We start from the raw sequence: 144179 nt of genomic DNA, 5'->3' as shown, positions 1-144179 counted from the left end.
AGTTTATGTTCCTCACCCATGAAAACGCTGAAATTTAGGCAGCGTTCCTTTCAAAAACTAACAGAGTTCACCAGCTTAACAAGGTGCAAGACCCTCTTGCTTGTAAAATTAATCCTTCTCTACAAGAGCTACAGTGCTTCTCCCTTTCACTTAAATGGGGTGATTCTACACAAAGGTGATATTGTTCATCCAGGAAAACACTGAGAGGAACGCAGTACTCCTTTAAAGAGCAAACTGAATTCACGATAGTAACCGAGTTTCTAGACCCTCTTGTTTCTAACATGAAGGATTCTCTTAGAAAACTGCAGGTTTTCTCCAATTTAGTGTATGTGGTGATTTTGGACAAAGTTGATGATCCTCACCCATGAAAACGCTGACAGTTGGGCAGCGTTCCTTTCAAAAGCTAACTCAGTTCACCATGCTTAACAATGTGAAATTCCCTCTTGCTTGGAACATTAATGCTTCTCTTATAAGAGCTGCAGTGCTTCTCCCATTCACTTGAATCGGGAGATTCAGCAGAAAGTTGATGTTGCTGATCCAGGAAAACACTGAGAGGTAGGCAGTACTCCTTTAAAAAGCAAACTGTATTCACCATACTAACCATGTTGCTAGACCCTCTTGTTTCTAACATGAAGGATTCTCCTACAAATCTGCAGTTTTTCTGCCCTTTACTTGTATGTGGTGATTTTGCACAGTTGATATTCCTTACCCATGAAATTGCAGACAGTTAGGCAGCGTTCCTTTCAAAAGCTAACTTAGCTCACCATGCTTAACAAGGGGCAAGGCCCTCTTGCTTGTAACATTAATGCTTCTCTTACAAGAGCTGCAATGCTCCTCCTTTCACTTGAAAGGGGTGATTCTGCACAAAGGTGATGTTGCTCCTCCAGGAAAGCACTGAGAGGTATTCAGTACTCCTTTAAAGAGCAAACTGAATTCAATATATTAACCAAGTTGCTAGACCCTCTTGTTTCTAACGTTAAAGATTCTCTTAGAAACCTGCAGTTTTTCTCCCATTTACTGGTATGCAGAGATTTTGCACAAAGTTGACGATCCCCACCCATGAAAACGCTGACAGTTGGGCAGCGTTCCTTTCAAAAGCTAACTCAGTTCACCATGCTGAACAAGGTGCAAGGCCCTCTTGCTTGTACCATTAATGCTTCTCTTACAAGAGCTGCAGTGCTTCTCCCTTTCACTTGAATGGGGAGATTCAGCAGAAAGGTGATGTTGCTGATCCAGGAATACACTGAGAAGTATTCAGTACTCCTTTAAACAGCAAACTGAATTCACAATATTATCCAGGTTGCTAGACCATCTTGTTTATAACTTAAAAGTATTCTGTTAAAAAACTGCAGTTTTTCTCCCAGTCACTTGAGTGCTCTCCTTATGCACAAAGATGAGGTTCCTCACCCATGGAAACACTGAGAGGGAGAGCGTATTGCCTTAAACAGCATACTCAATTCTCAAACTTAAACATGCTGCTAAATCATCTTGATTCTAACATTAATTGTTTTCTTAGAAAAGCTACACTTTTTCTCCATTCACTTGAAAGAGGCTGTTTTGCACAAAGTTGATATTCTTCACCTTTGAAAACGCTGACAGTCAGGAAGCGTTCTTTTCAAATGCTAACTCGGTTCACCATGCATAACAAGGTGACAGGCCCTCTTGCTTGTAACACTAATGCTTCTCTTACAGAGCTGCAGTGATTCTCCCGTTCACTTGAATGGGGTGATTCAGCAGAAAGGTGATGTTGCTCATCCAGGAAAACACTGAGCATTACGCAGTACTCCTTTAAAGAGCAAACTGAATTCACAATATTAACCAAGTTGCTAGACCCTCTTGTTTCTAACATTAAGGATTCTCTTAGAAAACTGCAGGTTTTCTCCCATTTAGCGTATGTGGTGATTTTGCACAAAGTTGATGATCCTCACCCATGAAAACGCTGACAGTTGGGCAGCATTCCTTTCAAAAGCTAACTCACTTCACCATGCTTAACAAGGTGAAATTCCCTCTCGCTTGGAACATTAATGCTTCTCTTATAAGAGCTGCAGTGCTTCTCCCACTCACTTGAATGGGGAGATTCAGCAGAAAGGTGATGTTGCTGATCCAGGAAAACACTGAGAGGTAGGCAGTACTCCTTTAAAGAGCAAACTGAATTCACCATACTAACCATGTTGCTAGACCCTCTTGTTTCTAACCTGAAGGATTCTCTTACAAATCTGCAGTATTTCTCCCATTCACTTGTATGCGGTGATTTTGCACAAAGTTTATGTTCCTCACCCATGAAAAGGCTGAAGGTTAGGCAGCATTCCTTTCAAAAACTAACACAGTTCAGCATGCTTAGCAAGGTGCAAGACACTCTTGCTTGTAAAGTTAATCGTTCTCTTACAAGTGCTACAGGGCTTCTCCAATTCACTTGAATGGGGTGATTCAACACAAAAGTGATATTGCTCATCCAGGAAAACAGTGCTAAGTAGGCAGAATTCCTTTAAAGAGCAAAATGGATTCACAATACTAACCATGGTGCTAGACCCTCTTTTTTCTAACATTAAAGATTCTCTTACAAACCTGCAGTTTTTCTCCCATTTGCTTGTATGCGGTGATTTTGCACAACGTTTATGTTCCTCACACATGAAAACCCTGAAAGTTAGGCAGCGTTCCTTTCAAAAGCTAACAGAGTTCACATTGCTTAAGAAGGTGCAAGACCCTCTCGCTTGGAAAATTAATCCTTCTCTACAAGAGCTACAGTGCTTCTCCCTTTCACTTGAATGGGGTGATTCAACACAAAGGTGATGCTGCTCATCCAGGAAAACACTGAGAGGTAGGCAGTACTCTTTTTAAGTAGCAAACTGAATTCACAATATTAACCAAGTTGCTAGACCTTCTTGTTTCTAACATTAAGGAATGTCTTTCAAAAAGTGCAGTTTTTCTCCCATTCACTTGTATGCGGTGATTTTGCACAATGTTTATGTTCCTCACACATGAAAACGCTGAAAGTTAGGCAGCGTTCCTTTCAAAAACTAACACAGTTCACCATTCTTAACAAGGTGCAGCACCATCTTGCTTGTAACATTAATACTTCCCTTACAAAGCTGCAGTGATTCTCCCTTTCACTTGAAAGGGTAGATTCAGCAGCAAGGTGATGTTGCTGATCCAGGAAAACACTGAGAGGTAAGCAGTACTCCTTTATAGAGCAAACTGAATTCACGATACTGACAATGTTGCTAGACCCTCTTGTTTCTAACATTCAGGATGCTCTTACAAAAACTGCAGTTTCTCTCCCTTTTATTTAAGGCGGTGATTTTGCACAAAGTTTATGTTCCTCACACATGAAAACGCTGAAAGTTAGGCAGCGTTCCTTTCAAAAACTAACAGAGTTCACCAAGCTTAACAAGGTGCAAGACCCTCTTGCTTGTAAAATTAATCCTTCTCTACAAGAGCTACAGTGCTTCTCCCTTTCACTTGAATGGGGTGATTCTACACAAAGGTGATATTGTTCATCCAGGAAAACACTGAGAGGAACGCAGTACTCCTTTAAAGAGCAAACTGAATTCACCATAGTAAGCGAGTTTCTAGACCCTCTTGTTTCTAACATGAAGGATTCTCTTAGAAAACTGCAGGTTTTCTCCCATTTAGTGTATGTGGTGATTTTGCACAAAGTTGATGATCCTCACCCATGAAAACGCTGACAGTTGGGCAGCTTTCCTTTCAAAAGCTACCTCAGTTCACCATGCTTAACAAGGTGAAATTCCCTCTTGCTTGGAACATTAATGCTTCTCTTATAAGAGCTGCAGTCCTTCTGCCATTCACTTGAATGGGGACATTCAGCAGAAAGTTGATGTTGCTGATCCAGGAAAACACTTAGAGGTAGGCAGTACTCCTTTAAAGAGCAAACTGAATTCACCATACTAACCATGTTGCTAGACCCTCTTGTTTCTAACATGAAGGATTCTCCTACAAATCTGCAGTTTTTCTGCCCTTTACTTGTATGTGGTGATTTTGCAAAAAGTTGATATTCCTCACCCATGAAATTGCAGACAGTTAGGCAGCTTTCCTTTCAAAAGCTAACGTAGCTCACCATGCTTAACAAGGGGCAAGGCCCTCTTGCTTGTAACATTAATGCTTCTCTTACTAGAGCTGCAATGCTCCTCCTTTCACTTGAAAGGGGTGATTCTGCACAAAGGTGATGTTGCTCTTCCAGGAAAGCACTGAGAGGTATTCAGTACTACTTTAAAGAGCAAACTGAATTCAATATATTAACCAAGTTGCAAGACCCTCTTGTTTCTAACGTTAAAGATTCTCTTAGAAACCTGCAGTTTTTCTCCCATTTACTGGTATGCAGAGATTTTGCACAAAGTTGACGATCCTCACCCATGAAAACGCTGACAGTTGGGCAGCGTTCCTTTCAAAAGCTAACTCAGTTCACCATGCTGAACAAGGTGCAAGGCCCTCTTGCTTGTACCATTAATGCTTCTCTTACAAGAGCTGCAGTGCTTCTAACTTTCACTTGAATGGGGAGATTCAGCAGAAAGGTGATGTTGCTGATCCAGGAATACACTGAGAAGTATTCAGTACTCCTTTAAACAGCAAACTGAATTCACAATATTATCCAAGTTGCTAGACCATCTTGTTTATAACTTAAAAGGATTCTCTTAAAAAACTGCAGTTTTTCTCCCAGTCACTTGTGTGCTCTCCTTATGCACAAAGATGAGGTTCCTCACCCATGGAAACACTGAGAGGGACAGCGTATTGCCTTAAACAGCACACTCAATTCTCAAACTTAAACATGCTGCTAAATCGTCTTGCTTCTAACATTAATTGTTTTCTTAGAAAAGCTACACATTTTCTCCATTCACTTGAAAGATTCTGTTTTGCACAAAGTTGATATTCTTCACCTTTGAAAACGCTGACAGTCAGGAAGCGTTCTTTTCAAATGCTAACTCGGTTCACCATGCATAACAAGGTGACAGGCCCTCTTGCTTGTAACAGTAATGCTTCTCTTACAGAGCTGCAGTGATTCTCCTGTTCACTTGAATGGGGTGATTCAGCAGAAAGGTGATGTTGCTCATCCAGGAAAACACTGAGCATTACGCAGTACTCCTTTAAAGAGCAAACTGAATTCACAATATTAACCAAGTTGCTAGACCCTCTTGTTTCTAACATTAAGGATTCTCTTAGAAAACTGCAGGTTTTATCCCATTTAGTGTATGTGGTGATTTTGCACAAAGTTGATGATCCTCACCCATGAAAACGCTGACAGTTGGGCAGGATTCCTTTCAAAAGCTAACTCAGTTCACCATGCTTAACAAGGTGAAATTCCCTCTCGCTTGGAACATTAATGCTTCTCTTATAAGAGCTGCAGTGCTTCTCCCACTCACTTGAATGGGGAGATTCAGCAGAAAGGTGATGTTGCTGATCCAGGAAAACACTGAGAGGTAGGCAGTACTCCTTTAAAGAGCAAACTGAATTCACCATACTAACCATGTTGCTAGACCCTCTTGTTTCTAACCTGAAGGATTCTCTTACAAATCTGCAGTATTTGTCCCATTCACTTGTATGTGGTGATTTTGCACAAAGTTGATATTCCTCACCCATGAAATTGCAGACAGTTAGACAGCGTTCCTTTCAAAAGCTAACTTAGCTCACCATGCTTAACAAGGGGCAAGGCCCTCTTGCTTGTAACATTAATGCTTCTCTTACAAGAGCTGCAATGCTCCTCCTTTCACTTGAAAGGGGTGATTCTGCACAAAGGTGATGTTGCTCCTCCAGGAAAGCACTGAGAGGTATTCAGTACTCCTTTAAAGAGCAAACTGAATTCAATATATTAACCAAGTTGCTAGACCCTCTTGTTTCTAACGTTAAAGATTCTCTTAGAAACCTGCAGTTTTTCTCCCATTTACTGGTATGCAGAGATTTTGCACAAAGTTGACGATCCTCACCCATGAAAACCCTGACAGTTGGGCAGCGTTCCTTTCAAAAGCTAACTCAGTTCACCATGCTGAACAAGGTGCAAGGCCCTCTTGCTTGTACCATTAATGCTTCTCTTACAAGAGCTGCAGTGCTTCTCCCTTTCACTTGAATGGGGAGATTCAGCAGAAAGGTGATGTTGCTGATCCAGGAATACACTGAGAAGTATTCAGTACTCCTTTAAAGAGCAAACTGAATTCACAATATTATCCAAGTTGCTAGACCATCTTGTTTATAATTTAAAAGGATTCTATTAAAAAACTGCAGTTTTTCTCCCATTCACTTGTGTGCTCTCCTTATGCACAAAGATGAGGATCCTCACCCATGGAAACACTGAGAGGGAGAGCGTATTGCCTTAAACAGCACACTCAGTTCCCAAACTTAAACATGCTGCTAAATCATCTTGCTTCTAACATTAATTGTTTTCTTAGAAAAGCTACACTTTTTCTCCATTCACTTGAAAGAGGCTGTTTTGCACAAAGTTGATATTCTTCACCTTTGAAAACGCTGACAGTCAGGAAGCGTTCTTTTCAAATGCTAACTCGGTTCACCAGGCATAACAAGGTGACAGGCCCTCTTGCTTGTAACACTAATGCTTCTCTTACAGAGCTGCAGTGATTCTCCTGTTCACTTGAATGGGGTGATTCAGCAGAAAGGTGATGTTGCTCATCCAGGAAAACACTGAGCATTACGCAGTACTCCTTTAAAGAGCAAACTGAATTCACAATATTAACCAAGTTGCTAGACCCTCTTGTTTCTAACATTAAGGATTCTCTTAGAAAACTGCAGGTTTTCTCCCATTTAGTGTATGTGGTGATTTTGCACAAAGTTGATGATCCTCACCCATGAAAACGCTGACAGTTGGGCAGCATTCCTTTCAAAAGCTAACTCAGTTCACCATGCTGAACAAGGTGCAAGGCCCTCTTGCTTCTACCATTAATGCTTCTCTTACAAGAGCTGCAGTGCTTCTCCCTTTCACTTGAATGGGGAGATTCGGCAGAAAGGTGATGTTGCTGATCCAGGAATACACTGAGAAGTATTCAGTACTCCTTTAAACAGCAAACTGAATTCACAATATTATCCAAGTTGCTAGACCATCTTGTTTATAACTTAAAAGGATTCTGTTAAAAAACTGCAGTTTTTCTCCCATTCACTTGTGTGCTCTCCTTATGCACAAAGATGAGGTTCCTCACCCATGGAAACACTGAGAGGGAGAGCATATTGAATTAAACAGCACACTCAATTCTCAAACTTAAACATGCTGCTAAATCATCTTGCTTCTAACATTAATTGTTTTCTTAGAAAAGCTACACTTTTTCTCCATTCACTTGAAAGAGGCTGTTTTGCACAAAGTTGATATTCTTCACCTTTGAAAACGCTGACAGTCAGGAAGCGTTCTTTTCAAATGCTAACTCGGTTCACCATGCATAACAAGGTGACAGGCCCTCTTGCTTGTAACAGTAATGCTTCTCTTACAGAGCTGCAGTGATTCTCCTGTTCACTTGAATGGGGTGATTCAGCAGAAAGGTGATGTTGCTCATCCAGGAAAACACTGAGCATTACGCAGTACTCCTTTAAAGAGCAAACTGAATTCACCATACTAACCATATTGCTAGACCCTCTTGTTTCTAACATGAAGGATTCTCCTACAAATCTGCAGTTTTTCTGCCCTTTACTTGTATATGGTGATTTTGCACAAAGTTGATATTCCTCACCCATGAAATTGCAGACAGTTAGGCAGCGTTCCTTTCAAAAGCTAACTTAGCTCACCATGCTTAACAAGGGGCAAGGCCCTCTTGCTTGTAACATTAATGCTTTTCTTACAAGAGCTGCAATGCTCCTCCTTTCACTTGAAAGGGGTGATTCTGCACAAAGGTGATGTTGCTCCTCCAGGAAAGCACTGAGAGGTACTCAGTACTCCTTTAAAGAGCAAACTGAATTCAATATATTAACCAAGTTGCTAGACCCTCTTGTTTCTAACGTTAAAGATTCTCTTAGAAACCTGCAGTTTTTCTCCCATTTACTGGTATGCAGAGATTTTGCACAAAGTTGACGATCCTCACCCATGAAAACACTGAGAGTTGGGCAGCATTCGTTTCAAAAGCTAACTCAGTTCACCATGCTGAACAAGGTGCAAGGCCCTCTTGCTTGTACCATTAATGCTTCTCTTACAAGAGCTGCAGTGCTTCTCCCTTTCACTTGAATGGGGAAATTCAGCAGAAAGGTGATGTTGCTGATCCAGGAATACACTGAGAAGTATTCAGTACTCCTTTAAACAGCAAACTGAATTCACAATATTATCCAAGTTGCTAGACCATCTTGTTTATAATTTAAAAGGATTCTATTAAAAAACTGCAGTTTTTCTCCCATTCACTTGTGTGCTCTCCTTATGCACAAAGATGAGGATCCTCACCCATGGAAACACTGAGAGGGAGAGCGTATTGCCTTAAACAGCACACTCAGTTCCCAAACTTAAACATGCTGCTAAATCATCTTGCTTCTAACATTAATTGTTTTCTTAGAAAAGCTACACTTTTTCTCCATTCACTTGAAAGAGGCTGTTTTGTACAAAGTTGATATTCTTCACCTTTGAAAACGCTGACAGTCAGGAAGCGTTCTTTTCAAATGCTAACTCGGTTCACCAGGCATAACAAGGTGACAGGCCCTCTTGCTTGTAACACTAATGCTTCTCTTACAGAGCTGCAGTGATTCTCCTGTTCACTTGAATGGGGTGATTCAGCAGAAAGGTGATGTTGCTCATCCAGGAAAACACTGAGCATTACGCAGTACTCCTTTAAAGAGCAAACTGAATTCACAATATTAACCAAGTTGCTAGACCCTCTTGTTTCTAACATTAAGGATTCTCTTAGAAAACTGCAGGTTTTCTCCCATTTACTTGTATGCGGTGATTTTGCACAAAGTTTATGTTCCTCACCCATGAAAAGGCTGAAGGTTAGGCAGCATTCCTTTCAAAAACTAACACAGTTCAGCATGCTTAGCAAGGTGCAAGACACTCTGGCTTGTAAAGTTAATCGTTCTCTTACAAGTGCTACAGGGCTTCTCCAATTCACTTGAATGGGGTGATTCAACACAAAAGTGATATTGCTCATCCAGGAAAACAGTGCTAAGTAGGCAGAATTCCTTTAAAGAGCAAAATGGATTCACAATCCTAACCATGGTGCTAGACCCTCTTTTTTCTAACATTAAAGATTCTCTTACAAACCTGCAGTTTTTCTCCCATTTGCTTGTATGCGGTGATTTTGCACAACGTTTATGTTCCTCACACATGAAAACCCTGAAAGTTAGGCAGCGTTCCTTTCAAAAGCTATCAGAGTTCACATTGCTTAAGAAGGTGCAAGACCCTCTTGCTTGTAAAATTAATCCTTCTCTACAAGAGCTACAGTGCTTCTCCCTTTCACTTGAATGGGGTGATTCAACACAAAGGTGATGCTGCTCATCCAGGAAAACACTGAGAGGTAGGCAGTACTCTTTAAAGTAGCAAACTGAATTCACAATATTAACCAAGTTGCTAGACCTTCTTGTTTCTAACATTAAGGAATGTCTTTCAAAAAGTGCAGTTTTTCTCCCATTCACTTGTATGCGGTGATTTTGCACAATGTTTATGTTCCTCACACATGAAAACGCTGAAAGTTAGGCAGCGTTCCTTTCAAAAACTAACACAGTTCACCATTCTTAACAAGGTGCAGCACCATCTTGCTTGTAACATTAATACTTCCCTTACAAAGCTGCAGTGATTCTCCCTTTCACTTGAATGGGGAGATTCAGCAGCAAGGTGATGTTGCTGATCCAGGAAAACACTGAGAGGTAAGCAGTACTCCTTTATAGAGCAAACTGAATTCACGATACTGACAATGTTGCTAGACCCTCTTGATTCTAACGTTCAGGATGCTCTTACAAAAACTGCAGTTTCTCTCCCTTTTATTTAAGGCGGTGATTTTGCACAAAGTTTATGTTCCTCACACATGAAAACGCTGAAAGTTAGGCAGCGTTCCTTTCAAAAACTAACAGAGTTCACCAAGCTTAACAAGGTGCAAGACCCTCTTGCTTGTAAAATTAATCCTTCTCTACAAGAGCTACAGTGCTTCTCCCTTTCACTTGAATGGGGTGATTCTACATAAAGGTGATATTGTTCATCCAGGAAAACACTGAGAGGAACGCAGTACTCCTTTAAAGAGCAAACTGAATTCACCATAGTAACCGAGTTTCTAGACCCTCTTGTTTCTAACATGAAGGATTCTCTTAGAAAACTGCAGGTTTTCTCCCATTTAGTGTATGTGGTGATTTTGCACAAAGTTGATGATCCTCACCCATGAAAACGCTGACAGTTGGGCAGCGTTCCTTTCAAAAGCTACCTCAGTTCACCATGCTTAACAAGGTGAAATTCCCTCTTGCTTGGAACATTAATGCTTCTCTTATAAGAGCTGCAGTGCTTCTCCCATTCACTTGAATGGGGAGATTCAGCAGAAAGTTGATGTTGCTGATCCAGGAAAACACTTAGAGGTAGGCAGTACTCCTTTAAAGAGCAAACTGAATTCACCATACTAACCATGTTGCTAGACACTCTTGTTTCTAACGTTAAAGATTCTCTTAGAAACCTGCAGTTTTTCTCCCATTTACTGGTATGCAGAGATTTTGCACAAAGTTGACAATCCCCACCCATGAAAACGCTGACAGTTGGGCAGCGTTCCTTTCAAAAGCTAACTCAGTTCACCATGCTGAACAAGGTGCAGGGACCTCTTGCTTGTACCATTAATGCTTCTCTTACAAGAGCTGCAGTGCTTCTCCCTTTCATTTGAATGGGGAGATTCAGCAGAAAGGTGATGTTGGTGATCCAGGAATACACTGAGAAGTATTCAGTACTCCTTTAAACAGCAAACTGAATTCACAATATTATCCAGGTTGCTAGACCATCTTGTTTATAACTTAAAAGGATTCTGTTAAAAAACTGCAGTTTTTCTCCCAGTCACTTGTGTGCTCTCCTTATGCACAAAGATGAGGTTCCTCACCCATGGAAACACTGAGAGGGAGAGCGTATTGCCTTAAACAGCACACTCAATTCTCAAACTTAAACATGCTGCTAAATCATCTTGCTTCTAACATTAATTGTTTTCTTAGAAAAGCTACACTTTTTCTCCATTCACTTGAAAGAGGCTGTTTTGCACAAAGTTGATATTCTTCACCTTTGAAAACGCTGACAGTCAGGAAGCGTACTTTTCAAATGCTAACTCGGTTCACCATGCAAAACAAGGTGACAGTCCCTCTTGCTTGTAACAGTAATGCTTCTGTTACAGAGCTGCAGTGATTCTCCCGTTCACTTGAATGGGGTGATTCAGCAGAAAGGTGATGTTGCTCATCCAGGAAAACACTGAGCATTACGCAGTACTCCTTTAAAGAGCAAACTGAATTCACAATATTAACCAAGTTGCTAGACCCTCTTGTTTCTAACATTAAGGATTCTCTTAGAAAACTGCAGGTTTTCTCCCATTTAGCGTATGTGGTGATTTTGCACAAAGTTGATGATCCTCACCCATGAAAACGCTGACAGTTGGGCAGCATTCCTTTCAAAAGCTAACTCAGTTCACCATGCTTAACAAGGTGAAATTCCCTCTCGCTTGGAACATTAATGCTTCTCTTATAAGAGCTGCAGTGCTTCTCCCACTCACTTGAATGGGGAGATTCAGCAGAAAGGTGATGTTGCTAATCCAGGAAAACACTGAGAGGTAGGCAGTACTCCTTAAAAGAGCAAACTGAATTCACAATACTAACCATATTGCTAGACCCTCTTGTTTCTAACCTGAAGGATTCTCTTACAAATCTGCAGTATTTCTCCCATTCACTTGTATGTGGTGATTTTGCACAAAGTTAATATTCCTCACCCATGAAATTGCAGACAGTTAGACAGCGTTCCTTTCAAAAGCTAACTTAGCTCACCATGCTTAACAAGGGGCAAGGCCCTCTTGCTTGTAACATTAATGCTTCTCTTACAAGAGCTGCAATGCTCCTCCTTTCACTTGAAAGGGGTGATTCTGCACAAAGGTGATGTTGCTCCTCCAGGAAAGCACTGAGAGGTATTCAGTACTCCTTTAAAGAGCAAACTGAATTCAATATATTAACCAAGTTGCTAGACCCTCTTGTTTCTAACGTTAAAGATTCTCTTAGAAACCTGCAGTTTTTCTCCCATTTACTGGTATGCAGAGATTTTGCACAAAGTTGACGATCCCCACCCATGAAAACGCTGACAGTTGGGCAGCGTTCCTTTCAAAAGCTAACTCAGTTCACCATGCTGAACAAGGTGCAAGGCCCTCTTGCTTGTACCATTAATGCTTCTCTTACAAGAGCTGCAGTGCTTCTCCCTTTCATTTGAATGGGGAGATTCAGCAGAAAGGTGATGTTGGTGATCCAGGAATACACTGAGAAGTATTCAGTACTCCTTTAAACAGCAAACTGAATTCACAATATTATCCAGGTTGCTAGACCATCTTGTTTATAACTTAAAAGGATTCTGTTAAAAAACTGCAGTTTTTCTCCCAGTCACTTGTGTGCTCTCCGTATGCACAAAGATGAGGTTCGTCACCCATGGAAACACTGAGAGGGAGAGGGTATTGCCTTAAACAGCATACTCAATTCTCAAACTTAAACATGCTGCTAAATCATCTTGCTTCTAACATTAATTGTTTTCTTAGAAAAGCTTCACTTTTTCTCCATTCACTTGAAAGAGGCTGTTTTGCACAAAGTTGATATTCTTCACCTTTGAAAACGCTGACAGTCAGGAAGCGTTCTTTTCAAATGCTAACTCGGTTCACCATGCATAACAAGGTGACAGGCCCTCTTGCTTGTAACACTAATGCTTCTCTTACAGAGCTGCAGTGATTCTCCCGTTCACTTGAATGGGGTGATTCAGCAGAAAGGTGATGTTGCTCATCCAGGAAAACACTGAGCATTACGCAGTACTCCTTTAAAGAGCAAACTGAATTCACAATATTAACCAAGTTGCTAGACCCTCTTGTTTCTAACATTAAGGATTCTCTTAGAAAACTGCAGGTTTTCTCCCATTTAGCGTATGTGGTGATTTTGCACAAAGTTGATGATCCTCACCCATGAAAACGCTGACAGTTGGGCAGCATTCCTTTCAAAAGCTAACTCAGTTCACCATGCTTAACAAGGTGAAATTCCCTCTCGCTTGGAACATTAATGCTTCTCTTATAAGAGCTGCAGTGCTTCTCCCACTCACTTGAATGGGGAGATTCAGCAGAAAGGTGATGTTGCTGATCCAGGAAAACACTGAGAGGTAGGCAGTACTCCTTTAAAGAGCAAACTGAATTCACCATACTAACCATGTTGCTAGACCCTCTTGTTTCTAACCTGAAGGATTCTCTTACAAATCTGCAGTATTTCTCCCATTCACTTGTATACGGTGATTTTGCACAAAGTTTATGTTCCTCACCCATGAAAAGGCTGAAGGTTAGGCAGCATTCCTTTCAAAAACTAACACAGTTCAGCATGCTTAGCAAGGTGCAAGACACTCTTGCTTGTAAAGTTAATCGTTCTCTTACAAGTGCTACAGGGCTTCTCCAATTCACTTGAATGGGGTGATTCAACACAAAAGTGATATTGCTCATCCAGGAAAACAGTGCTAAGTAGGCAGAATTCCTTTAAAGAGCAAAATGGATTCACAATCCTAACCATAGTGCTAGACCCTCTTTTTTCTAACATTAAAGATTCTCTTACAAACCTGCAGTTTTTCTCCCATTTGCTTGTATGCGGTGATTTTGCACAACGTTTATGTTCCTCACACATGAAAACCCTGAAAGTTAGGCAGCGTTCCTTTCAAAAGCTAACAGAGTTCACATTGCTTAAGAAGGTGCAAGACCCTCTTGCTTGTAAAATTAATCCTTCTCTACAAGAGCTACAGTGCTTCTCCCTTTCACTTGAATGGGGTGATTCAACACAAAGGTGATGCTACTCATCCAGGAAAACACTGAGAGGTAGGCAGTACTCTTTAAAGTAGCAAACTGAATTCACAATATTAACCAAGTTGCTAGACCTTCTTGTTTCTAACATTAAGGAATGTCTTTCAAAAAGTGCAGTTTTTCTCCCATTCACTTGTATGCGGTGATTTTGCACAATGTTTATGTTCCTCACACATGAAAACGCTGAAAGTTAGGCAGCGTTCCTTTCAAAAACTAACACAGTTCACCATTCTTAACAAGGTGCAGCACCATCTTGCTTGTAACATTAATACTTCCCTTACAAAGCTGCAGTGATTCTCCCTTTCACTTGAATGGGGAGATTCAGCAGCAAGGTGATGTTGCTGATCCAGGAAAACACTGAGAGGTAAGCAGTACTCCTTTATAGAGCAAACTGAATTCACGATACTGACAATGTTGCTAGACCCTCTTGATTCTAACGTTCAGGATGCTCTTACAAAAACTGCAGTTTCTCTCCCTTTTATTTAAGGCGGTGATTTTGCACAAAGTTTATGTTCCTCACACATGAAAACGCTGAAAGTTAGGCAGCGTTCCTTTCAAAAACTAACAGAGTTCACCAAGCTTAACAAGGTGCAAGACCCTCTTGCTTGTAAAATTAATCCTTCTCTACAAGAGCTACAGTGCTTCTCCCTTTCACTTGAATGGGGTGATTCTACATAAAGGTGATATTGTTCATCCAGGAAAACACTGAGAGGAACGCAATACTCCTTTAAAGAGCAAACTGAATTCACCATAGTAACCGAGTTTCTAGACCCTCTTGTTTCTAACATGAAGGATTCTCTTAGAAAACTGCAGGTTTTCTCCCATTTAGTGTATGTGGTGATTTTGCACAAAGTTGATGATCCTCACCCATGAAAACGCTGACAGTTGTGCAGCGTTCCTTTCAAAAGCTACCTCAGTTCACCATGCTTAACAAGGTGAAATTCCCTCTTGCTTGGAACATTAATGCTTCTCTTATAAGAGCTGCAGTGCTTCTCCCATTCACTTGAATGGGGAGATTCAGCAGAAAGTTGATGTTGCTGATCCAGGAAAACACTTAGAGGTAGGCAGTACTCCTTTAAAGAGCAAACTGAATTCACCATACTAACCATGTTGCTAGACCCTCTTGTTTCTAACATGAAGGATTCTCCTACAAATCTGCAGTTTTTCTGCCCTTTACTTGTATGTGGTGATTTTGCACAAAGTTGATATTCCTCACCCATGAAATTGCAGACAGTTAGGCAGCGTTCCTTTCAAAAGTTACTTAGCTCACCATGCTTAACAAGGGGCAAGGCCCTCTTGCTTGTAACATTAATGCTTCTCTTACAAGAGCTGCAATGCTCCTCCTTTCACTTGAAAGGGGTGATTCTGCACAAAGGTGATGTTGCTCCTCCAGGAAAGCACTGAGAGGTATTCAGTACTCCTTTAAAGAGCAAACTGAATTCAATATATTAACCAAGTTGCTAGACCCTCTTGTTTCTAACGTTAAAGATTCTCTTAGAAACCTGCAGTTTTTCTCCCATTTACTGGTATGCAGAGATTTTGCACAAAGTTGACGATCCCCACCCATGAAAACGCTGACAGTTGGGCAGCGTTCCTTTCAACAGCTAACTCAGTTCACCATGCTGAACAAGGTGCAGGGCCCTCTTGCTTGTACCATTAATGCTTCTCTTACAAGAGCTGCAGTGCTTCTCCCTTTCATTTGAATGGGGAGATTCAGCAGAAAGGTGATGTTGGTGATCCAGGAATACACTGAGAAGTATTCAGTACTCCTTTAAACAGCAAACTGAATTCACAATATTATCCAGGTTGCTAGACCATCTTGTTTATAACTTAAAAGGATTCTGTTAAAAAACTGCAGTTTTTCTCCCAGTCACTTGTGTGCTCTCCTTATGCACAAAGATGAGGTTCCTCACCCATGGAAACACTGAGAGGGAGAGCGTATTGCCTTAAACAGCACACTCAATTCTCAAACTTAAACATGCTGCTAAATCATCTTGCTTCTAACATTAATTGTTTTCTTAGAAAAGCTACACTTTTTCTCCATTCACTTGAAAGAGGCTGTTTTGCACAAAGTTGATATTCTTCACCTTTGAAAACGCTGACAGTCAGGAAGCGTTCTTTTCAAATGCTAACTCGGTTCACCATGCAAAACAAGGTGACAGTCCCTCTTGCTTGTAACAGTAATGCTTCTGTTACAGAGCTGCAGTGATTCTCCCGTTCACTTGAATGGGGTGATTCAGCAGAAAGGTGATGTTGCTCATCCAGGAAAACACTGAGCATTACGCAGTACTCCTTTAAAGAGCAAACTGAATTCACAACATTAACCAAGTTGCTAGACCCTCTTGTTTCTAACATTAAGGATTCTCTTAGAAAACTGCAGGTTTTCTCCCATTTAGCGTATGTGGTGATTTTGCACAAAGTTGATGATCCTCACCCATGAAAACGCTGACAGTTGGGCAGCATTCCTTTCAAAAGCTAACTCAGTTCACCATGCTTAACAAGGTGAAATTCCCTCTCGCTTGGAACATTAATGCTTCTCTTATAAGAGCTGCAGTGCTTCTCCCACTCACTTGAATGGGGAGATTCAGCAGAAAGGTGATGTTGCTAATCCAGGAAAACACTGAGAGGTAGGCAGTACTCCTTAAAAAGCAAACTGAATTCACCATACTAAGGATGTAGGTAGAAACTCTTGTTTCTCACATGAAGGATTCACCTACAAATCTGCAGTTTCTCTGCCCTTTACTTGTATGTGGTGATTTTGCACAAAGTTGATATTCCTCACCCATGAAATTGCAGACAGTTAGACAGCGTTCCTTTCAAAAGCTAACTTAGCTCACCATGCTTAACAAGGGGCAAGGCTCTCTTGCTTGTAACATTAATGCTTCTCTTACAAGAGCTGCAATGCTCCTCCTTTCACTTGAAAGGGGTGATTCTGCACAAAGGTGATGTTGCTCCTCCAGGAAAGCACTGAGAGGTACGCAGTACTCCTTTAAAGAGCAAACTGAATTCACCATACTAACCATGTTGCTAGACTCTCTTGTTTCTAACCTGAAGGATTCTCTTACAAATCTGCAGTATTTCTCCCATTCACTTGTATGCGGTGATTTTGCACAAAGTTTATGTTCCTCACCCATGAAAAGGATGAAGGTTAGGCAGCATTCCTTTCAAAAACTAACACAGTTCAGCATGGTTAGCAAGGTGCAAGACACTCTTGCTTGTAAAGTTAATCGTTCTCTTACAAGTGCTACAGGGCTTCTCCAATTCACTTGAATGGGGTGATTCAACACAAAAGTGATATTGCTCATCCAGGAAAACAGTGCTAAGTAGGCAGAATTCCTTTAAAGAGCAAAATGGATTCACAATACTAACCATGGTGCTAGACCCTCTTTTTTCTAACATTAAAGATTCTCTTACAAACCTGCAGTTTTTCTCCCATTTGCTTGTATGCGGTGATTTTGCACAACGTTTATGTTCCTCACACATGAAAACCCTGAAAGTTAGGCAGCGTTCCTTTCAAAAGCTAACAGAGTTCACATTGCTTAAGAAGGTGCAAGACCCTCTTGCTTGTAAAATTAATCCTTCTCTACAAGAGCTACAGTGCTTCTCCCTTTCACTTGAATGGGGTGATTCAACACAAAGTGATGTTGCTCATCCAGGAAAACACTGAGACGTAGGCAGTACTCTTTTAAGTAGCAAACTGAATTCACAATATTAACCAAGTTGCTAGACCTTCTTGTTTCTAACATTAAGGAATGTCTTTCAAAAAGTGCAGTTTTTCTCCCATTCACTTGTATGCGGTAATTTTGCACAATGTTTATGTTCCTCACACATGAAAACGCTGAAAGTTAGGCAGCGTTCCTTTCAAAAACTAACACAGTTCACCATTCTTAACAAGGTGCAGCACCATCTTGCTTGTAACATTAATACTTCCCTTACAAAGCTGCAGTGATTCTCCCTTTCACTTAAATCGGGAGATTCAGCAGCAAGGTGATGTTGCTGATCCAGGAAAACACGGAGAGGTAAGCAGTACTCTTTTATAGAGCAAACTGAATTCACGATACTGACAATGTTGCTAGACCCTCTTGTTTCTAACATTCAGGATGCTCTTACAAAAACTGCAGTTTCTCTCCCTTTTATTTAAGGCGGTGATTTTGCACAAAGTTTATGTTCCTCACACATGAAAACGCTGAAAGTTAGGCAGCGTTCCTTTCAAAAATTAACTGAGTTTACAAAGCTTAACAAGGTGCAAGACCCTCTTGCTTGTAAAATTAATCCTTCTCTACAAGAGCTACAGTGCTTCTCCCTTTCACTTGAATGGGGTGATTCTACACAAAGGCGATATTGTTCATCCAGGAAAACACTGAGAGGAACGCAGTACTCCTTTAAAGAGCAAACTGAATTCACCATAGTAACCGAGTTTCAAGACCCTCTTGTTTCTAACATGAAGGATTCTCTTAGAAAACTGCAGGTTTTCTCCCATTTAGTGTATGTGGTGATTTTGCACAAAGTTGATGATCCTCACCCATGAAAACGCTGACAGTTGGGCAGCTTTCCTTTCAAAAGCTACCTTAGTTCACCATGCTTAACAATGTGAAATTCCCTCTTGCTTGGAACATTAATGCTTCTCTTATAAGAGCTGCAGTGCTTCTCCCATTCACTTGAATCGGGAGATTCAGCAGAAAGTTGATGTTGCTGATCCAGGAAAACACTTAGAGGAAGGCAGTACTCCTTTAAAGAGCAAACTGAATTCACCATACTAACCATGTTGCTAGACCCTCTTGTTTCTAACATGAAGGATTCTCCTACAAATCTGCAGTTTTTCTGCCCTTTACTTGTATGTGGTGATTTTGCAAAAAGTTGATATTCCTCACCCATGAAGTTGCAGACAGTTAGGCAGCGTTCCTTTCAAAAGCTAACTTAGCTCACCATGCTTAACAAGGGGCAAGGCCCTTTGCTTGTAACATTAATGCTTCTCTTGCAAGAGCTGCAATGCTCCTCCTTTCACTTGAAAGGGGTGATTCTGCACAAAGGTGATGTTGCTCTTCCAGGAAAGCACTGAGAGGTATTCAGTACTCCTCTAAAGAGCAAACTGAATTCAATATATTAACCAAGTTGCTAGACTCTCTTGTTTCTAACGTTAAAGATTCTCTTAGAAACCTGCAGTTTTTTTCCCATTTACTGGTATGCAGAGATTTTGCACAAAGTTGACGATCCTCACCCATGAAAACGCTGACAGTTGGGCAGCGTTCCTTTCAAAAGCTAACTCAGTTCACCATGCTGAACAAGGTGCAAGGCCCTCTTGCTTGTACCATTAATGCTTCTCTTACAAGAGCTGCAGTGCTTCTCCCTTTCACTTGAATGGGGAGATTCAGCAGAAAGGTGATGTTGCTGATCCAGGAATACACTGAGAAGTATTCAGTACTCCTTTAAAGAGCAAACTGAATTCACAATATTATCCAAGTTGCTAGACCATCTTGTTTATAACTTAAAAGGATTCTCTTAAAAAACTGCAGTTTTTCTCCCATTCACTTGTGTGCTCTCCTTATGCACAAAGATGAGGTTCCTCACCCATGGAAACACTGAGAGGGAGAGCGTATTGCCTTAAACAGCACACTCAATTCTCAAACTTAAACATGCTGCTAAATCGTCTTGCTTCTAACATTAATTGTTTTCTTAGAAAAGCTACACTTTTTCTCCATTCACTTGAAAGAGGCTGTTTTGCACAAAGTTGATATTCTTCACCTTTGAAAACGCTGACAGTCAGGAAGCATACTTTTCAAATGCTACCTCGGTTCACCATGTATAACAAGGTGACAGGCCCTCTTGCTTCTAACACTAATGCTTCTCTTACACAGCTGCAGTGATTCTCCCATTCACTTGAATGGGGTGAATCAGCTGAAAGGAGATGTTGCTCATCCAGGAAAACACTGAGCGTTAAGAAGTACTCCTTTAAAGAGCAAACTGAATTCACAATATTAACCAAGTTGCTAGACCTTCTTGTTTCTAACATTAAGGAATCTCTTAGAAAAGCTACAGTTTTTCTCCCATTTACTTTTATGTGGTGATTTTGCACAAAGTTTATGTTCCTCACCCATGAAAACACTGAAAGTTAGGCAGCGTTCCTCTTAAAAACTAGCTCAGTTCACCATGCTTAACAAGGTGCAAGACCCTCTTGCTTTTAATATTAATGCTTCTCTTACAAGAGCTGCACTGCTTCTCCCTTTCACTTGAGTGGGGTGATTCAACACAAAGGTGATATAGCTCATCCAGGAAAACACTGAGATGAATGCAGTACTCCTTTAAAGAGCAAACTGAATTCACCATAGTAACTGAGTGTCTAGACCCTCTTACTTCTAACATTAAGGATTCTCTTAGAAAACTGCAGGTTTTCTCCCATTTAGTGTATGTGGTGATTTTGCACAAAGTTGATGATCCTCACCCATGAAAACGATGACAGGTGGGCAGCATTCCTTTCAAAAGCTACCTCAGTTCACCATGCTTAACAAGGTGAAATTCCCTCTCGCTTGGTACATTAATGCTTCTCTTATAAGAGCTGCATTGCTTCTCCCTCTCACTTGAATTTGGAGATTCAGCAGAAAGGTGATGTTGCTGATCCAGGAAAACACTGAGAGGCAGGCAGAACTCCTTTAAAGAGCAAACTAAATTCACCATACTAACCATGTTGCTAGACCCTCTTGTTTCTAACCTGAAGGATTCTCTTACAAATCTGCAGTATTTCTCCCATTCACTTGTATGCGGTGATTTTGCACAAAGTTTATGTTCCTCACCCATGAAAAGGCTGAAGTTTAGGCAGCATTCCTTTCAAAAACTAACACAGTTCAGCATGCTTAGCAAGGTGCAAGACACTCTGGCTTGTAAAGTTAATCCTTCTCTTACAAGTGCTACAGGGCTTCTCCAATTAACTTGAAAGTTGTGATTCAACACAAAAGTGATATTGCTCATCCAGGAAAACAGTGCTAAGTAGGCAGAATTCCTTTAAAGTGCAAAATGGATTCACAATACTAACCATGGTGCTAGACCCTCTTTTTTCTAACATTAAAGATTCTCTTACAAACCTGCAGATTTTCTCCCATTTGCTTGTATGCGGTGATTTTGCACAACGTTTATGTTCCTCACACATGAAAACCCTGAAAGTTAGGCAGCGTTCCTTTCAAAAGCTAACAGAGTTCACATTGCTTAAGAAGGTGCAAGACCCTCTTCCTTGTAAAATTAATCCTTCTCTACAAGAGCTACAGTGCTTCTCCCTTTCACTTGAATGGGGTGATTCAACACAAAGATGATGTTGCTCATCCAGGAAAACACTGAGAGGTAGGCAGTACTCCTTTAAGTAGCAAACTGAATTCCCAATATTAACCAAGTTGCTAGACCTTCTTGTTTCTAACATTAAGGAATGTCTTTCAAAAAGTGCAGTTTTTCTCCCATTCACTTGTATGCGGTGATTTTGCAAAATGTTTATGTTCCTCACACATGAAAACCCTGAAAGTTAGGCAGCGTTCCTTTCAAAAACTAACACAGTTCACCATTCTTAACAAGGTGCAGTACCATCTTGCTTGGAACATTAGTGCTTCTGTTACAAAGCTGCAGTGATTCTCCCTTTCACTTGAATGGGGAGATTCAGCAGCAAGGTGATGTTGCTGATCCAGGAAAACACTGAGAGGTAAGCAGAACTCCTTTATAGAGCAAACTGAATTCACGATACTGACAATGTTGCTAGACCCTCTTGTTTCTAACATTCAGGATGCTCTTACAAAAACTGCAGTTTCTCTCCCTTTTATTTAAGGCGGTGATTTTGCACAAAGTTTATGTTCCTGACACATGAAAACTCTGAAAGTTAGGCAGCGTTCCTTTCAAAAACTAACAGAGTTCACCAGCTTAACAAGGTGCAAGACCCTCTTGCTTGTAAAATTAATCCTTCTCTACAAGAGCTACAGTGCTTCTCCCTTTCACTTAAATGGGGTGATTCTACACAAAGGTGATATTGTTCATCCAGGAAAACACTGAGAGGAACGCAGTACTCCTTTAAAGAGCAAACTGAATTCACCATACTAACCATGTTGCTAGACCCTCTTGTTTCTAACATGAAGGATTCTCTTAGAAAACTGCAGGTTTTCTCCCATTTAGTGTATGTGGTGATTTTGCACAAAGTTGATGATCCTCACCCATGAAAACGCTGACAGTTGGGCAGCGTTCCTTTCAAAAGCTAACTCAGTTCACCATGCTTAACAATGTGAAATTCCCTCTTGCTTGGAACATTAATTCTTCTCTTATAAGAGCTGCAGTGCTTCTCCCATTCACTTGAATGGGGAGATTCAGCAGAAAGTTGATGTTGCTGATCCAGGAAAACACTGAGAGGTAGGCAGTACTCCTTTAAAAAGCAAACTGAATTCACCATACTAACCATGTTGTTAGACCCTCTTTTTTCTAACATGAAGGATTCTCCTACAAATCTGCAGTTTTTCTGCCCTTTACTTGTATGTGGTGATTTTGCACAAAGTTGATATTCCTTACCCATGAAATTGCAGACGGTTAGGCAGCGTTCCTTTCAAAAGCTAACTTAGCTCACCATGCTTATCAAGGTGCAAGGCCCTCTTGCTTGTAACATTAATGCTTCTCTTACAAGAGCTGCAGTGCTTCTCCCTTTCACTTGAATGGGGAGATTCAGCAGAAAGGTGATGTTGCTGATCCAGGAATACACTGAGAAGTATTCAGTACTCCTTTAAAGAGCAAACTGAATTCACAATATTATCCAAGTTGCTAGACCATCTTGTTTATAACTTAAATGGATTCTGTTAAAAAACTGCAGTTTTTCTCCCATTCACTTGTGTGCTCTCCTTATGCACAAAGATGAGGTTCCTCACCCATGGAAACACTGAGAGGGAGAGCGTATTGCCTTAAACAGCACACTCAATTCTCAAACTTAAACATGCTGCTAAATCATCTTGCTTCTAACATTAATTGTTTTCTTAGAAAAGCTACACTTTTTCTCCTTTCACTTGAAAGAGGCTGTTTTGCACAAAGTTGATATTCTTCACCTTTGAAAACGCTGACAGTCAGGAAGCGTACTTTTCAAATGCTAACTCGGTTCACCATGCAAAACAAGGTGACAGGCCCTCTTAATTGTAACACTAATGCTTCTCTTACACAGCTGCAGTGATTCTCCCATTCACTTGAATGGGGTGATTCAGCAGAAAGGTGATGTTGCTCATCCAGGAAAACACTGAGCGTTATGCAGTACTCCTTTAAAGAGCAAACTGAATTCACAATATTAACCAAGTTTCTAGACCCTCTTGTTTCTAACATTAAGGAATCTCTTAGAAAAGCTACAGTATTTCTCCCATTTACATTTAGGTGGTGATTTTGCACAAAGTTTATGTTCCTCACCCATGAAAACACTGAAAGTGAGGCAGTGTTCCTCTTAAAAACTAGCTCAGTTCACCATGCTTAACAAGGTGCACGACCCTCTTGCTTTTAATATTAATGCTTCTCTTACAAGAGCTGCACTGCTTCTCCCTTTCACTTGAGTGGGGTGATTCAACACAAAGGTGATATAGCTCATCCAGGAAAACACTGAAATGAATGCAGTACTCCTTTAAAGAGCAAACTGAATTCACCATAGTAACTGAGTGTCTAGACCCTCTTACTTCTAACATTAAGGATTCTCTTAGAAAACTGCAGGTTTTCTCCCATTTAGTGTATGTGGTGATTTTGCACAAAGTTGATGATCCTCACCCATGAAAACGCTGACAGTTGGGCAGCATTCCTTTCAAAAGCTAACTCAGTTCACCATGCTTACCAAGGTGAAATTCCCTCTCGCTTGGTACATTAATGCTTCTCTTATAAGAGCTGCATTGCTTCTCCCTCTCACTTGAATGGGGAGATTCAGCAGAAAGGTGATGTTGCTGATCCAGGAAAACACTGAGAGGTAGGCAGTACTCCTTTAAAGAGCAAACTGAATTCACCATACTAACCATGTTGCTAGACCCTCTTGTTTCTAACCTGAAGGATTCTCTTACAAATCTGCAGTATTTCTCCCATTCACTTGTATGCGGTGATTTTGCACAATGTTTATGTTCCTCACACATGAAAACCCTGAAAGTTAGGCAGCGTTCCTTTCAAAAACTAACACAGTTCACCATTCTTAAGAAGGTGCAGTACCATCTTGCTTGGAACATTAGTGCTTCTGTTACAAAGCTGCAGTGATTCTCCCTTTCACTTGAATGGGGAGATTCAGCAGCAAGGTGATGTTGCTGATCCAGGAAAACACTGAGAGGTAAGCAGTACTCCTTTATAGAGCAAACTGAATTCACAATACTGACAATGTTGCTAGAATCTCTTGTTTCTAACATTGAGGATGCTCTTACAAAAACTGCAGTTTCTCTCCCTTTTATTTAAGGCGGTGATTTTGCACAAAGTTTATGTTCCTCACACATGAAAAACGCTGAAATTTAGGCAGCGTTCCTTTCAAAAACTAACAGAGTTCACCAGCTTAACAAGGTGCAAGACCCTCTTGCTTGTAAAATTAATCCTTCTCTACAAGAGCTACAGTGCTTCTCCCTTTCACTTGAATGGGGAGATTCAGCAGAAAGGTGATGTTGCTGATCCAGGAAAACACTTACAGGTAGGCAGTACTCCTTTAAAGAGCAAACTGAATTCACCATACTAACCATGTTGCTAGACCCTCTTGTTTCTAACATGAAGGATTCTCCTACAAATCTGCAGTTTCTCTGCCCTTTACTTGTATGTGGTGATTTTGCACAAAGTTGATATTCCTCACCCATGAAATTGCAGACAGTTAGACAGCGTTCCTTTCAAAAGCTAACTTAGCTCACCATGCTTAAGAAGGGGCAAGGCTCTCTTGCTTGTAACATTAATACTTCTCTTACAAGAGCTGCAATGCTCCTCCTTTCATTTGAAAGGGGTGATTCTGCACAAAGGTGATGTTGCTCCTCCAGGAAAGCACTGAGAGGTAGGCAGTACTCCTTTAAAGAGCAAACTGAATTCACCATACTAACCATGTTGCTAGACCCTCTTGTTTCTAACCTGAAGGATTCTCTTACAAATCTGCAGTATTTCTCCCATTCACTTGTATGCGGTGATTTTGCACAAAGTTTATGTTCCTCACCCATGAAAAGGCTGAAGGTTAGGCAGCATTCCTTTCAAAAACTAACACAGTTCAGCATGCTTAGCAAGGTGCAAGACACTCTTGCTTGTAAAGTTAATCGTTCTCTTACAAGTGCTACAGGGCTTCTCCAATTCACTTGAATGGGGTGATTCAACACAAAAGTGATATTGCTCATCCAGGAAAACAGTGCTAAGTAGGCAGAATTCCTTTAAAGAGCAAAATGGATTCACAATACTAACCATGGTGCTAGACCCTCTTTTTTCTAACATTAAAGATTCTCTTACAATCCTGCAGTTTTTCTCCCATTTGCTTGTATGCGGTGATTTTGCACAACGTTTATGTTCCTCACACATGAAAACCCTGAAAGTTAGGCAGCGTTCCTTTCAAAAGCTAACAGAGTTCACATTGCTTAAGAAGGTGCAAGACCCTCTTGCTTGTAAAATTAATCCTTCTCTACAAGAGCTACAGTGCTTCTCCCTTTCACTTGAATGGGGTGATTCAACACAAAGTGATGCTGCTCATCCAGGAAAACACTGAGAGGTAGGCAGTACTCTTTTTAAGTAGCAAACTGAATTCACAATATTAACCAAGTTGCTAGACCTTCTTGTTTCTAACATTAAGGAATGTCTTTCAAAAAGTGCAGTTTTTCTCCCATTCACTTGTATGCGGTGATTTTGCACAATGTTTATGTTCCTCACACATGAAAACGCTGAAAGTTAGGCAGCGTTCCTTTCAAAAACTAACACAATTCACCATTCTTAACAAGGTGCAGCACCATCTTGCTTGTAACATTAATACTTCCCTTAAAAAGCTGCAGTGATTCTCCCTTTCACTTGAATGGGGAGATTCAGCAGCAAGGTGATGTTGCTGATCCAGGAAAACACTGAGAGGTAAGCAGTACTCCTTTATAGAGCAAACTGAAATCACGATACTGACAATGTTGCTAGACCCTCTTGTTTCTAACATTCAGGATGCTCTTACAAAAACTGCAGTTTCTCTCCCTTTTATTTAAGGCGGTGATTTTGCACAAAGTTTATGTTCCTCACACATGAAAACGCTGAAAGTTAGGCAGCGTTCCTTTCAAAAACTAACAGAGTTCACCAAGCTTAACAAGGTGCAAGACCCTCTTGCTTGTAAAATTAATCCTTCTCTACAAGAGCTACAGTGCTTCTCCCTTTCACTTGAATGGGGTGATTCTACACAAAGGTGATATTGTTCATCCAGGAAAACACTGAGAGGAACGCAGTACTCCTTTAAAGAGCAAACTGAATTCACCACAGTAACCGAGTTTCTAGACCCTCTTGTTTCTAACATGAAGGATTCTCTTAGAAAACTGCACGTTTTCTCCCATTTAGTGTATGTGGTGATTTTGCACAAAGTTGATGATCCTCACCCATGAAAACGTTGACAGTTGGGCAGCGTTTCTTTCAAAAGCTACCTCAGTTCACCATGCTTAACAAGGTGAAATTCCCTCTTGCTTGGAAGATTAATGCTTCTCTTATAAGAGCTGCAGTGCTTCTCCCATTCACTTGAATGGGGAGATTCAGCAGAAAGTTGATGTTGCTGATCCAGGAAAACACTTAGAGGTAGGCAGTACTCCTTTAAAGAGCAAACTGAATTCACCATACTAACCATGTTGGTAGACCCTCTTGTTTCTAACATGAAGGATTCTCCTACAAATCTGCAGTTTTTCTGCCCTTTACTTGTATGTGGTGATTTTGCACAAAGTTGATATTCCTCACCCATGAAATTGCAGACAGTAAGGCAGCGTTCCTTTCAAAAGCTAACTTAGCTCACCATGCTTAACAAGGGGCAAAGCCCTCTTGCTTGTAACATTAATGCTTCTCTTACAAGAGCTGCAATGCTCCTCCTTTCACTTGAAAGGGGTGATTCTGCACATAGGTGATCTTGCTCTTCCAGGAAAGCACTGAGAGGTATTCAGTACTCCTTTAAAGAGCAAACTGAATTCAATATATTAACCAAGTTGCTAGACCCTCTGGTTTCTAACGTTAAAGATTCTCTTAGAAACCTGCAGTTTTTCTCCCATTTACTGGTATGCAGAGATTTTGCACAAAGTTGACGATCCCCACCCATGAAAACGCTGACAGTTGGGCAGCGTTCCTTTCAAAAGCTAACTCAGTTCACCATGCTGAACAAGGTGCAAGGCCCTCTTGCTTGTACCATTAATGCTTCTCTTACAAGAGCTGCAGTGCTTCTCCCTTTCACTTGAATGGGGAGATTCAGCAGAAAGGTGATGTTGCTGATCCAGGAAAACACTGAGAGGTAGGCAGTACTCCTTTAAAGAGCAAACTGAATTCACCATACTAACCATGTTGCTAGACCCTCTTGTTTCTAACCTGAAGGATTCTCTTACAAATCTGCAGTATTTCTCCCATTCACTTGTATGCGGTGATTTTGCACAAAGTTTATGTTCCTCACCCATGAAAAGGCTGAAGGTTAGGCAGCATTCCTTTCAAAAACTAACACAGTTCAGCATGCTTAGCAAGGTGCAAGACACTCTTGCTTGTAAAGTTAATCGTTCTCTTACAAGTGCTACAGGGCTTCTCCAATTCACTTGAATGGGGTGATTCAACACAAAAGTGATATTGCTCATCCAGGAAAACAGTGCTAAGTGTGCAGAATTCCTTTAAAGAGCAAAATGGATTCACAATACTAACCATGGTGCTAGACCCTCTTTTTTCTAACATTAAAGATTCTCTTACAAACCTGCAGTTTTTCTCCCATTTGCTTGTATGTGGTGATTTTGCACAACGTTTATGTTCCTCACACATGAAAACAATGAAAGTTAGGCAGCGTTCCTTTCAAAAACTAACAGAGTTCACCAAGCTTAACAAGGTGCAAGACCCTCTTGCTTGTAAAATTAATCCTTCTCTACAAGAGCTACAGTGCTTCTCACTTTCACTTGAATGGGGTGATTCTACACAAAGGTGATATTGTTCATCCAGGAAAACACTGAGAGGAACGCAGTACTCCTTTAAAGAGCAAACTGAATTCACCATAGTAACCGAGTTTCTAGACCCTCTTGTTTCTAACATGAAGGATTCTCTTAGAAAACTGTAGGTTTTCTCCCATTTAGTGTATGTGGTGATTTTGCACAAAGTTGATGTTCCTCACCCATGAAAACGCTGACAGTTGGGCAGCGTTCCTTTCAAAAGCTACCTCAGTTCACCATGCTTAACAAGGTGAAATTCCCTCTTGCTTGGAACATTAATGCTTCTCTTATAAGAGCTGCAGTGCTTCTCCCATTCACTTGAAAGGGGAGATTCAGCAGAAAGTTGATGTTGCTGATCCAGGAAAACACTTAGAGGTAGGCAGTACTCCTTTAAAGAGCAAACTGAATTCACCATACTAACCATGTTGCTAGACCCTCTTGTTTCTAACATGAAGGATTCTCCTACAAATCTGCAGTTTTTCTGCCCTTTACTTGTATGTGGTGATTTTGCACAAAGTTGATATTCCTCACCCATGAAATTGCAGACAGTTAGACAGCGATCCTTTCAAAAGCTAACTTAGCTCACCATGCTTAACAAGGGGCAAGGCCCTCTTGCTTGTAACATTAATGCTTCTCTTACGAGAGCTGCAATGCTCCTCCTTTCACTTGAAAGGGGTGATTCTGCACAAAGGTGATGTTGCTCCTCCAGGAAAGCACTGAGAGGTATTCAGTACTCCTTTAAAGAGCAAACTGAATTCAATATATTAACCAAGTTGCTAGACCCTCTTGTTTCTAACGTTAAAGATTCTCTTAGAAACCTGCAGTTTTTCTCCCATTTACTGGTATGCAGAGATTTTGCACAAAGTTGACGATCCTCACCCATGAAAACGCTGACAGTTGGGCAGCGTTCCTTTCAAAAGCTAACTCAGTTCACCATGCTGAACAAGGTGCAAGGCCCTCTTGCTTGTACCATTAATGCTTCCCTTACAAGAGCTGCAGTGCTTCTCCCTTTCACTTGAATGGGGAGATTCAGCAGAAAGGTGATGTTGCTGATCCAGGAATACACTGAGAAGTATTCAGTACTCCTTTAAACAGCAAACTGAATTCACAATATTATCCAAGTTGCTAGACCATCTTGTTTATAACTTAAAAGGATTCTCTTAAAAAACTGCAGTTTTTCTCCCATTCACTTGTGTGCTCTCCTTATGCACAAAGATGAGGTTCCTCACCCATGGAAACACTGAGAGGGAGAGCGTATTGCCTTAAACAGCACACTCAATTCTCAAACTTAAACATGCTGCTAAATCGTCTTGCTTCTAACATTAATTGTTTTCTTAGAAAAGCTACACTTTTTCTCCATTCACTTGAAAGAGGCTGTTTTGCACAAAGTTGATATTCTTCACCTTTGAAAACGCTGACAGTCAGGAAGCGTACTTTTCAAATGCTAACTCGGTTCACCATGCATAACAAGGTGACAGGCCCTCTTGCTTGTAACACTAATGCTTCTCTTACAGAGCTGCAGTGATTCTCCCATTCACTTGAATGGGGTGATTCAGCAGAAAGGTGATGTTGCTCATCCAGGAAAACACTGAGCGTTATGCAGTACTCTTTTAAAGAGCAAACTGAATTCACAATATTAACCAAGTTTCTAGACCCTCTTGTTTCTAACATTAAGGAATCTCTTAGAAAAGCTACAGTATTTCTCCCATTTACATTTAGGTGGTGATTTTGCACAAAGTTTATGTTCCTCACCCATGAAAACGCTGAAAGTTAGGCAGCGTTCCTCTTAAAAACTAGCTCAGTTCACCATGCTTAACAAGGTGCAAGACCCTCTTGCTTTTAATATTAATGCTTCTCTTACAAGAGCTGCACTGCTTCTCCCTTTCACTTGAGTGGGGTGATTCAACACAAAGGTGATATAGCTCATCCAGGAAAACACTGAGATGAATGCAGTACTCCTTTAAAGAGCAAACTGAATTCACCATAGTAACTGAGTGTCTAGACCCTCTTACTTCTAACATTAAGGATTCTCTTAGAAAACTGCAGGTTTTCTCCCATTTAGTGTATGTGGTGATTTTGCACAAAGTTGATGATCCTCACCCATGAAAACGCTGACAGTTGGGCAGCATTCCTTTCAAAAGCTAACTCAGTTCACCATGCTTAACAAGGTGAAATTCCCTCTTGCTTGGAACATTAATGCTTCTCTTATAAGAGCTGCAGTGCTTCTCCCACTCACTTGAATGGGGAGATTCAGCAGAAAGGTGATGTTGCTGATCCAGGAAAACACTGAGAGGTAGGCAGTACTCCTTTAAAGAGCAAACTGAATTCACCATACTAACCATGTTGCCAGACCCTCTTGTTTCTAACCTGAAGGATTCTCTTACAAATCTGCAGTATTTCTCCCATTCACTTGTATGCGGTGGTTTTGCACAAAGTTTATGTTCCTCACCCATGAAAAGGCTGAAGGTTAGGCAGCATTCCTTTCAAAAACTAACACAGTTCAGCATGCTTAGCAAGGTGCAAGACACTCTTGCTTGTAAAGTTAATCGTTCCCTTACAAGTGCTACAGGGCTTCTCCAATTCACTTGAATGGGGTGATTCAACACAAAAGTGATATTGCTCATCCAGGAAAACAGTGCTAAGTGGGCAGAATTCCTTTAAAGAGCAAAATGGATTCACAATACTAACCATGGTGCTAGACCCTCTTTTTTCTAACATTAAAGATTCTCTTACAAACCTGCAGTTTTTCTCCCATTTGCTTCTATGCGGTGATTTTGCACAACGTTTATGTTCCTCACACATGAAAACCCTGAAAGTTAGGCAGCGTTCCTTTCAAAAGCTAACAGAGTTCACATTGCTTAAGAAGGTGCAAGACCCTCTTGCTTGTAAAATTAATCCTTCTCTACAAGAGCTACAGTGCTTCTCCCTTTCACTTGAATGGGGTGATTCAACACAAAGGTGATGCTGCTCATCCAGGAAAACACTGAGAGGTAGGCAGTACTCTTTTTAAGTAGCAAACTGAATTCACAATATTAACCAAGTTGCTAGACCTTCTTGTTTCTAACATTAAGGAATGTCTTTCAAAAAGTGCAGTTTTTCTCCCATTCACTTGTATGCGGTGATTTTGCACAATGTTTATGTTCCTCACACATGAAAACGCTGAAAGTTAGGCAGCATTCCTTTCAAAAACTAACACAGTTCACCATTCTTAACAAGGTGCAGCACCATCTTGCTTGTAACATTAATACTTCCCTTACAAAGCTGCAGTGATTCTCCCTTTCACTTGAATGGGGATATTCAGCAGCAAGGTGATGTTGCTGATCCAGGAAAACACTGAGAGGTAAGCAGTACTCCTTTATAGAGCAAACTGAATTCACGATACTGACAATGTTGCTAGACCCTCTTGTTTCTAACATTCAGGATGCTCTTACAAAAACTGCAGTTTCTCTCCCTTTTATTTAAGGCAGTGATTTTGCACAAAGTTTATGTTCCTCACACATGAAAACGCTGAAAGTTAGGCAGCGTTCCTTTCAAAAACTAACAGAGTTCACAAAGCTTAACAAGGTGCAAGACCCTCTTGCTTGTAAAATTAATCCTTCTCTACAAGAGCTACAGTGCTTCTCCCTTTCACTTGAATGGGGTGATTCTACACAAAGGTGATATTGTTCATCCAGGAAAACACTGAGAGGAACGCAGTACTCCTTTAAAGAGCAAACTGAATTCACCACAGTAACCGAGTTTCTAGACCCTCTTGTTTCTAACATGAAGGATTCTCTTAGAAAACTGCACGTTTTCTCCCATTTAGTGTATGTGGTGATTTTGCACAAAGTTGATGATCCTCACCCATGAAAACGTTGACAGTTGGGCAGCGTTTCTTTCAAAAGCTACCTCAGTTCACCATGCTTAACAAGGTGAAATTCCCTCTTGCTTGGAAGATTAATGCTTCTCTTATAAGAGCTGCAGTGCTTCTCCCATTCACTTGAATGGGGAGATTCAGCAGAAAGTTGATGTTGCTGATCCAGGAAAACACTTAGAGGTAGGCAGTACTCCTTTAAAGAGCAAACTGAATTCACCATACTAACCATGTTGGTAGACCCTCTTGTTTCTAACATGAAGGATTCTCCTACAAATCTGCAGTTTTTCTGCCCTTTACTTGTATGTGGTGATTTTGCACAAAGTTGATATTCCTCACCCATGAAATTGCAGACAGTAAGGCAGCGTTCCTTTCAAAAGCTAACTTAGCTCACCATGCTTAACAAGGGGCAAAGCCCTCTTGCTTGTAACATTAATGCTTCTCTTACAAGAGCTGCAATGCTCCTCCTTTCACTTGAAAGGGGTGATTCTGCACATAGGTGATCTTGCTCTTCCAGGAAAGCACTGAGAGGTATTCAGTACTCCTTTAAAGAGCAAACTGAATTCAATATATTAACCAAGTTGCTAGACCCTCTGGTTTCTAACGTTAAAGATTCTCTTAGAAACCTGCAGTTTTTCTCCCATTTACTGGTATGCAGAGATTTTGCACAAAGTTGACGATCCCCACCCATGAAAACGCTGACAGTTGGGCAGCGTTCCTTTCAAAAGCTAACTCAGTTCACCATGCTGAACAAGGTGCAAGGCCCTCTTGCTTGTACCATTAATGCTTCTCTTACAAGAGCTGCAGTGCTTCTCCCTTTCACTTGAATGGGGAGATTCAGCAGAAAGGTGATGTTGCTGATCCAGGAATACACTGAGAAGTATTCAGTACTCCTTTAAACAGTAAACTGAATTCACAATATTATCCAAGTTGCTAGACCATCTTGTTTATAACTTAAAAGGATTCTCTTAAAAAACTGCAGTTTTTCTCCCATTCACTTGTGTGCTCTCCTTATGCACAAAGATGAGGTTCCTCACCCATGGAAACACTGAGAGGGAGAGCGTATTGCCTTAAACAGCACACTCAATTCTCAAACTTAAACATGCTGCTAAATCGTCTTGCTTCTAACATTAATTGTTTTCTTAGAAAAGCTACACTTTTTCTCCATTCACTTGAAAGAGGCTGTTTTGCACAAAGTTGATATTCTTCACCTTTGAAAACGCTGACAGTCAGGAAGCGTTCTTTTCAAATGCTAACTCGGTTCACCATGCATAACAAGGTGACACGCCCTCTTGCTTGTAACAGTAATGCTTCTGTTACAGAGCTGCAGTGATTCTCCCGTTCACTTGAATGGGGTGATTCAGCAGAAAGGTGATGTTGCTCATCCAGGAAAACACTGAGCATTACGCAGTACTCCTTTAAAGAGCAAACTGAATTCACAATATTAACCAAGTTGCTAGACCCTCTTGTTTCTAACATTAAGGATTCTCTTAGAAAACTGCAGGTTTTCTCCCATTTAGTGTATGTGGTGATTTTGCACAAAGTTGATGATCCTCACCCATGAAAACGCTGACAGTTGGGCAGGATTCCTTTCCAAAGCTAACTCAGTTCACCATGCTTAACAAGGTGAAATTCCCTCTCGCTTGGAACATTAATGCTTCTCTTATAAGAGCTGCAGTGCTTCTCCCACTCATTTGAATCGGGAGATTCAGCAGAAAGGTGATGTTCCTGATCCAGGAAAACACTGAGAGGTAGGCAGTACTCCTTTAAAGAGAAAACTGAATTCAGAATACTAACCATATTGCTAGACCATCTTGTTTCTAACCTGAAGGATTCTCTTACAAATCTGCAGTATTTCTCCCATTCACTTGTAGGTGGTGATTTTGCACAAAGTTGATATTCCAAACCCTTGAAATTGCAGACAGTTAGACAGCGTTCCTTTCAAAAGCTAACTTAGCTCACCATGCTTAACAAGGGGCAAGGCCCTCTTGCTTGTAACATTAATGCTTCTCTTACAAGAGCTGCAATGCTCCTCCTTTCACTTGAAAGGGGTGATTCTGCACAAAGGTGATGTTGCTCCTCCAGGAAAGCACTGAGAGGTATTCAGTACTCCTTTAAAGAGCAAACTGAATTCAATATGTTAAACAAGTTGCTAGACCCTCTTGTTTCTAACGTTAAAGATTCTCTTAGAAACCTGCAGTTTTTCTCCCATTTACTGGTATGCAGAGATTTTGCACAAAGTTGACGATCCCCACCCATGAAAACGCTGACAGTTGGGCAGCGTTCCTTTCAAAAGCTAACTCAGTTCACCATGCTGAAGAAGGTGCAAGGCCCTCTTGCTTGTACCATTAATGCTTCTCTTACAACAGCTGCAGTGCTTCTCCCTTTCACTTGAATGGGGAGATTCAGCAGAAAGGTGATGTTGCTGATCCAGGAATACACTGAGAAGTATTCAGTACTCCTTTAAACAGCAAACTGAATTCACAATATTATCCAAGTTGCTAGACCATCTTGTTTATAACTTAAAAGGATTCTCTTAAAAAACTGCAGTTTTTCTCCCATTCACTTGTGTGCTCTCCTTATGCACAAAGATGAGGTTCCTCACCCATGGAAACACTGAGAGGGAGAGCATATTGCCTTAAACAGCACACTCAATTCTCAAACTTAAACATGCTGCTAAATCGTCTTGCTTCTAACATTAATTGTTTTCTTAGAAAAGCTACACTTTTTCTCCATTCAATTGAAAGAGGCTGTTTTGCACAAAGTTGATATTCTTCACCTTTGAAAACGCTGACAGTCAGGAAGCGTTCTTTTCAAATGCTAACTCGGTTCACCATGCATAACAAGGTGACAGGCCCTCTTGCTTGTAACAGTAATGCTTCTGTTACAGAGCTGCAGTGATTCTCCCGTTCACTTGAATGGGGTGATTCAGCAGAAAGGTGATGTTGCTCATCCAGGAAAACACTGAGCATTACGCAGTACTCCTTTAAAGAGCAAAATGGATTCACAATACTAACCATGGTGCTAGACCCTCTTTTTTCTAACATTAAAGATTCTCTTACAAACCTGCAGTTTTTCTCCCATTTGCTTGTATGCGGTGATTTTGCACAACGTTTATGTTCCTCACACATGAAAACCCTGAAAGTTAGGCAGCGTTCCTTTCAAAAGCTAACAGAGTTCACATTGCTTAAGAAGGTGCAAGACCCTCTTGCTTGTAAAATTAATCCTTCTCTACAAGAGCTACAGTGCTTCTCCCTTTCACTTGAATGGGGTGATTCAACACAAAGGTGATGCTGCTCATCCAGGAAAACACTGAGAGGTAGGCAGTACTCTTTTTAAGTAGCAAACTGAATTCACAATATTGACCAAGTTGCTAGACCTTCTTGTTTCTAACATTAAGGAATGTCTTTCAAAAAGTGCAGTTTTTCTCCCATTCACTTGTATGCGGTGATTTTGCACAATGTTTATGTTCCTCACACATGAAAACGCTGAAAGTTAGGCAGCGTTCCTTTCAAAAACTAACACAGTTCACCATTCTTAACAAGGTGCAGCACCATCTTGCTTGTAACATTAATACTTCCCTTACAAAGCTGCAGTGATTCTCCCTTTCACTTGAATGGGGATATTCAGCAGCAAGGTGATGTTGCTGATCCAGGAAAACACTGAGAGGTAAGCAGTACTCCTTTATAGAGCAAACTGAATTCACGATACTGACAATGTTGCTAGACCCTCTTGTTTCTAACATTCAGGATGCTCTTACAAAAACTGCAGTTTCTCTCCCTTTTATTTAAGGCGGTGATTTTGCACAAAGTTTATGTTCCTCACACATGAAAACGCTGAAAGTTAGGCAGCGTTCCTTTCAAAAACTAACAGAGTTCACCAAGCTTAACAAGGTGCAAGACCCTCTTGCTTGTAAAATTAATCCTTCTCTACAAGAGCTACAGTGCTTCTCCCTTTCACTTGAATGGGGTGATTCTACACAAAGGTGATATTGTTCATCCAGGAAAACACTGAGAGGAACGCAGTACTCCTTTAAAGAGCAAACTGAATTCACCATAGTAACCGAGTGTCTAGACCCTCTTGTTTCTAACATGAAGGATTCTCTTAGAAAACTGCAGGTTTTCTCCCATTTAGTGTATGTGGTGATTTTGCACAAAGTTGATGATCCTCACCCATGAAAACGCTGACAGTTGGGCAGCTTTCCTTTCAAAAGCTACCTCAGTTCACCATGCTTAACAAGGTGAAATTCCCTCTTGCTTGGAACATTAATTCTTCTCTTATAAGAGCTGCAGTGCTTCTCCCATTCACTTGAATGGGGAGATTCAGCAGAAAGTTGATGTTGCTGATAGAGGAAAACACTTAGAGGTAGGCAGTACTCCTTTAAAGAGCAAACTGAATTCACCATACTAACCATGTTGCTAGACCCTCTTGTTTCTAACATGAAGGATTCTCCTACAAATCTGCAGTTTTTCTGCCCTTTACTTGTATGTGGTGATTTTGCACAAAGTTGACGATCCCCACCCATGAAAACGCTGACAGTTGGGCAGCGTTCCTTTCAAAAGCTAACTCAGTTCACCATGCTGAACAAGGTGCAAGGCCCTCTTGCTTGTACCATTAATGCTTCTCTTACAAGAGCTGCAGTGCTTCTCCCTTTCATTTGAATGGGGAGATTCAGCAGAAAGGTGATGTTGGTGATCCAGGAATACACTGAGAAGTATTCAGTACTCCTTTAAACAGCAAACTGAATTCACAATATTATCCAGGTTGCTAGACCATCTTGTTTATAACTTAAAAGGATTCTGTTAAAAAACTGCAGTTTTTCTCCCAGTCACTTGTGTGCTCTCCTTATGCACAAAGATGAGGTTCCTCACCCATGGAAACACTGAGAGGGAGAGCGTATTGCCTTAAACAGCATGCTCAATTATCAAACTTAAACATGCTGCTAAATCATCTTGCTTCTAACATTAATTGTTTTCTTAGAAAAGCTACACTTTTTCTCCATTCACTTGAAAGAGGCTGTTTTGCACAAAGTTGATATTCTTCACCTTTGAAAACGCTGACAGTCAGGAAGCGTTCTTTTCAAATGCCAACTCGGTTCACCATGCATAACAAGGTGACAGGCCCTCTTGCTTGTAACACTAATGCTTCTCTTACAGAGCTGCAGTGATTCTCCCGTTCACTTGAATGGGGTGATTCAGCAGAAAGGTGATGTTGCTCATCCAGGAAAACACTGAGCATTACGCAGTACTCCTTTAAAGAGCAAACTGAATTCACAATATTAACCAAGTTGCTAGACCCTCTTGTTTCTAACATTAAGGATTCTCTTAGAAAACTGCAGGTTTTCTCCCATTTAGCGTATGTGGTGATTTTGCACAAAGTTGATGATCCTCACCCATGAAAACGCTGACAGTTGGGCAGCATTCCTTTCCAAAGCTAACTCAGTTCACCATGCTTAACAAGGTGAAATTCCCTCTCGCTTGGAACATTAATGCTTCTCTTATAAGAGCTGCAGTGCTTCTCCCATTCACTTGAATGGGGAGATTCAGCAGAAAGGTGATGTTGCTGATCCAGGAAAACCCTGAGAGGTAGGCAGTACTCCTTTAAAGAGCAAACTGAATTCACCATACTAACCATGTTGCTAGACCCTCTTGTTTCTAACCTGAAGGATTCTCTTACAAATCTGCAGTATTTCTCCCATTCACTTGTATGCGGTGATTTTGCACAAAGTTTATGTTCCTCACCCATGAAAAGGCTGAAGGTTAGGCAGCATTCCTTTCAAAAACTAACACAGTTCAGCATGCTTAGCAAGGTGCAAGACACTCTTGCTTGTAAAGTTAATCGTTCTCTTACAAGTGCTACAGGGCTTCTCCAATTCACTTGAATGGGGTGATTCAACACAAAAGTGATATTGCTCTTCCAGGAAAACAGTGCTAAATAGGCAGAATTCCTTTAAAGAGCAAAATGGATTCACAATACTAACCATGGTGCTAGACCCTCTTTTTTCTAACATTAAAGATTCTCTTACAAACCTGCAGTTTTTCTCCCATTTGCTTGTATGCGGTGATTTGCACAACGTTTATGTTCCTCACACATGAAAAGCCTGAAAGTTAGGCAGCGTTCCTTTCAAAAACTAACAGAGTTCACCAAGCTTAACAAGATGCAAGACACTCTTGCTTGTAAAATTAATCCTTCTCTACAAGAGCTACAGTGCTTCTCCCTTTCACTTGAATGGGGTGATTCTACACAAAGGTGATATTGTTCATCCAGGAAAACACTGAGAGGAACGCAGTACTCCTTTAAAGAGCAAACTGAATTCACCATAGTAACCGAGTTTCTAGACCCTCTTGTTTCTAACATGAAGGATTCTCTTACAAAACTGCAGGTTTTCTCCCATTTAGTGTATGTGGTGATTTTGCACAAAGTTGATGATCCTCACCCATGAAAACGCTGACAGTTGGGCAGCTTTCCTTTCAAAAGCTACCTCAGTTCACAATGCTTAACAAGGTGAAATTCCCTCTTGCTTGAAACATTAATGCTTCTCTTATAAGAGCTGCAGTGCTTCTCCCATTCACTTGAATGGGGAGATTCAGCAGAAAGTTGATGTTGATGATCCAGGAAAACACTTAGAGGTAGGCAGTACTCCTTTAAAGAGCAAACTGAATTCACCATACTAACCATGTTGCTAGACCCTCTTGTTTCTAACATGAAGGATTTTCCTACAAATCTGCAGTTTTTCTGCCCTTTACTTGTATGTGGTGATTTTGCACAAAGTTGATATTCCTCACCCATGAAATTGCAGACAGTAAAAGCTAACTTACCTAACCATGCTTAACAAGGGGCAAGGCCCTCTTGCTTGTAACATTAATGCTTCTCTTACAAGAGCTGCAATGCTCCTCCTTTCAGTTGAAAGGGGTGATTCTGCACAAAGGTGATGTTGCTCCTCCAGGAAAGCACTGAGAGGTATTCAGTACTCCTTTAAAGAGCAAACTGAATTCAATATATTAACCAAGTTGCTAGACCCTCTTGTTTCTAACGTTAAAGATTCTCTTAGAAACCTGCAGTTTTTCTCCCATTTACTGGTATGCAGAGATTTTGCACAAAGTTGACGATCCTCACCCATGAAAACGCTGACAGTTGGGCAGGATTCCTTTCAAAAGCTAACTCAGTTCACCATGCTTAACAAGGTGAAATTCCCTCTCGCTTAGAACATTAATGCTTCTCTTATAAGAGCTGCAGTGCTTCTCCCACTCATTTGAATGGGGTGATTCAGCAGAAAGGTGATGTTGCTGATCCAGGAAAACACTGAGAGGTAGGCAGAATTCCTTTAAAGAGCAAAATGGATTCACAATACTAACCATGTTGCTAGACCCTCTTGTTTCTAACATGAAGGATTCTCCTACAAATCTGCAGTTTTTCTGCCCTTTACTTGTATGTGCTGATTTTGCACAAAGTTGATATTCCTCACCCATGAAATTGCAGACAGACAGCGTTCCTTTCAAAAGCTAACTTAGCTCACCATGCTTAACAAGGTGCAAGGCCCTCTTTTTTGTAACATTAATGCTTCTCTTACAAGAGCTGCAGTGCTTCTCCCTTTCACTTGAATGGGGAGATTCAGCAGAAAGGTGATGTTGCTGATCCAGGAATACACTGAGAAGTATTCAGTACTCCTTTAAAGAGCAAACTGAATTCACAATATTATCCAAGTTGCTAGACCATCTTGTTTATAACTTAAATGGATTCTGTTAAAAAACTGCAGTTTTTCTCCCATTCACTTGTGTGCTTTCCTTATGCACAAAGATGAGGTTCCTCACCCGTGGAAACACTGAGAGGGAGAGCGTATTACCTTGAACAGCACACTCAATTCTCAAACTTAAACATGCTGCTAAATCATCTTGCTTCTAACATTAATTGTTTTCTTAGAAAAGCTACACTTTTTCTCCATTCACTTGAAAGAGGCTGTTTTGCACAAAGTTGATATTCTTCACCTTTGAAAACGCTGACAGTCAGGAAGCGTTCTTTTCAAATGCTAACTCGGTTCACCATGCATAACAAGGTGACAGGCCCTCTTGCTTGTAACACTAATGCTTCTCTTACAGAGCTGCAGTGATTCTCCCGTTCACTTGAATGGGGTGATTCAGCAGAAAGGTGATGTTGCTCATCCAGGAAAACACTGAGCGTTACGCAGTACTCCTTTAAAGAGCAAACTGAATTCACAATATTAACCAAGTTGCTAGACCCTCTTGTTTCTAATATTAAGGAATCTCTTAGAAAAGCTACTGTTTTTCTCCCATTTACTTTTAGGTGGTGATTTTGCACAAAGTTTATGTTCCTCACCCATGAAAACACTGAAAGTTAGGCACCGTTCCTATCAAAAACTAACAGAGTTCACCAGCTTAACAAGGTGCTAGACCCTCTTGCTTGTAAAATTAATCCTTCTCTACAAGAGCTGCACTGCTTCTCCCTTTCACTTGAGTGGGGTGATTCTACACAAAGGTGATATTGTTCATCCAGGAAAACACTGAGAGGAACGCAGTACTCCTTTAAAGAGCAAATTGAATTCACCATAGTAACCGAGTTTCTAGACCCTCTTGTTTCTAACATGAAGGATTCTCTTAGAAAACTGCAGGTTTTCTCCCATTTAGTGTATGTGGTGATTTTGCACAAAGTTGATGATCCTCACCCATGAAAACGCTGACAGTTGTGCAGCGTTCCTTTCAAAAGCTACCTCAGTTCACCATGCTTAACAAGGTGAAATTCCCTCTTGCTTGGAACATGTATGCTTCTCTTATAAGAGCTGCAGTGCTTCTCCCATTCACTTGAATGGGGAGATTCAGCAGAAAGTTGATGTTGCTGATCCAGGAAAACACTGAGAGGTAGGCAGTACTCCTTTAAAAAGCAAACTGAATTCACCATACTAACCATGTTGCTAGACCCTCTTGTTTCTAACATGAAGGATTCTCCTACAAATCTGCAGTTTTTCTGCCCTTTACTTGTATGTGGTGATTTTGGACAAAGTTGATATTCCTTACCCATGAAATTGCAAACAGTTAGGCAGCGTTCCTTTCAAAAGCTAACTTAGCTCACCATGCTTAACAAGGTGCAAGGCCCTCTTGCTTGTAACATTAATGCTTCTCTTACAAGAGCTGCAATGCTCCTCCTTTCACTTGAAAGGGGTGATTCTGCACAAAGGTGATGTTGCTCTTCCAGGAAAGCACTGAGAGGTATTCAGTACTCCTTTAAAGAGCAAACTGAATTCAATATATTAACCAAGTTGGTAGACCCTCTTGTTTCTAACGTTAAAGATTTTCTAGAAACCTGCAGTTTTTCTCCCATTTAGTGGTATGCAGGGATTTTGCACAAAGTTGACGATCCTCACCCATGAAAAGGCTGATAATTGGGCAGCGTTCCTTTCAAAAGCTTACACATTTCACCATGCTGAACAAGGTGCAAGGCCCTCTTCCTTGTACCATTAATGCTTCTCTTACAAGAGCTGCAGTGCTTCTCCCTTTCACTTGAATGGGGAGATTCAGCAGAAAGGTGATGTTGCTGATCCAGGAATACACTGAGAAGTATTCAGTACTCCTTTAAAGAGCAAACTGAATTCACAATATTATCCAAGTTGCTAGACCATCTTGTTTATAACTTAAATGGATTCTGTTAAAAAACTGCAGTTTTTCTCCCATTCACTTGTGTGCTCTCCTTATGCACAAAGATGAGGTTCCTCACCCATGGAAACACTGAGAGGGAGAGCGTATTGCCTTAAACAGCACACTCAATTCTCAAACTTAAACATGCTGCTAAATCATCTTCCTTCTAACATTAATTGTTTTCTTAGAAAAGCTACACTTTTTCTCCATTCACTTGAAAGAGGCTGTTTTGCACAAAGTTGATATTCTTCACCTTTGAAAATGCTGACAGTCAGGAAGCGTACTTTTCAAATGCTAACTCGGTTCACCATGCATAACAAGGTGACAGGCCCTCTTGCTTGTAACACTAATGCTTCTCTTACACAGCTGCAGTGATTCTCCCATTCACTTGAATGGGGTGATTCAGCAGAAAGGTGATGTTGCTCATCCAGGAAAACACTGAGCGTTATGCAGTACTCCTTTAAAGAGCAAACTGAATTCACAATATTAACCAAGTTTCTAGACCCTCTTGTTTCTAACATTAAGGAATCTCTTAGAAAAGCTACAGTATTTCTCCCATTTACATTTAGGTGGTGATTTTGCACAAAGTTTATGTTCCTCACCCATGAAAACACTGAAAGTTAGGCAGCGTTCCTCTTAAAAACTAGCTCAGTTCACCATGCTTAACAAGGTGCAAGACCCTCTTGCTTTTAATATTAATGCTTCTCTTACAAGAGCTGCACTGCTTCTCCCTTTCACTTGAGTGGGGTGATTCAACACAAAGGTGATATAGCTCATCCAGGAAAACACTGAGATGAATGCAGTACTCCTTTAAAGAGCAAACTGAATTCACCATAGTAACTGAGTGTCTAGACCCTCTTACTTCTAACATAAGGATTCTCTTAGAAAACTGCAGGTTTTCTCCCATGTAGTGTATGTGGTGATTTTGCACAAAGTTGATGATCCTCACCCATGAAAACGCTGACAGTTGGGCAGCATTCCTTTCAAAAGCTAACTCAGTTCACCATGCTTACCAAGGTGAAATTCCCTCTCGCTTGGTACATTAATTCTTCTCTTATAAGAGCTGCATTGCTTATCCCTCTCACTTGAATGGGGAGATTCAGCAGAAAGGTGATGTTGCTGATCCAGGAAAACACTGAGAGGTAGGCAGTACTCCTTTAAAGAGCAAACTGAATTCACCATACTAACCATGTTGCTAGACCCTCTTGTTTCTAACCTGAAGGATTCTCTTACAAATCTGCAGTATTTCTCCCATTCACTTGTATGCGGTGATTTTGCACAAAGTTTATGTTCCTCACCCATGAAAAGGATGAAGGTTAGGCAGCATTTCTTTCAAAAACTAACACAGTTCAGCATGCTTAGCAAGGTGCAAGACACTCTTGCTTGTAAAGTTAATCGTTCTCTTACAAGTGCTACAGGGCTTCTCCAATTCACTTGAATGGGGTGATTCAACACAAAAGTGATATTGCTCATCCAGGAAAACAGTGCTAAGTGGGCAGAATTCCTTTAAAGAGCAAAATGGATTCACAATACTAACCATGGTGCTAGACCCTCTTTTTTCTAACATTAAAGATTCTCTTACAAACCTGCAGTTTTTCTCCCATTTGCTTGTATGCGGTGATTTTGCCCAACGTTTATGTTCCTCACACATGAAAACCCTGAAAGTTAGGCAGCGTTCCTTTCAAAAGCTAACAGAGTTCACATTGCTTAAGAAGGTGCAAGACCCTCTTGCTTGTAAAATTAATCCTTCTCTACAAGAGCTACAGTGCTTCTCCCTTTCACTTGAATTGGGTGTTTCAACACAAAGGTGATGCTGCTCATCCAGGAAAACACTGAGAGGTAGGCAGTACTCTTTAAAGTAGCAAACTGAATTCCCAATATTAACCAAGTTGCTAGACCTTCTTGTTTCTAACATTAAGGAATGTCTTTCAAAAAGTGCAGTTTTTCTCCCATTCACTTCTATGCGGTGATTTTGCACAATGTTTATGTTCCTCACACATGAAAACCCTGAAAGTTAGGCAGCGTTCCTTTCAAAATCTAACACAGTTCACCATTCTTAACAAGGTGCAGTACCATCTTGCTTGGAACATTAGTGCTTCTGTTCCAAAGCTGCAGTGATTCTCCCTTTCACTTGAATGGGGAGATTCAGCAGCAAGGTGATGTTGCTGATCCAGGAAAACACTGAGAGGTAAGCAGTACTCCTTTATAGAGCAAACTGAATTCACGATACTGACAATGTTGCTAGACCCTCTTGTTTCTAACATTCAGGATGCTCTTACAAAAATTGCAGTTTCTCTCCCTTTTATTTAAGGCGGTGATTTTGCACAAAGTTTATGTTCCTCACACATGAAAACGCTGAAAGTTAGGCAGCGTTCCTTTCAAAAACTAACACAGTTCACCAGCTTAACAAGGTGCAAGACCCTCTTGCTTGTAAAATTAATCCTTCTCTACAAGAGCTACAGTGTTTCTCCCTTTCACTTAAATGGGGTGATTCTACACAAAGGTGATATTGTTCATCCAGGAAAACACTGAGAGGAACGCAGTACTCCTTTAAAGAGCAAACTGAATTCACCATAGTAACCGAGTTTCTAGACCCTCTTGTTTCTAACATGAAGGATTCTCTTAGAAAACTGCAGGTTTTCTCCCATTTAGTGTATGTGGTGATTTTGCACAAAGTTGATGATCCTCACCCATGAAAACGCTGACAGTTGGGCAGCGTTCCTTTCAAAAGCTAACTCAGTTCACCATGCTTAACAAGGTGAAATTCCCTCTTGCTTGAAACATTAATGCTTCTCTTATAAGAGCTGCAGTGCTTCTCCCATTCACTTGAATGGGGAGATTCAGCAGAAAGTTGATGTTGATGATCCAGGAAAACACTTAGAGGTAGGCAGTACTCCTTTAAAGAGCAAACTGAATTCACCATACTAACCATGTTGCTAGACCCTCTTGTTTCTAACATGAAGGATTCTCCTACAAATCTGCAGTTTTTCTGCCCTTTACTTGTATGTGGTGATTTTGCACAAAGTTGATATTCCTCACCCATGAAATTGCAGACAGTTAGGCAGCGTTCCTTTCAAAAGCTAACTTACCTAACCATGCTTAACAAGGGGCAAGGCCCTCTTGCTTGTAACATTAATGCTTCTCTTACAAGAGCTGCAATGCTCCTCCTTTCAGTTGAAAGGGGTGATTCTGCACAAAGGTGATGTTGCTCCACCAGGAAAGCACTAAGAGGTATTCAGTACTCCTTTAAAGAGCAAACTGAATTCAATATATTAACCAAGTTGCTAGGCCCTCTTGTTTCTAACGTTAAAGATTCTCTTAGAAACCTGCAGTTTTTCTCCCATTTACTGGTATGCAGAGATTTTGCACAAAGTTGACGATCCTCCCCCATGAAAACGCTGACAGTTGGGCAGCATTCCTTTCAAAAGCTAACTCAGTTCACCATGCTGAACAAGGTGCAAGGCCCTCTTGCTTGTACCATTAATGCTTCTCTTACAAGAGCTGCAGTGCTTCGCCTTTCACTTGAATGGGGAGATTCAGCAGAAAGGTGATGTTGCTGGTCCAGGAATACACTGAGCATTACGCAGTACTCCTTTAAAGAGCAAACTGAATTCACAATATTAACCAAGTTGCTAGACCCTCTTGTTTCTAACATTAAGGATTCTCTTAGAAAACTGCAGGTTTTATCCCATTTAGTGTATGTGGTGATTTTGCACAAAGTTGATGATCCTCACCCATGAAAACGCTGACAGTTGGGCAGGATTCCTTTCCAAAGCTAACTCAGTTCACCATGCTTAACAAGGTGAAATTCCCTCTCGCTTGGAACATTAATGCTTCTCTTATAAGAGCTGCAGTGCTTCTCCCACTCATTTGAATGGGGAGATTCTGCAGAAAGGTGATGTTCCTGATCCAGGAAAACACTGAGAGGTAGGCAGTACTCCTTTAAAGAGAAAACTGAATTCACCATACTAACCATATTGCTAGACCCTCTTGTTTCTAACCTGAAGGATTCTCTTACAAATCTGCAGTATTTCTCCCATTCACTTGTATGTGGTGATTTTGCACAAAGTTGACGATCCCCACCCATGAAAACGCTGACAGTTGGGCAGCGTTCCTTTCAAAAGCTAACTCAGTTCACCATGCTGAACAAGGTGCAAGACATTCTTGCTTGTAAAGTTAATCGTTCTCTTACAAGTGCTACAGGGCTTCTCCAATTCACTTGAATGGGGTGATTCAACACAAAAGTGATATTGCTCATCCAGGAAAACAGTGCTAAGTAGGCAGAATTCCTTTAAAGAGCAAAATGGATTCACAATACTAACCATGTTGCTAGACCCTCTTGTTTCTAACATGAAGGATTCTCCTACAAATCTGCAGTTTTTCTGCCCTTTACTTGTATGTGCTGATTTTGCACAAAGTTGATATTCCTCACCCATGAAATTGCAGACAGACAGCGTTCCTTTCAAAAGCTAACTTAGCTCACCATGCTTAACAAGGTGCAAGGCCCTCTTTTTTGTAACATTAATGCTTCTCTTACAAGAGCTGCAGTGCTTCTCCCTTTCACTTGAATGGGGAGATTCGGCAGAAAGGTGATGTTGCTGATCCAGGAATACACTGAGAAGTATTCAGTACTCCTTTCAACAGCAAACTGAATTCACAATATTATCCAAGTTGCTAGACCATCTTGTTTATAACTTAAATGGATTCTGTTAAAAAACTGCAGTTTTTCTCCCATTCACTTGTGTGCTTTCCTTATGCACAAAGATGAGGTTCCTCACCCGTGGAAACACTGAGAGGGAGAGCGTATTGCCTTAAACAGCACACTCAATTCTCAAACTTAAACATGCTGCTAAATCATCTTGCTTCTAACATTAATTGTTTTCTTAGAAAAGCTACACTTTTTCTCCATTCACTTGAAAGAGGCTGTTTTGCACAAAGTTGATATTCTTCACCTTTGAAAACGCTGACAGTCAGGAAGCGTTCTTTTCAAATGCTAACTCGGTTCACCATGCATAACAAGGTGACAGGCCCTCTTGCTTGTAACACTAATGCTTCTCTTACAGAGCTGCAGTGATTCTCCCGTTCACTTGAATGGGGTGATTCAGCAGAAAGGTGATGTTGCTCATCCAGGAAAACACTGAGCGTTACGCAGTACTCCTTTAAAGAGCAAACTGAATTCACAATATTAACCAAGTTGCTAGACCCTCTTGTTTCTAATATTAAGGAATCTCTTAGAAAAGCTACTGTTTTTCTCCCATTTACTTTTAGGTGGTGATTTTGCACAAAGTTTATGTTCCTCACCCATGAAAACACTGAAAGTTAGGCACCGTTCCTATCAAAAACTAACAGAGTTCACCAGCTTAACAAGGTGCTAGACCCTCTTGCTTGTAAAATTAATCCTTCTCTACAAGAGCTGCACTGCTTCTCCCTTTCACTTGAGTGGGGTGATTCTACACAAAGGTGATATTGTTCATCCAGGAAAACACTGAGAGGAACGCAGTACTCCTTTAAAGAGCAAACTGAATTCACCATAGTAACCGAGTTTCTAGACCCTCTTGTTTCTAACATGAAGGATTCTCTTAGAAAACTGCAGGTTTTCTCCCATTTAGTGTATGTGGTGATTTTGCACAAAGTTGATGATCCTCACCCATGAAAACGCTGACAGTTGCGCAGCGTTCCTTTCAAAAGCTACCTCAGTTCACCATGCTTAACAAGGTGAAATTCCCTCTTGCTTGGAACATGTATGCTTCTCTTATAAGAGCTGCAGTGCTTCTCCCATTCACTTGAATGGGGAGATTCAGCAGAAAGTTGATGTTGCTGATCCAGGAAAACACTGAGAGGTAGGCAGTACTCCTTTAAAAAGCAAACTGAATTCACCATACTAACCATGTTGCTAGACCCTCTTGTTTCTAACATGAAGGATTCTCCTACAAATCTGCAGTTTTTCTGCCCTTTACTTGTATGTGGTGATTTTGCACAAAGTTGATATTCCTTACCCATGAAATTGCAGACAGTTAGGCAGCGTTCCTTTCAAAAGCTAACTTAGCTCACCATGCTTAACAAGGTGCAAGGCCCTCTTGCTTGTAAAATTAATGCTTCTCTTACAAGAGCTGCAGTGCTTCTCCCTTTCACTTGAATGGGGAGATTCAACAGAAAGGTGATGTTGCTCTTCCAGGAAAGCACTGAGAGGTATTCAGAACTCCTTTAAAGAGCAAACTGAATTCAATATATTAACCAAGTTGCTAGACCCTCTTGTTTCTAACGTTAAAGATTCTCTTAAAAACCTGCAGTTTTTCTCCCAATTACTGGTATGCAGAGATTTTGCACAAAGTTGACGATCCTCACCCATGAAAACGCTGACAGTTGGGCAGCGTTCCTTTCAAAAGCTAACTTAGCTCACCATGCTTAACAAGGTGCAAGGCCCTCTTGCTTGTAACATTAATGCTTCTCTTACAAGAGCTGCAGTGCTTCTCCCTTTCACTTGAATGGGGAGATTCAGCAGAAAGGTGATGTTGCTGATCCAGGAATACACTGAGAAGTATTCAGTACTCCTTTAAAGAGCAAACTGAATTCACAATATTATCCAAGTTGCTAGACCATCTTGTTTATAACTTAAATGGATTCTGTTAAAAAACTGCAGTTTTTCTCCCATTCACTTGTGTGCTCTCCTTATGCACAAAGATGAGATTCCTCACCCATGGAAACACTGAGAGGGAGAGCGTATTGCCTTAAACAGCACACTCACTTCTCAAACTTAAACATGCTGCTAAATCATCTTGCTTCTAACATTAATTGTTTTCTTAGAAAAGATACACTTTTTCTCCATTCACTTGAAAGAGGCTGTTTTGCACAAAGTTGATATTCTTCACCTTTGAAAACGCTGACAGTCAGGAAGCGTACTTTTCAAATGCTAACTCGGTTCACCATGCATAACAAGGTGACAGGCCCTCTTGCTTCTAACACTAATGCTTCTCTTACACAGCTGCAGTGATTCTCCCATTCACTTGAATGGGGTGATTCAGCTGAAAGGTGATGTTGCTCATCCAGGAAAACACTGAGCGTTACGAAGTACTCCTTTAAAGAGCAAACTGAATTCACAATATTAACCAAGTTGCTAGACGTTCTTGTTTCTAACATTAAGGAATCTCTTAGAAAAGCTACAGTTTTTCTCCCATTTACTTTTATGTGGTGATTTTGCACAAAGTTTATGTTCCTCACCCATGAAAACACTGAAAGTTAGGCAGCGTTCCTCTTAAAAACTAGCTCAGTTCACCCTGCTTAAAAAAGTGCAAGACCCTCTTGCTTTTAATATTAATGCTTCTCTTACAAGAGCTGCACTGCTTCTCCCTTTCCCTTGAGTGGGGTGATTCAACACAAAGGTGATATAGCTCATCCAGGAAAACACTGAGATGAATGCAGTACTCCTTTAAAGAACAAACTGAATTCACCATAGTAACTGAATTTCTAGACCCTCTTACTTCTAACATTAAGGATTCTCTTAGAAAACTGCAGGTTTTCTCCCATTTAGTGTATGTGGTGATTTTGCACAAAGTTGATGATCCTCACCCATGAAAACGCTGACAGTTGGGCAGCGTTCCTTTCAAAAGCTAACTCAGTTCACCATGCTGAACAAGGTGCAAGGCCCTCTTGCTTGTAACATTAATGCTTCTCTTACAACAGCTGCAGTGCTTCTCCCTTTCTCTTGAATGGGGAGATTCAGCAGAAAGTTGATGTTGCTGATCCAGGAAAACACTGAGAGGTAGGCAGTACTCCTTTAAAAAGCAAACTGAATTCACCATACTAACCATGTTGCTAGACCCTCTTGTTTCTAACATGAAGGATTCTCCTACAAATCTGCAGTTTTTCTGCCCTTTACTTGTATGTGGTGATTTTGCACAAAGTTGATATTCCTTACCCATGAAATTGCAGACAGTTAGGCAGCGTTCCTTTCAAAAGCTAACTTAGCTCACCATGCTTAACAAGGTGCAAGGCCCTCTTGCTTGTAAAATTAATGCTTCTCTTACAAGAGCTGCAGTGCTTCTCCCTTTCACTTGAATGGGGAGATTCAGCAGAAGGTGATGTTGCTCTTCCAGGAAAGCACTGAGAGGTATTCAGAACTCCTTTAAAGAGCAAACTGAATTCAATATATTAACCAAGTTGCTAGACCCTCTTGTTTCTAACGTTAAAGATTCTCTTAGAAACCTGCAGTTTTTCTCCCATTTACTGGTATGCAGAGATTTTGCACAAAGTTGACGATCCTCACCCATGAAAACGCTGACAGTTGGGCAGCGTTCCTTTCAAAAGCTAACTTAGCTCACCATGCTTAACAAGGTGAAAGGCCCTCTTGCTTGTAACATTAATGCTTCTCTTACAAGAGCTGCAGTGCTTCTCCCTTTCACTTGAATGGGGAGATTCAGCAGAAAGGTGATGTTGCTGATCCAGGAATACACTGAGAAGTATTCAGTACTCCTTTAAAGAGCAAACTGAATTCACAATATTATCCAAGTTGCTAGACCATCTTGTTTATAACTTAAATGGATTCTGTTAAAAAACTGCAGTTTTTCTCCCATTCACTTGTGTGCTCTCCTTATGCACAAAGATGAGATTCCTCACCCATGGAAACACTGAGAGGGAGAGCGTATTGCCTTAAACAGCACACTCACTTCTCAAACTTAAACATGCTGCTAAATCATCTTGCTTCTAACATTAATTGTTTTCTTAGAAAAGCTACACTTTTTCTCCATTCACTTGAAAGAGGCTGTTTTGCACAAAGTTGATATTCTTCACCTTTGAAAACGCTGACAGTCAGGAAGCGTACTTTTCAAATGCTAACTCGGTTCACCATGCATAACAAGGTGACAGGCCCTCTTGCTTCTAACACTAATGCTTCTCTTACACAGCTGCAGTGATTCTCCCATTCACTTGAATGGGGTGATTCAGCTGAAAGGTGATGTTGCTCATCCAGGAAAACACTGAGCGTTACGAAGTACTCCTTTAAAGAGCAAACTGAATTCACAATATTAACCAAGTTGCTAGACGTTCTTGTTTCTAACATTAAGGAATCTCTTAGAAAAGCTACAGTTTTTCTCCCATTTACTTTTATGTGGTGATTTTGCACAAAGTTTATGTTCCTCACCCATGAAAACACTGAAAGTTAGGCAGCGTTCCTCTTAAAAACTAGCTCAGTTCACCCTGCTTAAAAAAGTGCAAGACCCTCTTGCTTTTAATATTAATGCTTCTCTTACAAGAGCTGCACTGCTTCTCCCTTTCCCTTGAGTGGGGTGATTCAACACAAAGGTGATATAGCTCATCCAGGAAAACACTGAGATGAATGCAGTACTCCTTTAAAGAACAAACTGAATTCACCATAGTAACTGAATTTCTAGACCCTCTTACTTCTAACATTAAGGATTCTCTTAGAAAACTGCAGGTTTTCTCCCATTTAGTGTATGTGGTGATTTTGCACAAAGTTGATGATCCTCACCCATGAAAACGCTGACAGTTGGGCAGCGTTCCTTTCAAAAGCTAACTCAGTTCACCATGCTGAACAAGGTGCAAGGCCCTCTTGCTTGTAACATTAATGCTTCTCTTACAACAGCTGCAGTGCTTCTCCCTTTCTCTTGAATGGGGAGATTCAGCAGAAAGTTGATGTTGCTGATCCAGGAAAACACTGAGAGGTAGGCAGTACTCCTTTAAAAAGCAAACTGAATTCACCATACTAACCATGTTGCTAGACCCTCTTGTTTCTAACATGAAGGATTCTCCTACAAATCTGCAGTTTTTCTGCCCTTTACTTGTATGTGGTGATTTTGCACAAAGTTGATATTCCTTACCCATGAAATTGCAGACAGTTAGGCAGCGTTCCTTTCAAAAGCTAACTTAGCTCACCATGCTTAACAAGGTGCAAGGCCCTCTTGCTTGTAAAATTAATGCTTCTCTTACAAGAGCTGCAGTGCTTCTCCCTTTCACTTGAATGGGGAGATTCAGCAGAAGGTGATGTTGCTCTTCCAGGAAAGCACTGAGAGGTATTCAGAACTCCTTTAAAGAGCAAACTGAATTCAATATATTAACCAAGTTGCTAGACCCTCTTGTTTCTAACGTTAAAGATTCTCTTAGAAACCTGCAGTTTTTCTCCCATTTACTGGTATGCAGAGATTTTGCACAAAGTTGACGATCCTCACCCATGAAAACGCTGACAGTTGGGCAGCGTTCCTTTCAAAAGCTAACTTAGCTCACCATGCTTAACAAGGTGAAAGGCCCTCTTGCTTGTAACATTAATGCTTCTCTTACAAGAGCTGCAGTGCTTCTCCCTTTCACTTGAATGGGGAGATTCAGCAGAAAGGTGATGTTGCTGATCCAGGAATACACTGAGAAGTATTCAGTACTCCTTTAAAGAGCAAACTGAATTCACAATATTATCCAAGTTGCTAGACCATCTTGTTTATAACTTAAATGGATTCTGTTAAAAAACTGCAGTTTTTCTCCCATTCACTTGTGTGCTCTCCTTATGCACAAAGATGAGATTCCTCACCCATGGAAACACTGAGAGGGAGAGCGTATTGCCTTAAACAGCACACTCACTTCTCAAACTTAAACATGCTGCTAAATCATCTTGCTTCTAACATTAATTGTTTTCTTAGAAAAGCTACACTTTTTCTCCATTCACTTGAAAGAGGCTGTTTTGCACAAAGTTGATATTCTTCACCTTTGAAAACGCTGACAGTCAGGAAGCGTACTTTTCAAATGCTAACTCGGTTCACCATGCATAACAAGGTGACAGGCCCTCTTGCTTCTAACACTAATGCTTCTCTTACACAGCTGCAGTGATTCTCCCATTCACTTGAATGGGGTGATTCAGCTGAAAGGTGATGTTGCTCATCCAGGAAAACACTGAGCGTTACGAAGTACTCCTTTAAAGAGCAAACTGAATTCACAATATTAACCAAGTTGCTAGACGTTCTTGTTTCTAACATTAAGGAATCTCTTAGAAAAGCTACAGTTTTTCTCCCATTTACTTTTATGTGGTGATTTTGCACAAAGTTTATGTTCCTCACCCATGAAAACACTGAAAGTTAGGCAGCGTTCCTCTTAAAAACTAGCTCAGTTCACCCTGCTTAAAAAAGTGCAAGACCCTCTTGCTTTTAATATTAATGCTTCTCTTACAAGAGCTGCACTGCTTCTCCCTTTCCCTTGAGTGGGGTGATTCAACACAAAGGTGATATAGCTCATCCAGGAAAACACTGAGATGAATGCAGTACTCCTTTAAAGAACAAACTGAATTCACCATAGTAACTGAATTTCTAGACCCTCTTACTTCTAACATTAAGGATTCTCTTAGAAAACTGCAGGTTTTCTCCCATTTAGTGTATGTGGTGATTTTGCACAAAGTTGATGATCCTCACCCATGAAAACGCTGACAGTTGGGCAGCGTTCCTTTCAAAAGCTAACTCAGTTCACCATGCTGAACAAGGTGCAAGGCCCTCTTGCTTGTAACATTAATGCTTCTCTTACAACAGCTGCAGTGCTTCTCCCTTTCACTTGAATGGGGAGATTCAGCAGCAAGGTGATGTTGCTGATCCAGGAAAACACTGAGATGTAAGCAGTACTCCTTTATAGAGCAAATTGAATTCACGATACTGACAATGTTGCTAGACCCTCTTGTTTCTAACATTCAGGATGCTCTTACAAAAACTACAGTTTTTCTCCCTTTTATTTAAGGCGGTGTTTTGGCACAAAGTTTATGTTCCTCACCCATGAAAAGGCTGAAGGTTAGGCAGCATTCCTTTCAAAAACTAACACAGTTCAGCATGCTTAGCAAGGTGCAAGACACTCTTGCTTGTAAAGTTAATCGTTCTCTTACAAGTGCTACAGGGCTTCTCCAATTCACTTGAATGGGGTGATTCAACACAAAAGTGATACTGCTCATCCGGGAAAACAGTGCTAAGTAGGCAGAATTCCTTTAAAGAGCAAAATGGATTCACAATACTAACCATGGTGCTAGACCCTCTTTTTTCTAACATTAAAGATTCTCTTACAAACCTGCAGTTTTTCTCCCATTTGCTTGTATGCGGTGATTTTGCACAACGTTTATGTTCCTCACACATGAAAACCCTGAAAGTTAGGCAGCGTTCGTTTCAAAAGCTAACAGAGTTCACATTGCTTAAGAAGGTGCAAGACCCTCTTGCTTGTAAAATTAATCCTTCTCTACAAGAGCTACAGTGCTTCTCCCTTTCACTTGAATGGGGTGATTCAACACAAAGGTGATGCTGCTCATCCAGGAAAACACTGAGACGTAGGCAGTACTCTTTTAAGTAGCAAAGTGAATTCACAATATTAACCAAGTTGCTAGAAATTCTTGTTTCTACCATTAAGGAATGTCTTTTAAAAAGTGCAGTATTGCTCCCATTCACTTGTATGTGGTGATTTTGCACAATGTTTATGTTCCTCACACATGAAAACGCTGAAAGTTAGGCAGCGTTCCTTTCAAAAACTAACACAGTTCACCAAGCTTAACAAGGTGCAAGACCCTCTTGCTTGTAAAATTAATCCTTCTCTTCAAGAGCTACAGTGCTTCTCCCTTTCACTTGAATGGGGTGATTCTACACAAAGGTGATATTGTTCATCCAGGAAAACACTGAGAGGAACGCAGTACTCCTTTAAAGAGCAAACTGAATTCACCATAGTAACCGAGTTTCTAGACCCTCTTGTTTCTAACATGAAGGATTGTCTTTGAAAACTGTAGGTTTTCTCCCATTTAGTGTATGTGGAGATTTTGCACAAAGTTGATGATCCTCACCCATGAAAACGCTGACAGTTGGGCAGCGTTCCTTTCAAAAGCTACCTCAGTTCACCATGCTTAACAAGGTGAAATTCCCTCTTGCTTGGAACATTAATACTTCTCTTATAAGAGCTGCAGTACTTCTCCCATTCACTTGAATGGGGAGATTCAGCAGAAAGTTGATGTTGCTGATCCAGGAAAACACTTAGAGGTAGGCAGTACTCCTTTAAAGAGCAAACTGAATTCACCATACTAACCATGTTGCTAGACCCTCTTGTTTCTAACCTGAAGGATTCTCTTACAAATCTGCAGTATTTCTCCCATTCACTTGTATGCGGTGATTTTGCACAAAGTTTATGTTCCTCACCCATGAAAAGGCTGAAGGTTAGGCAGCATTCCTTTCAAAAACTAACACAGTTCAGCATGCTTAGCAAGGTGCAAGACACTCTTGCTTGTAAAGTTAATCGTTCTCTTACAAGTGCTACAGGGCTTCTCCAATTCACTTGAATGGGGTGATTCAACACAAAAGTGATATTGCTCATCCAGGAAAACAGTGCTAAGTAGGCAGAATTCCTTTAAAGAGCAAAATGGATTCACAATACTAACCATGGTGCTAGACCCTCTTTTTTCTAACATTAAAGATTCTCTTACAAACCTGCAGTTTTTCTCCCATTTGCTTGTATGCGGTGATTTTGCACAACGTTTATGTTCCTCACACATGAAAACCCTGAAAGTTAGGCAGCGTTCCTTTCAAAAGCTAAGAGAGTTCACATTGCTTAAGAAGGTGCAAGACCCTCTTGCTTGTAAAATTAATCCTTCTCTACAAGAGCTACAGTGCTTCTCCCTTTCACTTGAATGGGGTGATTCTACACAAAGGTGATATTGTTCATCCAGGAAAACACTGAGAGGAACGCAGTACTCTTTTAAAGAGCAAACTGAACTCACCATAGTAACCGAGTTTCTAGACCCTCTTGTTTCTAACATGAAGGATTCTCTTAGAAAACTGCAGGTTTTCTCCCATTTAGTGTATGTGGTGATTTTGCACAAAGTGGATGATCCTCACCCATGAAAACGCTGACAGTTGGGCAGCGTTCCTTTCAAAAGCTAACTCAGTTCACCATGCTTAACAATGTGAAATTCAATCTTGCTTGGAACATTAATTCTTCTCTTATAAGAGCTGCAGTGCTTCTCCCATTCACTTGAATGGGGAGATTCAGCAGAAAGTTGATGTTGCTGATCCAGGAAAACACTGAGAGGTAGGCAGTACTCCTTTAAAGAGCAAACTGAATTCACCATACTAACCATGTTGCTAGACCCTCTTTTTTCTAATATGAAGGATTCTCCTACAAATCTGCAGTTTTTCTGCCCTTTACTTGTATGTGGTGATTTTGCACAAAGTTGATATTCCTTACCCATGAAATTACAGACAGTTAGGCAGCGTTCCTTTCAAAAGCTAACTTAGCTCACCATGCTTAACAAGGTGCAAGGCCCTCTTGCTTGTAACATTAATGCTTCTCTTACAAGAGCTGCAGTGCTTCTCCCTTTCACTTGAATGGGGAGATTCAGCAGAAAGGTGATGTTGCTGATCCAGGAATACACTGAGAAGTATTCAGTACTCCTTTAAAGAGCAAACTGAATTCACAATATTATCCAAGTTGCTAGACCATCTTGTTTATAACTTAAATGGATTCTGTTAAAAAACTGCAGTTTTTCTCCCATTCACTTGTGTGCTCTCCTTATGCACAAAGATGAGGTTCCTCACCCATGGAAACAGTGAGAGGGAGAGCGTATTGCCTTAAACAGCACACTCAATTCTCAAACTTAAACATCCTGCTAAATCATCTTGCTTCTAACATTAATTGTTTTCTTAGAAAAGCTACACTTTTTCTCCATTCACTTGAAAGAGGCTGTTTTGCACAAAGTTGATATTCTTCACCTTTGAAAACGCTGACAGTCAGGAAGCGTACTTTTCAAATGCTAACTCGGTTCACCATGCATAACAAGGTGACAGGCCCTCTTGCTTCTAACACTAATGCTTCTCTTACACAGCTGCAGTGATTCTCCCATTCACTTGAATGGGGTGATTCAGCTGAAAGGTGATGTTGCTCATCCAGGAAAACACTGAGCGTTACGAAGTACTCCTTTAAAGAGCAAACTGAATTCACAATATTAACCAAGTTGCTAGACGTTCTTGTTTCCAACATTAAGGAATCTCTTAGAAAAGCTACAGTTTTTCTCCCATTTACTTTTACGTGGTGATTTTGCACAAAGTTTATGTTCCTCACCCATGAAAACACTGAAAGTTAGGCAGCGTTCCTCTTAAAAACTAGCTCAGTTCACCCTGCTTAAAAAAGTGCAAGACCCTCTTGCTTTTAATATTAATGCTTCTCTTACAAGAGCTGCACTGCTTCTCCCTTTCCCTTGAGTGGGGTGATTCAACACAAAGGTGACATAGCTCATCCAGGAAAACACTGAGATGAATGCAGTACTCCTTTAAAGAACAAACTGAATTCACCATAGTAACTGAATTTCTAGACCCTCTTACTTCTAACATTAAGGATTCTCTTAGAAAACTGCAGGTTTTCTCCCATTTAGTGTATGTGGTGATTTTGCACAAAGTTGATGATCCTCACCCATGAAAACGCTGACAGTTGGGCAGCGTTCCTTTCAAAAGCTAACTCAGTTCACCATGCTGAACAAGGTGCAAGGCCCTCTTGCTTGTAACATTAATGCTTCTCTTACAACAGCTGCAGTGCTTCTCCCTTTCACTTGAATGGGGAGATTCAGCAGCAAGGTGATGTTGCTGATCCAGGAAAACACTGAGATGTAAGCAGTACTCCTTTATAGAGCAAATTGAATTCACGATACTGACAATGTTGCTAGACCCTCTTGTTTCTAACATTCAGGATGCTCTTACAAAAACTACAGTTTTTCTCCCTTTTATTTAAGGCGGTGTTTTGGCACAAAGTTTATGTTCCTCACCCATGAAAAGGCTGAAGGTTAGGCAGCATTCCTTTCAAAAACTAACACAGTTCAGCATGCTTAGCAAGGTGCAAGACAGTCTTGCTTGTAAAGTTAATCGTTCTCTTACAAGTGCTACAGGGCTTCTCCAATTCACTTGAATGGGGTGATTCAACACAAAAGTGATACTGCTCATCCGGGAAAACAGTGCTAGGTAGGCAGAATTCCTTTAAAGAGCAAAATGGATTCACAATACTAACCATGGTGCTAGACCCTCTTTTTTCTAACATTAAAGATTCTCTTACAAACCTGCAGTTTTTCTCCCATTTGCTTGTATGCGGTGATTTTGCACAACGTTTATGTTCCTCACACATGAAAACCCTGAAAGTTAGGCAGCGTTCCTTTCAAAAGCTAACAGAGTTCACATTGCTTAAGAAGGTGCAAGACCCTCTTGCTTGTAAAATTAATCCTTCTCTACAAGAGCTACAGTGCTTCTCCCTTTCACTTGAATGGGGTGATTCAACACAAAGGTGATGTTGCTCATCCAGGAAAACACTGAGAGGTACGAAGTACTCCTTTAAGTACCAACCTGAATTCCCAATATTAACCAAGTTGCTAGAGCTTCTTGTTTCTAACATTAAGGAATGTCTTTCAAAAAGTGCAGTTTTTCTCCCATTCACTTGTATGCGGTGATTTTGCACAATGTTTATGTTCCTCACACATGAAAACGCTGAAAGTTAGGCAGTGTTCCTTTAAAAAACTAACACAGTTCACCATTCTTAACAAGGTGCATCACCATCTTGCTTGGAACATTAGTGCTTCTGTTACAAAGCTGCAGTGATTCTCCCTTTCACTTGAATGGGGAGATTCAGCAGCAAGGTGATGTTGCTGATCCAGGAAAACACTGAGAGGTAAGCAGTACTCCTTTATAGAGCAATCTGAATTCACGATACTGACAATGTTGCTAGACCCTCTTGTTTCTAATATTCAGGATACTCTTACAAAAACTGCAGTTTCTCTCCCTTTTAATTAAGGCGGTGATTTTGCACAAAGTTTATGTTCCTCACACATGAAAACTCTGAAAGTTAGGCAGCGTTCCTTTCAAAAACTAACAGAGTTCACCAGCTCAACAAGGTGCAAGACCCTCTTGCTTGTAAAATTAATCCTTCTCTACAAGAGCTACAGTGCTTCTCCCTTTCACTTAAATGGGGTGATTCTACACAAAGGTGATATTGTTCATCCAGGAAAACACTGAGAGGAACGCAGTACTCCTTTAAAGAGCAAACTGAATTCACCATAGTAACCGAGTTTCTAGACCCTCTTGTTTCTAACATGAAGGATTCTCTTAGAAAACTGCAGGTTTTCTCCCATTTAGTGTATGTGGTGATTTTGCACAAAGTTGATGATCCTCACCCATGAAAACGCTGACAGTTGGGCAGCTTTCCTTTCAAAAGCTGCCTTAGTTCACCATGCTTAACAAAGTGAAATTCCCTCTTGCTTGGAACATTAATGCTTCTCTTATAAGAGCTGCAGTGCTTCTCCCATTCACTTGAATGGGGAGATTCAGCAGAAAGTTGATGTTGCTGATCCAGGAAAACACTTAGAGGTAGGCAGTACTCCTTTAAAGACCAAACTGAATTCACCATACTAACCATGTTGCTAGACCCTCTTGTTTCTAACATGAAGGATTCTCCTACAAATCTGCAGTTTTTCTGCCCTTTACTTGTATGTGGTGATTTTGCACAAAGTTGATATTCCTCACCCATGAAATTGCAGACAGTTAGGCAGCGTTCCTTTCAAAAGCTAACTTAGCTCACCATGCTTAACAAGGGGCAAGGCCCTCTTGCTTGTAACATTAATGCTTCTCTTACAAGTGCTGCAATGCTCCTCCTTTCACTTGAAAGGGGTGATTCTGCACAAAGGTGATGTTGCTCTTCCAGGAAAGCACTGAGAGGTATTCAGTACTCCTTTAAAGAGCAAACTGAATTCAATATATTAACCAAGTTGCTAGACCCTCTTGTTTCTAACGTTAAAGATTCTCTTAGAAACCTGCAGTTTTTCTCCCATTTACTGGTATGCCGAGATTTTGCACAAAGTTGACGATCCTCACCCATGAAAACGCTGACAGTTGGGCAGCGTTCCTTTCAAAAGCTAACTCAGTTCACCATGTTGAACAAGGTGCAAGGCCCTCTTGCTTGTACCATTAATGCTTCTCTTACAAGAGCTGCAGTGCTTCTCCCTTTCACTTGAATGGGGAGATTCAGCAGAAAGGTGATGTTGCTGATCCAGGAATACAATGAGAAGTATCCAGTACTCCTTTCAACAGCAAACTGAATTCACAATATTATCCAAGTTGCTAGACCATCTTGTTTATAACTTAAAAGGATTCTCTTAAAAAACTGCAGTTTTTCTCCCATTCACTTGTGTGCTCTCCTTATGCACAAAGATGAGGTTCCTCACCCATGAAAACACTGAGAGGGAGTGCGTATTGCCTTAAACAGCACACTCAATTCTCAAACTTAAACATGCTGCTAAATCGTCTTGCTTGTAACATTAATTGTTTTCTTAGAAAAGCTACACTTTTTCTCCATTCACTTGAAAGAGGCTGTTTTGCACAAAGTTGATATTCTTCACCTTTGAAAACGCTGACAGTCAGGAAGCGTTCTTTTCAAATGCTAACTCGGTTCACCATGCATAACATGGTGACACGCCCTCTTGCTTGTAACACTAATGCTTCTCTTACAGAGCTGCAGTGATTCTCCCGTTCACTTGAATGGGGTGATTCAGCAGAAAGGTGATGTTGCTCATCCAGGAAAACACTGAGCATTACGCAGTACTCCTTTAAAGAGCAAACTGAATTCACAATATTAACCAAGTTGCTAGACCCTCTTGTTTCTAACATGAAGGATTCTCTTAGAAAACTGCAGGTTTTCTCCCATTTAGCGTATGTGGTGATTTTGCACAAAGTTGATGATCCTCACCCATGAAAACGCTGACAGTTGGGCAGGATTCCTTTCAAAAGCTAACTCAGTTCACCATGCTTAACAAGGTGAAATTCCCTCTCGCTTAGAACATTAATGCTTCTCTTATAAGAGCTGCAGTGCTTCTCCCACTCATTTGAATGGGGTGATTCAGCAGAAAGGTGATGTTGCTGATCCAGGAAAACACTGAGAGGTAGGCAGTACTCCTTTAAAGAGCAAACTGAATTCACCATACTAACCATGTTGCTAGACCCTCTTGTTTCTAACCTGAAGGATTCTCTTACAAATCTGCAGTATTTCTCCCATTCACTTGTATGCGGGGATTTTGCACAAAGTTTATGTTCCTCACCCATGAAAAGGCTGAAGGTTAGGCAGCATTCCTTTCAAAAACTAACATAGTTCAGCATGCTTAGCAAGGTGCAAGACACTCTTGCTTGTAAAGTTAATCGTTCTCTTACAAGTGCTACAGGGCTTCTCCAATTCACTTGAATGGGGTGATTCAACACAAAAGTGATATTGCTCATCCAGGAAAACAGTGCTAAGTGGGCAGAATTCCTTTAAAGAGCAAAATGGATTCACAATACTAACCATGGTGCTAGACCCTCTTTTTTCTAACATTAAAGATTCTCTTACAAACCTGCAGTTTTTCTCCCATTTGCTTGTATGCGGTGATTTTGCACAACGTTTATGTTCCTCACACATGAAAACCCTGAAAGTTAGGCAGCGTTCCTTTCAAAAGCTAACAGAGTTCACATTGCTTAAGAAGGTGCAAGACCCTCTTGCTTGTAAAATTAATCCTTCTCTACAAGAGCTACAGTGCTTCTCCCTTTCACTTGAATGGGGTGATTCTACACAAAGGTGATATTGTTCATCCAGGAAAACACTGAGAGGAACGCAGTACTCCTTTAAAGAGCAAACTGAATTCACCATAGTAACCGAGTTTCTAGACCCTCTTGTTTCTAACATGAAGGATTCTCTTAGAAAACTGCAGGTTTTCTCCCATTTAGTGTATGTGGTGATTTTGCACAAAGTTGATGATCCTCACCCATGAAAACGCTGACAGTTGGGCAGCTTTCCTTTCAAAAGCTACCTCAGTTCACCATGCTTAACAAGGTGAAATTCCCTCTTGCTTGGAACATTAATGCTTCTCTTATAAGAGCTGCAGTGCTTCTCGCATTCACTTGAAAGGGGAGATTCAGCAGAAAGTTGATGTTGCTGATCCAGGAAAACACTTAGAGGTAGGCAGTACTCCTTTAAAGAGCAAACTGAATTCACCATACTAACCATGTTGCTAGACCCTCTTGTTTCTAACATGAAGGATTCTCCTACAAATCTGCAGTTTTTCTGCTCTTTACTTGTAGGTGGTGATTTTGCACAAAGTTGATATTCCTCACCCATGAAATTGCAGACAGTTAGGCAGCGTTCCTTTCAAAAGCTAACTTAGCTCACCATGCTTAACAAGGGGCAAGGCCTTCTTGCTTGTAAAGTTAATCGTTCTCTTACAAGTGCTACAGGGCTTCTCCAATTCACTTGATTGGGGTGATTCAACACAAAAGTGATATTGCTCATCCAGGAAAACAGTGCTAAGTGGGCAGAATTCCTTTAAAGAGAAAAATGGATTCACAATACTAACCATGGTGCTAGACCCTCTTTTTTCTAACATTAAAGATTCTCTTACAAACCTGCAGTTTTTCTCCCATTTGCTTGTATGCGGTGATTTTGCACAACGTTTATGTTCCTCACACATGAAAACCCTGAAAGTTAGGCAGCGTTCCTTTCAAAAGCTAACAGAGTTCACATTGCTTAAGAAGGTGCAAGACCCTCTTGCTTGTAAAATTAATCCTTCTCTACAAGAGCTACAGTGCTTCTCCCTTTCACTTGAATGGGGTGATTCAACACAAAGGTGATGCTGCTCATCCAGGAAAACACTGAGAGGTAGGCAGTACTCTTTTTAAGTAGCAAACTGAATTCACAATATTAACCAAGTTGCTAGACCTTCTTGTTTCTAACATTAAGGAATGTCTTTCAAAAAGTGCAGTTTTTCTCCCATTCACTTGTATGCGGTGATTTTGCACAATGTTTATGTTCCTCACACATGAAAACGCTGAAAGTTAGGCAGCGTTCCTTTCAAAAACTAACACAGTTCACCATTCTTAACAAGGTGCAGCACCATCTTTCTTGTAACATTAATACTTCCCTTACAAAGCTGCAGTGATTCTCCCTTTCACTTGAATGGGGAGATTCAGCAGCAAGGTGATGTTGCTGATCCAGGAAAACACTGAGAGGTAAGCAGTACTCCTTTATAGAGCAAACTGAATTCACGATACTGACAATATGGCTAGACCCTCTTGTTTCTAACATTCAGGATGCTCTTACAAAAACTGCAGTTTCTCTCCCTTTTATTTAAGGCGGTGATTTTGCACAAAGTTTATGTTCCTCACACATGAAATTGCAGACAGTTAGACAGCGTTCCTTTCAAAAGCTATCTTAGCTCACCATGCTTAACAAGGTGCAAGGCCTTCTTGCTTGTAACATTAATGCTTCTCTTACAAGAGCTGCAATGCTCCTCCTTTCACTTGAAAAGGGTGATTCTGCACAAAGGTGATGTTGCTCCTCCAGGAAAGCACTGAGAGGTATTCAGTACTCCTTTAAAGAGCAAACTGAATTCAATATATTAACCAAGTTGCTAGACCCTCTTGTTTCTAACGTTAAAGATTCTCTTAGAAACCTGCAGTTTTTCTCCCATTTACTGGTATGCAGAGATTTTGCACAAAGTTGACGATCCCCACCCATGAAAACGCTGACAGTTGGGCAGCGTTCCTTTCAAAAGCTAACTCAGTTCACCATGCTGAACAAGGTGCAAGGCCCTCTTCCTTGTACCATTAATGCTTCTCTTACAAGAGCTGCAGTGCTTCTCCCTTTCACTTGAATGGGGAGATTCAGCAGAAAGGTGATGTTGCTGATCCAGGAATACACTGAGAAGTATTCAGTACTCCTTTAAACAGCAAACTGAATTCACAATATTATCCAGGTTGCTAGACCATCTTGTTTATAACTTAAAAGGATTCTGTTAAAAAACTGCAGTTTTTCTCCCAGTCACTTGTGTGCTCTCCGTATGCACAAAGATGAGGTTCCTCACCCATGGAAACACTGAGAGGGAGAGCGTATTGCCTTAAACAGCATACTCAATTCTCAAACTTAAACATGCTGCTAAATCATCTTGCTTCTAACATTAATTGTTTTCTTAGAAAAGCTACACTTTTTCTCCATTCACTTGAAAGAGGCTGTTTTGCACAAAGTTGATATTCTTCACCTTTGAAAACACTGACAGTCAGGAAGCGTTCTTTTCAAATGCTAACTCGGTTCACCATGCATAACAAGGTGACAGTCCCTCTTGCTTGTAACAGTAATGCTTCTGTTACAGAGCTGCAGTGATTCTCCCGTTCACTTGAATGGGGTGATTCAGCAGAAAGGTGATGTTGCTCATCCAGGAAAACACTGAGCATTACGCAGTACTCCTTTAAAGAGCAAACTGAATTCACAATATTAACCAAGTTGCTAGACCCTCTTGTTTCTAACATTAAGGATTCTCTTAGAAAACTGCAGGTTTTCTCCCATTTAGCGTATGTGGTGATTTTGCACAAAGTTGATGATCCTCACCCATGAAAACGCTGACAGTTGGGCAGCGTTCCTTTCAAAAGCTACCTCACTTCACCATGCTTAACAAGGTGAAATTCCCTCTCGCTTGGAACATTAATGCTTCTCTTATAAGAGCTGCAGTGCTTCTCCCACTCACTTGAATGGGGAGATTCAGCAGAAAGGTGATGTTGCTGATCCAGGAAAACACTGAGAGGTAGGCAGTACTCCTTTAAAGAGTAAACTGAATTCACCATACTAACCATGTTGCTAGACCCTCTTGTTTCTAACCTGAAGGATTCTCTTACAAATCTGCAGTATTTCTCCCATTCACTTGTATGCGGTGATTTTGCACAAAGTTTATGTTCCTCACCCATGAAAAGGCTGAAGGTTAGGCAGCATTCCTTTCAAAAACTAACACAGTTCAGCATGCTTAGCAAGGTGCAAGACACTCTTGCTTGTAAAGTTAATCGTTCTCTTACAAGTGCTACAGGGCTTCTCCAATTCACTTGAATGGGGTGATTCAACACAAAAGTGATATTGCTCATCCAGGAAAACAGTGCTAAGTAGGCAGAATTCCTTTAAAGAGCAAAATGGATTCACAATACTAACCATGGTGCTAGACCCTCTTTTTCCTAACATTAAAGATTCTCTTACAAACCTGCAGTTTTTCTCCCATTTGCTTGTATGCAGTGATTTTGCACAACGTTTATGTTCCTCACACATGAAAACCCTGAAAGTTAGGCAGCGTTCCTTTCAAAAGCTAACAGAGTTCACATTGCTTAAGAAGGTGCAAGACCCTCTTGCTTGTAAAATTAATCCTTCTCTACAAGAGCTACAGTGCTTCTCCCTTTCACTTGAATGGGGTGATTCAACACAAAGTGATGTTGCTCATCCAGGAAAACACTGAGAGGTAGGCAGTACTCTTTTTAAGTAGCAAACTGAATTCACAATATTAACCAAGTTGCTAGACCTTCTTGTTTCTAACATTAAGGAATGTCTTTCAAAAAGTGCAGTTTTTCTCCCATTCACTTGTATGCGGTGATTTTGCACAATGTTTATGTTCCTCACACATGAAAACGCTGAAAGGTAGGCAGCGTTCCTTTCAAAAACTAACACAGTTCACCATTCTTAAAAATGTGCAGCACCATCTTGCTTGTAACATTAATACTTCCCTTACAAAGCTGCAGTGATTCTCCCTTTCACTTGAATGGGGAGATTCAGCAGCAAGGTGATGTTGCTGATCCAGGAAAACACTGAGAGGTAAGCAGTACTCCTTTATAGAGCAAACTGAATTCACGATACTGACAATATGCCTAGACCCTCTTGTTTCTAACATTCAGGATGCTCTTACAAAAACTGCAGTTTCTCTCCCTTTTATTTAAGGCGGTGATTTTGCACAAAGTTTATGTTCCTCACACATGAAAACGCTGAAAGTTAGGCAGCATTCCTTTCAAAAACTAACAGAGTTCACCAAGCTTAACAAGGTGCAAGACCCTCTTGCTTGTAAAATTAATCCTTCTCTACAAGAGCTACAGTGCTTCTCCCTTTCACTTGAATGGGGTGATTCTACACAAAGGTGATATTGTTCATCCAGGAAAACACTGAGAGGAACGCAGTACTCCTTTAAAGAGCAAACTGAATTCACCATAGTAACCGAGTTTCTAGACCCTCTTGTTTCTAACATGAAGGATTCTCTTAGAAAACTGCAGGTTTTCTCCCATTTAGTGTATGCGGTGATTTTGCACAAAGTTGATGATCCTCATCCATGAAAACGCTGACAGTTGGGCAGCGTTCCTTTCAAAAGCTACCTCAGTTCACCATGCTTAACAAGGTGAAATTCCCTCTTGCTTGGAACATTAATGCTTCTCTTATAAGAGCTGCAGTGCTTCTCCCATTCACTTGAATGGGGAGATTCAGCAAAAAGTTGATGTTGCTGATCCACGAAAACACTGAGAGGTAGGCAGTACTCCTTTAAAAAGCAAACTGAATTCACCATAGTAACTGAGTTTCTAGACCCTCTTGTTTCTAACATGAAGGATTCTCTTAGAAAACTGCAGGTTTTCTCCCATTTAGTGTATGTGGTGATTTTGCACAAAGTTGATGATCCTCACCCATGAAAACGCTGACAGTTGGGCAGCTTTCCTTTCAAAAGCTGCCTTAGTTCACCATGCTTAACAATGTGAAATTCCCTCTTGCTTGGAACATTAATGCTTCTCTTATAAGAGCTGCAATGCTCCTCCTTTCACTTGAAAGGGGTGATTCAGCAGAAAGATGATGTTGCTGATCCAGGAAAACACTGAGAGGTAGGCAGTACTCCTTTAAAGACCAAACTGAATTCACCATACTAACCATGTTGCTAGACCCTCTTGTTTCTAACGTTAAAGATTCTCTTAGAAACCTGCAGTTTTTCTCCCATTTACTGGTATGCAGAGATTTTGCACAAAGTTGACGATCCTCACCCATGAAAACGCTGACAGTTGGGCAGCGTTCCTTTCAAAAGCTAACTCAGTTCACCATGCTGAACAAGGTGCAAGGCCCTCTTGCTTGTACCATTAATGCTTCTCTTACAAGAGCTGCAGTGCTTCTCCCTTTCACTTGAATGGGGAGATTCAGCAGAAAGGTGATGTTGCTGATCCAGGAATACACTGAGAAGTATTCAGTACTCCTTTCAACAGCAAACTGAATTCACAATATTATCCAAGTTGCTAGACCATCTTGTTTATAACTTAAAAGGATTCTCTTAAAAAACTGCAGTTTTTCTCCCATTCACTTGAGTGCTCTCCTTATGCACAAAGATGAGGTTCCTCACCCATGGAAACACTGAGAGGGAGAACGTATTGCCTTAAACAGCACACTCAATTCTCAAACTTAAACATGCTGCTAAATCGTCTTGCTTCTAACATTAATTGTTTTCTTAGAAAAGCTACACTTTTTCTCCATTCACTTGAAAGAGGCTGTTTTGCACAAAGTTGATATTCTTCACCTTTGAAAACGCTGACAGTTAGGAAGCGTTCTTTTCAAATGCTAACTCGGTTCACCATGCATAACAAGGTGACAGGCCCTCTTGCTTGTAACACTAATGCTTCTCTTACAGAGCTGCAGTGATTCTCCCGTTCACTTGAATGGGGTGATTCAGCAGAAAGGTGATGTTGCTCATCCAGGAAAACACTGAGCATTACGCAGTACTCCTTTAAAGAGCAAACTGAATTCACAATATTAACCAAGTTGCTAGACCCTCTTGTTTCTAACATTAAGGATTCTCTTAGAAAACTGCAGGTTTTCTCCGATTTAGCGTATGTGGTGATTTTGCACAAAGTTGATGATCCTCACCCATGAAAACGCTGACAGTTGGGCAGGATTCCTTTCAAAAGCTAACTCAGTTCACCATGCTTAACAAGGTGAAATTATCTCTCGCTTGGAACATTAATGCTTCTCTTATAAGAGCTGCAGTGCTTCTCCCACTCATTTGAATGGGGTGATTCAGCAGAAAGGTGATGTTGCTGATCCAGGAAAACACTGAGAGGTAGGCAGTACTCCTTTAAAGAGCAAACTGAATTCACCATACTAACCATGTTGCTAGACCCTCTTGTTTCTAACCTGAAGGATTCTCTTACAAATCTGCAGTATTTCTCCCATTCACTTGTATGCGGGGATTTTGCACAAAGTTTATGTTCCTCACCCATGAAAAGGCTGAAGGTTAGGCAGCATTCCTTTCAAAAACTAACACAGTTCAGCATGCTTAGCAAGGTGCAAGACACTCTTGCTTGTAAAGTTAATCGTTCTCTTACAAGTGCTACAGGGCTTCTCCAATTCACTTGAATGGGGTGATTCAACACAAAAGTGATATTGCTCATCCAGGAAAACAGTGCTAAGTGGGCAGAATTCCTTTAAAGAGAAAAATGGATTCACAATACTAACCATGGTGCTAGACCCTCTTTTTTCTAACATTAAAGATTCTCTTACAAACCTGCAGTTTTTCTCCCATTTGCTTGTATGCGGTGATTTTGCACAACGTTTATGTTCCTCACACATGAACACCCTGAAAGTTAGGCAGCGTTCCTTTCAAAAGCTAACAGAGTTCACATTGCTTAAGAAGGTGCAAGACCCTCTTGCTTGTAAAATTAATCCTTCTCTACAAGAGCTACAGTGCTTCTCCCTTTCACTTGAATGGGGTGATTCAACACAAAGGTGATGCTGCTCATCCAGGAAAACACTGAGAGGTAGGCAGTACTCTTTTTAAGTAGCAAACTGAATTCACAATATTAACCAAGTTGCTAGACCTTCTTGTTTCTAACATTAAGGAATGTCTTTCAAAAAGTGCAGTTTTTCTCCCATTCACTTGTATGCGGTGATTTTGCACAATGTTTATGTTCCTCACACATGAAAACGCTGAAAGTTAGGCAGCGTTCCTTTCAAAAACTAACACAGTTCACCATTCTTAACAAGGTGCAGCACCATCTTTCTTGTAACATTAATACTTCCCTTACAAAGCTGCAGTGATTCTCCCTTTCACTTGAATGGGGAGATTCAGCAGCAAGGTGATGTTGCTGATCCAGGAAAACACTGAGAGGTAAGCAGTACTCCTTTATAGAGCAAACTGAATTCACGATACTGACAATATGGCTAGACCCTCTTGTTTCTAACATTCAGGATGCTCTTACAAAAACTGCAGTTTCTCTCCCTTTTATTTAAGGCGGTGATTTTGCACAAAGTTTATGTTCCTCACACATGAAATTGCAGACAGTTAGACAGCGTTCCTTTCAAAAGCTATCTTAGCTCACCATGCTTAACAAGGTGCAAGGCCTTCTTGCTTGTAACATTAATGCTTCTCTTACAAGAGCTGCAATGCTCCTCCTTTCACTTGAAAGGGGTGATTCTGCACAAAGTTGATGTTGCTCCTCCAGGAAAGCACTGAGAGGTATTCAGTACTCCTTTAAAGAGCAAACTGAATTCAATATATTAACCAAGTTGCTAGACCCTCTTGTTTCTAACGTTAAAGATTCTCTTAGAAACCTGCAGTTTTTCTCCCATTTACTGGTATGCAGAGATTTTGCACAAAGTTGACGATCCCCACCCATGAAAACGCTGACAGTTGGGCAGCGTTCCTTTCAAAAGCTAACTCAGTTCACCATGCTGAACAAGGTGCAAGGCCCTCTTGCTTGTACCATTAATGCTTCTTTTACAAGAGCTGCAGTGCTTCTCCCTTTCACTTGAATGGGGAGATTCAGCAGAAAGGTGATGTTGCTGATCCAGGAATACACTGAGAAGTATTCAGTACTCCTTTAAACAGCAAACTGAATTCACAATATTATCCAGGTTGCTAGACCATCTTGTTTATAACTTAAAAGGATTCTGTTAAAAAACTGCAGTTTTTCTCCCAGTCACTTGTGTGCTCTCCGTATGCACAAAGATGAGGTTCCTCACCCATGGAAACACTGAGAGGGAGAGCGTATTGCCTTAAACAGCATACTCAATTCTCAAACTTAAACATGCTGCTAAATCATCTTGCTTCTAACATTAATTGTTTTCTTAGAAAAGCTACACTTTTTCTCCATTCACTTGAAAGAGGCTGTTTTGCACAAAGTTGATATTCTTCACCTTTGAAAACACTGACAGTCAGGAAGCGTTCTTTTCAAATGCTAACTCGGTTCACCATGCATAACAAGGTGACAGTCCCTCTTGCTTGTAACAGTAATGCTTCTGTTACAGAGCTGCAGTGATTCTCCCGTTCACTTGAATGGGGTGATTCAGCAGAAAGGTGATGTTGCTCATCCAGGAAAACACTGAGCATTACGCAGTACTCCTTTAAAGAGCAAACTGAATTCACAATATTAACCAAGTTGCTAGACCCTCTTGTTTCTAACATTAAGGATTCTCTTAGAAAACTGCAGGTTTTCTCCCATTTAGCGTATGTGGTGATTTTGCACAAAGTTGATGATCCTCACCCATGAAAACGCTGACAGTTGGGCAGCGTTCCTTTCAAAAGCTACCTCACTTCACCATGCTTAACAAGGTGAAATTCCCTCTCGCTTGGAACATTAATGCTTCTCTTATAAGAGCTGCAGTGCTTCTCCCACTCACTTGAATGGGGAGATTCAGCAGAAAGGTGATGTTGCTGATCCAGGAAAACACTGAGAGGTAGGCAGTACTCCTTTAAAGAGCAAACTGAATTCACCATACTAACCATGTTGCTAGACCCTCTTGTTTCTAACCTGAAGGATTCTCTTACAAATCTGCAGTATTTCTCCCATTCACTTGTAGGCGGTGATTTTGCACAAAGTTTATGTTCCTCACCCATGAAAAGGCTGAAGGTTAGGCAGCATTCCTTTCAAAAACTAACACAGTTCAGCATGCTTAGCAAGGTGCAAGACACTCTTGCTTGTAAAGTTAATCGTTCTCTTACAAGTGCTACAGGGCTTCTCCAATTCACTTGAATGGGGTGATTCAACACAAAAGTGATATTGCTCATCCAGGAAAACAGTGCTAAGTAGGCAGAATTCCTTTAAAGAGCAAAATGGATTCACAATACTAACCATGGTGCTAGACCCTCTTTTTTCTAACATTAAAGATTCTCTTACAAACCTGCAGTTTTTCTCCCATTTGCTTGTATGCGGTGATTTTGCACAACGTTTATGTTCCTCACACATGAAAACCCTGAAAGTTAGGCAGCGTTCCTTTCAAAAGCTAACAGAGTTCACATTGCTTAAGAAGGTGCAAGACCCTCTTGCTTGTAAAATTAATCCTTCTCTACAAGAGCTACAGTGCTTCTCCCTTTCACTTGAATGGGGTGATTCAACACAAAGGTGATATTGTTCATCCAGGAAAACACTGAGAGGTAGGCAGTACTCTTTTTAAGTAGCAAACTGAATTCACAATATTAACCAAGTTGCTAGACCTTCTTGTTTCTAACATTAAGGAATGTCTTTCAAAAAGTGCAGTTTTTCTCCCATTCACTTGTATGCGGTGATTTTGCACAATGTTTATGTTCCTCACACATGAAAACGCTGAAAGGTAGGCAGCGTTCCTTTCCAAAACTAACACAGTTCACCATTCTTAACAAGGTGCAGCACCATCTTGCTTGTAACATTAATACTTCCCTTACAAAGCTGCAGTGATTCTCCCTTTCACTTGAATCGGGAGATTCAGCAGCAAGGTGATGTTGGTGATCCAGGAAAACACGGAGAGGTAAGCAGTACTCCTTTATAGAGCAAACTGAATTCACGATACTGACAATGTTGCTAGACCCTCTTGTTTCTAACATTCAGGATGCTCTTACAAAAACTGCAGTTTCTCTCCCTTTTATTTAAGGCGGTGATTTTGCACAAAGTTTATGTTCCTCACACATGAAAACGCTGAAAGTTAGGCAGCGTTCCTTTCAAAAACTAACAGAGTTCACCAAGCTTAACAAGGTGCAAGACCCTCTTGCTTGTAAAATTAATCCTTCTCTACAAGAGCTACAGTGCTTCTCCCTTTCACTTGAATGGGGTGATTCTACACAAAGGTGATATTGTTCATCCAGGAAAACACTGAGAGGAACGCAGTACTCCTTTAAAGAGCAAACTGAATTCACCATAGTAACCGAGTTTCTAGACCCTCTTGTTTCTAACATGAAGGATTCTCTTAGAAAACTGCAGGTTTTCTCCCATTTAGTGTATGTGGTGATTTTGCACAAAGTTGATGATCCTCACCCATGAAAACGCTGACAGTTGGGCAGCTTTCCTTTCAAAAGCTGCCTTAGTTCACCATGCTTAACAATGTGAAATTCCCTCTTGCTTGGAACATTAATGCTTCTCTTATAAGAGCTGCAGTGCTTCTCCTATTCACTTGAATCGGGAGATTCAGCAGAAAGTTGATGTTGCTGATCCAGGAAAACACTTAGAGGTAGGCAGTACTCCTTTAAAGACCAAACTGAATTCACCATACTAACCATGTTGCTAGACCCTCTTGTTTCTAACATGAAGGATTCTCCTACAAATCTGCAGTTTTTCTGCCCTTTACTTGTATGTGGTGATTTTGCACAAAGTTGATATTCCTCACCCATGAAATTGCAGACAGTTAGGCAGCGTTCCTTTCAAAAGCTAACGTAGCTCACCATGCTTAACAAGGGGCAAGGCCCTCTTGCTTGTAACATTAATGCTTCTCTTACAAGAGCTGCAATGCTCCTCCTTTCACTTGAAAGGGGTGATTCTGCACAAAGGTGATGTTGCTCTTCCAGGAAAGCACTGAGAGGTATTCAGTACTCCTTTAAAGAGCAAACTGAATTCAATATATTAACCAAGTTGCTAGACCCTCTTGTTTCTAACGTTAAAGATTCTCTTAGAAACCTGCAGTTTTTCTCCCATTTACTGGTATGCAGAGATTTTGCACAAAGTTGACGATCCTCACCCATGAAAACGCTGACAGTTGGGCAGCGTTCCTTTCAAAAGCTAACTCAGTTCACCATGCTGAACAAGGTGCAAGGCCCTCTTGCTTGTACCATTAATGCTTCTCTTACAAGAGCTGCAGTGCTTCTCCCTTTCACTTGAATGGGGAGATTCAGCAGAAAGGTGATGTTGCTGATCCAGGAATACACTGAGAAGTATTCAGTACTCCTTTAAACAGCAAACTGAATTCACAATATTATCCAAGTTGCTAGACCATCTTGTTTATAACTTAAAAGGATTCTCTTAAAAAACTGCAGTTTTTCTCCCATTCACTTGTGTGCTCTCCTTATGCACAAAGATGAGGTTCCTCACCCATGGAAACACTGAGAGGGAGAGCGTATTGCCTTAAACAGCACACTCAATTCTCAAACTTAAACATGCTGCTAAATCGTCTTGCTTCTAACATTAATTGTTTTCTTAGAAAAGCTACACATTTTCTCCATTCACTTGAAAGATTCTGTTTTGCACAAAGTTGATATTCTTCACCTTTGAAAACGCTGACAGTCAGGAAGCGTTCTTTTCAAATGCTAACTCGGTTCACCATGCATAACAAGGTGACAGGCCCTTTTGCTTGTAACAGTAATGCTTCTGTTACAGAGCTGCAGTGATTCTCCCGTTCACTTGAATGGGGTGATTCAGCAGAAAGGTGATGTTGCTCATCCAGGAAAACACTGAGCATTACGCAGTACTCCTTTAAAGAGCAAACTGAATTCACAATATTAACCAAGTTGCTAGACCCTCTTGTTTCTAACATTAAGGATTCTCTTAGAAAACTGCAGGTTTTCTCCCATTTAGCGTATGTGGTGATTTTGCACAAAGTTGATGATCCTCACCCATGAAAACGCTGACAGTTGGGCAGCATTCCTTTCAAAAGCTAACTCACTTCACCATGCTTAACAAGGTGAAATTCCCTCTCGCTTGGAACATTAATGCTTCTCTTATAAGAGCTGCAGTGCTTCTCCCACTCACTTGAATGGGGAGATTCAGCAGAAAGGTGATGTTGCTGATGCAGGAAAACACTGAGAGGTAGGCAGTACTCCTTTAAAGAGCAAACTGAATTCACCATACTAACCATGTTGCTAGACCCTCTTGTTTCTAACCTGAAGGATTCTCTTACAAATCTGCAGTATTTCTCCCATTCACTTGTATGCGGTGATTTTGCACAAAGTTTATGTTCCTCACCCATGAAAAGGCTGAAGGTTAGGCAGCATTCCTTTCAAAAACTAACACAGTTCAGCATGCTTAGCAAGGTGCAAGACACTCTTGCTTGTAAAGTTAATCGTTCTCTTACAAGTGCTACAGGGCTTCTCCAATTCACTTGAATGGGGTGATTCAACACAAAAGTGATATTGCTCATCCAGGAAAACAGTGCTAAGTAGGGAGAATTCCTTTAAAGAGCAAAATGGATTCACAATACTAACCATGGTGCTAGACCCTCTTTTTTCTAACATTAAAGATTCTCTTACAAACCTGCAGTTTTTCTCCCATTTGCTTGTATGCGGTGATTTTGCACAACGTTTATGTTCCTCACACATGAAAACCCTGAAAGTTAGGCAGCGTTCCTTTCAAAAGCTAACAGAGTTCACATTGCTTAAGAAGGTGCAAGACCCTCTTGCTTGTAAAATTAATAATTCTCTACAAGAGCTACAGTGCTTCTCCCTTTCACTTGAATGGGGTGATTCTACACAAAGGTGATGCTGCTCATCCAGGAAAACACTGAGAGGAACGCAGTACTCCTTTAAAGAGCAAACTGAATTCACCATAGTAAACGAGTTTCTAGACCCTCTTGTTTCTAACATGAAGGATTCTCTTAGAAAACTGCAGGTTTTCTCCCATTTAGCGTATGTGGTGATTTTGCACAAAGTTGATGATCCTCACCCATGAAAACGCTGACAGTTGGGCAGCATTCCTTTCAAAAGCTAACTCAGTTCACCATGCTTAACAAGGTGAAATTCCCTCTCGCTTGGAACATTAATGCTTCTCTTATAAGAGCTGCAGTGCTTCTCCCACTCACTTGAATGGGGAGATTCAGCAGAAAGGTGATGTTGCTGATCCAGGAAAACACTGAGAGGTAGGCAGTACTCCTTTAAAGAGCAAACTGAATTCACCATACTAACCATGTTGCTAGACCCTCTTGTTTCTAACCTGAAGGATTCTCTTACAAATCTGCAGTATTTCTCCCATTCACTTGTATGCGGTGATTTTGCACAAAGTTTATGTTCCTCACCCATGAAAAGGCTGAAGGTTAGGCAGCATTCCTTTCAAAAACTAACACAGTTCAGCATGCTTAGCAAGGTGCAAGACACTCTTGCTTGTAAAGTTAATCGTTCTCTTACAAGTGCTACAGGGCTTCTCCAATTCACTTGAATGGGGTGATTCAACACAAAAGTGATATTGCTCATCCAGGAAAACAGTGCTAAGTAGGCAGAATTCCTTTAAAGAGCAAAATGGATTCACAATACTAACCATGGTACTAGACCCTCTTTTTTCTAACATTAAAGATTCTCTTACAAACCTGCAGTTTTTCTCCCATTTGCTTGTATGCGGTGATTTTGCACAACGTTTATGTTCCTCACACATGAAAACCCTGAAAGTTAGGCAGCGTTCCTTTCAAAAGCTAACAGAGTTCACATTGCTTAAGAAGGTGCAAGACCCTCTTGCTTGTAAAATTAATCCTTCTCTACAAGAGCTACAGTGCTTCTCCCTTTCACTTGAATGGGGTGATTCAACACAAAGGTGATGCTGCTCATCCAGGAAAACACTGAGAGGTAGGCAGTACTCTTTTTAAGTAGCAAACTGAATTCACAATATTAACCAAGTTGCTAGACCTTCTTGTTTCTAACATTAAGGAATGTCTTTCAAAAAGTGCAGTTTTTCTCCCATTCACTTGTATCCGGTGATTTTGCACAATGTTTATGTTCCTCACACATGAAAACGCTGAAAGTTAGGCAGCGTTCCTTTCAAAAACTAACACAGTTCACCATTCTTAACAAGGTGCAGCACCATCTTGCTTGTAACATTAATACTTCCCTTACAAAGCTGCAGTGATTCTCCCTTTCACTTGAATGGGGAGATTCAGCAGCAAGGTGATGTTGCTGATCCAGGAAAACACTGAGAGGTAAGCAGTACTCCTTTATAGAGCAAACTGAATTCACGATACTGACAATGTTGCTAGACCCTCTTGTTTCTAACATTCAGGATGCTCTTACAAAAACTGCAGTTTCTCTCCCTTTTATTTAAGGCGGTGATTTTGCACAAAGTTTATGTTCCTCACACATGAAAACGCTGAAAGTTAGGCAGCGTTCCTTTCAAAAACTAACAGAGTTCACCAAGCTTAACAAGGTGCAAGACCCTCTTGCTTGTAAAATTAATCCTTCTCTACAAGAGCTACAGTGCTTCTCCCTTTCACTTGAATGGGGTGATTCTACACAAAGGTGATATTGTTCATCCAGGAAAACACTGAGAGGAACGCAGTACTCCTTTAAAGAGCAAACTGAATTCAACATAGTAACCGAGTTTCTAGACCCTCTTGTTTCTAACATGAAGGATTCTCTTAGAAAACTGCAGGTTTTCTCCCATTTAGTGTATGTGGTGATTTTGCACAAAGTTGATGATCCTCACCCATGAAAACGCTGACAGTTGGGCAGCTTTCCTTTCAAAAGCTACCTCAGCTCACCATGCTTAACAAGGTGAAATTCCCTCTTGCTTGGAACATTAATGCTTCTCTTATAAGAGCTGCAGTGCTTCTCCCATTCACTTGAATGGGGAGATTCAGCAGAAAGTTGATGTTGCTGATCCAGGAAAACACTTAGAGGTAGGCAGTACTCCTTTAAAGAGCAAACTGAATTCACCATACTAACCATGTTGCTAGACCCTCTTGTTTCTAACATGAAGGATTCTCCTACAAATCTGCAGTTTTTCTGCCCTTTACTTGTATGTGGTGATTTTGCACAAAGTTGATGATCCTCACCCATGAAAACGCTGACAGTTGGGCAGCGTTCCTTTCAAAAGCTAACTAAGTTCACCATGCTGAACAAGGTGCAAGGCCCTCTTGCTTGTACCATTAATGCTTCTCTTACAAGAGCTGCAGTGCTTCTCCCTTTCACTTGAATGGGGTGATTCAGCAGAAAGGTGATGTTGCTCATCCAGGAAAATACTGAGCATTACGCAGTACTCCTTTAAAGAGCAAACTGAATTCACAATATTAACCAAGTTGCTAGACCCTCTTGTTTCTAACATTAAGGATTCTCTTAGAAAACTGCAGGTTTTCTCCCATTTAGCGTATGTGGTGATTTTGCACAAAGTTGATGATCCTCACCCATGAAAACGCTGACAGTTGGGCAGCATTCCTTTCAAAAGCTAACTCACTTCACCATGCTTAACAAGGTGAAATTCCCTCTCGCTTGGAACATTAATGCTTCTCTTATAAGAGCTGCAGTGCTTCTCCCACTCACTTGAATGGGGAGATTCAGCAGAAAGGTGATGTTGCTGATCCAGGAAAACACTGAGAGGTAGGCAGTACTCCTTTAAAGAGCAAACTGAATTCACCATACTAACCATGTTGCTAGACCCTCTTGTTTCTAACCTGAAGGATTCTCTTACAAATCTGCAGTATTTCTCCCATTCACTTGTATGCGGTGATTTTGCACAAAGTTTATGTTCCTCACCCATGAAAAGGCTGAAGGTTAGGCAGCATTCCTTTCAAAAACTAACACAGTTCAGCATGCTTAGCAAGGTGCAAGACCCTCTTGCTTGTAAAATTAATCCTTCTCTACAAGAGCTGCAGTGCTTCTCCCTTTCACTTGAATGGGGTGATTCAGCAGAAAGGTGATGTTGCTCATCCAGGAAAATACTGAGCATTACGCAGTACTCCTTTAAAGAGCAAACTGAATTCACCATAGTAACCGAGTTTCTAGACCCTCTTGTTTCTAACATGAAGGATTCTCTTAGAAAACTGCAGGTTTTCTCCCATTTAGTGTATGTGGTGATTTTGCACAAAGTTGATGATCCTCACCCATGAAAACGCTGACAGTTGGGCAGCTTTCCTTTCAAAAGCTACCTCAGTTCACCATGCTTAACAAGGTGAAATTCCCTCTTGCTTGGAACATTAATGCTTCTCTTATAAGAGCTGCAGTGCTTCTCCCATTCACTTGAATGGGGAGATTCAGCAGAAAGGTGATGTTGCTGATCCAGGAAAACACTTAGAGGTAGGCAGTACTCCTTTAAAGAGCAAACTGAATTCACCATACTAACCATGTTGCTAGACCCTCTTGTTTCTAACATGAAGGATTCTCCTACAAATCTGCAGTTTTTCTGCCCTTTACTTGTATGTGGTGATTTTGCAAAAAGTTGATATTCCTCACCCATGAAATTGCAGACAGTTAGGCAGCGTTCCTTTCAAAAGCTAACTTAGCTCACCATGCTTAACAAGGGGCAAGGCCCTCTTGCTTGTAACATTAATGCTTCTCTTACAAGAGCTGCAATGCTCCTCCTTTCACTTGAAAGGGGTGATTCTGCACAAAGGTGATGTTGCTCCTATAGGAAAGCACTGAGAGGTATTCAGTACTCCTTTAAAGAGCAAACTGAATTCAATATATTAACCAAGTTGCTAGACCCTCTTGTTTCTAACGTTAAAGATTCTCTTAGAAACCTGCAGTTTTTCTCCCATTTACTGGTATGCAGAGATTTTGCACAAAGTTGACGATCCTCACCCATGAAAACCCTGACAGTTGGGCAGCGTTCCTTTCAAAAGCTAACTCAGTTCACCATGCTGAACAAGGTGCAAGGCCCTCTTGCTTGTACCATTAATGCTTCTCTTACAAGAGCTGCAGTGCTTCTCCCTTTCACTTGAATGGGGAGATTCAGCAGAAAGGTGATGTTGCTGATCCAGGAATACACTGAGAAGTATTCAGTACTCCTTTAAACAGCAAACTGAATTCACAATATTATCCAAGTTGCTAGACCATCTTGTTTATAACTTAAAAGGATTCTCTTAAAAAACTGCAGTTTTTCTCCCATTCACTTGTGTGCTCTCCGTATGCACAAAGATGAGGTTCCTCACCCATGGAAACACTGAGAGGGAGAGCGTATTGCCTTAAACAGCACACTCAATTCTCAAACTTAAACATGCTGCTAAATCGTCTTGCTTCTAACATTAATTGTTTTCTTAGAAAAGCTACACTTTTTCTCCATTCACTTGAAAGAGGCTGTTTTGCACAAAGTTGATATTCTTCACCTTTGAAAACGCTGACAGTCAGGAAGCGTTCTTTTCAAATGCTAACTCGGTTCACCATGCATAACAAGGTGACAGGCCCTCTTGCTTGTAACAGTAATGCTTCTGTTACAGAGCTGCAGTGATTCTCCCGTTCACTTGAATGGGGTGATTCAGCAGAAAGGTGATGTTGCTCATCCAGGAAAACACTGAGCATTACGCAGTACTCCTTTAAAGAGCAAACTGAATTCACAATATTAACCAAGTTGCTAGACCCTCTTGTTTCTAACATTAAGGATTCTCTTAGAAAACTGCAGGTTTTCTCCCATTTAGCGTATGTGGTGATTTTGCACAAAGTTGATGATCCTCACCCATGAAAACGCTGACAGTTGGGCAGCATTCCTTTCAAAAGCTAACTCAGTTCACCATGCTTAACAAGGTGAAATTCCCTCTCGCTTGGAACATTAATGCTTCTCTTATAAGAGCTGCAGTGCTTCTCCCACTCACTTGAATGGGGAGATTCAGCAGAAAGGTGATGTTGCTGATCCAGGAAAACACTGAGAGGTAGGCAGTACTCCTTTAAAGAGCAAACTGAATTCACCATACTAACCATGTTGCTAGACCCTCTTGTTTCTAACCTGAAGGATTCTCTTACAAATCTGCAGTATTTCTCCCATTCACTTGTATGCGGTGATTTTGCACAAAGTTTATGTTCCTCACCCATGAAAAGGCTGAAGGTTAGGCAGCATTCCTTTCAAAAACTAACACAGTTCAGCATGCTTAGCAAGGTGCAAGACACTCTTGCTTGTAAAGTTAATCGTTCTCTTACAAGTGCTACAGGGCTTCTCCAATTCACTTGAATGGGGTGATTCAACACAAAAGTGATATTGCTCATCCAGGAAAACAGTGCTAAGTAGGCAGAATTCCTTTAAAGAGCAAAATGGATTCACAATACTAACCATGGTACTAGACCCTCTTTTTTCTAACATTAAAGATTCTCTTACAAACCTGCAGTTTTTCTCCCATTTGCTTGTATGCGGTGATTTTGCACAACGTTTATGTTCCTCACACATGAAAACCCTGAAAGTTAGGCAGCGTTCCTTTCAAAAGCTAACAGAGTTCACATTGCTTAAGAAGGTGCAAGACCCTCTCGCTTGTAAAATTAATCCTTCTCTACAAGAGCTACAGTGCTTCTCCCTTTCACTTGAATGTGGTGATTCAACACAAAGGTGATGCTGCTCATCCAGGAAAACACTGAGAGGTAGGCAGTACTCTTTTTAAGTAGCAAACTGAATTCACAATATTAACCAAGTTGCTAGACCTTCTTGTTTCTAACATTAAGGAATGTCTTTCAAAAAGTGCAGTTTTTCTCCCATTCACTTGTATCCGGTGATTTTGCACAATGTTTATGTTCCTCACACATGAAAACGCTGAAAGTTAGGCAGCGTTCCTTTCAAAAACTAACACAGTTCACCATTCTTAACAAGGTGCAGCACCATCTTGCTTGTAACATTAATACTTCCCTTACAAAGCTGCAGTGATTCTCCCTTTCACTTGAATGGGGAGATTCAGCAGCAAGGTGATGTTGCTGATCCAGGAAAACACTGAGAGGTAAGCAGTACTCCTTTATAGAGCAAACTGAATTCACGATACTGACAATGTTGCTAGACCCTCTTGTTTCTAACATTCAGGATGCTCTTACAAAAACTGCAGTTTCTCTCCCTTTTATTTAAGGCGGTGATTTTGCACAAAGTTTATGTTCCTCACACATGAAAACGCTGAAAGTTAGGCAGCGTTCCTTTCAAAAACTAACAGAGTTCACCAAGCTTAACAAGGTGCAAGACCCTCTTGCTTGTAAAATTAATCCTTCTCTACAAGAGCTACAGTGCTTCTCCCTTTCACTTGAATGGGGTGATTCTACACAAAGGTGATATTGTTCATCCAGGAAAACACTGAGAGGAACGCAGTACTCCTTTAAAGAGCAAACTGAATTCAACATAGTAACCGAGTTTCTAGACCCTCTTGTTTCTAACATGAAGGATTCTCTTAGAAAACTGCAGGTTTTCTCCCATTTAGTGTATGTGGTGATTTTGCACAAAGTTGATGATCCTCACCCATGAAAACGCTGACAGTTGGGCAGCTTTCCTTTCAAAAGCTACCTCAGCTCACCATGCTTAACAAGGTGAAATTCCCTCTTGCTTGGAACATTAATGCTTCTCTTATAAGAGCTGCAGTGCTTCTCCCATTCACTTGAATGGGGAGATTCAGCAGAAAGTTGATGTTGCTGATCCAGGAAAACACTTAGAGGTAGGCAGTACTCCTTTAAAGAGCAAACTGAATTCACCATACTAACCATGTTGCTAGACCCTCTTGTTTCTAACATGAAGGATTCTCCTACAAATCTGCAGTTTTTCTGCCCTTTACTTGTATGTGGTGATTTTGCAAAAAGTTGATATTCCTCACCCATGAAATTGCAGACAGTTAGGCAGCGTTACTTTCAAAAGCTAACTTAGCTCACCATGCTTAACAAGGGGCAAGGCCCTCTTGCTTGTAACATTAATGCTTCTCTTACAAGAGCTGCAATGCTCCTCCTTTCACTTGAAAGGGGTGATTCTGCACAAAGGTGATGTTGCTCCTATAGGAAAGCACTGAGAGGTATTCAGTACTCCTTTAAAGAGCAAACTGAATTCAATATATTAACCAAGTTGCTAGACCCTCTTGTTTCTAACGTTAAAGATTCTCTTAGAAACCTGCAGTTTTTCTCCCATTTACTGGTATGCAGAGATTTTGCACAAAGTTGACGATCCTCACCCATGAAAACGCTGACAGTTGGGCAGCGTTCCTTTCAAAAGCTAACTCAGTTCACCATGCTGAACAAGGTGCAAGGCCCTCTTGCTTGTACCATTAATGCTTCTCTTACAAGAGCTGCAGTGCTTCTCCCTTTCACTTGAATGGGGAGATTCAGCAGAAAGGTGATGTTGCTGATCCAGGAATACACTGAGAAGTATTCAGTACTCCTTTAAACAGCAAACTGAATTCACAATATTATCCAAGTTGCTAGACCATCTTGTTTATAACTTAAAAGGATTCTCTTAAAAAACTGCAGTTTTTCTCCCATTCACTTGTGTGCTCTCCGTATGCACAAAGATGAGGTTCCTCACCCATGGAAACACTGAGAGGGAGAGCGTATTGCCTTAAACAGCACACTCAATTCTCAAACTTAAACATGCTGCTAAATCGTCTTGCTTCTAACATTAATTGTTTTCTTAGAAAAGCTACACTTTTTCTCCATTCACTTGAAAGAGGCTGTTTTGCACAAAGTTGATATTCTTCACCTTTGAAAACGCTGACAGTCAGGAAGCGTTCTTTTCAAATGCTAACTCGGTTCACCATGCATAACAAGGTGACAGGCCCTCTTGCTTGTAACACTAATGCTTCTCTTACAGAGCTGCAGTGATTCTCCCGTTCACTTGAATGGGGTGATTCAGCAGAAAGGTGATGTTGCTCATCCAGGAAAACACTGAGCATTACGCAGTACTCCTTTAAAGAGCAAACTGAATTCACAATATTAACCAAGTTGCTAGACCCCCTTGTTTCTAACATTAAGGATTCTCTTAGAAAACTGCAGGTTTTCTCCCATTTAGCGTATGTGGTGATTTTGCACAAAGTTGATGATCCTCACCCATGAAAACGCTGACAGTTGGGCAGCATTCCTTTCAAAAGCTAACTCAGTTCACCATGCTTAACAAGGTGAAATTCCCTCTCGCTTGGAACATTAATGCTTCTCTTATAAGAGCTGCAGTGCTTCTCCCACTCACTTGAATGGGGAGATTCAGCAGAAAGGTCATGTTGCTGATCCAGGAAAACACTGAGAGGTAGGCAGTACTCCTTTAAAGAGCAAACTGAATTCACCATACTAACCATGTTGCTAGACCCTCTTGTTTCTAACCTGAAGGATTCTCTTACAAATCTGCAGTATTTCTCCCATTCACTTGTATGCGGTGATTTTGCACAAAGTTTATGTTCCTCTCCCATGAAAAGGCTGAAGGTTAGGCAGCATTCCTTTCAAAAACTAACACAGTTCAGCATGCTTAGCAAGGTGCAAGACACTCTTGCTTGTAAAGTTAATCGTTCTCTTACAAGTGCCACAGGGCTTCTCCAATTCACTTGAATGGGGTGATTCAACACAAAAGTGATATTGCTCATCCAGGAAAACAGTGCTAAGTAGGCAGAATTCCTTTAAAGAGCAAAATGGATTCACAATACTAACCATGGTACTAGACCCTCTTTTTTCTAACATTAAAGATTCTCTTACAAACCTGCAGTTTTTCTCCCATTTGCTTCTATGCGGTGATTTTGCACAACGTTTATGTTCCTCACACATGAAAACCCTGAAAGTTAGGCAGCGTTCCTTTCAAAAGCTAACAGAGTTCACATTGCTTAAGAAGGTGCAAGACCCTCTTGCTTGTAAAATTAATCCTTCTCTACAAGAGCTACAGTGCTTCTCCCTTTCACTTGAATGGGGTGATTCAACACAAAGGTGATGCTGCTCATCCAGGAAAACACTGAGAGGTAGGCAGTACTCTTTTTAAGTAGCAAACTGAATTCACAATATTAACCAAGTTGCTAGACCTTCTTGTTTCTAACATTAAGGAATGTCTTTCAAAAAGTGCAGTTTTTCTCCCATTCACTTGTATCCGGTGATTTTGCACAATGTTTATGTTCCTCACACATGAAAACGCTGAAAGTTAGGCAGCGTTCCTTTCAAAAACTAACACAGTTCACCATTCTTAACAAGGTGCAGCACCATCTTGCTTGTAACATTAATACTTCCCTTACAAAGCTGCAGTGATTCTCCCTTTCACTTGAATGGGGAGATTCAGCAGCAAGGTGATGTTGCTGATCCAGGAAAACACTGAGAGGTAAGCAGTACTCCTTTATAGAGCAAACTGAATTCACGATACTGACAATGTTGCTAGACCCTCTTGTTTCTAACATTCAGGATGCTCTTACAAAAACTGCAGTTTCTCTCCCTTTTATTTAAGGCGGTGATTTTGCACAAAGTTTATGTTCCTCACACATGAAAACGCTGAAAGTTAGGCAGCGTTCCTTTCAAAAACTAACAGAGTTCACCAAGCTTAACAAGGTGCAAGACCCTCTTGCTTGTAAAATTAATCCTTCTCTACAAGAGCTACAGTGCTTCTCCCTTTCACTTGAATGGGGTGATTCTACACAAAGGTGATATTGTTCATCCAGGAAAACACTGAGAGGAACGCAGTACTCCTTTAAAGAGCAAACTGAATTCAACATAGTAACCGAGTTTCTAGACCCTCTTGTTTCTAACATGAAGGATTCTCTTAGAAAACTGCAGGTTTTCTCCCATTTAGTGTATGTGGTGATTTTGCACAAAGTTGATGATCCTCACCCATGAAAACGCTGACAGTTGGGCAGCTTTCCTTTCAAAAGCTACCTCAGCTCACCATGCTTAACAAGGTGAAATTCCCTCTTGCTTGGAACATTAATGCTTCTCTTATAAGAGCTGCAGTGCTTCTCCCATTCACTTGAATGGGGAGATTCAGCAGAAAGTTGATGTTGCTGATCCAGGAAAACACTTAGAGGTAGGCAGTACTCCTTTAAAGAGCAAACTGAATTCACCATACTAACCATGTTGCTAGACCCTCTTGTTTCTAACATGAAGGATTCTCCTACAAATCTGCAGTTTTTCTGCCCTTTACTTGTATGTGGTGATTTTGCAAAAAGTTGATATTCCTCACCCATGAAATTGCAGACAGTTAGGCAGCGTTCCTTTCAAAAGCTAACTTAGCTCACCATGCTTAACAAGGGGCAAGGCCCTCTTGCTTGTAACATTAATGCTTCTCTTACAAGAGCTGCAATGCTCCTCCTTTCACTTGAAAGGGGTGATTCTGCACAAAGGTGATGTTGCTCCTATAGGAAAGCACTGAGAGGTATTCAGTACTCCTTTAAAGAGCAAACTGAATTCAATATATTAACCAAGTTGCTAGACCCTCTTGTTTCTAACGTTAAAGATTCTCTTAGAAACCTGCAGTTTTTCTCCCATTTACTGGTATGCAGAGATTTTGCACAAAGTTGACGATCCTCACCCATGAAAACGCTGACAGTTGGGCAGCGTTCCTTTCAAAAGCTAACTCAGTTCACCATGCTGAACAAGGTGCAAGGCCCTCTTGCTTGTACCATTAATGCTTCTCTTACAAGAGCTGCAGTGCTTCTCCCTTTCACTTGAATGGGGAGATTCAGCAGAAAGGTGATGTTGCTGATCCAGGAATACACTGAGAAGTATTCAGTACTCCTTTAAACAGCAAACTGAATTCACAATATTATCCAAGTTGCTAGACCATCTTGTTTATAACTTAAAAGGATTCTCTTAAAAAACTGCAGTTTTTCTCCCATTCACTTGTGTGCTCTCCGTATGCACAAAGATGAGGTTCCTCACCCATGGAAACACTGAGAGGGAGAGCGTATTGCCTTAAACAGCACACTCAATTCTCAAACTTAAACATGCTGCTAAATCGTCTTGCTTCTAACATTAATTGTTTTCTTAGAAAAGCTACACTTTTTCTCCATTCACTTGAAAGAGGCTGTTTTGCACAAAGTTGATATTCTTCACCTTTGAAAACGCTGACAGTCAGGAAGCGTTCTTTTCAAATGCTAACTCGGTTCACCATGCATAACAAGGTGACAGGCCCTCTTGCTTGTAACACTAATGCTTCTCTAACAGAGCTGCAGTGATTCTCCCGTTCACTTGAATGGGGTGATTCAGCAGAAAGGTGATGTTGCTCATCCAGGAAAACACTGAGCATTACGCAGTACTCCTTTAAAGAGCAAACTGAATTCACAATATTAACCAAGTTGCTAGACCCTCTTGTTTCTAACATTAAGGATTCTCTTAGAAAACTGCAGGTTTTATCCCATTTAGTGTATGTGGTGATTTTGCACAAAGTTGATGATCCTCACCCATGAAAACGCTGACAGTTGGGCAGGATTCCTTTCAAAAGCTAACTCAGTTCACCATGCTTAACAAGGTGAAATTCCCTCTCGCTTGGAACATTAATGCTTCTCTTATAAGAGCTGCAGTGCTTCTCCCACTCACTTGAATGGGGAGATTCAGCAGAAAGGTGATGTTGCTGATCCAGGAAAACACTGAGAGGTAGGCAGTACTCCTTTAAAGAGCAAACTGAATTCACCATACTAACCATGTTGCTAGACCCTCTTGTTTCTAACCTGAAGGATTCTCTTACAAATCTGCAGTATTTGTCCCATTCACTTGTATGTGGTGATTTTGCACAAAGTTGATATTCCTCACCCATGAAATTGCAGACAGTTAGACAGCGTTCCTTTCAAAAGCTAACTTAGCTCACCATGCTTAACAAGGGGCAAGGCCCTCTTGCTTGTAACATTAATGCTTCTCTTACAAGAGCTGCAATGCTCCTCCTTTCACTTGAAAGGGGTGATTCTGCACAAAGGTGATGTTGCTCCTCCAGGAAAGCACTGAGAGGTATTCAGTACTCCTTTAAAGAGCAAACTGAATTCAATATATTAACCAAGTTGCTAGACCCTCTTGTTTCTAACGTTAAAGATTCTCTTAGAAACCTGCAGTTTTTCTCCCATTTACTGGTATGCAGAGATTTTGCACAAAGTTGACGATCCTCACCCATGAAAACCCTGACAGTTGGGCAGCGTTCCTTTCAAAAGCTAACTCAGTTCACCATGCTGAACAAGGTGCAAGGCCCTCTTGCTTGTACCATTAATGCTTCTCTTACAAGAGCTGCAGTGCTTCTCCCTTTCACTTGAATGGGGAGATTCAGCAGAAAGGTGATGTTGCTGATCCAGGAATACACTGAGAAGTATTCAGTACTCCTTTAAACAGCAAACTGAATTCACAATATTATCCAAGTTGCTAGACCATCTTGTTTATAATTTAAAAGGATTCTATTAAAAAACTGCAGTTTTTCTCCCATTCACTTGTGTGCTCTCCTTATGCACAAAGATGAGGATCCTCACCCATGGAAACACTGAGAGGGAGAGCGTATTGCCTTAAACAGCACACTCAGTTCCCAAACTTAAACATGCTGCTAAATCATCTTGCTTCTAACATTAATTGTTTTCTTAGAAAAGCTACACTTTTTCTCCATTCACTTGAAAGAGGCTGTTTTGCACAAAGTTGATATTCTTCACCTTTGAAAACGCTGACAGTCAAGAAGCGTTCTTTTCAAATGCTAACTCGGTTCACCAGGCATAACAAGGTGACAGGCCCTCTTGCTTGTAACACTAATGCTTCTCTTACAGAGCTGCAGTGATTCTCCTGTTCACTTGAATGGGGTGATTCAGCAGAAAGGTGATGTTGCTCATCCAGGAAAACACTGAGCATTACGCAGTACTCCTTTAAAGAGCAAACTGAATTCACAATATTAACCAAGTTGCTAGACCCTCTTGTTTCTAACATTAAGGATTCTCTTAGAAAACTGCAGGTTTTCTCCCATTTAGTGTATGTGGTGATTTTGCACAAAGTTGATGATCCTCACCCATGAAAACGCTGACAGTTGGGCAGCATTCCTTTCAAAAGCTAACTCAGTTCACCATGCTGAACAAGGTGCAAGGCCCTCTTGCTTCTACCATTAATGCTTCTCTTACAAGAGCTGCAGTGCTTCTCCCTTTCACTTGAATGGGGAGATTCGGCAGAAAGGTGATGTTGCTGATCCAGGAATACACTGAGAAGTATTCAGTACTCCTTTAAACAGCAAACTGAATTCACAATATTATCCAAGTTGCTAGACCATCTTGTTTATAACTTAAAAGGATTCTCTTAAAAAACTGCAGTTTTTCTCCCATTCACTTGTGTGCTGTCCTTATGCACAAAGATGAGGTTCCTCACCCATGGAAACACTGAGAGGGAGAGCGTATTGCCTTAAACAGCACACTCAATTCTCAAACTTAAACATGCTGCTAAATCATCTTGCTTCTAACATTAATTGTTTTCTTAGAAAAGCTACACTTTTTCTCCATTCACTTGAAAGAGGCTGTTTTGCACAAAGTTGATATTCTTCACCTTTGAAAACGCTGACAGTCAGGAAGCGTTCTTTTCAAATGCTAACTCGGTTCACCAGGCATAACAAGGTGACAGGCCCTCTTGCTTGTAACACTAATGCTTCTCTTACAGAGCTGCAGTGATTCTCCCGTTCACTTGAATGGGGTGATTCAGCAGAAAGGTGATGTTGCTCATCCAGGAAAACACTGAGCATTACGCAGTACAACTTTAAAGAGCAAACTGAATTCACAATATTAACCAAGTTGCTAGACCCTCTTGTTTCTAACATTAAGGATTCTCTTAGAAAACTGCAGGTTTTCTCCCATTTAGCGTATGTGGTGATTTTGCACAAAGTTGATGATCCTCACCCATGAAAACGCTGACAGTTGGGCAGCATTCCTTTCAAAAGCTAACTCACTTCACCATGCTTAACAAGGTGAAATTCCCTCTCGCTTGGAACATTAATGCTTCTCTTATAAGAGCTGCAGTGCTTCTCCCACTCACTTGAATGGGGAGATTCAGCAGAAAGGTGATGTTGCTGATCCAGGAAAACACTGAGAGGTAGGCAGTACTCCTTTAAAGAGCAAACTGAATTCACCATACTAAGGATGTAGGTAGAAACTCTTGTTTCTCACATGAAGGATTCACCTACAAATCTGCAGTATTTCTCCCATTCACTTGTATGCGGTGATTTTGCACAAAGTTTATGTTCCTCACCCATGAAAAGGCTGAAGGTTAGGCAGCATTCCTTTCAAAAACTAACACAGTTCAGCATGCTTAGCAAGGTGCAAGACACTCTTGCTTGTAAAGTTAATCGTTCTCTTACAAGTGCTACAGGGCTTCTCCAATTCACTTGAATGGGGTGATTCAACACAAAAGTGATATTGCTCATCCAGGAAAACAGTGCTAAGTAGGCAGAATTCCTTTAAAGAGCAAAATGGATTCACAATACTAACCATGGTGCTAGACCCTCTTTTTTCTAACATTAAAGATTCTCTTACAAACCTGCAGTTTTTCTCCCATTTGCTTGTATGCGGTGATTTTGCACAACGTTTATGTTCCTCACACATGAAAACCCTGAAAGTTAGGCAGCGTTCCTTTCAAAAGCTAACAGAGTTCACATTGCTTAAAAAGGTGCAAGACCCTCTCGCTTGTAAAATTAATCCTTCTCTACAAGAGCTACAGTGCTTCTCCCTTTCACTTGAATGGGGTGATTCAACACAAAGGTGATGCTGCTCATCCAGGAAAACACTGAGAGGTAGGCAGTACTCTTTTTAAGTAGCAAACTGAATTCACAATATTAACCAAGTTGCTAGACCTTCTTGTTTCTAACATTAAGGAATGTCTTTCAAAAAGTGCAGTTTTTCTCCCATTCACTTGTATCCGGTGATTTTGCACAATGTTTATGTTCCTCACACATGAAAACGCTGAAAGTTAGGCAGCGTTCCTTTCAAAAACTAACACAGTTCACCATTCTTAACAAGGTGCAGCACCATCTTGCTTGTAACATTAATACTTCCCTTACAAAGCTGCAGTGATTCTCCCTTTCACTTGAATGGGGAGATTCAGCAGCAAGGTGATGTTGCTGATCCAGGAAAACACTGAGAGGTAAGCAGTACTCCTTTATAGAGCAAACTGAATTCACGATACTGACAATGTTGCTAGACCCTCTTGTTTCTAACATTCAGGATGCTCTTACAAAAACTGCAGTTTCTCTCCCTTTTATTTAAGGCGGTGATTTTGCACAAAGTTTATGTTCCTCACACATGAAAACGCTGAAAGTTAGGCAGCGTTCCTTTCAAAAACTAACAGAGTTCACCAAGCTTAACAAGGTGCAAGACCCTCTTGCTTGTAAAATTAATCCTTCTCTACAAGAGCTACAGTGCTTCTCCCTTTCACTTGAATGGGGTGATTCTACACAAAGGTGATATTGTTCATCCAGGAAAACACTGAGAGGAACGCAGTACTCCTTTAAAGAGCAAACTGAATTCAACATAGTAACCGAGTTTCTAGACCCTCTTGTTTCTAACATGAAGGATTCTCTTAGAAAACTGCAGGTTTTCTCCCATTTAGTGTATGTGGTGATTTTGCACAAAGTTGATGATCCTCACCCATGAAAACGCTGACAGTTGGGCAGCTTTCCTTTCAAAAGCTACCTCAGCTCACCATGCTTAACAAGGTGAAATTCCCTCTTGCTTGGAACATTAATGCTTCTCTTATAAGAGCTGCAGTGCTTCTCCCATTCACTTGAATGGGGAGATTCAGCAGAAAGTTGATGTTGCTGATCCAGAAAAACACTTAGAGGTAGGCAGTACTCCTTTAAAGAGCAAACTGAATTCACCATACTAACCATGTTGCTAGACCCTCTTGTTTCTAACATGAAGGATTCTCCTACAAATCTGCAGTTTTTCTGCCCTTTACTTGTATGTGGTGATTTTGCAAAAAGTTGATATTCCTCACCCATGAAATTGCAGACAGTTAGGCAGCGTTCCTTTCAAAAGCTAACTTAGCTCACCATGCTTAACAAGGGGCAAGGCCCTCTTGCTTGTAACATTAATGCTTCTCTTACAAGAGCTGCAATGCTCCTCCTTTCACTTGAAAGGGGTGATTCTGCACAAAGTTGATGTTGCTCCTATAGGAAAGCACTGAGAGGTATTCAGTACTCCTTTAAAGAGCAAACTGAATTCAATATATTAACCAAGTTGCTAGACCCTCTTGTTTCTAACGTTAAAGATTCTCTTAGAAACCTGCAGTTTTTCTCCCATTTACTGGTATGCAGAGATTTTGCACAAAGTTGACGATCCTCACCCATGAAAACGCTGACAGTTGGGCAGCGTTCCTTTCAAAAGCTAACTCAGTTCACCATGCTGAACAAGGTGCAAGGCCCTCTTGCTTGTACCATTAATGCTTCTCTTACAAGAGCTGCAGTGCTTCTCCCTTTCACTTGAATGGGGAGATTCAGCAGAAAGGTGATGTTGCTGATCCAGGAATACACTCAGAAGTATTCAGTACTCCTTTAAACAGCAAACTGAATTCACAATATTATCCAAGTTGCTAGACCATCTTGTTTATAACTTAAAAGGATTCTCTTAAAAAACTGCAGTTTTTCTCCCAGTCACTTGTGTGCTCTCCTTATGCACAAAGATGAGGTTCCTCACCCATGGAAACACTGAGAGGGAGAGCGTATTGCCTTAAAGAGCACACTCAATTCTCAAACTTAAACATGCTGCTAAATCGTCTTGCTTCTAACATTAATTGTTTTCTTAGAAAAGCTACACATTTTCTCCATTCACTTGAAAGATTCTGTTTTGCACAAAGTTGATATTCTTCACCTTTGAAAACGCTAACAGTCAGGAAGCGTTCTTTTCAAATGCTAACTCGGTTCACCATGCATAACAAGGTGACAGGACCTCTTGCTTGTAACAGTAATGCTTCTCTTACAGAGCTGCAGTGATTCTCCTGTTCACTTGAATGGGGTTATTCAGCAGAAAGGTGATGTTGCTCATCCAGGAAAACACTGAGCATTACGCAGTACTCCTTTAAAGAGCAAACTGAATTCACAATATTAACCAAGTTGCTAGACCCTCTTGTTTCTAACATTAAGGATTCTCTTAGAAAACTGCAGGTTTTATCCCATTTAGTGTATGTGGTGATTTTGCACAAAGTTGATGATCCTCACCCATGAAAACGCTGACAGTTGGGCAGGATTCCTTTCAAAAGCTAACTCAGTTCACCATGCTTAACAAGGTGAAATTCCCTCTCGCTTGGAACATTAATGCTTCTCTTATAAGAGCTGCAGTGCTTCTCCCACTCACTTGAATGGGGAGATTCAGCAGAAAGGTGATGTTGCTGATCCAGGAAAACACTGAGAGGTAGGCAGTACTCCTTTAAAGAGCAAACTGAATTCACCATACTAACCATGTTGCTAGACCCTCTTATTTCTAACCTGAAGGATTCTCTTACAAATCTGCAGTATTTGTCCCATTCACTTGTATGTGGTGATTTTGCACAAAGTTGATATTCCTCACCCATGAAATTGCAGACAGTTAGGCAGCGTTCCTTTCAAAAGCTAACTTAGCTCACCATGCTTAACAAGGGGCAAGGCCCTTTGCTTGTAACATTAATGCTTCTCTTACAAGAGCTGCAATGCTCCTCCTTTCACTTGAAAGGGGTGATTCTGCACAAAGGTGATGTTGCTCCTCCAGGAAAGCACTGAGAGGTATTCAGTACTCCTTTAAAGAGCAAACTGAATTCAATATATTAACCAAGTTGCTAGACCCTCTTGTTTCTAACGTTAAAGATTCTCTTAGAAACCTGCAGTTTTTCTCCCATTTACTGGTATGCAGAGATTTTGCACAAAGTTGACGATCCTCACCCATGAAAACCCTGACAGTTGGGCAGCGTTCCTTTCAAAAGCTAACTCAGTTCACCATGCTGAACAAGGTGCAAGGCCCTCTTGCTTGTACCATTAATGCTTCTCTTACAAGAGCTGCAGTGCTTCTCCCTTTCACTTGAATGGGGAGATTCAGCAGAAAGGTGATGTTGCTGATCCAGGAATACACTGAGAAGTATTCAGTACTCCTTTAAACAGCAAACTGAATTCACAATATTATCCAAGTTGCTAGACCACCTTGTTTATAATTTAAAAGGATTCTATTAAAAAACTGCAGTTTTTCTCCCATTCACTTGTGTGCTCTCCTTATGCACAAAGATGAGGATCCTCACCCATGGAAACACTGAGAGGGAGAGCGTATTGCCTTAAACAGCACACTCAGTTCCCAAACTTAAACATGCTGCTAAATCATCTTGCTTCTAACATTAATTGTTTTCTTAGAAAAGCTACACTTTTTCTCCATTCACTTGAAAGAGGCTGTTTTGCACAAAGTTGATATTCTTCACCTTTGAAAACGCTGACAGTCAGGAAGCGTTCTTTTCAAATGCTAACTCGGTTCACCAGGCATAACAAGGTGACAGGCCCTCTTGCTTGTAACACTAATGCTTCTCTTACAGAGCTGCAGTGATTCTCCTGTTCACTTGAATGGGGTGATTCAGCAGAAAGGTGATGTTGCTCATCCAGGAAAACACTGAGCATTACGCAGTACTCCTTTAAAGAGCAAACTGAATTCACAATATTAACCAAGTTGCTAGACCCTCTTGTTTCTAACATTAAGGATTCTCTTAGAAAACTGCAGGTTTTCTCCCATTTAGTGTATGTGGTGATTTTGCACAAAGTTGATGATCCTCACCCATGAAAACGCTGCCAGTTGGGCAGCATTCCTTTCAAAAGCTAACTCAGTTCACCATGCTGAACAAGGTGCAAGGCCCTCTTGCTTCTACCATTAATGCTTCTCTTACAAGAGCTGCAGTGCTTCTCCCTTTCACTTGAATGGGGAGATTCGGCAGAAAGGTGATGTTGCTGATCCAGGAATACACTGAGAAGTATTCAGTACTCCTTTAAACAGCAAACTGAATTCACAATATTATCCAAGTTGCTAGACCATCTTGTTTATAACTTAAAAGGATTCTGTTAAAAAACTGCAGTTTTTCTCCCATTCACTTGTGTGCTCTCCTTATGCACAAAGATGAGGTTCCTCACCCATGGAAACACTGAGAGGGAGAGCATATTGCCTTAAACAGCACACTCAATTCTCAAACTTAAACATGCTGCTAAATCATCTTGCTTCTAACATTAATTGTTTTCTTAGAAAAGCTACACTTTTTCTCCATTCACTTCAAAGAGGCTGTTTTGCACAAAGTTGATATTCTTCACCTTTGAAAACGCTGACAGTCAGGAAGCGTTCTTTTCAAATGCTAACTCGGTTCACCATGCATAACAAGGTGACAGGCCCTCTTGCTTGTAACACTAATGCTTCTCTTACAGAGCTGCAGTGATTCTCCCGTTCACTTGAATGGGGTGATTCAGCAGAAAGGTGATGTTGCTCATCCAGGAAAACACTGAGCATTACGCAGTACAACTTTAAAGAGCAAACTGAATTCACAATATTAACCAAGTTGCTAGACCCTCTTGTTTCTAACATTAAGGATTCTCTTAGAAAACTGCAGGTTTTCTCCCATTTAGCGTATGTGGTGATTTTGCACAAAGTTGATGATCCTCACCCATGAAAACGCTGACAGTTGGGCAGCATTCCTTTCAAAAGCTAACTCACTTCACCATGCTTAACAAGGTGAAATTCCCTCTCGCTTGGAACATTAATGCTTCTCTTATAAGAGCTGCAGTGCTTCTCCCACTCACTTGAATGGGGAGATTCAGCAGAAAGGTGATGTTGCTGATCCAGGAAAACACTGAGAGGTAGGCAGTACTCCTTTAAAGAGCAAACTGAATTCACCATACTAACCATGTTGCTAGACCCTCTTGTTTCTAACCTGAAGGATTCTCTTACAAATCTGCAGTATTTCTCCCATTCACTTGTATGCGGTGATTTTGCACAAAGTTTATGTTCCTCACCCATGAAAAGGCTGAAGGTTAGGCAGCATTCCTTTCAAAAACTAACACAGTTCAGCATGCTTAGCAAGGTGCAAGACACTCTTGCTTGTAAAGTTAATCGTTCTCTTACAAGTGCTACAGGGCTTCTCCAATTCACTTGAATGGGGTGATTCAACACAAAAGTGATATTGCTCATCCAGGAAAACAGTGCGAAGTAGGCAGAATTCCTTTAAAGAGCAAAATGGATTCACAATACTAACCATGGTGCTAGACCCTCTTTTTTCTAACATTAAAGATTCTCTTACAAACCTGCAGTTTTTCTCCCATTTGCTTGTATGCGGTGATTTTGCACAACGTTTATGTTCCTCACACATGAAAACCCTGAAAGTTAGGCAGCGTTCCTTTCAAAAGCTAACAGAGTTCACATTGCTTAAGAAGGTGCAAGACCCTCTCGCTTGTAAAATTAATCCTTCTCTACAAGAGCTACAGTGCTTCTCCCTTTCACTTGAATGGGGTGATTCAACACAAAGGTGATGCTGCTCATCCAGGAAAACACTGAGAGGTAGGCAGTACTCTTTTTAAGTAGCAAACTGAATTCACAATATTAACCAAGTTGCTAGACCTTCTTGTTTCTAACATTAAGGAATGTCTTTCAAAAAGTGCAGTTTTTCTCCCATTCACTTGTATCCGGTGATTTTGCACAATGTTTATGTTCCTCACACATGAAAACGCTGAAAGTTAGGCAGCGTTCCTTTCAAAAACTAACACAGTTCACCATTCTTAACAAGGTGCAGCACCATCTTGCTTGTAACATTAATACTTCCCTTACAAAGCTGCAGTGATTCTCCCTTTCACTTGAATGGGGAGATTCAGCAGCAAGGTGATGTTGCTGATCCAGGAAAACACTGAGAGGTAAGCAGTACTCCTTTATAGAGCAAACTGAATTCACGATACTGACAATGTTGCTAGACCCTCTTGTTTCTAACATTCAGGATGCTCTTACAAAAACTGCAGTTTCTCTCCCTTTTATTTAAGGCGGTGATTTTGCACAAAGTTTATGTTCCTCACACATGAAAACGCTGAAAGTTAGGCAGCGTTCCTTTCAAAAACTAACAGAGTTCACCAAGCTTAACAAGGTGCAAGACCCTCTTGCTTGTAAAATTAATCCTTCTCTACAAGAGCTACAGTGCTTCTCCCTTTCACTTGAATGGGGTGATTCTACACAAAGGTGATATTGTTCATCCAGGAAAACACTGAGAGGAACGCAGTACTCCTTTAAAGAGCAAACTGAATTCAACATAGTAACCGAGTTTCTAGACCCTCTTGTTTCTAACATGAAGGATTCTCTTAGAAAACTGCAGGTTTTCTCCCATTTAGTGTATGTGGTGATTTTGCACAAAGTTGATGATCCTCACCCATGAAAACGCTGACAGTTGGGCAGCTTTCCTTTCAAAAGCTACCTTAGTTCACCATGCTTAACAATGTGAAATTACCTCTTGCTTGGAACATTAATGCTTCTCTTATAAGAGCTGCAGTGCTTCTCCCATTCACTTGAATGGGGAGATTCAGCAGAAAGTTGATGTTGCTGATCCAGGAAAACACTTAGAGGAAGGCAGTACTCCTTTAAAGAGCAAACTGAATTCACCATACTAACCATGTTGCTAGACCCTCTTGTTTCTAACCTGAAGGATTCTCTTACAAATCTGCAGTATTTGTCCCATTCACTTGTATGTGGTGATTTTGCACAAAGTTGATATTCCTCACCCATGAAATTGCAGACAGTTAGGCAGCGTTCCTTTCAAAAGCTAACTTAGCTCACCATGCTTATCAAGGTGCAAGGCCCTCTTGCTTGTAACATTAATGCTTCTCTTACAAGAGCTGCAGTGCTTCTCCCTTTCACTTGAATGGGGAGATTCAGCAGAAAGGTGATGTTGGTGATCCAGGAATACACTGAGAAGTATTCAGTACTCCTTTAAAGAGCAAACTGAATTCACAATATTATCCAAGTTGCTAGACCATCTTTTTTATAACTTAAATGGATTCTGTTAAAAAACTGCAGTTTTTCTCCCATTCACTTGTGTGCTCTCCTTATGCACAAAGATGAGGTTCCTCACCCATGGAAACACTGAGAGGGAGAGCGTATTGCCTTAAACAGCACACTCAATTCTCAAACTTAAACATACTGCTAAATCATCTTGCTTCTAACATTAATTGTTTTCTTAGAAAAGCTACACTTTTTCTCCTTTCACTTGAAAGAGGCTGTTTTGCACAAAGTTGATATTCTTCACCTTTGAAAACGCTGACAGTCAGGAAGCGTACTTTTCAAATGCTAACTCGGTTCACCATGCAAAACAAGGTGACAGGCCCTCTTAATTGTAACACTAATGCTTCTCTTACACAGCTGCAGTGATTCTCCCATTCACTTGAATGGGGTGATTCAGCAGAAAGGTGATGTTGCTCATCCAGGAAAACACTGAGCGTTATGCAGTACTCCTTTAAAGAGCAAACTGAATTCACAATATTAACCAAGTTTCTAGACCCTCTTGTTTCTAACATTAAGGAATCTCTTAGAAAAGCTACAGTATTTCTCCCATTTACATTTAGGTGGTGATTTTGCACAAAGTTTATGTTCCTCACCCATGAAAACACTGAAAGTTAGGCAGTGTTCTTCTTAAAAACTAGCTCAGTTCACCATGCTTAACAAGGTGCACGACCCTCTTGCTTTTAATATTAATGCTTCTCTTACAAGAGCTGCACTGCTTCTCCCTTTCACTTGAGTGGGGTGATTCAACACAAAGGTGATATAGCTCATCCAGGAAAACACTGAGATGAATGCAGTACTCCTTTAAAGAGCAAACTGAATTCACCATAGTAACTGAGTGTCTAGACCCTCTTACTTCTAACATTAAGGATTCTCTTAGAAAACTGCAGGTTTTCTCCCATTTAGTGTATGTGGTGATTTTGCACAAAGTTGATGATCCTCACCCATGAAAACGCTGACAGTTGGGCAGCATTCCTTTCAAAAGCTAACTCAGTTCACCATGCTTACCAAGGTGAAATTCCCTCTCGCTTGGTACATTAATGCTTCTCTTATAAGAGCTGCATTGCTTCTCCCTCTCACTTGAATGGGGAGATTCAGCAGAAAGGTGATGTTGCTGATCCAGGAAAACACTGAGAGGTAGGCAGTACTCCTTTAAAGAGCAAACTGAATTCACCATACTAACCATGTTGCTAGACCCTCTTGTTTCCAACCTGAAGGATTCTCTTACAAATCTGCAGTATTTCTCCCATTCACTTGTATGCGGTGATTTTGCACAAAGTTTATGTTCCTCACCCATGAAAAGGCTGAAGGTTAGGCAGCATTCCTTTCAAAAACTAACACAGTTCAGCATGCTTAGCAAGGTGCAAGACACTCTGGCTTGAAAAGTTAATCGTTCTCTTACAAGTGCCACAGGGCTTCTCCAATTAACTTGAATGGGGTGATTCAACACAAAAGTGATATTGCTCATCCAGGAAAACAGTGCTAAGTAGGCAGAATTCCTTTAAAGAGCAAAATGGATTCACAATACTAACCATGGTGCTAGACCCTCTTTTTTCTAACATTAAAGATTCTCTTACAAACCTGCAGATTTTCTCCCATTTGCTTGTATGCGGTGATTTTGCACAACGTTTATGTTCCTCACACATGAAAACCCTGAAAGTTAGGCAGCGTTCCTTTCAAAAGCTAACAGAGTTCACATTGCTTAAGAAGGTGCAAGACCCTCTTGCTTGTAAAATTAATCCTTCTCTACAAGAGCTACAGTGCTTCTCCCTTTCACTTGAATGGGGTGATTCAACACAAAGATGATGTTGCTCATCCAGGAAAACACTGAGAGGTAGGCAGTACTCCTTTAAGTAGCAAACTGAATTCCCAATATTAACCAAGTTGCTAGACCTTCTTGTTTCTAACATTAAGGAATGTCTTTCAAAAAGTGCAGTTTTTCTCCCATTCACTTGTATGCGGTGATTTTGCACAATGTTTATGTTCCTCACACATGAAAACCCTGAAAGTTAGGCAGCGTTCCTTTCAAAAACTAACACAGTTCACCATTCTTAAGAAGGTGCAGTACCATCTTGCTTGGAACATTAGTGCTTCTGTTACAAAGCTGCAGTGATTCTCCCTTTCACTTGAATGGGGAGATTCAGCAGCAAGGTGATGTTGCTGATCCAGGAAAACACTGAGAGGTAAGCAGTACTCCTTTATAGAGCAAACTGAATTCACGATACTGACAATGTTGCTAGACCCTCTTGTTTCTAACATTGAGGATGCTCTTACAAAAACTGCAGTTTCTCTCCCTTTTATTTAAGGCGGTGATTTTGCACAAAGTTTATGTTCCTCACACATGAAAAACGCTGAAATTTAGGCAGCGTTCCTTTCAAAAACTAACAGAGTTCACCAGCTTAACAAGGTGCAAGACCCTCTTGCTTGTAAAATTAATCCTTCTCTACAAGAGCTACAGTGCTTCTCCCTTTCACTTGAATGGGGAGATTCAGCAGAAAGGTGATGTTGCTGATCCAGGAAAACACTTACAGGTAGGCAGTACTCCTTTAAAGAGCAAACTGAATTCACCATACTAACCATGTTGCTAGACCCTCTTGTTTCTAACATGAAGGATTCTCCTACAAATCTGCAGTTTCTCTGCCCTTTACTTGTATGTGGTGATTTTGCACAAAGTTGATATTCCTCACCCATGAAATTGCAGACAGTTAGACAGCGTTCCTTTCAAAAGCTAACTTAGCTCACCATGCTTAAGAAGGGGCAAGGCTCTCTTGCTTGTAACATTAATACTTCTCTTACAAGAGCTGCAATGCTCCTCCTTTCACTTGAAAGGGGTGATTCTGCACAAAGGTGATGTTGCTCCTCCAGGAAAGCACTGAGAGGTTGGCAGTACTCCTTTAAAGAGCAAACTGAATTCACCATACTAACCATGTTGCTAGACCCTCTTGTTTCTAACCTGAAGGATTCTCTTACAAATCTGCAGTATTTCTCCCATTCACTTGTATGCGGTGATTTTGCACAAAGTTTATGTTCCTCACCCATGAAAAGGCTGAAGGTTAGGCAGCATTCCTTTCAAAAACTAACACAGTTCAGCATGCTTAGCAAGGTGCAAGACACTCTTGCTTGTCAAGTTAATCGTTCTCTTACAAGTGCTACAGGGCTTCTCCAATTCACTTGAATGGGGTGATTCAACACAAAAGTGATATTGCTCATCCAGGAAAACAGTGCTAAGTAGGCAGAATTCCTTTAAAGAGCAAAATGGATTCACAATACTAACCATGGTGCTAGACCCTCTTTTTTCTAACATTAAAGATTCTCTTACAATCCTGCAGTTTTTCTCCCATTTGCTTGTATGCGGTGATTTTGCACAACGTTTATGTTCCTCACACATGAAAACCCTGAAAGTTAGGCAGCGTTCCTTTCAAAAGCTAACAGAGTTCACATTGCTTAAGAAGGTGCAAGACCCTCTTGCTTGTAAAATTAATCCTTCTCTACAAGAGCTGCAGTGCTTCTCCCTTTCACTTGAATGGGGAGATTCAGCAGAAAGCTGATGTTGCTGATCCAGGAATACACTGAGAAGTATTCAGTACTCCTTTAAACAGCAAACTGAATTCACAATATTATCCAAGTTGCTAGACCATCTTGTTTATAACTTAAAAGGATTCTCTTAAAAAACTGCAGTTTTTCTCCCATTCACTTGTGTGCTCTCCTTATGCACAAAGATGAGGTTCCTCACCCATGGAAACACTGAGATGGAGAGCGTATTGCCGTAAACAGCACACTCAATTCTCAAACTTAAACATGCTGCTAAATCGTCTTGCTTCTAACATTAATTGTTTTGTTAGAAAAGCTACACTTTTTCTCCATTCACTTGAAAGAGGCTGTTTTGCACAAAGTTGATATTCTTCACCTTTGAAAACGCTGACAGTCAGGAAGCGTACTTTTCAAATGCTAACTCGGTTCACCATGCATAACAAGGTGACAGGCCCTCTTGCTTGTAACACTAATGCTTCTCTTACAGAGCTGCAGTGATTCTCCCATTCACTTGAATGGGGTGATTCAGCAGAAAGGTGATGTTGCTCATCCAGGAAAACACTGAGCGTTATGCAGTACTCTTTTAAAGAGCAAACTGAATTCACAATATTAACCAAGTTTCTAGACCCTCTTGTTTCTAACATTAAGGAATCTCTTAGAAAAGCTACAGTATTTCTCCCATTTACATTTAGGTGGTGATTTTGCACAAAGTTTATGTTCCTCACCCATGAAAACGCTGAAAGTTAGGCAGCGTTCCTCTTAAAAACTAGCTCAGTTCACCATGCTTAACAAGGTGCAAGACCCTCTTGCTTTTAATATTAATGCTTCTCTTACAAGAGCTGCACTGCTTCTCCCTTTCACTTGAGTGGGGTGATTCAACACAAAGGTGATATAGCTCATCCAGGAAAACACTGAGATGAATGCAGTACTCCTTTAAAGAGCAAACTGAATTCACCATAGTAACTGAGTGTCTAGACCCTCTTACTTCTAACATAAGGATTCTCTTAGAAAACTGCAGGTTTTCTCCCATTTAGTATATGTGGTGATTTTGCACAAAGTTGATGATCCTCACCCATGAAAACGCTGACAGTTGGGCAGCATTCCTTTCAAAAGCTAACTCAGTTCACCATGCTTAACAAGGTGAAATTCCCTCTTGCTTGGAACATTAATGCTACTCTTATAAGAGCTGCAGTGCTTCTCCCACTCACTTGAATGGGGAGATTCAGCAGAAAGGTGATGTTGCTGATCCAGGAAAACACTGAGAGGTAGGCAGTACTCCTTTAAAGAGCAAACTGAATTCACCATACTAACCATGTTGCCAGACCCTCTTGTTTCTAACCTGAAGGATTCTCTTACAAATCTGCAGTATTTCTCCCATTCACTTGTATGCGGTGGTTTTGCACAAAGTTTATGTTCCTCACCCATGAAAAGGCTGAAGGTTAGGCTGCATTCCTTTCAAAAACTAACACAGTTCAGCATGCTTAGCAAGGTGCAAGACACTCTTGCTTGTAAAGTTAATCGTTCTCTTACAAGTGCTACAGGGCTTCTCCAATTCACTTGAATGGGGTGATTCAACACAAAAGTGATATTGCTCATCCAGGAAAACAGTGCTAAGTGGGCAGAATTCCTTTAAAGAGCAAAATGGATTCACAATACTAACCATGGTGCTAGACCCTCTTTTTTCTAACATTAAAGATTCTCTTACAAACCTGCAGTTTTTCTCCCATTTGCTTCTATGCGGTGATTTTGCACAACGTTTATGTTCCTCACACATGAAAACCCTGAAAGTTAGGCAGCGTTCCTTTCAAAAGCTAACACAGTTCACATTGCTTAAGAAGGTGCAAGACCCTCTTGCTTGTAAAATTAATCCTTCTCTACAAGAGCTACAGTGCTTCTCCCTTTCACTTGAATGGGGTGATTCAACACAAAGGTGATGCTGCTCATCCAGGAAAACACTGAGAGGTAGGCAGTACTCTTTTTAAGTAGCAAACTGAATTCACAATATTAACCAAGTTGCTAGACCTTCTTGTTTCTAACATTAAGGAATGTCTTTCAAAAAGTGCAGTTTTTCTCCCATTCACTTGTATGCGGTGATTTTGCACAATGTTTATGTTCCTCACACATGAAAACGCTGAAAGTTAGGCAGCATTCCTTTCAAAAACTAACACAGTTCACCATTCTTAACAAGGTGCAGCACCATCTTGCTTGTAACATTAATACTTCCCTTACAAAGCTGCAGTGATTCTCCCTTTCACTTGAATGGGGATATTCAGCAGCAAGGTGATGTTGCTGATCCAGGAAAACACTGAGAGGTAAGCAGTACTCCTTTATAGAGCAAACTGAATTCACGATACTGACAATGTTGCTAGACCCTCTTGTTTCTAACATTCAGGATGCTCTTACAAAAACTGCAGTTTCTCTCCCTTTTATTTAAGGCGGTGATTTTGCACAAAGTTTATGTTCCTCACACATGAAAACGCTGAAAGTTAGGCAGCGTTCCTTTCAAAAACTAACAGAGTTCACAAAGCTTAACAAGGTGCAAGACCCTCTTGCTTGTAACATTAATGCTTCTCTTACAAGAGCTGCAATGCTCCTCCTTTCACTTGAAAGGGGTGATTCTGCACAAAGGTGATGTTGCTCCTCCAGGAAAGCACTGAGAGGTATTCAGTACTCCTTTAAAGAGCAAACTGAATTCAATATGTTAAACAAGTTGCTAGACCCTCTTGTTTCTAACGTTAAAGATTCTCTTAGAAACCTGCAGTTTTTCTCCCATTTACTGGTATGCAGAGATTTTGCACAAAGTTGACGATCCCCACCCATGAAAACGCTGACAGTTGGGCAGCGTTCCTTTCAAAAGCTAACTCAGTTCACCATGCTGAACAAGGTGCAAGGCCCTCTTGCTTGTACCATTAATGCTTCTCTTACAACAGCTGCAGTGCTTCTCCCTTTCACTTGAATGGGGAGATTCAGCAGAAAGCTGATGTTGCTGATCCAGGAATACACTGAGAAGTATTCAGTACTCCTTTAAACAGCAAACTGAATTCACAATATTATCCAAGTTGCTAGACCATCTTGTTTATAACTTAAAAGGATTCTCTTAAAAAACTGCAGTTTTTCTCCCATTCACTTGTGTGCTCTCCTTATGCACAAAGATGAGGTTCCTCACCCATGGAAACACTGAGAGGGAGAGCGTATTGCCTTAAACAGCACACTCAATTCTCAAACTTAAACATGCTGCTAAATCGTCTTGCTTCTAACATTAATTGTTTTCTTAGAAAAGCTACACTTTTTCTCCATTCACTTGAAAGAGGCTGTTTTGCACAAAGTTGATATTCTTCACCTTTGAAAACGCTGACAGTCAGGAAGCGTACTTTTCAAATGCTAACTCGGTTCACCATGCATAACAAGGTGACAGGCCCTCTTGCTTGTAACACTAATGCTTCTCTTACAGAGCTGCAGTGATTCTCCCATTCACTTGAATGGGGTGATTCAGCAGAAAGGTGATGTTGCTCATCCAGGAAAACACTGAGCGTTATGCAGTACTCTTTTAAAGAGCAAACTGAATTCACAATATTAACCAAGTTTCTAGACCCTCTTGTTTCTAACATTAAGGAATCTCTTAGAAAAGCTACAGTATTTCTCCCATTTACATTTAGGTGGTGATTTTGCACAAAGTTTATGTTCCTCACCCATGAAAATGCTGAAAGTTAGGCAGCGTTCCTCTTAAAAACTAGCTCAGTTCACCATTCTTAACAAGGTGCAAGACCCTCTTGCTTTTAATATTAATGCTTCTCTTACAAGAGCTGCACTGCTTCTCCCTTTCACTTGAGTGGGGTGATTCAACACAAAGGTGATATAGCTCATCCAGGAAAACACTGAGATGAATGCAGTACTCCTTTAAAGAGCAAACTGAATTCACCATAGTAACTGAGTGTCTAGACCCTCTTACTTCTAACATAAGGATTCTCTTAGAAAACTGTAGGTTTTCTCCCATTTAGTGTATGTGGTGATTTTGCACAAAGTTGATGATCCTCACCCATGAAAACGCTGACAGTTGGGCAGCATTCCTTTCAAAAGCTAACTCAGTTCACCATGCTTAACAAGGTGAAATTCCCTCTTGCTTGGAACATTAATGCTTCTCTTATAAGAGCTGCAGTGCTTCTCCCACTCACTTGAATGGGGAGATTCAGCAGAAAGGTGATGTTGCTGATCCAGGAAAACACTGAGAGGTAGGCAGTACTCCTTTAAAGAGCAAACTGAATTCACCATACTAACCATGTTGCCAGACCCTCTTGTTTCTAACCTGAAGGATTCTCTTACAAATCTGCAGTATTTCTCCCATTCACTTGTATGCGGTGATTTTGCACAAAGTTTATGTTCCTCACCCATGAAAAGGCTGAAGGTTAGGCAGCATTCCTTTCAAAAACTAACACAGTTCAGCATGCTTAGCAAGGTGCAAGACACTCTTGCTTGTAAAGTTAATCGTTCTCTTACAAGTGCTACAGGGCTTCTCCAATTCACTTGAATGGGGTGATTCAACACAAAAGTGATATTGCTCATCCAGGAAAACAGTGCTAAGTGGGCAGAATTCCTTTAAAGAGCAAAATGGATTCACAATACTAACCATGGTGCTAGACCCTCTTTTTTCTAACATTAAAGATTCTCTTACAAACCTGCAGTTTTTCTCCCATTTGCTTCTATGCGGTGATTTTGCACAACGTTTATGTTCCTCACACATGAAAACCCTGAAAGTTAGGCAGCGTTCCTTTCAAAAGCTAACAGAGTTCACATTGCTTAAGAAGGTGCAAGACCCTCTTGCTTGTAAAATTAATCCTTCTCTACAAGAGCTTCAGTGCTTCTCCCTTTCACTTGAATGGGGTGATTCAACACAAAGGTGATGCTGCTCATCCAGGAAAACACTGAGAGGTAGGCAGTACTCTTTTTAAGTAGCAAACTGAATTCACAATATTAACCAAGTTGCTAGACCTTCTTGTTTCTAACATTAAGGAATGTCTTTCAAAAAGTGCAGTTTTTCTCCCATTCACTTGTATGCGGTGATTTTGCACAATGTTTATGTTCCTCACACATGAAAACGCTGAAAGTTAGGCAGCGTTCCTTTCAAAAACTAACACAGTTCACCATTCTTAACAAGGTGCAGCACCATCTTTCTTGTAACATTAATACTTCCCTTACAAAGCTGCAGTGATTCTCCCTTTCACTTGAATGGGGAGATTCAGCAGCAAGGTGATGTTGCTGATCCAGGAAAACACTGAGAGGTAAGCAGTACTCCTTTATAGAGCAAACTGAATTGACGATACTGACAATATGGCTAGACCCTCTTGTTTCTAACATTCAGGATGCTCTTACAAAAACTGCAGTTTCTCTCCCTTTTATTTAAGGCGGTGATTTTGCACAAAGTTTATGTTCCTCACACATGAAATTGCAGACAGTTAGACAGCGTTCCTTTCAAAAGCTAACTTAGCTCACCATGCTTAACAAGGTGCAAGGCCTTCTTGCTTGTAACATTAATGCTTCTCTTACAAGAGCTGCAATGCTCCTCCTTTCACTTGAAAGGGGTGATTCTGCACAAAGGTGATGTTGCTCCTCCAGGAAAGCACTGAGAGGTATTCAGTACTCCTTTAAAGAGCAAACTGAATTCAATATATTAACCAAGTTGCTAGACCCTCTTGTTTCTAACGTTAAAGATTCTCTTAGAAACCTGCAGTTTTTCTCCCATTTACTGGTATGCAGAGATTTTGCACAAAGTTGACGATCCCCACCCATGAAAACGCTGACAGTTGGGCAGCGTTCCTTTCAAAAGCTAACTCAGTTCACCATGCTGAACAAGGTGCAAGGCCCTCTTGCTTGTACCATTAATGCTTCTCTTACAAGAGCTGCAGTGCTTCTCCCTTTCACTTGAATGGGGAGATTCAGCAGAAAGGTGATGTTGCTGATCCAGGAATACACTGAGAAGTATTCAGTACTCCTTTAAACAGCAAACTGAATTCACAATATTATCCAGGTTGCTAGACCATCTTGTTTATAACTTAAAAGGATTCTGTTAAAAAACTGCAGTTTTTCTCCCAGTCACTTGTGTGCTCTCCGTATGCACAAAGATGAGGTTCCTCACCCATGGAAACACTGAGAGGGAGAGCGTATTGCCTTAAACAGCATACTCAATTCTCAAACTTAAACATGCTGCTAAATCATCTTGCTTCTAACATTAATTGTTTTCTTAGAAAAGCTACACTTTTTCTCCATTCACTTGAAAGAGGCTGTTTTGCACAAAGTTGATATTCTTCACCTTTGAAAACACTGACAGTCAGGAAGCGTTCTTTTCAAATGCTAACTCGGTTCACCATGCATAACAAGGTGACAGTCCCTCTTGCTTGTAACAGTAATGCTTCTGTTACAGAGCTGCAGTGATTCTCCCGTTCACTTGAATGGGGTGATTCAGCAGAAAGGTGATGTTGCTCATCCAGGAAAACACTGAGCATTACGCAGTACTCCTTTAAAGAGCAAACTGAATTCACAATATTAACCAAGTTGCTAGACCCTCTTGTTTCTAACATTAAGGATTCTCTTAGAAAACTGCAGGTTTTCTCCCATTTAGCGTATGTGGTGATTTTGCACAAAGTTGATGATCCTCACCCATGAAAACGCTGACAGTTGGGCAGCGTTCCTTTCAAAAGCTACCTCACTTCACCATGCTTAACAAGGTGAAATTCCCTCTCGCTTGGAACATTAATGCTTCTCTTATAAGAGCTGCAGTGCTTCTCCCACTCACTTGAATGGGGAGATTCAGCAGAAAGGTGATGTTGCTGATCCAGGAAAACACTGAGAGGTAGGCAGTACTCCTTTAAAGAGCAAACTGAATTCACCATACTAACCATGTTGCTAGACCCTCTTGTTTCTAACCTGAAGGATTCTCTTACAAATCTGCAGTATTTCTCCCATTCACTTGTAGGCGGTGATTTTGCACAAAGTTTATGTTCCTCACCCATGAAAAGGCTGAAGGTTAGGCAGCATTCCTTTCAAAAACTAACACAGTTCAGCATGCTTAGCAAGGTGCAAGACACTCTTGCTTGTAAAGTTAATCGTTCTCTTACAAGTGCTACAGGGCTTCTCCAATTCACTTGAATGGGGTGATTCAACACAAAAGTGATATTGCTCATCCAGGAAAACAGTGCTAAGTAGGCAGAATTCCTTTAAAGAGCAAAATGGATTCACAATACTAACCATGGTGCTAGACCCTCTTTTTTCTAACATTAAAGATTCTCTTACAAACCTGCAGTTTTTCTCCCATTTGCTTGTATGCGGTGATTTTGCACAACGTTTATGTTCCTCACACATGAAAACCCTGAAAGTTAGGCAGCGTTCCTTTCAAAAGCTAACAGAGTTCACATTGCTTAAGAAGGTGCAAGACCCTCTTGCTTGTAAAATTAATCCTTCTCTACAAGAGCTACAGTGCTTCTCCCTTTCACTTGAATGGGGTGATTCAACACAAAGTGATGCTGCTCATCCAGGAAAACACTGAGAGGTAGGCAGTACTCTTTTTAAGTAGCAAACTGAATTCACAATATTAACCAAGTTGCTAGACCTTCTTGTTTCTAACATTAAGGAATGTCTTTCAAAAAGTGCAGTTTTTCTCCCATTCACTTGTATGCGGTGATTTTGCACAATGTTTATGTTCCTCACACATGAAAACGCTGAAAGGTAGGCAGCGTTCCTTTCAAAAACTAACACAGTTCACCATTCTTAAAAATGTGCAGCACCATCTTGCTTATAACAATAATACTTCCCTTACAAAGCTGCAGTGATTCTCCCTTTCACTTGAAAGGGTAGATTCAGCAGCAAGGTGATGTTGCTGATCCAGGAAAACACTGAGAGGTAAGCAGTACTCCTTTATAGGGCAAACTGAATTCACGATACTGACAATGTTGCTAGACCCTCTTGTTTCTAACATTCAGGATGCTCTTACAAAAACTGCAGTTTCTCTCCCTTTTATTTAAGGCGGTGATTTTGCACAAAGTTTATGTTCCTCACACATGAAAACGCTGAAAGTTAGGCAGCGTTCCTTTCAAAAACTAACAGAGTTCACCAAGCTTAACAAGGTGCAAGACCCTCTTGCTTGTAAAATTAATCCTTCTCTACAAGAGCTACAGTGCGTCTCCCTTTCACTTGAATGGGGTGATTCCACACAAAGGTGATATTGTTCATCCAGGAAAACACTGAGAGGAACGCAGTACTCCTTTAAAGAGCAAACTGAATTCACCATAGTAACCGAGTTTCTAGACCCTCTTGTTTCTAACATGAAGGATTCTCTTAGAAAACTGCAGGTTTTCTCCCATTTAGTGTATGTGGTGATTTTGCACAAAGTTGATGATCCTCACCCATGAAAACGCTGACAGTTGGGCAGCGTTTCTTTCAAAAGCTACCTCAGTTCACCATGCTTAACAAGGTGAAATTCCCTCTTGCTTGGAACATTAATGCTTCTCTTATAAGAGCTGCAGTGCTTCTCCCATTCACTTGAATGGGGAGATTCAGCAGAAAGTTGATGTTGCTCATCCAGGAAAACACTTAGAGGTAGGCAGTACTCCTTTAAAGAGCAAACTGAATTCACCAAACTAACCATTTTGGTAGACCCTCTTGTTTCTAACATGAAGGATTCTCCTACAAATCTGCAGTTTTTCTGCCCTTTACTTGTATGTGGTGATTTTGCACAAAGTTGATATTCCTCACCCATGAAATTGCAGACAGTTAGACAGCGTTCCTTTCAAAAGCTAACTTAGCTCACCATGCTTAACAAGGGGCAAGGCCCTCTTGCTTGTAACATTAATGCTTCTGTTACAGAGCTGCAGTGATTCTCCCTTTCACGTGAATGGGGAGATTCAGCAGAAAGGTGATGTTGCTGATCCAGGAATACACTGAGAAGTATTCAGTACTCCTTTCAACAGCAAACTGAATTCACAATATTATCCAAGTTGCTAAACCATCTTGTTTATAACTTAAAAGGATTCTCTTAAAAAACTGCAGTTTTTCTCCCTTTCACTTGTGTGCTCTCCTTATGCACAAAGATGAGGTTCCTCACCCATGGAAACACTGAGAGGGAGAGCATATTGCCTTAAAGAGCACACTCAATTCTCAAACTTAAACATGCTGCTAAATCATCTTGCTTCTAACATTAATTGTTTTCTTAGAAAAGCTACACTTTTTCTCCATTCACTTGAAAGAGGCTGTTTTGCACAAAGTTGATATTCTTCACCTTTGAAAACACTGACAGTCAGGAAGCGTTCTTTTCAAATGCTAACTCGGTTCACCATGCATAACAAGGTGACAGTCCCTCTTGCTTGTAACAGTAATGCTTCTGTTACAGAGCTGCAGTGATTCTCCCGTTCACTTGAATGGGGTGATTCAGCAGAAAGGTGATGTTGCTCATCCAGGAAAACACTGAGCATTACGCAGTACTCCTTTAAAGAGCAAACTGAATTCACAATATTAACCAAGTTGCTAGACCCTCTTGTTTCTAACATTAAGGATTCTCTTAGAAAACTGCAGGTTTTCTCCCATTTAGCGTATGTGGTGATTTTGCACAAAGTTGATGATCCTCACCCATGAAAACGCTGACAGTTGGGCAGCGTTCCTTTCAAAAGCTACCTCACTTCACCATGCTTAACAAGGTGAAATTCCCTCTCGCTTGGAACATTAATGCTTCTCTTATAAGAGCTGCAGTGCTTCTCCCACTCACTTGAATGGGGAGATTCAGCAGAAAGGTGATGTTGCTGATCCAGGAAAACACTGAGAGGTAGGCAGTACTCCTTTAAAGAGCAAACTGAATTCACCATACTAACCATGTTGCTAGACCCTCTTGTTTCTAACCTGAAGGATTCTCTTACAAATCTGCAGTATTTCTCCCATTCACTTGTATGCGGTGATTTTGCACAAAGTTTATGTTCCTCACCCATGAAAAGGCTGAAGGTTAGGCAGCATTCCTTTCAAAAACTAACACAGTTCAGCATGCTTAGCAAGGTGCAAGACACTCTTGCTTGTAAAGTTAATCGTTCTCTTACAAGTGCTACAGGGCTTCTCCAATTCACTTGAATGGGGTGATTCAACACAAAAGTGATATTGCTCATCCAGGAAAACAGTGCTAAGTAGGCAGAATTCCTTTAAAGAGCAAAATGGATTCACAATACTAACCATGGTGCTAGACCCTCTTTTTTCTAACATTAAAGATTCTCTTACAAACCTGCAGTTTTTCTCCCATTTGCTTGTATGCGGTGATTTTGCACAACGTTTATGTTCCTCACACATGAAAACCCTGAAAGTTAGGCAGCGTTCCTTTCAAAAGCTAACAGAGTTCACATTGCTTAAGAAGGTGCAAGACCCTCTTGCTTGTAAAATTAATCCTTCTCTACAAGAGCTACAGTGCTTCTCCCTTTCACTTGAATGGGGTGATTCAACACAAAGTGATGCTGCTCATCCAGGAAAACACTGAGAGGTAGGCAGTACTCTTTTTAAGTAGCAAACTGAATTCACAATATTAACCAAGTTGCTAGACCTTCTTGTTTCTAACATTAAGGAATGTCTTTCAAAAAGTGCAGTTTTTCTCCCATTCACTTGTATGCGGTGATTTTGCACAATGTTTATGTTCCTCACACATGAAAACGCTGAAAGTTAGGCAGCGTTCCTTTCAAAAACTAACACAGTTCACCATTCTTAACAAGGTGCAGCACCATCTTGCTTGTAACATTAATACTTCCCTTACAAAGCTGCAGTGATTCTCCCTTTCACTTGAATGGGGAGATTCAGCAGCAAGGTGATGTTGCTGATCCAGGAAAACACTGAGAGGTAAGCAGTACTCCTTTATAGAGCAAACTGAATTCACGATACTGACAATGTTGCTAGACCCTCTTGTTTCTAACATTCAGGATGCTTTTACAAAAACTGCAGTTTCTCACCCTTTTATTTAAGGCGGTGATTTTGCACAAAGTTTATGTTCCTCACACATGAAAACGCTGAAAGTTAGGCAGCGTTCCTTTCAAAAACTAACAGAGTTCACCAAGCTTAACAAGGTGCAAGACCCTCTTGCTTGTAAAATTAATCCTTCTCTACAAGAGCTACAGTGCTTCTCCCTTTCACTTGAATGGGGTGATTCTACACAAAGGTGATATTGTTCATCCAGGAAAACACTGAGAGGAACTCAGTACTCCTTTAAAGAGCAAACTGAATTCACCATAGTAACCGAGTTTCTAGACCCTCTTGTTTCTAACATGAAGGATTCTCTTAGAAAACTGCAGGTTTTCTCCCATTTAGTGTATGTGGTGATTTTGCACAAAGTTGATGATCCTCACCCATGAAAACGCTGACAGTTGGGCAGCTTTCCTTTCAAAAGCTACCTCAGTTCACCATGCTTAACAAGGTGAAATTCCCTCTTGCTTGGAACATTAATGCTTCTCTTATAAGAGCTGCAGTGCTTCTCCCATTCACTTGAAAGGGGAGATTCAGCAGAAAGTTGATGTTGCTGATCCAGGAAAACACTTAGAGGTAGGCAGTACTCCTTTAAAGAGCAAACTGAATTCACCATACTAACCATGTTGCTAGACCCTCTTGTTTCTAACATGAAGGATTCTCCTACAAATCTGCAGTTTTTCTGCCCTTTACTTGTATGTGGTGATTTTGCAAAAAGTTGATATTCCTCACCCATGAAATTGCAGACAGTTAGGCAGCGTTCCTTTCAAAAGCTAACTTAGCTCACCATGCTTAACAAGGGGCAAGGCCCTCTTGCTTGTAACATTAATGCTTCTCTTACAAGAGCTGCAATGCTCCTCCTTTCACTTGAAAGGGGTGATTCTGCACAAAGGTGATGTTGCTCCTATAGGAAAGCACTGAGAGGTATTCAGTACTCCTTTAAAGAGCAAACTGAATTCAATATATTAACCAAGTTGCTAGACCCTCTTGTTTCTAACGTTAAAGATTCTCTTAGAAACCTGCAGTTTTTCTCCCATTTACTGGTATGCAGAGATTTTGCACAAAGTTGACGATCATCACCCATGAAAACGCTGACAGTTGGGCAGCGTTCCTTTCAAAAGCTAACTCAGTTCCCCATGCTGAACAAGGTACAAGGCCCTCTTGCTTGTACCATTAATGCTTCTCTTACAAGAGCTGCAGTGCTTCTCCCTTTCACTTGAATGGGGAGATTCAGCAGAAAGGTGATGTTGCTGATCCAGGAATACACTGAGAAGTATTCAGTACTCCTTTAAACAGCAAACTGAATTCACAATATTATCCAATTTGCTAAACCATCTTGTTTATAACTTAAAATTATTCTCTTAAAAAACTGCAGTTTTTCTCCCATTCACTTGTGTGCTCTCCTTATGCACAAAGAAGAGGTTCCTCACCCATGGAAACACTGAGAGGGAGAGCGTATTGCCTTAAACAGCACACTCAATTCTCAAACTTAAACATGTTGCTACATCGTCTTGCTTCTAACATTAATTGTTTTCTTAGAAAAGCTACACTTTTTCTCCATTCACTTGAAAGAGGCTGTTTTGCACAAAGTTGATATTCTTCACCTTTGAAAACGCTGACAGTCAGGAAGCGTTCTTTTCAAATGCTAACTCGGTTCACCATGCATAACAAGGTGACAGGCCCTCTTGCTTGTAACAGTAATGCTTCTGTTACAGAGCTGCAGTTATTCTCCAGTTCACTTGAATGGGGTGATTCAGCAGAAAGGTGATGTTGCTCATCCAGGAAAACACTGAGCATTACGCAGTACTCCTTTAAAGAGCAAACTGAATTCACAATATTAACCAAGTTGCTAGACCTTCTTGTTTCTAACATTAAGGAATGTCTTTCAAAAAGTGCAGTTTTTCTCCCATTCACTTGTATGCGGTGATTTTGCACAATGTTTATGTTCCTCACACATGAAAACGCTGAAAGGTAGGCAGCGTTCCTTTCAAAAACTAACACAGTTCACCATTCTTAAAAATGTGCAGCACCATCTTGCTTATAACAATAATACTTCCCTTACAAAGCTGCAGTGATTCTCCCTTTCACTTGAAAGGGTAGATTCAGCAGCAAGGTGATGTTGCTGATCCAGGAAAACACTGAGAGGTAAGCAGTACTCCTTTATAGGGCAAACTGAATTCACGATACTGACAATGTTGCTAGACCCTCTTGTTTCTAACATTCAGGATGCTCTTACAAAAACTGCAGTTTCTCTCCCTTTTATTTAAGGCGGTGATTTTGCACAAAGTTTATGTTCCTCACACATGAAAACGCTGAAAGTTAGGCAGCGTTCCTTTCAAAAACTAACAGAGTTCACCAAGCTTAACAAGGTGCAAGACCCTCTTGCTTGTAAAATTAATCCTTCTCTACAAGAGCTACAGTGCGTCTCCCTTTCACTTGAATGGGGTGATTCCACACAAAGGTGATATTGTTCATCCAGGAAAACACTGAGAGGAACGCAGTACTCCTTTAAAGAGCAAACTGAATTCACCATAGTAACCGAGTTTCTAGACCCTCTTGTTTCTAACATGAAGGATTCTCTTAGAAAACTGCAGGTTTTCTCCCATTTAGTGTATGTGGTGATTTTGCACAAAGTTGATGATCCTCACCCATGAAAACGCTGACAGTTGGGCAGCGTTTCTTTCAAAAGCTACCTCAGTTCACCATGCTTAACAAGGTGAAATTCCCTCTTGCTTGGAACATTAATGCTTCTCTTATAAGAGCTGCAGTGCTTCTCCCATTCACTTGAATGGGGAGATTCAGCAGAAAGTTGATGTTGCTCATCCAGGAAAACACTTAGAGGTAGGCAGTACTCCTTTAAAGAGCAAACTGAATTCACCAAACTAACCATTTTGGTAGACCCTCTTGTTTCTAACATGAAGGATTCTCCTACAAATCTGCAGTTTTTCTGCCCTTTACTTGTATGTGTTGATTTTGCACAAAGTTGATATTCCTCACCCATGAAATTGCAGACAGTTAGACAGCGTTCCTTTCAAAAGCTAACTTAGCTCACCATGCTTAACAAGGGGCAAGGCCCTCTTGCTTGTAACATTAATGCTTCTGTTACAGAGCTGCAGTGATTCTCCCTTTCACGTGAATGGGGAGATTCAGCAGAAAGGTGATGTTGCTGATCCAGGAATACACTGAGAAGTATTCAGTACTCCTTTCAACAGCAAACTGAATTCACAATATTATCCAAGTTGCTAAACCATCTTGTTTATAACTTAAAAGGATTCTCTTAAAAAACTGCAGTTTTTCTCCCATTCACTTGTGTGCTCTCCTTATGCACAAAGATGAGGTTCCTCACCCATGGAAACACTGAGAGGGAGAGCATATTGCCTTAAAGAGCACACTCAATTCTCAAACTTAAACATGCTGCTAAATCATCTTGCTTCTAACATTAATTGTTTTCTTAGAAAAGCTACACTTTTTCTCCATTCACTTGAAAGAGGCTGTTTTGCACAAAGTTGATATTCTTCACCTTTGAAAACGCTGACAGTCAGGAAGCGTTCTTTTCAAATGCTAACTCGGTTCACCATGCATAACAAGGTGACAGGCCCTCTTGCTTGTAACACTAATGCTTCTCTTACAGAGCTGCAGTGATTCTCCCGTTCACTTGAATGGGGTGATTCAGCAGAAAGGTGATGTTGCTCATCCAATAAAACACTGAGCATTACGCAGTACTCCTTTAAAGAGCAAACTGAATTCACAATATTAACCAAGTTGCTAGACCCTCTTGTTTCTAACATTAAGGATTCTCTTAGAAAACTGCAGGTTTTCTCCCATTTAGCGTATGTGGTGATTTTGCACAAAGTTGATGATACTCACCCATGAAAACGCTGACAGTTGGGCAGCATTCCTTTCAAAAGCTAACTCAGTTCACCATGCTTAACAAGGTGAAATTCCCTCTCGCTTGGAACATTAATGCTTCTCTTATAAGAGCTGCAGTGCTTCTCCCACTCACTTGAATGGGGAGATTCAGCAGAAAGGTGATGTTGCTGATCCAGGAAAACACTGAGAGGTAGGCAGTACTCCTTTAAAGAGCAAACTGAATTCACCATACTAACCATGTTGCTAGACCCTCTTGTTTCTAACCTGAAGGATTCTCTTACAAATCTGCAGTATTTCTCCCATTCACTTGTAGGCGGTGATTTTGCACAAAGTTTATGTTCCTCACCCATGAAAAGGCTGAAGGTTAGGCAGCATTCCTTTCAAAAACTAACACAGTTCAGCATGCTTAGCAAGGTGCAAGACACTCTTGCTTGTAAAGTTAATCGTTCTCTTACAAGTGCTACAGGGCTTCTCCAATTCACTTGAATGGGGTGATTCAACACAAAAGTGATATTGCTCATCCAGGAAAACAGTGCTAAGTAGGCAGAATTCCTTTAAAGAGCAAAATGGATTCACAATACTAACCATGGTGCTAGACCCTCTTGTTTCTAACCTGAAGGATTCTCTTACAAATCTGCAGTATTTCTCCCATTCACTTGTATGTGGTGATTTTGCACAAAGTTGATATTCCTCACCCATGAAATTGCAGACAGTTAGACAGCGTTCCTTTCAAAAGCTAACTTAGCTCACCATGCTTAACAAGGTGCAAGGCCTTCTTGCTTGTAACATTAATGCTTCTCTTACAAGAGCTGCAATGCTTCTCCCTTTCACTTGAAAGGGGTGATTCTGCACAAAGGTGATGTTGCTCCTCCAGGAAAGCACTGAGAGGTATTCAGTACTCCTTTAAAGAGCAAACTGAATTCAATATATTAACCAAGTTGCTAGACCCTCTTGTTTCTAACATTAAGGAATGTCTTTCAAAAAGTGCAGTTTTTCTCCCATTCAATTGTATGCGGTGATTTTGCACAATGTTTATGTTCCTCACACATGAAAACGCTGAAAGTTAGGCAGCGTTCCTTTCAAAAACTAACACAGTTCACCATTCTTAACAAGGTGCAGCACCATCTTGCTTGTAACATTAATACTTTCCTTACAAAGCTGCAGTGATTCTCCCTTTCACTTGAATGGGGAGATTCAGCAGCAAGGTGATGTTGCTGATCCAGGAAAACACTGAGAGGTAAGCAGTACTCCTTTATAGAGCAAACTGAATTCACGATACTGACAATGTTGCTAGACCCTCTTGTTTCTAACATTCAGGATGCTCTTACAAAAACTGCAGTTTCTCGCCCTTTTATTTAAGGCGGTGATTTTGCACCAAGTTTATGTTCCTCACACATGAAAACGCTGAAAGTTAGGCAGCGTTCCTTTCAAAAACTAACAGAGTTCACCAAGCTTAACAAGGTGCAAGACCTTCTTGCTTGTAAAATTAATCCTTCTCTACAAGAGCTACAGTGCTTCTCCCTTTCACTTGAATGGGGTGATTCTACACAAAGGTGATATTGTTCATCCAGGAAAACACTGAGAGGAACGCAGTACTCCTTTAAAGAGCAAACTGAATTCACCATAGTAACCGAGTTTCTAGACCCTCTTGTTTCTAACATGAAGGATTCTCTTAGAAAACTACAGGTTTTCTCCCATTTAGTGTATGTGGTGATTTTGCACAAAGTTGATGATCCTCACCCATGAAAACGCTGACAGTTGGGCAGCTTTCCTTTCAAAAGCTACCTCAGTTCACCATGCTTAACAAGGTGAAATTCCCTCTTGCTTGGAACATTAATGCTTCTCTTATAAGAGCTGCAGTGCTTCTCCCATTCACTTGAATGGGGAGATTCAGCAGAAAGTTGATGTTGCTGATCCAGGAAAACACTTAGAGGTAGGCAGTACTCCTTTAAAGAGCAAACTGAATTCACCATACTAACCATGTTGCTAGACCCTCTTGTTTCTAACATGAAGGATTCTCCTACAATTCTGCAGTTTTTCTGTCCTTTACTTGAATGTGGTGATTTTGCAAAAAGTTGATATTCCTCACCCATGAAATTGCAGACAGTTAGGCAACGTTCCTTTCAAAAGCTAACTTAGCTCACCATGCTTAACAAGGGGCAAGGCCCTCTTGCTTGTAACATTAATGCTTCTCTTATAAGAGCTGCAATGCTCCTCCTTTCACTTGAAAGGGGTGATTCTGCACAAAGGTGATGTTGCTCTTCCAGGAAAGCACTGAGAGGTATTCAGTACTCCTTTAAAGAGCAAACTGAATTCAATATATTAACCAAGTTGCTAGACCCTCTTGTTTCTAACGTTAAAGATTCTCTTAGAAACCTGCAGTTTTTCTCCCATTTACTGGTATGCAGAGATTTTGCACAAAGTTGACGATCCTCACCCATGAAAACCCTGACAGTTGGGCAGCGTTCCTTTCAAAAGCTAACTCAGTTCACCATGCTGAACAAGGTGCAAGGCCCTCTTGCTTGTACCATTAATGCTTTTCTTACAAGAGCTGCAGTGCTTCTCCCTTTCACTTGAATGGGGAGATTCAGCAGAAAGGTGATGTTGCTGATCCAGGAATACACTGAGAAGTATTCAGTACTCCTTTAAACAGCAAACTGAATTCACAATATTATCCAAGTTGCTAGACCATCTTGTTTATAACTTAAAAGGATTCTATTAAAAAACTGCAGTTTTTCTCCCATTCACTTGTGTGCTCTCCTTATGCACAAAGATGAGGTTCCTCACCCATGGAAACACTGAGAGGGAGAGCGTATTGCCTTAAACAGCACACTCAATTCTCAAACTTAAACATGCTGCTAAATTGTCTTGCTTCTAACATTAATTGTTTTCTAGAAAAGCTACACTTTTTCTCCATTCACTTGAAACAGGCTGTTTTGCACAAAGTTGATATTCTTCACCTTTGAAAACGCTGACAGTCAGGTAGCGTTCTTTTCAAATGCTAACTCGGTTCACCATGCATAACAAGGTGACAGTCCCTCTTGCTTGTAACAGTAATGCTTCTATTACAGAGCTGCAGTGATTCTCCCGTTCACTTGAATGGGGTGATTCAGCAGAAAGGTGATGTTGCTCATCCAGGAAAACACTGAGCATTACGCAGTACTCCTTTAAAGAGCAAACTGAATTCACAAAATTAACCAAGTTGCTAGACCCTCTTGTTTCTAACATGAAGGATTCTCTTCGAAAACTGCAGGTTTTCTCCCATTTAGTGTATGTGGTGATTTTGCACAAAGTTGATGATCCTCACCCATGAAAACGCAGACAGTTGGGCAGGATTCCTTTCAAAAGCTAACTGAGTTCACCATGCTTAACAAGGTGAAATTCCCTCTCGCTTGGAACATTAATGCTTCTCTTATAAGAGCTGCAGTGCTTCTCCCACTCATTTGAATGGGGAGATTCAGCAGAAAGGTGATGTTGCTGATCCAGGAAAACACTGAGAGGTAGGCAGTACTCCTTTAAAGAGCAAACTGAATTCCCAATACTAACCATATTGCTAGACCCTCTTGTTTCTAACCTGAAGGATTCTCTTACAAATCTGCAGTATTTTTCCCATTCACTTGTATGTGGTGATTTTGCACAAAGTTGATATTCCTCACCCATGAAATTGCAGACAGTTAGACAGCGTTCCTTTCAAAAGCTAACTTAGCTCACCATGCTTAACAAGGGGCAAGGCCCTCTTGCTTGTAACATTAATGCTTCTCTTACAAGAGCTGCAATGCTCCTCCTTTCACTTGAAAGGGGTGATTCTGCACAAAGGTGATGTTGCTCCTCCAGGAAAGCACTGAGAGGTATTCAGTACTCCTTTAAAGAGCAAACTGAATTCAATACATTAACCAAGTTGCTAGACCCTCTTGTTTCTAACGTTAAAGATTCTCTTAGAAACCTGCAGTTTTTCTCCCATTTACTGGTATGCAGAGATTTTGCACAAAGTTGACGATCCCCACCCATGAAAACGCTGACAGTTGGGCAGCGTTCCTTTCAAAAGCTAACTCAGTTCACCATGCTGAACAAGGTGCAAGGCCCTCTTGCTTGTACCATTAATGCTTCTCTTACAAGAGCTGCAGTGCTTCTCCCTTTCATTTGAATGGGGAGATTCAGCAGAAAGGTGATGTTGGTGATCCAGGAATACACTGAGAAGTATTCAGTACTCCTTTAAACAGCAAACTGAATTCACAATATTATCCAGGTTGCTAGACCATCTTGTTTATAACTTAAAAGGATTCTGTTAAAAAACTGCAGTTTTTCTCCCAGTCACTTGTGTGCTCTCTGTATGCACAAAGATGAGGTTCCTCACCCATGGAAACACTGAGAGGTAGAGCGTATTGCCTTAAACAGCATACTCAATTCTCAAACTTAAACATGCTGCTAAATCATCTTGCTTCTAACATTAATTGTTTTCTTAGAAAAGCTACACTTTTTCTCCATTCACTTGAAAGAGGCTGTTTTACACAAAGTTGATATTCTTCACCTTTGAAAACGCTGACAGTCAGGAAGCGTTCTTTTCAAATGCTAACTCGGTTCACCATGCATAACAAGGTGACAGTCCCTCTTGCTTGTAACAGTAATGCTTCTGTTACAGAGCTGCAGTGATTCTCCCGTTCACTTGAATGGGGTGATTCAGCAGAAAGGTGATGTTGCTCATCCAGGAAAACACTGAGCATTACGCAGTACTCCTTTAAAGAGCAAACTGAATTCACAATATTAACCAAGTTGCTAGACCCTCTTGTTTCTAACATTAAGGATTCTCTTAGAAAACTGCAGGTTTTCTCCCATTTAGCGTATGTGGTGATTTTGCACAAAGTTGATGATCCTCACCCATGAAAACGCTGACAGTTGGGCAGCATTCCTTTCAAAAGCTAACTCACTTCACCATGCTTAACAAGGTGAAATTCCCTCTCGCTTGGAACATTAATGCTTCTCTTATAAGAGCTGCAGTGCTTCTCCCACTCACTTGAATGGGGAGATTCAGCAGAAAGGTGATGTTGCTGATCCAGGAAAACACTGAGAGGTAGGCAGTACTCCTTTAAAGAGCAAACTGAATTCACCATACTAACCATGTTGCTAGACCCTCTTGTTTCTAACCTGAAGGATTCTCTTACAAATCTGCAGTATTTCTCCCATTCACTTGTATGCGGTGATTTTGCACAAAGTTTATGTTCCTCACCCATGAAAAGGCTGAAGGTTAGGCAGCATTCCTTTCAAAAACTAACACAGTTCAGCATGCTTAGCAAGGTGCAAGACACTCTTGCTTGTAAAGTTAATCGTTCTCTTACAAGTGCTACAGGGCTTCTCCAATTCACTTGAATGGGGTGATTCAACACAAAAGTGATATTGCTCATCCAGGAAAACAGTGCTAAGTAGGCAGAATTCCTTTAAAGAGCAAAATGGATTCACAATACTAACCATGGTGCTAGACCCTCTTTTTTCTAACATTAAAGATTCTCTTACAAACCTGCAGTTTTTCTCCCATTTGCTTGTATGTGGTGATTTGGCACAACGTTTATGTTCCTCACACATGAAAACCCTGAAAGTTAGGCAGCGTTCCTTTCAAAAGCTAACAGAGTTCACATTGCTTAAGAAGGTGCAAGACCCTCTTGCTTGTAAAATTAATCCTTCTCTACAAGAGCTACAGTGCTCCTCCCTTTCACTTGAATGGGGTGATTCAACACAAAGGTGATGCTGCTCATCCAGGAAAACACTGAGAGGTAGGCAGTACTCTTTTTAAGTAGCAAACTGAATTCACAATATTAACCAAGTTGCTAGACCTTCTTGTTTCTAACATTAAGGAAAGTCTTTCAAAAAGTGCAGTTTTTCTCCCATTCACTTGTATGCGGTGATTTTGCACAATGTTTATGTTCCTCACACATGAAAACGCTGAAAGTTAGGCAGCGTTCCTTTCAAAAACTAACACAGTTCACCATTCTTAACAAGGTGCAGCACCATCTTGCTTGTAACATTAATACTTCCCTTACAAAGCTGCAGTGATTCTCCCTTTCACTTGAATGGGGAGATTCAGCAGCAAGGTGATGTTGCTGATCCAGGAAAACACTGAGAGGTAAGCAGTACTCCTTTATAGAGCAAACTGAATTCACGATACTGACAATGTTGCTAGACCCTCTTGTTTCTAACATTCAGGATGCTCTTACAAAAACTGCAGTTTCTCTCCCTTTTATTTAAGGCGGTGATTTTGCACAAAGTTTATGTTCCTCACACATGAAAACGCTGAAAGTTAGGCAGCGTTCCTTTCAAAAACTAACAGAGTTCACCAAGCTTAACAAGGTGCAAGACCCTCTTGCTTGTAAAATTAATCCTTCTCTACAAGAGCTACAGTGCTTCTCACTTTCACTTGAATGGGGTGATTCTACACAAAGGTGATATTGTTCATCCAGGAAAACACTGAGAGGAACGCAGTACTCCTTTAAAGAGCAAACTGAATTCACCATAGTAACCGAGTTTCTAGACCCTCTTGTTTCTAACATGAAGGATTCTCTTAGAAAACTGCAGGTTTTCTCCCATTTAGTGTATGTGGTGATTTTGCACAAAGTTGATGATCCTCACCCATGAAAACGCTGACAGTTGGGCAGGTTTCCTTTCAAAAGCTACCTCAGTTCACCATGCTTAACAAGGTGAAATTCCCTCTTGCTTGGAACATTAATGCTTCTCTTATAAGAGCTGCAGTCCTTCTCCCATTCACTTGAATGGGGAGATTCAGCAGAAAGTTGATGTTGCTGATCCAGGAAAACACTTAGAGGTAGCAGTACTCCTTTAAAGAGCAAACTGAATTCACCATACTAACCATGTTGCTAGACCCTCTTGTTTCTAACATGAAGGATTCTAATACAAATCTGCAGTTTTTCAGCCCTTTACTTGTATGTGGTGATTTTGCACAAAGTTGATATTCCTCACCCATGAAATTGCAGACAGTTAGGCAGCTTTCCTTTCAAAAGCTAACTTAGCTCACCATGCTTAACAAGGGGCAAGGCCCTCTTGCTTGTAACATTAATGCTTCTCTTACAAGAGCTGCAATGCTCCTCCTTTCAATTGAAAGGGGTGATTCTGCACAAAGGTGATGTTGCTCCTCCAGGAAAGCACTGAGAGGTATTCAGTACTCCTTTAAAGAGCAAACTGAATTCAATACATTAACCAAGTTGCTAGACCCTCTTGTTTCTAACGTTAAAGATTCTCTTAGAAACCTGCAGTTTTTCTCCCTTTTACTGGTATGCAGAGATTTTGCACAAAGTTGACGATCCCCACCCATGAAAACGCTGACAGTTGGGCAGCGTTCCTTTCAAAAGCTAACTTAGCTCACCATGCTTAACAAGGGGCAAGGCCCTCTTGCTTGTAACATTAATGCTTCTCTTACAAGAGCTGCAATGCTCCTCCTTTCACTTGAAAGGGGTGATTCTGCACAAAGGTGATGTTGCTCCTCCAGGAAAGCACTGAGAGGTATTCAGTACTCCTTTAAAGAGCAAACTGAATTCAATATATTAACCAAGTTGCTAGACCCTCTTGTTTCTAACGTTAAAGATTCTCTTAGAAACCTGCAGTTTTTCTCCCATTTACTGGTATGCAGAGATTTTGCACAAAGTTGACGATCCTCACCCATGAAAACCCTGACAGTTGGGCAGCGTTCCTTTCAAAAGCTAACTCAGTTCACCATGCTGAACAAGGTGCAAGGCCCTCTTGCTTGTACCATTAATGCTTTTCTTACAAGAGCTGCAGTGCTTCTCCCTTTCACTTGAATGGGGAGATTCAGCAGAAAGGTGATGTTGCTGATCCAGGAATACACTGAGAAGTATTCCGTACTCCTTTAAACAGCAAACTGAATTCACAATATTATCCAAGTTGCTAGACCATCTTGTTTATAACTTAAAAGGATTCTCTTAAAAAACTGCAGTTTTTCTCCAATTCACTTGTGTGCTCTCCTTATGCACAAAGATGAGGTTCCTCACCCATGGAAACACTGAGAGGGAGAGCGTATTGCCTTAAACAGCACACTCAATTCTCAAACTTAAACATGCTGCTAAATTGTCTTGCTTCTAACATTAATTGTTTTCTAGAAAAGCTACACTTTTTCTCCATTCACTTGAAACAGGCTGTTTTGCACAAAGTTGATATTCTTCACCTTTGACAACGCTGACAGTCAGGAAGCGTTCTTTTCAAATGCTAACTCGGTTCACCATGCATAACAAGGTGACAGTCCCTCTTGCTTGTAACAGTAATGCTTCTGTTACAGAGCTGCAGTGATTCTCCCGTTCACTTGAATGGGGTGATTCAGCAGAAAGGTGATGTTGCTCATCCAGGAAAACACTGAGCATTATGCAGTACTCCTTTAAAGAGCAAACTGAATTCACAATATTAACCAAGTTGCTAGACCCTCTTGTTTCTAACATTAAGGATTCTCTTAGAAAACTGCAGGTTTTCTCCCATTTAGCGTATGTGGTGATTTTGCACAAAGTTGATGATCCTCACCCATGAAAACGCTGACAGTTGGGCAGCATTCCTTTCAAAAGCTAACTCACTTCACCATGCTTAACAAGGTGAAATTCCCTCTCGCTTGGAACATTAATGCTTCTCTTATAAGAGCTGCAGTGCTTCTCCCACTCACTTGAATGGGGAGATTCAGCAGAAAGGTGATGTTGCTGATCCAGGAAAACACTGAGAGGTAGGCAGTACTCCTTTAAAGAGCAAACTGAATTCACCATACTAACCATGTTGCTAGACCCTCTTGTTTCTAACCTGAAGGATTCTCTTACAAATCTGCAGTATTTCTCCCATTCACTTGTATGCGGTGATTTTGCACAAAGTTTATGTTCCTCACCCATGAAAAGGCTGAAGGTTAGGCAGCATTCCTTTCAAAAACTAACACAGTTCAGCATGCTTAGCAAGGTGCAAGACACTCTTGCTTGTAAAGTTAATCGTTCTCTTACAAGTGCTACAGGGCTTCTCCAATTCACTTGAATGGGGTGATTCAACACAAAAGTGATATTGCTCATCCAGGAAAACAGTGCTAAGTAGGCAGAATTCCTTTAAAGAGCAAAATGGATTCACAATACTAACCATGGTGCTAGACCCTCTTTTTTCTAACATTAAAGATTCTCTTACAAACCTGCAGTTTTTCTCCCATTTGCTTGTATGTGGTGATTTGGCACAACGTTTATGTTCCTCACACATGAAAACCCTGAAAGTTAGGCAGCGTTCCTTTCAAAAGCTAACAGAGTTCACATTGCTTAAGAAGGTGCAAGACCCTCTTGCTTGTAAAATTAATCCTTCTCTACAAGAGCTACAGTGCTCCTCCCTTTCACTTGAATGGGGTGATTCAACACAAAGGTGATGCTGCTCATCCAGGAAAACACTGAGAGGTAGGCAGTACTCTTTTTAAGTAGCAAACTGAATTCACAATATTAACCAAGTTGCTAGACCTTCTTGTTTCTAACATTAAGGAAAGTCTTTCAAAAAGTGCAGTTTTTCTCCCATTCACTTGTATGCGGTGATTTTGCACAATGTTTATGTTCCTCACACATGAAAACGCTGAAAGTTAGGCAGCGTTCCTTTCAAAAACTAACACAGTTCACCATTCTTAACAAGGTGCAGCACCATCTTGCTTGTAACATTAATACTTCCCTTACAAAGCTGCAGTGATTCTCCCTTTCACTTGAATGGGGAGATTCAGCAGCAAGGTGATGTTGCTGATCCAGGAAAACACTGAGAGGTAAGCAGTACTCCTTTATAGAGCAAACTGAATTCACGATACTGACAATGTTGCTAGACCCTCTTGTTTCTAACATTCAGGATGCTCTTACAAAAACTGCAGTTTCTCTCCCTTTTATTTAAGGCGGTGATTTTGCACAAAGTTTATGTTCCTCACACATGAAAACGCTGAAAGTTAGGCAGCGTTCCTTTCAAAAACTAACAGAGTTCACCAAGCTTAACAAGGTGCAAGACCCTCTTGCTTGTAAAATTAATCCTTCTCTACAAGAGCTACAGTGCTTCTCACTTTCACTTGAATGGGGTGATTCTACACAAAGGTGATATTGTTCATCCAGGAAAACACTGAGAGGAACGCAGTACTCCTTTAAAGAGCAAACTGAATTCACCATAGTAACCGAGTTTCTAGACCCTCTTGTTTCTAACATGAAGGATTCTCTTAGAAAACTGCAGGTTTTCTCCCATTTAGTGTATGTGGTGATTTTGCACAAAGTTGATGATCCTCACCCATGAAAACGCTGACAGTTGGGCAGGTTTCCTTTCAAAAGCTACCTCAGTTCACCATGCTTAACAAGGTGAAATTCCCTCTTGCTTGGAACATTAATGCTTCTCTTATAAGAGCTGCAGTCCTTCTCCCATTCACTTGAATGGGGAGATTCAGCAGAAAGTTGATGTTGCTGATCCAGGAAAACACTTAGAGGTAGCAGTACTCCTTTAAAGAGCAAACTGAATTCACCATACTAACCATGTTGCTAGACCCTCTTGTTTCTAACATGAAGGATTCTAATACAAATCTGCAGTTTTTCAGCCCTTTACTTGTATGTGGTGATTTTGCACAAAGTTGATATTCCTCACCCATGAAATTGCAGACAGTTAGGCAGCTTTCCTTTCAAAAGCTAACTTAGCTCACCATGCTTAACAAGGGGCAAGGCCCTCTTGCTTGTAACATTAATGCTTCTCTTACAAGAGCTGCAATGCTCCTCCTTTCAATTGAAAGGGGTGATTCTGCACAAAGGTGATGTTGCTCCTCCAGGAAAGCACTGAGAGGTATTCAGTACTCCTTTAAAGAGCAAACTGAATTCAATACATTAACCAAGTTGCTAGACCCTCTTGTTTCTAACGTTAAAGATTCTCTTAGAAACCTGCAGTTTTTCTCCCTTTTACTGGTATGCAGAGATTTTGCACAAAGTTGACGATCCCCACCCATGAAAACGCTGACAGTTGGGCAGCGTTCCTTTCAAAAGCTAACTTAGCTCACCATGCTTAACAAGGGGCAAGGCCCTCTTGCTTGTAACATTAATGCTTCTCTTACAAGAGCTGCAATGCTCCTCCTTTCACTTGAAAGGGGTGATTCTGCACAAAGGTGATGTTGCTCCTCCAGGAAAGCACTGAGAGGTATTCAGTACTCCTTTAAAGAGCAAACTGAATTCAATATATTAACCAAGTTGCTAGACCCTCTTGTTTCTAACGTTAAAGATTCTCTTAGAAACCTGCAGTTTTTCTCCCATTTACTGGTATGCAGAGATTTTGCACAAAGTTGACGATCCTCACCCATGAAAACCCTGACAGTTGGGCAGCGTTCCTTTCAAAAGCTAACTCAGTTCACCATGCTGAACAAGGTGCAAGGCCCTCTTGCTTGTACCATTAATGCTTTTCTTACAAGAGCTGCAGTGCTTCTCCCTTTCACTTGAATGGGGAGATTCAGCAGAAAGGTGATGTTGCTGATCCAGGAATACACTGAGAAGTATTCAGTACTCCTTTAAACAGCAAACTGAATTCACAATATTATCCAAGTTGCTAGACCATCTTGTTTATAACTTAAAAGGATTCTCTTAAAAAACTGCAGTTTTTCTCCAATTCACTTGTGTGCTCTCCTTATGCACAAAGATGAGGTTCCTCACCCATGGAAACACTGAGAGGGAGAGCGTATTGCCTTAAACAGCACACTCAATTCTCAAACTTAAACATGCTGCTAAATTGTCTTGCTTCTAACATTAATTGTTTTCTAGAAAAGCTACACTTTTTCTCCATTCACTTGAAACAGGCTGTTTTGCACAAAGTTGATATTCTTCACCTTTGACAACGCTGACAGTCAGGAAGCGTTCTTTTCAAATGCTAACTCGGTTCACCATGCATAACAAGGTGACAGTCCCTCTTGCTTGTAACAGTAATGCTTCTGTTACAGAGCTGCAGTGATTCTCCCGTTCACTTGAATGGGGTGATTCAGCAGAAAGGTGATGTTGCTCATCCAGGAAAACACTGAGCATTACGCAGTACTCCTTTAAAGAGCAAACTGAATTCACAATATTAACCAAGTTGCTAGACCCTCTTGTTTCTAACATTAAGGATTCTCTTCGAAAACTGCAGGTTTTCTCCCATTTAGTGTATGTGGTGATTTTGCACAAAGTTGATGATCCTCACCCATGAAAACGCAGACAGTTGGGCAGGATTCCTTTCAAAAGCTAACTGAGTTCACCATGCTTAACAAGGTGAAATTCCCTCTCGCTTGGAACATTAATGCTTCTCTTATAAGAGCTGCAGTGCTTCTCCCACTCATTTGAATGGGGAGATTCAGCAGAAAGGTGATGTTGCTGATCCAGGAAAACACTGAGAGGTAGGCAGTACTCCTTTAAAGAGCAAACTGAATTCCCAATACTAACCATATTGCTAGACCCTCTTGTTTCTAACCTGAAGGATTCTCTTACAAATCTGCAGTATTTTTCCCATTCACTTGTATGTGGTGATTTTGCACAAAGTTGATATTCCTCACCCATGAAATTGCAGACAGTTAGACAGCGTTCCTTTCAAAAGCTAACTTAGCTCACCATGCTTAACAAGGGGCAAGGCCCTCTTGCTTGTAACATTAATGCTTCTCTTACAAGAGCTGCAATGCTCCTCCTTTCACTTGAAAGGGGTGATTCTGCACAAAGGTGATGTTGCTCCTCCAGGAAAGCACTGAGAGGTATTCAGTACTCCTTTAAAGAGCAAACTGAATTCAATACATTAACCAAGTTGCTAGACCCTCTTGTTTCTAACGTTAAAGATTCTCTTAGAAACCTGCAGTTTTTCTCCCATTTACTGGTATGCAGAGATTTTGCACAAAGTTGACGATCCCCACCCATGAAAACGCTGACAGTTGGGCAGCGTTCCTTTCAAAAGCTAACTCAGTTCACCATGCTGAACAAGGTGCAAGGCCCTCTTGCTTGTACCATTAATGCTTCTCTTACAAGAGCTGCAGTGCTTCTCCCTTTCATTTGAAAGGGGAGATTCAGCAGAAAGGTGATGTTGCTGATCCAGGAATACACTGAGAAGTATTCAGTACTCCTTTAAACAGCAAACTGAATTCACAATATTATCCAGGTTGCTAGACCATCTTGTTTATAACTTAAAAGGATTCTGTTAAAAAACTGCAGTTTTTCTCCCAGTCACTTGTGTGCTCTCTGTATGCACAAAGATGAGGTTCCTCACCCATGGAAACACTGAGAGGTAGAGCGTATTGCCTTAAACAGCATACTCAATTCTCAAACTTAAACATGCTGCTAAATCATCTTGCTTCTAACATTAATTGTTTTCTTAGAAAAGCTACACTTTTTCTCCATTCACTTGAAAGAGGCTGTTTTACACAAAGTTGATATTCTTCACCTTTGAAAACGCTGACAGTCAGGAAGCGTTCTTTTCAAATGCTAACTCGGTTCACCATGCATAACAAGGTGACAGTCCCTCTTGCTTGTAACAGTAATGCTTCTGTTACAGAGCTGCAGTGATTCTCCCGTTCACTTGAATGGGGTGATTCAGCAGAAAGGTGATGTTGCTCATCCAGGAAAACACTGAGCATTACGCAGTACTCCTTTAAAGAGCAAACTGAATTCACAATATTAACCAAGTTGCTAGACCCTCTTGTTTCTAACATTAAGGATTCTCTTAGAAAACTGCAGGTTTTCTCCCATTTAGCGTATGTGGTGATTTTGCACAAAGTTGATGATCCTCACCCATGAAAACGCTGACAGTTGGGCAGCATTCCTTTCAAAAGCTAACTCAGTTCACCATGCTTAACAAGGTGAAATTCCCTCTCGCTTGGAACATTAATGCTTCTCTTATAAGAGCTGCAGTGCTTCTCCCACTCACTTGAATGGGGAGATTCAGCAGAAAGGTGATGTTGCTGATCCAGGAAAACACTGAGAGGTAGGCAGTACTCCTTTAAAGAGCAAACTGATTTCACCATACTAACCATGTTGCTAGACTCTCTTGTTTCTAACCTGAAGGATTCTCTTACAAATCTGCAGTATTTCTCCCATTCACTTGTATGCGGTGATTTTGCACAAAGTTTATGTTCCTCACCCATGAAAAGGCTGAAGGTTAGGCAGCATTCCTTTCAAAAACTAACACAGTTCAGCATGCTTAGCAAGGTGCAAGACACTCTTGCTTGTAAAGTTAATCGTTCTCTTACAAGTGCTACAGGGCTTCTCCAATTCACTTGAATGGGGTCATTCAACACAAAAGTGATATTGCTCATCCAGGAAAACAGTGCTAAGTAGGCAGAATTCCTTTAAAGAGCAAAATGGATTCACAATACTAACCATGGTGCTAGACCCTCTTTTTTCTAACATTAAAGATTCTCTTACAAACCTGCAGTTTTTCTCCCATTTGCTTGTATGCGGTGATTTTGCACAACGTTTATGTTCCTCACACATGAAAACCCTGAAAGTTAGGCAGCGTTCCTTTCAAAAGCTAACAGAGTTCACATTGCTTAAGAAGGTGCAAGACCCTCTTGCTTGTAAAATTAATCCTTTTCTACAAGAGCTACAGTGCTTCTCCCTTTCACTTGAATGGGGTGATTCAACACAAAGGTGATGCTACTCATCCAGGAAAACACTGAGAGGTAGGCAGTACTCTTTTAAGTAGCAAACTGAATTCACAATATTAACCAAGTTGCTAGACCTTCTTGTTTCTAACATTAAGGAATGTCTTTCCAAAAGTGCAGTTTTTCTCCCATTCACTTGTATGCGGTGATTTTGCACAATGTTTATGTTCCTCACACATGAAAACGTTGAAAGTTAGGCAGCGTTCCTTTCAAAAACTAACACAGTTCACCATTCTTAACAATGTGCAGCACCATCTTGCTTATAACACTAATACTTCCCTTACAAAGCTGCAGTGATTCTCCCTTTCACTTGAAAGGGTAGATTCAGCAGCAAGGTGATGTTGCTGATCCAGGAAAACACTGAGAGGTAAGCAGTACTCCTTTATAGGGCAAACTGAATTCACGATACTGACAATGTTGCTAGCCCCTCTTGTTTCTAACATTCAGGATGCTCTTACAAAAACTGCAGTTTCTCTCCCTTTTATTTAAGGCGGTGATTTTGCACAAAGTTGATATTCCTCACCCATGAAATTGCAGACAGTTAGACAGCGTTCCTTTCAAAAGCTACCTTAGCTCACCATGCTTAACAAGGTGCAAGGCCCTCTTGCTTGTAACATTAATGCTTCTCTTACAAGAGCTGCAGTGCTTCTCCCTTTCACTTGAATGGGGAGATTCAGCAGAAAGGTGATGTTGCTGATCCAGGAATACACTGAGAAGTATTCAGTACTCCTTTAAAGAGCAAACTGAATTCACAATATTATCCAAGTTGCTAGACCATCTTGTTTATAACTTAAATGGATTCTGTTAAAAAACTGCAGTTTTTCTCCCATTCACTTGTGTGCTTTCCTTATGCACAAAGATGAGGTTCCTCACCCGTGGAAACACTGAGAGGGAGAGCGTATTGCCTTAAACAGCACACTCAATTCTCAAACTTAAACATGCTGCTAAATCATCTTGCTTCTAACATTAATTGTTTTCTTAGAAAAGCTATACTTTTTCTCCATTCACTTGAAAGAGGCTGTTTTGCACAAAGTTGATATTCTTCACCTTTGAAAATGCTGACAGTCAGGAAGCGTTCTTTTCAAATGCTAACTCGGTTCACCATGCATAAAAAGGTGACAGGCCCTCTTGCTTGTAACACTAATGCTTCTCTTACAGAGCTGCAATGATTCTCCCGTTCACTTGAATGGGGTGATTCAGCAGAAAGGTGATGTTGCTCATCCAGGAAAACACTGAGCGTTACGCAGTACTCCTTTAAAGAGCAAACTGAATTCACAATATTAACCAAGTTGCTAGACCCTCTTGTTTCTAACATTAAGGAATCTCTTAGAAAAGCTACAGTTTTTCTCCCATTTACTTTTAGGTGGTGATTTTGCACAAAGTTTATGTTCCTCACCCATGAAAACACTGAAAGTTAGGCAGCGTTCCTATCAAAAACTAACAGAGTTCACCAGCTTAACAAGGTGCTAGACCCTCTTGCTTGTAAAATTAATCCTTCTCTACAAGAGCGACAGTGCTTCTCCCTTTCACTTGAATGGGGTGATTCTACACAAAGGTGATATTGTTCATCCAGGAAAACACTGAGAGGAACGCAGTACTCCTTTAAAGAGCAAACTGAATTCACCATAGTAACCGAGTTTCTAGACCCTCCTGTTTCTAACATGAAGGATTCTCTTAGAAAACTGCATGTTTTCTCCCATTTAGTGTATGAGGTGATTTTGCACAAAGTTGATGATCCTCACCCATGAAAACGCTGACAGTTGTGCAGCGTTCCTTTCAAAAGCTACCTCAGTTCACCATGCTTAACAAGGTGAAATTCCCTCTTGCTTGGAACATGTATGCTTCTCTTATAAGAGCTGCAGTGCTTCTCCCTTTCACTTGAATGGGGAGATTCAGCAGAAAGTTGATGTTGCTGATCCAGGAAAACACTTAGAGGTAGGCAGTACTCCTTTAAAGAGCAAACTGAATTCACCATACTAACCATGTTGCTAGACCCTCTTGTTTCTAACATGAAGGATTCTCCTACAAATCTGCAGTTTTTCTGCCCTTTACTTGTATGTGGTGATTTTGCAAAAAGTTGATATTCCTCACCCATGAAATTGCAGACAGTTAGGCAGCGTTCCTTTCAAAAGCTAACTTAGCTCACCATGCTTAACAAGGGGCAAGGCCCTCTTGCTTGTAACATTAATGCTTCTCTTACAAGAGCTGCAATGCTCCTCCTTTCACTTGAAAAGGGTGATTCTGCACAAAGGTGATGTTGCTCCGATAGGAAAGCACTGAGAGGTATTCAGTACTCCTTTAAAGAGCAAACTGAATTCAATATATTAACCAAGTTGCTAGACCCTCTTGTTTCTAACGTTAAAGATTCTCTTAGAAACCTGCAGTTTTTCTCCCATTTACTGGTATGCAGAGATTTTGCACAAAGTTGACGATCCTCACCCATGAAAACGCTGACAGTTGGGCAGGATTCCTTTCAAAAGCTAACTCAGTTCACCATGCTTAACAAGGTGAAATTCCCTCTCGCTTGGAACATTAATGCTTCTCTTATAAGAGCTGCAGTGCTTCTCCCACTCACTTGAATGGGGAGATTCAGCAGAAAGGTGATGTTGCTGATCCAGGAAAACACTGAGAGGTAGGCAGTACTCCTTTAAAGAGCAAACTGAATTCACCATACTAACTATGTTGCTAGACCCTCTTGTTTCTAACCTGAAGGATTCTCTTACAAATCTGCAGTATTTCTCCCATTCACTTGTATGTGGTGATTTTGCACAAAGTTGATATTCCTCACCCATGAAATTGCAGACAGTTAGGCAGCGTTCCTTTCAAAAGCTAACTTAGCTCACCATGCTTAACAAGGGGCAAGGCCCTCTTGCTTGTAACATTAATGCTTCTCTTACAAGAGCTGCAATGCTCCTCCTTTCACTTGAAAGGGGTGATTCTGCACAAAGGTGATGTTTCTCCTCCAGGAAAGCAATGAGAGGTATTCAGTACTCCTTTAAAGAGCAAACTGAATTCAATATATTAACCAAGTTGCTAGACCCTCTTGTTTCTAACGTTTAAGATTCTCTTAGAAACCTGCAGTTTTTCTCCCATTTACTGGTATGCAGAGATTTTGCACAAAGTTGACGATCCAAACCCATGAAAACACTGACAGTTGGGCAGCGTTCCTTTCAAAAGCTAACTCAGTTCACCATGCTGAACAAGGTGCAAGGCCCTCTTGCTTGTACCATTAATGCTTCTCTTACAAGAGCTGCAGTGCTTCTCCCTTTCACTTGAATGGGGAGATTCAGCAGAAAGGTGATGTTGCTGATCCAGGAATACACTGAGAAGTATTCAGTACTCCTTTAAACAGCAAACTGAATTCACAATATTATCCAGGTTGCTAGACCATCTTGTTTATAACTTAAAAGGATTCTGTTAAAAAACTGCAGTTTTTCTCCCAGTCACTTGTGTGCTCTCCTTATGCACAAAGATGAGGTTCCTCACCCATGGAAACACTGAGAGGGAGAGCGTATTGCCTTAAACAGCATACTCAATTCTCAAACTTAAACATGCTGCTAAATCATCTTGCTTCTAACATTAATTGTTTTCTTAGAAAAGCTACACTTTTTCTCCATTCACTTGAAAGAGGCTGTTTTGCACAATGTTGATATTCTTCACCTTTGAAAACGCTGACAGTCAGGAAGCGTTCTTTTCAAATGCTAACTCGGTTCACCATGCATAACAAGGTGACAGTCCCTCTTGCTTGTAACAGTAATGCTTCTGTTACAGAGCTGCAGTGATTCTCCCATTCACTTGAATGGGGTGATTCAGCAGAAAGGTGATGTTGCTCATCCAGGAAAACACTGAGCATTACGCAGTACTCCTTTAAAGAGCAAACTGAATTCACAATATTAACCAAGTTGCTAGACCCTCTTGTTTCTAACATTAAGGATTCTCTTAGAAAACTGCAGGTTTTCTCCCATTTAGCATATGTGGTGATTTTGCACAAAGTTGATGATCCTCACCCATGAAAACGCTGACAGTTGGGCAGCATTCCTTTCCAAAGCTAACTCACTTCACCATGCTTAACAAGGTGAAATTCCCTCTCGCTTGGAACATTAATGCTTCTCTTATAAGAGCTGCAGTGCTTCTCCCTCTCACTTGAATGGGGAGATTCAGCAGAAAGGTGATGTTGCTGATCCAGGAAAACACTGAGAGGTAGGCAGTACTCCTTTAAAGAGCAAACTGAATTCACCATACTAACCATGTTGCTAGACCCTCTTGTTTCTAACCTGAAGGATTCTCTTACAAATCTGCAGTATTTCTCCCATTCACTTGTATGCGGTGATTTTGCACAAAGTTTATGTTCCTCACCCATGAAAAGGCTGAAGGTTAGGAAGCATTCCTTTCAAAAACTAACACAGTTCAGCATGCTTAGCAAGGTGCAAGACACTCTTGCTTGTAAAGTTAATCGTTCTCTTACAAGTGCTACAGGGCTTCTCCAATTCACTTGAATGGGGTGATTCAACACAAAAGTGATATTGCTCATCCAGGAAAACAGTGCTAAGTAGGCAGAATTTCTTCAAAGAGCAAAATGGATTCACAATACTAACCATGGTACTAGACCCTCTTTTTTCTAACATTAAAGATTCTCTTACAAACCTGCAGTTTTTCTCCCATTTGCTTCTATGCGGTGATTTTGCACAACGTTTATGTTCCTCACACATGAAAACCCTGAAAGTTAGGCAGCCTTCCTTTCAAAAGCTAACAGAGTTCACATTGCTTAAGAAGGTGCAAGACCCTCTTGCTTGTAAAATTAATCCTTCTCTACAAGAGCTACAGTGCTTCTCCCTTTCACTTGAATGGGGTGATTCAACACAAAGGTGATGCTGCTCATCCAGGAAAACACTGAGAGGTAGGCAGTACTCTTTTTAAGTAGCAAACTGAATTCACAATATTAACCAAGTTGCTAGACCTTCTTGTTTCTAACATTAAGGAATGTCTTTCAAAAAGTGCAGTTTTTCTCCCATTCACTTGTATCCGGTGATTTTGCACAATGTTTATGTTCCTCACACATGAAAATGCTGAAAGTTAGGCAGCGTTCCTTTCATAAACTAACACAGTTCACCATTCTTAACAAGGTGCAGCACCATCTTGCTTGTAACATTAATACTTCCCTTACAAAGCTGCAGTGATTCTCCCTTTCACTTGAATGGGGAGATTCAGCAGCAAGGTGATGTTGCTGATCCAGGAAAACACTGAGAGGTAAGCAGTACTCCTTTATAGAGCAAACTGAATTCACGATACTGACAATGTTGCTAGACCCTCTTGTTTCTAACATTCAGGATGCTCTTACAAAAACTGCAGTTTCTCTCACTTTTATTTAAGGCGGTGATTTTGCACAAAGTTTATGTTCCTCACACATGAAAACGCTGAAAGTTAGGCAGCGTTCCTTTCAAAAACTAACAGAGTTCACCAAGCTTAACAAGGTGCAAGACCCTCTTGCTTGTAAAATTAATCCTTCTCTACAAGAGCTACAGTGCTTCTCCCTTTCACTTGAATGGGGTGATTCTACACAAAGGTGATATTGTTCATCCAGGAAAACACTGAGAGGAACGCAGTACTCCTTTAAAGAGCAAACTGAATTCAACATAGTAACCGAGTTTCTAGACCCTCTTGTTTCTAACATGAAGGATTCTCTTAGAAAACTGCAGGTTTTCTCCCATTTAGTGTATGTGCTGATTTTGCACAAAGTTGATGATCCTCACCCATGAAAACGCTGACAGTTGGGCAGCTTTCCTTTCAAAAGCTACCTCAGCTCACCATGCTTAACAAGGTGAAATTCCCTCTTGCTTGGAACATTAATGCTTCTCTTATAAGAGCTGCAGTGCTTCTCCCATTCACTTGAATGGGGAGATTCAGCAGAAAGGTGATGTTGCTGATCCAGGAAAACACTTAGAGGTAGGCAGTACTCCTTTAAAGAGCAAACTGAATTCACCATACTAACCATGTTGCTAGACCCTCTTGTTTCTAACATGAAGGATTCTCCTACAAATCTGCAGTTTTTCTGCCCTTTACTTGTATGTGGTGATTTTGCACAAAGTTGATGATCCTCAACCATGAAAACGCTGACAGTTGGGCAGCGTTCCTTTCAAAAGCTAACTAAGTTCACCATGCTGAACAAGGTGCAAGGCCCTCTTGCTTGTACCATTAATGCTTCTCTTACAAGAGCTGCAGTGCTTCTCCCTTTCACTTGAATGGGGAGATTCAGCAGAAAGGTGATGTTGCTGATCCAGGAATACACTGAGAAGTATTCAGTACTCCTTTAAACAGCAAACTGAATTCACAATATTATCCAAGTTGCTAGACCATCTTGTTTATAACTTAAAAGGTTTCTCTTAAAAAACTGCAGTTTTTCTCCCATTCACTTGTGTGCTCTCCTTATGCACAAAGATGAGGTTCCTCACCCATGGAAACACTGAGAGGGAGAGCGTATTGCCTTAAACAGCACACTCAATTCTCAAACTTAAACATGCAGCTAAATCGTCTTGCTTCTAACATTAATTGTTTTCTTAGAAAAGCTACACTTTTTCTCCATTCACTTGAAAGAGGCTGTTTTGCACAAAGTTGATATTCTTCACCTTTGAAAACGCTGACAGTCAGGAAGCGTTCTTTTCAAATGCTAACTCGGTTCACCATGCATAACAAGGTGACAGGCCCTCTTGCTTGTAACTGTAATGCTTCTGTTACAGAGCTGCAGTGATTCTCCCGTTCACTTGAATGGGGTGATTCAGCAGAAAGGTGATGTTGCTCATCCAGGAAAACACTGAGCATTACGCAGTACTCCTTTAAAGAGCAAACTGAATTCACAATATTAACCAAGTTGCTAGACCCTCTTGTTTCTAACATTAAGGATTCTCTTAGAAAACTGCAGGTTTTCTCCCATTTAGCGTATGTGGTGATTTTGCACAAAGTTGATGATCCTCACCCATGAAAACGCTGACAGTTGGGCAGCATTCCTTTCAAAAGCTAACTCACTTCACCATGCTTAACAAGGTGAAATTCCCTCTCGCTTGGAACATTAATGCTTCTCTTATAAGAGCTGCAGTGCTTCTCCCACTCACTTGAATGGGGAGATTCAGCAGAAAGGTGATGTTGCTGATCCAGGAAAACACTGAGAGCTAGGCAGTACTCCTTTAAAGAGCAAACTGAATTCACCATACTAACCATGTTGCTAGACCCTCTTGTTTCTAACCTGAAGGATTCTCTTACAAATCTGCAGTATTTCTCCCATTCACTTGTATGCGCTGATTTTGCACAAAGTTTATGTTCCTCACCCATGAAAAGGCTGAAGGTTAGGCAGCATTCCTTTCAAAAACTAACACAGTTCAGCATGCTTAGCAAGGTGCAAGACACTCTTGCTTGTAAAGTTAATCGTTCTCTTACAAGTGCTACAGGGCTTCTCCAATTCACTTGAATGGGGTGATTCAACACAAAAGTGATATTGCTCATCCAGGAAAACAGTGCTAAGTAGGCAGAATTCCTTTAAAGAGCAAAATGGATTCACAATACTAACCATGGTGCTAGACCCTCTTTTTTCTAACATTAAAGATTCTCTTACAAACCTGCAGTTTTTCTCCCATTTGCTTGTATGCGGTGATTTTGCACAACGTTTATGTTCCTCACACATGAAAACCCTGAAAGTTAGGCAGCGTTCCTTTCAAAAGCTAACAGAGTTCACATTGCTTAAGAAGGTGCAAGACCCTCTTGCTTGTAAAATTAATAATTCTCTACAAGAGCTACAGTGCTTCTCCCTTTCACTTAAATGGGGTGATTCTACACAAAGGTGATATTGTTCATCCAGGAAAACACTGAGAGGAACGCAGTACTCCTTTAAAGAGCAAACTGAATTCACCATAGTAACCGAGTTTCTAGACCCTCTTGTTTCTAACATGAAGGATTCTCTTAGAAAACTGCAGGTTTTCTCCCATTTAGTGTATGTGGTGATTTTGCACAAAGTTGATGATCCTCACCCATGAAAACGCTGACAGTTGGGCAGCTTTCCTTTCAAAAGCTACCTCAGTTCACCATGCTTAACAAGGTGAAATTCCCTCTCGCTTGGAACATTAATGCTTCTCTTATAAGAGCTGCAGTGCTTCTCCCACTCACTTGAATGGGGAGATTCAGCAGAAAGGTGATGTTGCTGATCCAGGAAAACACTGAGCATTACGCAGTACTCCTTTAAGTAGCAAACTGAATTCCCAATATTAACCAAGTTGCTAGACCTTCTTGTTTCTAACATTAAGGAATGTCTTTCAAAAAGTGCAGTTTTTCTCCCATTCACTTGTATGCGGTGATTTTGCACAATGTTTATGTTCCTCACACATGAAAACCCTGAAAGTTAGGCAGCGTTCCTTTCAAAAACTAACACAGTTCACCATTCTTAACAAGGTGCAGTACCATCTTGCTTGGAACATTAGTGCTTCTGTTACAAAGCTGCAGTGATTCTCCCTTTCACTTGAATGGGGAGATTCAGCAGCAAGGTGATGTTGCTGATCCAGAAAAACACTGAGAGGTAAGCAGTACTCCTTTATAGAGCAAACTGAATTCACGATACTGACAATGTTGCTAGACCCTCTTGTTTCTAACATTGAGGATGCTCTTACAAAAACTGCAGTTTCTCTCCCTTTTATTTAAGGCGGTGATTTTGCACCAAGTTTATGTTCCTCACACATGAAAACGCTGAAATTTAGGCAGCGTTCCTTTCAAAAACTAACAGAGTTCACCAGCTTAACAAGGTGCAAGACCCTCTTGCTTGTAAAATTAATCCTTCTCTACAAGAGCTACAGTGTTTCTCCCTTTCACCTAAATGGGGTGATTCTACACAAAGGTGATATTGTTCATCCAGGAAAACACTGAGAGGAACGCAGTACTCCTTTAAAGAGCAAACTGAATTCAACATAGTAACCGAGTTTCTAGACCCTCTTGTTTCTAACATGAAGGATTCTCTTAGAAAACTGTAGGTTTTCTCCCATTTAGTGTATGTGGTGATTTTGCACAAAGTTGATGATCCTCACCCATGAAAACGCTGACAGTTGGGCAGCGTTCCTTTCAAAAGCTAACTCAGTTCACCATGCTTAACAATGTGAAATTCCCTCTTGCTTGGAACATTAATGATTCTCTTATAAGAGCTGCAGTGCTTCTCCCATTCACTTGAATGGGGAGATTCAGCAGAAAGGTGATGTTGCTGATCCAGGAAAACACTGAGAGGTAGGCAGTACTCCTTTAAAAAGCAAACTGAATTCACCATACTAACCATGTTGCTAGACCCTCTTTTTTCTAACATGAAGGATTCTCCTACAAATCTGCAGTTTTTCTGCCCTTTACTTGTATGTGGTGATTTTGCACAAAGTTGATATTCCTTACCCATGAAATTGCAGACAGTTAGGCAGCGTGCCTTTCAAAAGCTAACTTAGCTCACCATGCTTAACAAGGTGCAAGGCCCTCTTGCTTGTAACATTAATGCTTCTCTTACAAGAGCTGCAGTGCTTCTCCCTTTCACTTGAATGGGGAGATTCAGCAGAAAGGTGATGTTGCTGATCCAGGAATACACTGAGAAGTATTCAGTACTCCTTTAAAGAGCAAACTGAATTCACAATATTATCCAAGTTGCTAGACCATCTTGTTTATAACTTAAATGGATTCTGTTAAAAAACTGCAGTTTTTCTCCCATTCACTTGTGTGCTCTCCTTATGCACAAAGATGAGGTTCCTCACCCATGGAAACACTGAGAGGGAGAGCATATTGCCTTAAACAGCACACTCAATTCTCAAACTTAAACATGCTGCTAAATCGTCTTGCTTCTAACATTAATTGTTTTCTTAGAAAAGCTACACTTTTTCTCCATTCACTTGAAAGAGGCTGTTTTGCACAAAGTTGATATTCTTCACCTTTGAAAACGCTGACAGTCAGGAAGCGTTCTTTTCAAATGCTAACTCGGTTCACCATGCATAACAAGGTGACAGGCCCTCTTGCTTGTAACACTAATGCTTCTCTTACACAGCTGCAGTGATTCTCCCATTCACTTGAATGGGGTGATTCATCAGAAAGGTGATGTTGCTCATGCAGGAAAACACTGAGCGTTACGCAGTACTCCTTTAAAGAGCAAACTGAATTCACAATATTAACCAAGTTTCTAGACCCTCTTGTTTCTAACATTAAGGAATCTCTTAGAGAAGCTACAGTATTTCTCCCATTTACATTTAGGTGGTGATTTTGCACAAAGTTTATGTTCCTCACCCATGAAAACACTGAAAGTTAGGCAGCGTTACTCTTAAAAACTAGCTCGGTTCACCATGCTTAACAAGGTGCAAGACCCTCTTGCTTTTAATATTAATGCTTCTCTTACAAGAGCTGCACTGCTTCTCCCTTTCACTTGAGTGGGGTGATTCAACACAAAGGTGATATAGCTCATCCAGGAAAACACTGAGATGAATGCAGTACTCCTTTAAAGAGCAAACTGAATTCACCATAGTAACTGAGTTTCTAGACCCTCTTACTTCTAAAATTAAGGATTCTCTTAGAAAACTGCAGGTTTTCTCCCATTTAGTGTATGTGGTGAATTTGCACAAAGTTGATGATCCTCACCCATGAAAACGCTGACAGTTGGGCAGCATTCCTTTCAAAAGCTAACTCAGTTCACCATGCTTAACAAGGTGAAATTCCCTCTCGCTTGGTACATTAATGCTTCTCTTATAAGAGCTGCATTGCTTCTCCCTCTCACTTGAATGGGGAGATTCAGCAGAAAGGTGATGTTGCTGATCCAGGAAAACACTGAGAGGTAGGCAGTACTCCTTTAAAGAGCAAACTGAATTCACCATACTAACCATGTTGCTAGACCCTCTTGTTTCTAACCTGAAGGATTCTCTTACAAATCTGCAGTATTTCTCCCATTCACTTGTATGCGGTGATTTTGCACAAAGTTTATGTTCCTCACCCATGAAAAGGCTGAAGGTTAGGCAGCATTCCTTTCAAAAACTAACACAGTTCAGCATGCTTAGCAAGGTGCAAGACACTCTGGCTTGTAAAGTTAATCGTTCTCTTACAAGTGCTACAGGGCTTCTCCAATTAACTTGAAAGGGGTGATTCAACACAAAAGTGATATTGCTCATCCAGGAAAACAGTGCTAAGTAGGCAGAATTCCTTTAAAGAGCAAAATGGATTCACAATACTAACCATGGTGCTAGACCCTCTTTTTTCTAACATTAAAGATTCTCTTACAAACCTGCAGATTTTCTCCCATTTGCTTGTATGCGGTGATTTTGCACAACGTTTATGTTCCTCACACATGAAAACCCTGAAAGTTAGGCAGCCTTCCTTTCAAAAGCTAACAGAGTTCACATTGCTTAAGAAGGTGCAAGACCCTCTTGCTTGTAAAATTAATCCTTCTCTACAAGAGCTACAGTGCTTCTCCCTTTCACTTGAATGGGGTGATTCAACACAAAGATGATGTTGCTCATCCAGGAAAACACTGAGAGGTAGGCAGTACTCCTTTAAGTAGCAAACTGAATTCCCAATATTAACCAAGTTGCTAGACCTTCTTGTTTCTAACATTAAGGAATGTCTTTCAAAAAGTGCAGTTTTTCTCCCATTCACTTGTATGCAGTGATTTTGCACAATGTTTATGTTCCTCACACATGAAAACCCTGAAAGTTAGGCAGCGTTCCTTTCAAAAACTAACACAGTTCACCATTCTTAACAAGGTGCAGTACCATCTTGCTTGGAACATTAGTGCTTCTGTTACAAAGCTGCAGTGATTCTCCCTTTCACTTGAATGGGGAGATTCAGCAGCAAGGTGATGTTGCTGATCCAGGAAAACACTGAGAGGTAAGCAGTACTCCTTTATAGAGCAAACTGAATTCACGATACTGACAATGTTGCTAGACCCTCTTGTTTCTAACATTGAGGATGCTCTTACAAAAACTGCAGTTTCTCTCCCTTTTATTTAAGGCGGTGATTTTGCACCAAGTTTATGTTCCTCACACATGAAAACGCTGAAATTTAGGCAGCGTTCCTTTCAAAAACTAACAGAGTTCACCAGCTTAACAAGGTGCAAGACCCTCTTGCTTGTAAAATTAATCCTTCTCTACAAGAGCTACAGTGTTTCTCCCTTTCACCTAAATGGGGTGATTCTACACAAAGGTGATATTGTTCATCCAGGAAAACACTGAGAGGAACGCAGTACTCCTTTAAAGAGCAAACTGAATTCACCATAGTAACCGAGTTTCTAGACCCTCTTGTTTCTAACATGAAGGATTCTCTTAGAAAACTGTAGGTTTTCTCCCATTTAGTGTATGTGGTGATTTTGCACAAAGTTGATGATCCTCACCCATGAAAACGCTGACAGTTGGGCAGCGTTCCTTTCAAAAGCTAACTCAGTTCACCATGCTTAACAATGTGAAATTCCCTCTTGCTTGGAACATTAATGATTCTCTTATAAGAGCTGCAGTGCTTCTCCCATTCACTTGAATGGGGAGATTCAGCAGAAAGTTGATGTTGCTGATCCAGGAAAACACTGAGAGGTAGGCAGTACTCCTTTAAAAAGCAAACTGAATTCACCATACTAACCATGTTGCTAGACCCTCTTTTTTCTAACATGAAGGATTCTCCTACAAATCTGCAGTTTTTCTGCCCTTTACTTGTATGTGGTGATTTTGCACAAAGTTGATATTCCTTACCCATGAAATTGCAGACAGTTAGGCAGCGTGCCTTTCAAAAGCTAACTTAGCTCACAATGCTTAACAAGGTGCAAGGCCCTCTTGCTTGTAACATTAATGCTTCTCTTACAAGAGCTGCAGTGCTTCTCCCTTTCACTTGAATGGGGAGATTCAGCAGAAAGGTGATGTTGCTGATCCAGGAATACACTGAGAAGTATTCAGTACTCCTTTAAAGAGCAAACTGAATTCACAATATTATCCAAGTTGCTAGACCATCTTGTTTATAACTTAAATGGATTCTGTTAAAAAACTGCAGTTTTTCTCCCATTCACTTGTGTGCTCTCCTTATGCACAAAGATGAGGTTCCTCACCCATGGAAACACTGAGAGGGAGAGCATATTGCCTTAAACAGCACACTCAATTCTCAAACTTAAACATGCTGCTAAATCATCTTGCTTCTAACATTAATTGTTTTCTTAGAAAAGCTACACTTTTTCTCCATTCACTTGAAAGAGGCTGTTTTGCACAAAGTTGATATTCTTCACCTTTGAAAACGCTGACAGTCAGGAAGCGTTCTTTTCAAATGCTAACTCGGTTCACCATGCATAACAAGGTGACAGGCCCTCTTGCTTGTAACACTAATGCTTCTCTTACACAGCTGCAGTGATTCTCCCATTCACTTGAATGGGGTGATTCATCAGAAAGGTGATGTTGCTCATCCAGGAAAACACTGAGCGTTACGCAGTACTCCTTTAAAGAGCAAACTGAATTCACAATATTAACCAAGTTTCTAGACCCTCTTGTTTCTAACATTAAGGAATCTCTTAGAGAAGCTACAGTATTTCTCCCATTTACATTTAGGTGGTGATTTTGCACAAAGTTTATGTTCCTCACCCATGAAAACACTGAAAGTTAGGCAGCGTTACTCTTAAAAACTAGCTCGGTTCACCATGCTTAACAAGGTGCAAGACCCTCTTGCTTTTAATATTAATGCTTCTCTTACAAGAGCTGCACTGCTTCTCCCTTTCACTTGAGTGGGGTGATTCAACACAAAGGTGATATAGCTCATCCAGGAAAACACTGAGATGAATGCAGTACTCCTTTAAAGAGCAAACTGAATTCACCATAGTAACTGAGTTTCTAGACCCTCTTACTTCTAAAATTAAGGATTCTCTTAGAAAACTGCAGGTTTTCTCCCATTTAGTGTATGTGGTGAATTTGCACAAAGTTGATGATCCTCACCCATGAAAACGCTGACAGTTGGGCAGCATTCCTTTCAAAAGCTAACTCAGTTCACCATGCTTAACAAGGTGAAATTCCCTCTCGCTTGGTACATTAATGCTTCTCTTATAAGAGCTGCATTGCTTCTCCCTCTCACTTGAATGGGGAGATTCAGCAGAAAGGTGATGTTGCTGATCCAGGAAAACACTGAGAGGTAGGCAGTACTCCTTTAAAGAGCAAACTGAATTCACCATACTAACCATGTTGCTAGACCCTCTTGTTTCTAACCTGAAGGATTCTCTTACAAATCTGCAGTATTTCTCCCATTCACTTGTATGCGGTGATTTTGCACAAAGTTTATGTTCCTCACCCATGAAAAGGCTGAAGGTTAGGCAGCATTCCTTTCAAAAACTAACACAGTTCAGCATGCTTAGCAAGGTGCAAGACACTCTGGCTTGTAAAGTTAATCGTTCTCTTACAAGTGCTACAGGGCTTCTCCAATTAACTTGAAAGGGGTGATTCAACACAAAAGTGATATTGCTCATCCAGGAAAACAGTGCTAAGTAGGCAGAATTCCTTTAAAGAGCAAAATGGATTCACAATACTAACCATGGTGCTAGACCCTCTTTATTCTAACATTAAAGATTCTCTTACAAACCTGCAGATTTTCTCCCATTTGCTTGTATGCGGTGATTTTGCACAACGTTTATGTTCCTCACACATGAAAACCCTGAAAGTTAGGCAGCGTTCCTTTCAAAAGCTAACAGAGTTCACATTGCTTAAGAAGGTGCAAGACCCTCTTGCTTGTAAAATTAATCCTTCTCTACAAGAGCTACAGTGCTTCTCCCTTTCACTTGAATGGGGTGATTCAACACAAAGATGATGTTGCTCATCCAGGAAAACACTGAGAGGTAGGCAGTACTCCTTTAAGTAGCAAACTGAATTCCCAATATTAACCAAGTTGCTAGACCTTCTTGTTTCTAACATTAAGGAATGTCTTTCAAAAAGTGCAGTTTTTCTCCCATTCACTTGTATGCGGTGATTTTGCACAATGTTTATGTTCCTCACACATGAAAACCCTGAAAGTTAGGCAGCGTTCCTTTCAAAAACTAACACAGTTCACCATTCTTAACAAGGTGCAGTACCATCTTGCTTGGAACATTAG

The sequence above is a fragment of the Castor canadensis genome, chromosome 10 (assembly GCF_047511655.1).
Source record: "Castor canadensis chromosome 10, mCasCan1.hap1v2, whole genome shotgun sequence".
NCBI classification, from domain to species: domain Eukaryota; kingdom Metazoa; phylum Chordata; class Mammalia; order Rodentia; family Castoridae; genus Castor; species Castor canadensis.
This window is presented reverse-complemented; position numbering follows the sequence as displayed.